Below are 141,399 nucleotides of genomic sequence, written 5' to 3'. Positions count from 1 at the left end.
GAAAACAGCCAAAGAGCAAGAACTACTGTGCATGGGCTACTGGGGCCAGAGGGGGAAACCTCCAAAGTTAGGAAGGGGACCACGTTTTCCGATGGTTTCGATGCCATCCGAGGACCCTGGCTTCCGGAAGCCCATTATCAGCCATCAGCATCCAAGCACAGGAGAAAATCTGCGGACTGGAGGCTGCATTTGGTTTTGTTTAATGTTTAGAAGATCACCCAGGAGAAAAGGGGAGTTGTTGCTTTGGGGTGAGTGTATGTTAATGGGGGAGGAACAACTTGGAAAAGGAAGGTGTGAATAGTTACACAACTTGAAGAATGTAATAAATGTCTCTGAATTGCACCGGTAGAAATTGTTGAGCTGGCATGTTTTGTCATGTATGTTCTCACCACAATAAAACAAAATAAAATCAGATCACCCAGGACAAAGGAAAGCTTTGAGAAAATACCTCTTTTGTGAACCGAGAAGAGTAGGGGTACCTTCCCTGGAAGAATTTCGGCTCGTAGTTGCCCTACTGCAGCTACGGACATCACACTGCCCGAGGGTATCTACGCAGACATAGGCGAGGCCCTTGCCTGCAGACACATCACCACTCATCCTCCATGCAGCTCAAAAGGCACAAAGGGGCAAAAGGCTTTCCACCGCCTCCTTGGACTCCCCCTGGCCTGAGCTGGCCAGAAAGGGATTCTGAGGGGCATCAGCTCTGTGGTTCCAAATAGGGGTTTTCCCAGCTGATTTGAGGCAGAAAGTGTGGTCGTCTGGTGGTACCCTGAACCCAAAAGATTTAAGTATGTTTGTCGACATTTCTGTGTGTCCGAAAGTGCCCCCCTTCCAGCCCCTGACCAGGGACTCAGCGAGTTCAGCAACAGCAGCCACAGCCGCCATTACCATCAGTACCCAAGTCCCAAAACTGCAGCCATCATGGTCTCTGAGGTGGAGCTGGTGAGGGAGTGGGAAGATGGGCAGACAAGGTGGAGGGGAGGCCAGAGCTTGGGGCTGGACTCACTCCTCCAGACACCACCAGAGACTGGTAACCACCACCAGAGACTGCTAACCGCTGGCCCTGGGGCTGTTGTCTGATTCTGGGTGCCTCTGTGAGCCCAGGCACAGGACCTGACCTCCCACACCTCAGCAGCCCCTGGCTGAGCCTGATGCCCCCACCCTCTGCTCAGAACCAGTGTTTCTTCCCCCGCTTTCTTCCTGGAGGTCAGGTGAGGAGGGGACAGCTCCTGCCCCAGCCTCCCGCTCCCCACCTCTCAGTAATCTTTCCCCCTAGGGCCAGACAGCCTCCACTGCAAGGCCATACTTAGGAGGATGCAGAGCAAGTCCCCAAGCCTGGACTGCCTCGTCCCATGCCTGGGCCCCAGCTCTCTCCGGTTCATTTCCCAAACAAGGGCTCACCCACTGACCCCAAATGATCCCCCCAGTTCTGGCATGCACTGTCCCCCAGAATGTCCCCACCATATTCTGCCTCTCTCCTCCCTTGAGGCTCAGTTTAAGTCCCCTATCTACAAAGTCACCCCTGGCACCCTGACACCAAAGGGCCTCCCCACTAGTACCTCAGAACCCCATCAGCACCAGAGTTTGTGTCCTTGTCCCCGACTCTCTCTGGATGCACCCAGATCTCCCCCACCTACCCTGGCAGCTATAGACATGCCTGTATGCATACACTTTTTGCCTCATTCTACCCCCTGAGAGCTTAGGGGTATCAACATCCCAGAAGCAATGAGCACACACAGCACCCAGATCTTGGTTTCTAATACCTTCTCCAATCAACAGAACAAGGCTCCTTGGAGAAATGGCTAAACCCAAAAACCCATAGCCCTAGTTCAGTCATGAGAAAAACATCACACAAACCCAACTGTGGGACATTCTCCGGGATATGAGCCAGTCCTCTTCAGGAATGTTGAGATCATGAAAAGAAGGGAACACTGAGAAGCTGTTGCAGACCGGAGGAGACTGGGGAGACGTGACAACTAAATACAATGTGGTCCCTGGGTGGGATCCTGGAGCAGGAAAAGGATGTTAGTGGAAAAGTTGGTGAATCTGAGTTAAGTCTGGAGTTGAGCTAATGGCAACAAACCAGTGTTTCTTCTCTGTGACAGGAGCTGTGGTGATGTAAGAGGCTAACAGTGGGGGAGCCGGGTGAAAGATGTGTAAGGACAGTCATAAGGAGGCCTAGCCAGTATTCTAGAGAAGGTCTCCAGTCTAGGCTTGTTTGTTCTTTTTCTCATGACTGGACTGAGGTTGTGCGTTTTTGGAAAGAACACCTAAAGGAAGAGGTATTGGTTTTCTGGGACCACTGTAACAAAAATACCATAAGTGAGTGGCTTTAAAGAACAGGAATTTATTGTCTCACAGTCCTGGAGGCTGGGAGTCCAAATTCAGGACATCAACAGGGTCATGCTCTCTGTTGGCTCTACAGGAATCTCCTTCCTTGTCTCTTCCAGCTTTCGTAGCCCTGGGTGTTTCTTGGCGCTCCTTAGGTTGTAGACAGACCCTTACACGCTGTCTTCTCCTGTGTGTGACTCTGCGTCTGTCCTTCCCTTTCATAAAATGCCACTCAGAAGGAACTAGGATTAGAACCCATCAGTATGACCTCATCAAAACAACAAAATAAAACCCCTATTTCCAAAAGGGTTCATATTCACAGATACAGGGGTTAGGATTTCCACTTATCTTTTTAAAAAATAATATCTTTTTAGGGAGACACAATTCAATAAACAAGGAGTTTATGGGAACATTCTCTACTGTCTTTGCAACTTTTCTGTTAATCTAAAATTATTCTAAAATAAGAAGTTTGTTTTGTTTTGTTTTAATCACTTCTGCACAGTGTCTTACTGTAGCTGAGGCTCCGAAACCAGACATTGGTTGCTGGCTGACTCTCTTTCTCCAGTCTCTGAGACCTACTATGTGCGGAGCACCCAGCTACCTGGGACAACCAACTTCAGAGACACACAGGTGGTCAGGACCGAGTGGGCCACAGCGTTCCACACAGGAGGATGCTGAGCTCCAGGCCATGTGGTGGGTAGGTAGACGCCAGGACAATGAGGGTTCAAGCTGTTGCCGACACCAGAAGGTGGCCAAGCCAGCTCTATACTTGTCACCAGGACTGCTCCTGAGACAAAGAAGGCTCTTTGCTGAGGTAGGGTCCCTGAGAACTAGAGGCTCCCACCTAAGCCACGGATGGGAGAGTGGGGGGCCAAAGTGAGCTCATCCCCTGTCCCCTGAGTGCTGTTCGAAGATGGACTTCGGCCCTGTTTCAAGGGAAGCCCCTGATGGCTGCTTAGCACATCCGTAACCTCCCCAACAAGCTTCACCCCTGAGTCCCCAATGAGCAAACAGGCCCTTGATTAATGTTAATGGTTTTTCTCACCAGCTGTGAGAATTCGTTTTCCATAATTTGGCTGTCATTACAATGGGAAGGATTTATAAAACACACGTGCTTGGGGAGCCTGGTGGGGGGTGGCCCAGGAAGTCTGAGGAAGCAGCTGTCCTTGCCCCTGGAATGCAGACCGGGGTACCCAGCCACACCTGGCCACCTGGCCACAACTGGACACCTTATCTCTGGCTCTCAGGCCAGGACAAGGCTCTGGCCTCTCGGCTGTATGCTCCAGGTGGGACTAGGCCACTCACCTCTTGTGGGCCCAGGGTAACTGCAGGGACAGCATCCCAGTGAGACACAGCACACACCACCTCCCGGGGCCCAGTGTCTCTCCTGATACCATTTCACAGATGCAAGAAGTGAGGCCCAAGGACCAGGCCCCAAAACGTCCGCACTGGCAGGCAGTGACAGGAGCATGGCTTGGATGTGTCTGACCCCAAAGCCACCTGCCCATGCACCTCGATGTCACTCACCTTCTCCCTGAGTGGTTGTGGCTTATCTTTCCACCTTATCACTGAAGCAGAAAGGAAATAAGGCACATTATGAGATGGAGGGGTTGCCTGACATGGGGTGGGGTCTGAATAGAGGGAAAGGAGGGAGGAAGGGAGGGAGGGAGGAAGAAGGTGACTAATACTGAAGGTGAGGGGGAGAGAGAGGGAGAAGGGAGGAAGGAAGGGAGAGAGGGAGGGAGACAGAAGGGAAGGGGTACCCAGCCCTGGCAGCACCCTCCTGAAGGTTCCAGTGAAACCCCTCTGGGGCTCTGGGGTCGTGGGGAAACCGAATGAGGTACCAGTCACTTTGTAATTTGGTCACATGGAGGCACCAGCCAAGGACAGAGCCCTAAGTGGCTGGCCTGTGTGATAAGGGTGGCTGTAGACACTGTCCCTGGCTGCTCCCAACCCGAGGGCATGGCCAGGACAGGCCTCCTCTCCTCGATCCACAAGCCAATATCTGAGGGGGGCATCAGGGACGGGTAGGGGGCGGCAAGGCCTAGAGGAAAAAAAAAAAAAAAAAGAGGAAAAGCAGCCGTGAATTCACGGATGCAGCCCTTCCGACGTCCCGGGGCTCGGCCTCAATTAGCGGGCCCTCCCACCCGCCCCTCGGAAACTTTCTCCCTCTTGTTTTCATCTTTCACCAAGTCCTGACTTTCGCCTCCAGCCCGTCTAATTGAAACTAATCTTCGAGGCGAGGCCCGTCTCTGGGCCTAATCCTGCTCGAGGAGGCGCACATGGTCCCAATTACGGCCACACCGGCCCTTTCATTCCCAGCCGCGCGCTGCCAGCCTGGCTTTGAAAGGCTGCATTATTAACTCCATGCCTGCGAGTTCCTGCCGTCAGGGCGCGAGATGCTATCGCCGGTGCCGATGGATAAGGTTACCACAGAGCCTTTTCTGGATTACGTTTTGCACAAAGGCGATAGAGGGCATGATAGCGCCGGGTGGGCAGCTCCATGGGCGTTGGCGCGGCCACTGAAGGACCCAGGAGGGCCAGGTTCAGGCCAGGCTGCCCAGCTTGCAATGGGAGAGGTGGGTTTCTAGAAGTTTCCAGGAAGAGCAGACAGGAAAAGAGGGGCCCAGGGCAGGCCCCCAGAGTGAGACTTCAAGCTGCAGAGGCCTCATGGCCTGGCTGGCCTTCCCAATGGGGGCTGCCAATCTGGAGATGGGCTCAACCTTGCAAAAGGCTGAGCGGAAATCCCACATTTCCAAGCTTGCAGGATGCAGAGTTTCCATGCTGCAGGCTGGAATCCCGTCACCCCACGTGGGCACGCCACTTATCGCTTTATCGTGATCAGACCCTGGTTGGCAGCTGGGGATGTCTCTGATTATTTTTTAAAAGGAGAAGCTGAAATAATCATTACTTAATGAAGATAGTTTTTTGTTTCAGAAAATTTAGAAAGTCCCCAAACTCGGGGACTATGGCAGAGAAACAATGAAAGGAGCCACAGTGATGACCAGGTGGGGAGGGGGAGGGCGGCGTGACAAGACTCCCACCCCACTGGTCACTGCTGGCTCAGGGCCCCAGACCCAGTCACAGGCCCCGAAGCAAAGTCTCAATGCCTGCCTGTCCCTGGGCAGGGTCTCGGGTGCAGGAGGGTCTTCTGCCCCTGAGCTTGACTCACAACTTACTTACAGAGGTTCAGGCTTAAAGCTGTTGCCGTTATTGCCGTTAGTTTCTGTCCAGTTGGCTCCAACGCATGGCCACCAGTGTACAAGAGAACTAGGTCCTGCACCATCCTCATAAAGGTTAAAATGATCAATCCAGCAGGAAAGCATAATAATTCTAAAGTTATATGCACCTAATAATATACTATCAAAACATAGAAGTCAACAATTGACAGATATAAAAAGAGAAATGGACAAAACCACAATCATAGTGGGAAATTTTTCATATATATCAGCCAGAAATTGATTTAAAAAAAAAAGTTCAATAAGAATATAGATGATTTGAAAACATGGTTCTATGGATAATAGAACACTGAACCCCACAACTGCAGGATACACATGTTTTTCATGCGCAAGTGAAATATCAACCAAATGTATCATATTCTGGAGCAAAAAGCAGGTCTCAACCAGCTTCAAAGCCAGAGCCACGGCCAGCATAAGCCAAGTGAGACACCCAGGGTGCAAAATATAAGAAGATACTCACTCTCAGACTCGTGCAAGCCCAGGGTGGCATTGATCACAACGAGTTAACTAACAAGAATGCAGAAAAAAACTTTATGATAATAAAAAGAATTCTCACAAAACAAGGAAAGAAGGGAACTCTTTTAGCCTGATAAAGAACATCTGGAAAAAAAAACCTAGAAAAATAATAAAATGGTGAAATATTGAAAGGATTTCCCCCAAGATCAGAAATGAGACAAGGACATCTTCGTCTCTTAAGGCTCTTCATTTAGGTAGCCTTACCCTGGAAAGCCTAGCCAGTGTAATATGACAAGAAAAAGAAATAAAGGGCGTATGATGGAAGGAAGAAATCAAACTTTTATTATTTGCAGAAAATATGGTTTTGTTTATAAAATTTTTTTTTTTTACATCTACAGATAAACCATTAGAATGATGAAGTAAATTCAGTAATATCACTGGACACAAGGGCAATATAAAAATCATCTGCATTTATACATGCTGCTGTTCCGGTCACCCCCACAGAAACAAGATGCCCCCCACCACCACCTTGCCAAAAGCTTGGTTCATATGTTGATTCTAAGGATGCCATGCACACACCAAGATATACAATACGGCTTGTTATTCATATAATGAAGCTTTCTGGGGAGGGCAGGGCTGCCTCCCACGCTGGTCTCAAAATGGCTTGAGGGCTGGCAACAGGGACAGCTCAGTTTTGATGGTGGTTTGGGGGTAGGCCTGGGGTGAAGGTTGCATGGCCCCAGGGTTACATGGTTTCAGCTTCTCACGAATACCAAAAGATGGAGCACCCAGGCTTTCTAATCAGCTTGCCCAGATGTGGGGCAAAAGGAGAATGAGAAGCAATGACACTTGGTCACTGTCAGTGCTCAGACATCAAAAAAAGAGTGACACTCTTCACTTTAGTGGGTAATAAACAATTAGAAAATAAAACAACCAAAAAGTGCGATGATATCATCTACAACTACATAGAAAATGAAATGCATGAAAGTAAACAAAAAATGCTCAAAACCTCTCACAGAAAACTACAAAATATTGAATTTTTAAGTAATGAAGAAGTTAGATAAATGGGGAATCCCTGGGTGGTGCAAATAATTAATGTGCTCAGCTACTAACCAAAAGGTTGGGGATTCAATTCCACCCAGAGTTGCCCTGGAAGAAAGCCCTGCTGATCTATTTCCAACAAAAATCAGCCATTGAAAACCCTAAGCGGCACAGCTATACTCAGACACACACAGGGTCACCCAGGAGCTGGAGTCAACTTGGTGGCAGCTGGTTATTGGTTAAGGGCAGGGTATGTCAGAATCACCTGTGAGGCTTCTGATGATGCATTGGTGGTTCCGTAGTAGAATTCTCACCTCCCAGGTGGAAGACTGGAGTTCGATTCCCAGCCAATGCAGCTCATGAGCAACCACCACCTGTCTGTCAGGAGAGGCTTGCGTGTTGCTAGGCTGCTGAACAGGTTTCAGCAGAGCTTCCAGACTAAGACTAGGAAGAAAGGTCTGGGGATCTACTTCTGAAAATAAGCCAATGAAAACTCTGTGGATCATAACAGTCTGATCCACAACTGATCGTGGTGGCATAGGACTGGGTAATATTTTGGTCCTTTGTGCATGGGGTCACCATGAATTGGGGGCCAACTCAACAGCAGCTAACAACAGCAAGAACAAATAAATGGGATATGATAACCATGTTTGTGTATTGAAGGGAAAATATTGTAAAGGTGTCAATTATCTTCAAATTAATCCATAGATTAAATTCGATGTTAATTTTAAAATTCTAGCCAGTGGAAGTTGATACATCAGTTTTAAAGTTTATACGAAAATGAAAAGGCTCAGGGACAGCCAAGTCAATCTCAGAGGAGAAGAACAAGTAGGAGAACCTACACTACCAGGCATCCAGAATTATTATGAAGATATAGTAGTTAAGAATTTGTGATATTGGTGCAAGGATAGACAAATAGGCCAATGAAACCGGCCCACACATAAATGGCAACCTGACACAAGACACAGTGACACTGCAGGGCAGTGGGGGAGGGTGACCTTCTCAAGAAAAATGATGCTGGGTCGTGGACCTCTTTAAAGTGCTAAAAACTCAAGGTGTCACTTTGGTGACTAAGGTGTACCTGACTCAAGCCATGGTCTTTTCAATCGCCTCATATGCGTGTGAAAGCTGGACAATGAAAACAGCAGACCAAAGAAGAATTGACACAATTGAATTGTGGTGATGGTGAAGAATATTGAATATACAATGCACTGCCAGAAGGATGGACAAATCTGTTGCTTGGCAGAAATACAGCCAGAATGCTCCTTAGAAGCAAGGATGATGAGACTTCATCTTGCTTACTTTGGACGTGTTATCAGGAGGGACCAGTCCTGGAGAAGAACATCATGCTGGTAAAGTAGAGGGTCAGTGAAAAAGAGAAAAAATCTCAATGAGATGGATTGACACAGTGGCTGCAATAACACGCTCAAACGTAGCAATGGTTGCAGAGGATGGTGCGGGACCAGGGAACGTTTTATTTGTTGTACGTAGGGTCGCCATGAGTTGGAGCCGGCTCAATGCTTCCTAACAACAACAGTGGGATATTAGTAAGAAAAACGAATAAATCTTTACCCCTATAACACAACATTTATAAATATCCATTCCTGGGAATTGACCTCTATATCACAACATTCATAAATATCAATTCCTGTACATTCTAAATGTGAGCGATAAAACAATAAAGCTTCTAGTAGATAGCATAGAAGAAAATCTCCATGACTTTGGGAGAGGCAAAGATTTCTTAAATAGAACATGCAAACACTGACTATACTACCATATTAAAAAAAAAACCAAACCTGTTGCCATTGAGTCAATTCTGACTCGTAGCAACCCTATAGGACAGAGTAGAACTGCCCCATAGAGTTTCCAAGGAGCGCCTGGTGGATTCAAGCTACCGGCCTTTTGATTAGCAGCAGTAGTTCTTAACCACTACACTACCAGGGTTTCCAGTACTACCATATTAAGAAAGTAAAAAGACAAACCACAGACAGGGGAGGGGGAAGACATTCCCAACAAATATAGCTGGTAAAAAACTCATATTCAGAATATGTGTTAAAGTTCTACAAATCAGTAATTTAAAAAAAGACAATCCAATTACAAAAAAGAAAATGGACAAAGGACTTGAACACACAGTTTACAAAAGTTATGGTTATGGGTTGAATAGTGTCCCCAGAAAAGATACAGGGAGGTCCTAACCTCCGAACCTGTGATTCTGACCCAGTTTGAGAATACAGTTTTTTTCTTATTATGTTAACGAGGTCACACCAGAGTAGGGTGGGTCCTAAACCTAGTCCCTTCTGAGTGGTGTCTTACAAAAGGGAAAACAGATAGACACACAGAGGTAGATAGACTTCATGTCATGATCCAGCTACAACGGCCACTGAATTCCACAGGCTACTAACAAGGAAGGACCCTCCCTGAGAGCCTATGCCCTTCTAGCCTCCAAAATTTCCTGTTCTTGGAAGCCACACACTTGTGGTGTTTTGTTGTTGTTGTAGGAGCACTAAGTAACAAAGCTAGTTATCCTATCGGCATTTGAAAAAGTGCTCAATATAGTCAGGCAAATGCAAATTAAAACCACCATGAGATACCCCTACACACCTTCCAGAGTGGCTAAAATTAAAGATTGGCAATACCAAATGTTAGCAAGAATACAGAGCAACTGGAACTCTCGGATATTGCTAGAGAGAATATAGATTGGTGTAACTTTGGAAAGCTGAGTGGCAGTATTTACTGAAGCTGAATGTTTGAATATGATAGATAGACAGATAGACAGGCAGGCAGACAGACAGATAGATACATAGATAGATAGCTGTTGTTAGATCATCTTAGACTCATGATGACTTTATGTACAACAGAATAAAATGTTGCCCAGTCTTGCGTCCTCTTCACAATTGCTGGCATGTCAAAGTCCATCACTGCTGTGCCAATCCATCTCACCCAGGGTCTCCCTCACCCTCACTAGCCCTCTGTTTCACCAACTAAGATGTCCTCCTCCAGCTGTTGGTCCCTCCTGACAATCTGCCCAAATCAAGCAAGTTGGACAATGTACTGTTGGGATCCATGGAGTTTCCATTGGCTGGTTTTCAGAAGCAGATCACCAGACCTTTCTACCTAGTCCGTCTTAGCCTGGAAGCGCCTCTGAAGCTTGTTCAGCATCATAGCAACACACAGACCTCCCCTGGTAGACAGGTGGTGGCTGCACGTGAAGTGCATTGGCTGGGAATTAAACCTGGGTTTCCTGCATGGAAGGCCAGAACTCTACCACGGAACCACCACTACCCTGCAAGGTATACGCCCAATGGAAATGTGTACGCACATTCACCAGAAGACACACACGGCCATGTTCATGGCAGCATTATCAGCAACAAATATCCATTGACGAAGAACGGGCAAATAAATTGTGGTATAGTCACGTGATGGAATGCTCTATAGGGAAAAAAAAAAAAACAGCAAATCAGAGCTCCAGATGTCACTTAACAAACATAATGTTAAGTGAAAGAAGCTAGACACCAGAGTACACATGATATGACTCCTGTTATGTAAAGTCCAGAAGGAAGCCACGTCCAGCACCTATCGATGGTGCTGGAAGTCAGGGTAGAGGTTGCTTCGGGAGGAGTGTGGACGTGGCGCCCGTGTGGACGTGGCGCCCAGGAGCAGACGTGGGGACTGCTCTGACTCCTGATCTGGGCGGTGGTTATGGCAGCACCTTCAGCTAAGACGATGGTGCAGTTTGCTGCATTCATACACTGGAAGTCCCCAACTTACGACAGGGGTCTTTTCCAATAACTTAGTCATAAGTCGGTTCTGACATAAGTTAAACACCTCTTTTTTTTGTTTTCATTATTATTGCCTTTTATTGTCAGTATCTTTGTAAATCTGATCTTTATTTGTCTTTGGGGGTTGGCATGAGAAAGATAACAGCAAACAGTGTGTTGCGACATCGTGTATAGTACATATTACTAACAGTAAGATGTACAAAAATCAAAAATGGATGGACATAAGTGCAACTCGTAAGTAGAGGACTACCTGTACTCATCAATTTAAAAGTCCACTCAACAAGGGTGGAAAGAAGGAAAGCTATTAAATTCTGTCTTAGTTTCTTAGTGTAAGTAGCCATAACCACAAGAAATACCACAATAAAAAAAAAATTTTTTTTTTTTTTTAAACAGAAATTTGTTTTCTCACAGTTCAGGAGGCTAGAAGTCCGAATTCAGGGCACCAGCTCTAGGGGAAGGCACTCTCTGTCCGCTCTGGGGGAAGGTCCTTGTCTCTTTTCAGCTTCCATTCCTTGGTTTCTTGGAGATCTTCATGTGCAGTGACATCTGTCTTCTCCCATCTGTGCCCCTTGCTTCTCTGTGCCTAGTCTGCTCTTTTCATGTATCTCACTGATACGGCTTCATTAACATAACAAAGAAAGCCCTATCCCCAGATGAGATTACATGCACAAGTATATATGGGTTAGGATTCCAACACATACTTTGGAGAGACACAATTCAAATCATAACACAGCCTATTCCTGAAGTGATACTGTCGTTAATTGCCATTAAGTCAGCTCTGATTCACAGCACCCTTGCGTATAACAGAATGAAACATTGCCCGGTCCTGTGCCATCTTCACGATTATTATATGTTTGAGTCCGTTGTTATGGCTATTGTGTCAATTATCTCTTTGGGAGTTTCCCTTGTTTTCCCTGACCTTCTCCTTTGCCAACCATGATGTCCTTTTCCAGCGACTGGTTTTTCTGATGATGTGTCCAAAGTGAGTCGAAGTCTCTCCACCCTCACTTCTAAGGAGCATTCTGGTGTCATGTCTTCTAAGACTGGTCTGTTCATTCTTCTGGCAATCCACAGTATATTCAATATTCTTTGCCAATACCATAGTTCAAATGCATCAATTCTTCGTGGGTCATCCTTTCTCACTGCCCAGCTTTCACATGCATATGAAGCGATTGAGAAGACCATGGCTTGGGTCAGGCACACCTTAGTCATCAAAGTGACCTTAGGTGATTGTTGTTGCTTGTTGTCATGTGCTGTCAAGTGGATTCCAACTCATAGCGGCCCTATATGACAGAGTAGAACCGCCCCTAGGGTTTCCTAGGCTGTAATCTTCGTGGGAGCAGATAGCTAGATCTTTTTTCCCACAGAGTGGCTGGTGGGTTCAAGCCGCCCACCTTTTGATGAGCAGCTGAGTGCTTCGCCATTATGCTACCAGGGTTCCTTTCTTAGGTGACAGGAGCAGGCTATTCAAGATATTCAACATACCCCTCAGGCCAGACACTAGGAATCATGGGAATGAGACTTATTAACACGATCCAGGTCATAGTAGCTGCTTTTCTCCTTCCCTCATTTCACACAGATTGCAGAAGTCTTGCATACACCTTCCTTCCTTTCCTATGAGCAGCTTGCCGAAAGGATAGGGCCCGGTGACCACAGTGTGTGCATATTCAGCTTTTCAAACACGTCCTCCATTTTGTGTTAAGACCGGAAGGGCGATGGCTGCTCACTGGTGTGGGAAACCCTGCCTGGTGCTCACAAACCTGGTTGATGCTCCCAAAGTGATGCTGACGAAATAGAATTTCTCCTAGCCTGCTGTCAAGAGTTTCCAGTGAAAATAGAACAATGGGTCGTGAAGTAGTCCTTGGTCACGCGTGGCCAGGCACCAGTTCACACCCGAGTTTCAGTGGCCTCCTCGACCTTGGGCAGGACCATGTACCCTGGCCCAGGGGACGGCTGTCCAGCTGCCGACCACTCGTGTATACCAGTCTCATTGTGGTTTGTCCTGCGCCCTTCTCAGGGATAGCGTGACACACTTATTTTATGCAACTTGGAGTATAGTTTTGATCTTTTCTCTATCTTTAGCAACAAAATTCTTCCACTGAAACCTGAAGTGCATTTTGCAGTTGTTTTGGGGGAAAAAAAAAAAAGCCCAATTGGCTTTACCCAGAGGTCCCTGTGCCTTAAAAAAAAAAAAAAAGATTCAAAGCTTCAATGGCCATGGCTGTTGTTGACAACGTCCTATAACAGATAATGCCCTGGGGGTCGAGGAGTGATCTGGGGCCCACAGGCCGCCTGCACCATGCAGCCCTTAGAAGAAAATTATTAGTATTTGCATAATGGGGTCTCTGTGGAAGTCATAATTAATCTTAAATCTCCTATTAGGGAATGTACGTGGACCAAATTGGTTCGCCACTTTTTCTTCTAAAACTACCATCAGCGCACAGACTGCTGGAAGGCAGCTAGAGACTGCTGTGGTCTGTGGTCCTTCAGGAAATTCAAGGCTGAGGCCAGGGAGAAATGAGGCCAAAGGGCGTAGGTGAGAGGTGGAGGCTGGCCTCTTGGAGAGAGGCCGCCCTGGGAAGAGGGGGTTATAGGCTGGAATTGTGTGCATTTTATACGAAGGGCCAAGCAGCAGAAGTGGGGGCAGGGGCTGCTGCATGGCCCAGGCCAGGAGACAGAACAATGCAGCCAGGTGTGGGACCACACCAATTCTGGTATGCACAATAATCCCAACTACCTCTCAATCGGTGTTTAAAACCTTAAGGTGAGACTTAAAGGGGTGGGGGAGGTCAAATCTTTCTCAACGGAGCCCAGTTTGTTTTTTTTTCCAGATTACCTCATGGGCTTCTCGGGAGCTCCAACTTGGGTTCCAAATGACCCCTCAGGGGCCCCTCCCCTACAGTTCAGCTCCTGCCTCCCTCCCCACTTACCAACGAGCCAAGTGTCCCAGGACATGATCTTGGACTCCAAAACCTGGACTCTAAAACCACAATCCTGGAATCCTGGATCTATGCTCCAACCACACAACCCAACTCTAGCCAGAAGGAAGATGAGCTTCTGGAACATTCTGGAAGGTTCTGGGGGATGGATGGCAGGGTGAGCTGTACAGGGCATGGTACGGGGAGAGGACAGCACAGACAAAGCTCCTATTCTTCTCTCCTCGCCCCTCACATGTAGGTTTTCTGTGCAGGTTTTCCTCATCTCTCCATGCTCCAGCAAAGCCTCTTTGTCCACCAGCTTCCTGGCGGCACTCCGTGCCTCTTTCCAGACTCAATTTCCATAAACACTTTGCAGCCCGTGAACCCTGGGGGCTCTGGCTGGGCTGCCTGGCCCTTCCCTGAGCCCCCCACTGCAGGCCAGCAGACTCAGGGAGTGTCCGGGTACAGGGGAGCCGTGGACCTGCCACATTCCCTCCCACACTTTGTACCCACACACATTCCCAGTACCTGCTGTGCCAGGATGGTCTACTCTTGAGGGAAGCAAAGGTGAATCTGACTCTGGGTCTGCCCAGGGGAGGGCTAAAGTAAGGACCCTCTGTTGTGAGTTGAGTTGTGTCCCCAAAAAACATGTGTTGAAATCCTAACCCCTGTGCCTGTAAATGGAGTCCCTGGGTGGTGCAAACAGCTAAGTGCTCAACTACTTACTGAAAGTTTGGTGGTTCAAGTCCACCCAGAGGAGCCTTGAAAGAAAGGTCTGGCCATCTACTTCTGAAAGCTCACAGCCTTGAAAACCCTATGGAGCAATTTTACTCTACAACACATAGGGGCACCATGAGTCCAAGCTGACTCAGCAGCAACTGTGTTTTGGTTTGTACCTATAAACGTGGCCCTATTATAAATAGGGTTTGTCTTTTGTTATGGCAATGAGGTCTGGTAAGAGGAGGGAGGGCCCTAAACCTAATCACTTCTGAGTTATAAAAAGAGCAGAATGGACACAGAGACATACACAGGGCAAGGGGAAGAGAACCTTCTCAGTCACAGAGCTGATGTTTACTGAACCCTCATATCCCAGACAACGGAGGCAGATGCAACCACAAGGCCAGGAATGGCACGAATCACCAGCAGCTACTAGAAGCTGAAATACACAAAGAACGACCTTGCCCTAGAGCCACGCCCTGATGTGGACTCCTTCTGAAAAGTGAGAAGATAACTTTCTGTTCTGTAAAGCCACCTACTTGTGGTATTTTTTGTTATTACAGCTTTAGGTAACTGAGACACTTACCTCCTGGCACCCTCTGTGCCTCAATTTCCTTACCTATAGAGGGACTGGAAGAACCTCCTTCCTAGAGATGTTTGGAGAGTTAATGGAGAAGATTCCCAGGAGGCATCTGGAATTTGAGGGCTGTTCTGTTGAATGGGACGATCGGAGAAGGCAGGGGCAGCTCTGGGGAGAGAGACCCCCACAGGGAGGGGGCAGGAGAGGCCTCGATGGCCTGACACCAGATTCCTAGCTGGTGACCCTCCCATGGGGACCACCTCACTCCCCCGTTCCAGACTCATCCTCAAATCTGCCACCCAACCAAGCCCTTCAGTCAGCCCCACCAAGGGCACCCATTCACTATCCACAGCTCAGCTATGGGCCAGGGCCAAGCATTAGTGGGCTATGGGCCAGAGGGAACCCAAGGGCAGCCCCAGCTTCCTGTGGGTCAGGACTCAGGTCCTGGGTGGATGGTGGCTGGTGTTGAGTCCCAGGTCTACCACCTGCCAGCTGACGGCCTTGGCCAGGCTGACCTCCTTGACCCCCATGACATGTATCAGAGAAGAAGAAACCACACAGTTGTACTGTGGTGTCTTGCATGTCACTGTGATGCTGGAAGCTTTGCCACTGGTATTCCAAATACCAGCAGGGTCACCCACAGTGGACAGGTTCCAGAGAAGCATCCAGACTATGCCAGACTAGGAAGAAAGGCCTGACAATCTACTTCCGAAAATTAGCCAATGAAAACCCTACAGAACACAACAGGACACTGTCTGACTCGCTTGCTTTGGACATATCGTCAGGAGGGATCAATCGCTGGAGGAGGACATTACAGTCAGCCTTCAGGGGCTGGCACCCATTCCCAAAGCAGCACACTGTGCCCATCCCAATCTGGGCCTGCTGCCCCTCAAGGATGGGAATCAAATGAGGAAAATGGAAGCCTCTCCTGCTATCCAGACTGGGAGGAGAGGCAGCTGCTGGGCCCCTCTGTTGGCTTTTAAACACAGACGGCAAGAGAGCCCCTTGTGGCTGCAGGCATTCTCTACGCCTGCCACACCATTCCCACTGGTCTTACCTCTGCCAGCCCTGATGCCCCCATCCCTTAGGGCTCAGTTTAGGGCTGTCCTGTTGCTCCCAGTGTACAGGGCTCTCTCACTCCCACCACGCCCATGTCTGCACACATACGCACACATGTACACACACACACATGTGCGCACATGTGCACACATGTGTGCATATATGTGCACACACATGCATACGTTTGCACACGTGTGTACACACACATGTGCGCGCATGTGCACGCACATGCACACCTCCCCAGGACAGCATAGAGAATGGTGTGCCCATCTGAGGCCTTACCCAACAGGAGTCTGTGACCCACTGTCCCCAGCCCTCAGAGGAGGAAGCAGCCCCCCACCCAGCCCATCTTTCCCTGGGGCTTGTACCCAACAGTGGCGAGAAAAGCAGCTTTTCCCGCAGCCTCAGGGCTGCACCCAAAAGGACCATTCCTTGGAATGGGAGGGGGCTCAGGGGACAACACGTGGTGTATCTGGTGAGGGTTTGGCTCATCCCTGAGCACCACATTTCTGGTAACATGAGAACTGAAGACATCAATAGCTCCACCCCAACAGTATCCGGAATCGATTACTGGGGGCAGGAGGGGTGTGAGCAGGAGAATGCACCTGGGCCGGGAACATCAGCTGGAGCCAGATGATACCAGACTCAGGCGAGGCCAGAGTCAGGTGAGACTGGAGTCAGGTGAGGTTGAATCTAGGTATGCCTAGATCCAAGTGATTCCAGAGTCAGGAGAGGCTGGATCCAGGTGAGGCTATATCCTGGTGAAGCCAGAGTCAGATGAGGTCAGATCCGGGTGAGGCTAAATCCAGGTGAGGCTGGAGCCAGGTGAGGCTATAGCTAGATAAGGCGAGGCCCTTACACACAGGCTGTTCTCCTGTTTTGGTCAGTTGGGGCATGGAGCAGCTCGGTTTCGGGAACCATCTCAGACACAGAGCTAACGTTTACTGAGCCCTCATATCCCAGGCACCACTCCCAGTGCTTTGCACGTGTTGTCTCCTTTTAGAGCATGAAGTCCTGCAAGGATTTAGATAAATCAGAGCCTCTTTCACAGCTAGTGGGAAAGGAAAATGGCATACCATCTGCAGAGAACAGTACCATGGAGTGAAAATGTTAAATAGAGATTTATCACATGACCAGCAATTCTGCTCCTTCGTATCTCCCCAAGAGAAATGAAAACACATGTTTACATGGCCACTTGTATCCGAATGCTCATAGCAGCACTATTCACAACAGCCAAAGGTGGAAACAACCTAAGTGTCCATCAACAGATGAGTGGCTCAACAAAACATGGAATATCTACACAATGGCCTATTAGTCTAACATAAAGAGAAATGAAGCTCTGATATATGTTCTGACATGCGTGAACTTTGAAAACATCGTGCTGACTGAAATAAGCCAGACACGAAAGAGCAAATATTATATGATCCCTCTTCTAATAAATGCCCAGGATAGACAAATGCATAAAGATGAAAGTTTATTAGTAGTTGCCAGGGGCTGTGAAGAGCAGGTAATGGGAAGTTGCTGCTTAATGGGTATGGTGTCTCCTTTTGGGGTGATGAAAATACTCTCGAATTAGATAGTGGTGTGATTAGACAACCTTGTGAATGTACTAAAACCATCGAATCATGCACGTTAAATGGGTAAGTTTTATGGTAAGTCAATTATAGCCCCATAAAAACTAATAAAATGTGTGGCTAATTGCCTCCATGAACAGCTGTCTTCTTTGCAATGGGACCAGAAGAACTAGATGTTCTCCTGCTACAATCACTGAACATTTTGTTCAAAGATTTTATAGAAGAATCTTGATCAATAGGGGGGAAATGCAGAACAGAATTTCAAATTCTCATGGACTGCATACTTTCTGGAGTCATGAGGACTGGATAAACCCCTGAAACTATTGCCCTGAGATACTCTTAAAACCTTAAAACAAAAGTATCACCTGAAGTCTTCTTAAAACCAAACAATAGCTTAACTAGTAAAAAATGTCTGCCTTGAGCATTACGGCCTTTTAAGAACTATCTATATGGGATCAAAGTGACAACAGCAACTTGAAAGATTAGACAGGAACCTTAGGGGGCCAAGAGTTTATGTTCACAGGGGAGAAACAACCCAGAAAAGGAGGATGAGAATGGTTACACAACTTGAAAAATGTAATCAATGTCACTGAATTTTACATGTAGAAACGGCTCGATTCGTGTATGTTTTGTTGTGTATGTTCTCAACAACAACAAAATACATTTTTAAAAAAATTTTTAAAAAACTAACAAATAAAATGAAGCCAGTCTGGGAGAAACAGAACACTCCAAATGGCACCTGTGCTCTCCTCCCACAGAGGGGCCTCTGGGTACTCACCACACCCCAAATCTTGGGAGGCGCAGGGCAGCGGGGCAGGGGGAGCTCCAGGAGAAGATGCTGGCCTCTCCATAACTGCCTTTGGCGGCTCCGAAGCCTGTCGTCTGGCCACAGGGCAGGGGTGTCTCCAGGGAACTCGCAAGATCAGTGGGGCCCTCGGACAGGCCAGGCCTGCATCTGACCCAAGAAGGCTGAAGGACAGGGTCCCCAGCTAACCTCCGTGCAGCCGGCCAGTGACTAGGGAACAGGCCAGTGTGAGCTCAAGTGTCCGGAGAAGAGGCTGGGGCAGCAAAGGTGTGGCCTGGAACACAGGCCCGGAAGACACCGGCCCCCAGCAGAGGCTCGAGGGAGGCTCCTGGGAACAGGCAGCACAGACACCAGGCTTGGGAGTGACGGCAGAATCAGAGGACAGAGAGAGAGCAGACAGGAGATAGGAGGCACTGCCGGATTGGTCTCCTCAGCAACAGCTGGAGCAGAGAGCAGGGTGGGGTCTGCATGGAGGGCGACGTGCTGGTGTCCCGGGCTGGCCTGGGGCACACACATGGTCCAGCACAGCAACAAACAGCACCCCGTTCACCCGCAAAAGTGTCCCAGTTTGAGCAAACTCTTATATGAGAAAATGACCGGGTACAGTGCAGCAGTATCAGGGGTGGCCTCCCCCTGTTTGGTGGGGCCTTCACCCAGAAGGTGACCTTTAGTAATACAGACCCCACCTCCACCCCCCAGGAGGCAGAGGGGGCACCCCTCGCCCCAGAGGTCACAGCCCCTTGCCACCTTCTAAGGGTTCCCACATTATGCTGGAAGTGGGAGGGGCTGTCAGAATACCCTCCAGCTCCACCGGGCAGGAACAGCTGAGAGACAATCACCAAGCCCGTCTTCTGCATGCAGCCTGTCCCCAGCCTCAGCCGGCTCTATTAGGAGTGTATGTTTTATTAATATTGGACATTAAAGTTTAATAGTGTGATTACAGGGAAAAATGGGACTTCACACCCAAGGAATATTAGAGGATTCCAGAGAGAGCTCGTGAGGGCGGGGACATTTGTCAGCACTCAGGACAGTTCACATTCATCACACTTCGGGCAAGCGTCCCTAGGGTTAGCTCCAGCCACGTACGGTCACTGCCCCCCCCCCACCACGAGATTCCTGCTGCAACAGCACACCCTCCCCTGAGGCCTGGGACCACCAGGAGGACCTAGGGCAGGCCACCCAAAAGGGGGCTCCTGATTCTGCACCCCTCCATCTGACCAAGGCCCCTCCCACCAAGCTGGGACAAAGCCTGGGACACCACCCCCATCCCATGATGGGAGCCCGTGGAGGTCCCACTGTGCCCTGCTGGCCAAGACCTTCATGTCTCCACATTTGCCGCTGGAGGACCATCTAATGTCCATCTGGTGGGATGGGCCAGGGGCAGGGCCCAAGCCCCACCCTTGGGAACCCGGGCCCATCAGAGCTCTGTAGAGGTATGGAAGAGAGGCCTTGCCGATCACAACGCTCCACCCTTATACTGGGTGTGCAGAGCCCCAAGGCAAGGCTTTGAAGCTGCAGGTCACACCCAGGCACGTAGATCCTCTGCTCATACCCAGTCTTGGCTGTCTGCACCCTTTCCTCATGCCCAGCCGGCTTTACCAGCAAACCCAGAAACTCCTCCTTGCCTCCGCACCTGGGAGAATGGCTGCTCATGCTGGGCCTGTGCTTCTCCTGGACTCAGGACTCCCCCTGTGCCTTTGACTCTCCCCCCCACCCCCATGCACACACACACAGAGCTCCATTCTGCACATGGTCCCAATCTACATGATTGTGGGGTTGGTGAAATTGATGCATGTGTTGGAAAGATGCTGTTGATGACAAGAACTGGTGACCAGCCTGTCAGACCCCGGCAGGCTGGGAGGGGGGTGCCAGAACACCCATATTCATCAAAACTGGAAGACAGTGAGGGCTGGGAGAGGGGCTAAGAGATCATTCAACCAATATATGGTCAATTCCTGGCACTCAGACCTACTCTCCTTGCCTCACACATGGCAGACATCACTAATCGATTGGCACACTGCTTGCTGCTGAGCCCAGACCCAGCAGGAATACTCCCCACACAGGTGCCAGGCAGCCAAGCCAGTTGATGGGGGCCTGTAAGACAGTGTCTAGAAGATGACTGCCTTTTGCATGGGAAGCTGAGGAGGGCCAGCCTGAAGCCTCAGTTTCCCCTCAGAAGAAGCAAGATTCAGACCTCATAGGTGTCTGGCACCACCCCGGGGCCTCAGCACCCAGCACAAGGCTAGACACACCAAACCAAACCAAACCAGTTGCCATGGAGTCAATTCTGACTCACAGCGTTCCCTTATGTGTCAGAGTAGTAGTGTGCTCCACGGAGTTTTCAACGGCTGATTTGTTTGGAAGTAGATCACTAGGCCTTTCTTCCCAGGTGTCTCTGTGTGTACTTGAACCTCCAGCCTTTCGGCTAGCAGTGGAATGAGTTTACCATCTGCTCCACTCAGGGACTTCTCTCTGGGCACACAGCAGGTGCTTACTCAATGTCTATGGGTGGCTGGGACAGCCCTCCATGAGGGTACCTGGGTGTCCGTTTTCTGAGAGGCAGGCCCCTGTGGCCTCAGGCACTCCAGGGCAGGTCCAGTGAGGATGATGCCAGTACCCCCTGGGGATTGGGCACCTCTGCTCCACGGCAACTCCATCTAGGTCCAGCGTCACAGGAGGCCCCCGCAGTGAGAAACCTTACCTGAGGCCACCCGACCCTCCGAGGAAGTGCTTCGTGTAAGAAGTCAAAGAGGGGTGAGCGGAAACAGACCCTCCCAGCCAAGAGGCCCGCCAGGTAGGGAATGACCTCACACACAGGGATCCACCCCACCTGGGGGCCCACCATCGGCCCCCAGGCCTGGCAGAGCTGGGAGCTGGAATTAGAAATACCAGGACTTCATCTGGAGCAAAGAACTCCACAGGGCAGGCAGAGCTCAGGTGCCAGGGAGGGACTGGAGGGGCTGGGAGGCAGGGGGCTGGGGGTGGGAGGGGCTGGAGAGGAACTGAGGAAAGAGTGAGGGCAAGAGGGGACCAGAAGGGCCAGGGAGGGACCGAGCAAGGGCTAGGAGCCCACTGGGATCAGGCTGGGGAGAGGGCATCTGGAGGCAAGCGGCCCAACTCAGCAACGCAGAGCAGCGCTTCGCCTGGGTCAGCCCAGGGGAGGCTGAACCCTGGCAGGTCAGAGCTCAGCACACTGGGACAGCTAGTTAGAGGCATCCAGAGACACGAGTGAGGCCCTGGGTCTGTGGCCCCACATCCTGGTGTGGTGGGGCAGCCCTGATTTCCAGCACTGCCAAGAAGGAGCACATTACGGGAGGGAAACAGCCCATTTAGAAGTACCCTCAGGGGGCAGGGAGGCGGACTCAGGGCCAAGAGATGCAGCTGGCATCTCTTTATTGCTGTTGCCGTCAGGATCTCAGCAGCCAAAGTACCAGAGGAGCTGGCCCTGCCAGGACCTGAGCCCGTCCTCCTGCACCGAGGGGTCAGAGAGGAACCGGTGGCAGGGCTGGTGGCTCAGATGGAAACCCCTTGGCTCACTCTGATGTTCGCATTGTATTTCCAAAAGACAGTTCAGTTAAAATTAAATCTCCTCACGGTGGTCTGACCACTCTAACTCCACCTGAGCAGTGTTGTTTGCCATTGAGGCTGGGCAAGGAGCAGAGCGTGAGTATCACCGAGAGAGACCGGGGTCTCCTTTCCTCATTTGTATCTAACTTTTGCATCTAACCTAGATTGTATCTAACTCATGAAGAAGTCATCACCAGAACTGCAAAGACTATCCCTGTGCCCTACAATATTGCGGCCAGGAGCCACATGTGTCTATTCATATGTTCATTAAAATTAAATGGCATACAAAATTCACCTCCTCAGGGTCTTAGAGTTCTCTAGAGAAACAGAGCCAGTGAGACAGAATGGCTGCCTCTGAGTACTCCCGCTCATGGCAACCCCATGTGTCAGAGGACAATTGTGCTTCACAGGATTTTCAATGGCTGATTTTTCAGATGTAGATAGCCAGGACTTTCTTCCGAGGTATGTCTGGGTCAGCTCGAACCACCAGCCTTTTGGGTAGCAACTGAGTGTGTTAGCTACTTGCATTACCCAGGGCCTCCTAAGGTATATAGAGAGAGATTTATTTTGAGGAATTGGCTCACGTTAATTGTGGGGGCTAGCAAGTCCAAAATCCATAGATCAGGCAGCAGACCAGAGATGCTGGCAATCTTGTGCCCCAGAATTGGTAGGTTAAGTGGTAGGGGAGAGAAGGAGTTTTTTCAAGGTGTCTCTTTATAGTCTGGAGGCAGAACACACCCTAGGGAAACCCCCTTTTTGCTCTTAAGACCTTCAACTGTTTGAATGAGGTCCACCCACATTACGGAGAGTAATCCGCTTTACGTAAGGCTAACCGATCTAATTGCATATAACTACTCCATAACAGCAACTAGACTAGTGTTTGACCAAACAACTGGGCACCATGGCCACGCCAAGTGAACACATGAAATTCACCTCCACAAGCAGTCACAAGGGTTACATTTCAAATGCTCAGTGACCACATGTGACCAGGGACCACCATTCAGACAGTACAGATGTGGAACATATCCACCATCTCAGAATTCCCTGTTGGGAAGCACGTGACCCCTACAGCCACCAAGGCAGGCTGGGCGTTGCCCCATCACAGATCTCCCAGGACTGTGCCTGGTACACAGTAGGAGCTCAATCAACACTTGTAGAGTTGATTCCTCATTTGTTGGCTCAATTCTATGGCTTCCTGTTGTGGGTTGCATTGTGTCCCCAAAAAACCTATGTTCAAGTCCCAACCCCTGTACCTGTGAACGTGACGTTATTTGGAAATAGAGTCTTTGCTGATGGGATCTGGTTAAGATAAGGTCACTCTGGAGTAGGGTGGGCCCTAAATCCAATGACAGGTGTGCATACAAGAAAAGTAGAGGACACAGACACACAGGGGAAAAGGTGACATGAAGATGGAGGCCGAGACTGGAATGATGCAGCCGCAAGCCAAGGATCGCCAGCTGACACCAGAAGCTAGGAGAGCAGCATGAAGTAGATTCTCCCTCAGAATCTCCAGAAGGAACCAGCCCTGTGACAACTTGACTTCAGACTCCTGGCCTTCAGAACTGTGAGAGAATAAATCCCTGTTGTTTTAGGCCACCCACTGTGTGGTATTTTTTAACAGTGGCCCCAGGAGACCCAGAGTCTGCTCTTGGCTTCAGGGAAGGAAGGTGGTGAGTAAGACTGGAGCCTCAGAAAGAGCCTGGACAGCCCCAGCTTCCGTTCCTGCCAGTGGCCGGCCCACCAACGCCCACTGACCAGCCAAGAGCAGAGCAGCAAGCCAGGCAGGTGAGATGAATGAAGCGTGGTCAGGGAGGCCTTCCTGGGAGAAATGGAACCCTGGCCAGCTGGGAGAGCAGGTAGAGTTGATGATCAGAGAGGATCATGGGGGGTCCTATCAGAGAGAACAGAATGGGTAAGTGTGCGGGTGAGAGCCCTCCAAGGAGGGCAGGCAGGGAAGACTCCGACCCAGGTGGAAACAAACCCTGGCCACAGCTGCCTTGATGAGCCCACAAGCTTCTGGATAATTCTGACCATCAGAAAGCCTTTGTGGAGGGAGGCCCCAGATCCCATGGCAATAAGAGGGCAGGCTGGGGACAAGCATGGAGCAGCCTGTGCCCCAAGGGATAGTGCTCGGTGCAGGCCGCAGGGAGGGGAGTCCCCACACCACGGAACATGGAGGTCTCGGAGTCTCACGGCTGCTACATGTCCCCTGCACCCCAGAGACTGGAGAACCCCCAGCCAGAGCCTCCCCCAGCTCACCTGAGCCTGGAGACCATGACTTACAACTTGAAGGAGAAAATAATCTACCTTGAGAAAGCCCCTTCCTTGTGTTGTGTTTTTTATTTAATTTTCCAGCGAACACACTCTTTTATCATCCAAAACCGTGAAAGTAAATTAAGAAGAAATGGGTTTCTTTCAATTAGGCTCAGCGTTGCTTTGAGTAACTGCCTATAATTCTATTTAATGAAAAAATAAAATCATTATTCCACTTCTCCCCCAGCCCTGTCACAAACCCACAGACGGGCTCCATTAGCGTGCACCGTAGATTTATTTAATTAGAAAAATATTTTGTTTTCTCTGATTCTTTGGGAGAGAAAAAAAAAAACCTCCAGGCACAGAATTAATCAAATCTGTTACCTGGTAGTTAATGGCTTCTAAGCGCCAGCATCTCTCAATCCACACAGTTGTTCCTGTCCTTGGACTTCACCCCAAATTTGGATTACACACCCACGATCACTGCAACCACCCTCCCTGGCTGGGTCTGGCAAACCAGATGCCAAGACCCTCGCTGCCAGGGTGGGGACCCCCATGGCAGGTACAGAGGAAAAGGGGCCAAATTCTTCTGTCACCAGAAAAATCCAGTCCTCTGGGTGTGTACATAATGCACAGGAAACCAGAGCCCAGGACCCGCACATGCTGCTCATTAAAGCAGCGCCCCCTGGGACGGGACCCCTGCCCCCGAGGCCGCATCTGGTCCCCTAGGAGTGGGGGTCCCGGAGAGGCAGCCGACGTCTAGGGAGCAGGCAGGAGATAACATCAGAGAGAGGTGGGCTGGCTTAAAGCAGTGGCTCTCTTTGCCCTCCCTGGGGGGAGTTCCAACCTGTGGGCAAGAAGCTGGGGACTGGGAGTCTCAGTTTGCAGCTCCGGAGGCTCAGGGGTGCTGGTCAGAGGGGGATGTTATCGGGGTTCTGCCGCAATCCGGTCAAAGCTGGGCTGGGAGGATGGGTTCCCCTCGTGTCAGGCCTGGGCAACAGGGTGGAGCACTGGAGACACCAAGGTCAACATGTCCACAGGGCGGGGCCGTGTCCACCCTTCAGTTCAGGAGACAGAATCGCTGAGGGATCGAGGGAAGCCAGAGAGGGCATGGGGCCCTCCCTAGAGCCTGCTTCTTTTGATTTGTATTTTATACAAATGTGTGTGTGTGTTGTTGTTGGGTGCTGTCCACTCAATTTCGATTCATGATGATTCCATGTGACAGAGTAGAACAGCCCCATGGGGTTTTCTAGGCTGTAATCTTCATGGGGAAACCCTGATGGTGTAGTGGTTAAGAGCTACAGCTGCTAACCAAAAGGTTGGCAGTTCGAATCCACCAGGCGCTCTTTGGAAACGCTATGGGGCAGTTCTACTCTGTCTTATAGGGTCGCTATGAGTTGGAATCGACGTGATGACAACAGGTTTGGTTTTTTTGGTTTAATCTTTTTGGGGGCAAATCGTCAAGTTTTTCTCTCACAGAGATGCTGGGTGGATTTGAACCACCAATGTTCTGTTAGCCCCCAAATGCTTAACCGTTGCAACACCAGGGCTCCTTCATGTGCGTTTATATATATATGTATATGTGTATATATACATATATTGCATGTGTGTATATGCATACGTGTGTGTTTGTGTATATATACGTAAATGTGTGTATATACGTGCACACATGGCCATATACGCGTATATGTATATATGTGTGTTGTGATGTTGGTGAAGAGTATAGAATATACTGAGGACTGCCAAAAGAACGAACAGGGCAGTCTTAGAAAAATATACAGGGAATGCTCCTCCGAAGCGAGGATGGCAAGACTTCGACCCTTGCTTTGGACACATCATTAGGAAAGACCAGTCACTACAAAAAGACACGATGTTTGGTAAAGTGAAGCATCACAGAAACGAGGGAAGCCCTCGATGAGATGAACTGGCACAACGGACTTAATGAAAGGCTCAAACATGCCAACAATCTTGCAGATGGACCGAGACAGAGCGACATTTCCTTCTGTTATACGTGAGAGCACCCTGAGTCAACCCAAAAGCAACTAACAATTACATATATATAATTGTATGTGTATGTATATATGTGTATATATACTGTGTGTATATGTATATAAGGAACCCTGGTGGCACAACCATTAAGCGTTCAGCCGCTACCAAAACGTTGGCAGTTTGAAGCCACCCAGTGTCTCTATGGGAGAAAAGGCCTGGCAAACTGCTCCCGTAAAGATCACAGCCTAGGAAACCCTATGGGGAAGTTCTATTCTGTCATATAGGGTTGCTATGAGTCAGAACATATGGGGTTTTTTTTTCTGGGATGAGTCAGAATTGACTTGATGGCACACAACAACATATATGAATATGTGTATGTACGTATGTGTGTACATAGGTGATGCCCGACACTGGTCTGTCATGCCATGCTGCGGTGGCTTGCATATTGCTATGATACGGGAAGCTATGCCACCAGTATTTCAAATACCAGAGGGGTCACCCATGGTGGACAGATTTCATCAGAACTTCCAGACTAAGACAGACTAGTAAGAAAGGCCTGGCGATCTGCTTCCGAAAAGATCTGCTCTCATTTCTGCAGTCATTGAGAACCCTACGGATCACAGTAGAACACTGACTGATAAAGTGCTGGAAGATGAGCCCCTGGGTTGGAAGGCACTCAAAATACACAGTGGCCGAAACCATGGACTTGGGCACAGCAACAATCATAAAGATGGTGCAGAACTGGGCAGCATTTCGTTCTGTTGTGCGTGGGGTTGTCGTGAGTCAGAGCTGACCTCACAGCAGCTAACAAGAACAACAACAAAGAACTTTTCCTTAAAATCGTTAAATCATTTAAGTAAAACAGGATTTGGCATGGTGGCATGCTTTTAAATGTGAGCCACGAGAGGGGCCGTGGGGGCCAGGCTCCCAGCTCAGGGGACGATCCCCGCATCTGTCTAACGATGGGGTGTACTGAGACCATTGGAGGGAAACCTCCTCAGCCCATTTTCAGTGAGTGCAGTTCTACCATCCTTTCTCTATTTCATAATCACAGACCCTGGCCTTATTACCGTACCTCTCCTGGCCTCCTCACCGCAATGCTGTTTCCTGAACAGGCTCCTGGAAGATTAAGGATCCACATTTGGCAGAGCCCTAATGCCAACTCCATGGGGTCCCCTAAACTCAGACACTCCTTATAACATTGGGGCTAGGGGACATTCTCCATGGAGGGAGGGTGGCTGGGAGGAGGGTGAACAGAGGAAAGTTGTGCAGAAGCAAGGGGCTCAGGAAACCAGGTGCATCCGTGAGCCAGTCTCTCCATGGTCCTGGGCCCTGGAGGTGCTGGGAATTCTGCAAGGGGTGTTTCCATTGGACACCCTGGTAACGCCCCACACCCACCCTGACCTCTCTCGGCACAAGACCCCAGAGAAGAGGGAGCCGGTTCAGGCCTGAGGCCCCCACCACAAGCCCAGGGAGGGGCTTGTGTAAACATGCGGCAGACCCCCGTGGGCGCTGCCTGGGCAGGTTGACCCCTGTGGGCACTGTCCAGGCTTGGAGCCAAGCATGGATGCACCCGGGCTGGGGTCCTGCAGTGGGGGTGCAGACGGGCTTGGGTGCCAGGAGAGAGAACCACAGCACCCTAGTGACACTGGCTTCTCCACCAGCTTTTCACCATGGCGTGGGACACAACCTGCATCCCAGGCTGGCCTCTCTCCATGGCCATGGGACCGCTGCCACTTCCCCCCTCCCTCCCTCCCTGGCCCAGGGCCTTGCAAGCAGAGATAATTAGAGCCAAGTTCAGGAGCCTGGCATTTGACCTTAACCTCAGCACACTGCCCCTGCTCCTGGAGCCCCCCAGGGAGCTGAGACCCCCAAACCCTTGGCCCAGAGAGCTTACCAAAGAGGGTTTCAAGGGTGGGAGGACCTGAGCTGACCCAGTGCGGCATCGTGAAGGAGTCAGGGAGGGCGGCCACTGGAGGTCCTTGCCCCAGTCAGGCCTCAGTGGGAGACACCCATGTGGACCACATGCTCTACCCCACACTGACCTGGCCCCTGCCCCAGGGGGAGATCCTGGCAGAGTGCGGCTGAGCTGTCTGGAGCATCCACACGTCCCCACAGAAGAGGCACATATGCACACCCTCCTTCCCTCTCCTGTTGGCCCTAAGGGTGCCACCCTCTTCCTACCTAGCCTTGCATCTCCTTCCTATCCTCACAGGTGCTTCCTGAGATGCTCTTTCCACACAATCACCCATGGGAGATTTAAGATGGTCTTGACCCCAGATGCCAACCGAAGTTTTGAAGGTTCAAGTTTACCCAAAAGCACCTCAGAAGAAAGGCCTGGCAATCTGCTCCCCAAAAATCAGCCACTGAAAACCCGGTGAAGCCCAGTTCTGTGCTGGCACACTCAGGGTTGCCGCTAGTTGGAGTCAACTCAACACCAACTGGTCTGACATGGTGGAGCAGAGGCTTTGACCCAAGACTTACACAGGGCGGTGGGTGCACCCAGGGGCAACCCCAACCTCAGGCTAGTCCCCTGGGTGGTCCCTGGATACTTTCTTATCCCCTGGCTGGGACACTCCACGTACATTGGATTTTCCCATTTGGGCAGAAAGACTGAAAAACGTAAGACTGCCAAAAGAAGGGGCGTGACCAACCGTCCTTCCAGCACTCAAGGGCAAACACCACTGGCTCTCCGTGTTTTCCTCCAGGTCAGTTCTGAGCATTTTCCTATGTAGTCAGGACCATAGTGTACACATGTCGTTGGCCAAATAAAGGCCCCCAAAGATGCCTTCATCTTAATTCCTGAAGCTGTGAGTGTGTGACCTTACATGAAAAAAGGGACTTTGCAGGTGGGATGAAGTTAGGAGCCTTAAGTTGGAAGACGATCTTGAATTATCCAAGCGGGCCTGATATAATCACAGGGTCCTCAGAAGAGGTGGGAGGATCCGCATCAGAAGAGACGTCAGAAGCAAACATCAGAGGGGAGAGAAGATACTACATTGATGGTTTTCAAGTTGGAGGAAGGGGCCACAAGCCAAGAAGTGCAGGCGGCCTCTAAGCCAAAACCAAGCGCGTTGCTGTCAAGTGGATTCCGACTCACAACGACCCCATAGGACAGAGTAGAACTGTCTCATAGGATTTCCAGGGAGTGGCTAGTGGATTCAAACAGCTGACCTTTTGGTTAGCAGCCGAGCTCTTAACTGCTGCACCACCAGGGCTCTGTAGGCGGCCTTTAGAAGCTGGAAAACGCAAGGAAATGGTTTCTCCCCTGGAGCTTCCAAAAGGAACCAGCCCTGCCTACACCTTGGTTTTAGCGCTTCTGACCTCCAGAACTGTAAGAAAACACAATAGTGTTGTTTTAAGTCACTAAGTGGTTACAGTACAATGGAAAACTAATACATGCATCCCATTTTTTCTTCTTAATATTATAGCTCATTTTGTTAGGCGAATGAAATTCCGTCTTACGATAACATAATAATTTTGGGGCCTTTCCTCCAGTATCAGACATTTGACTGTTGACAATTTTTGGCACTGTAATCAACACTGCAATGAACATCTTTGCTCTCAGCGCCACCTGGTGTTTCCCATGATTCCCTTTGCATAGATTCCCAGCAGCAGAATCATCGGGTCTGAACGTCTTTAATGAAGCAACTGCCAGACTGATTTCCGAAACACTGTCCCAGCCGGACCCCAACAACTCTATGAGGGGCGCTCATTTCAACCTGCCCTTGCTGGCTTTAATGGATAATGTGATGGGGGAAACCATCTCGTTCTCACCTGGACCTACTGCAAAACCTCTCTTGTGAGCTGTCTTTGCACTGAGGAGTCTATCAGGTCCCCAACCATATCCTGTCATCTCCACAAACTCTTCTTTCTCTAGCAGGGTCACCGGTCTTCTCTCAGCAAAAGAGCCGGAACACTCTTCCCCAGGCTGTGGTTCTAGCTTCTTGGCATCTATCAGTCATCAGTCCCCATCCAGGGGAGCTGGCTTCCCGAAGACCACAACAACCATTCACCCCTGAACGGGGAGGCCAGCACCCCCAGCTCTGGGGGGACCCCTTAGCTTGTCCAGTCAACCACAGTTATTGTGGAACAAGGGCCTGTGTACACAGAAGCATAAACAGGCCCATTCTGCCAGGACCAGATGATTATGGAAAAGGAGCCTGTGGTTAGTAATGTCTGACCCCACCCCCACGACGAGCACCTGGGCCAGGGCAGGGGCCTGCCAACTTGTCTCCACCCCACAACCCTGGTGACTTGCAGGCCGGGGTCCCCAAGCAAGTCCCTGGCTCTCCTGCCTTGGTTTCCCTTTCTGAAACATGGAGGAACCTGTTCTCATGAGCCACCCCTTCCCCAAGTCCAGGCTTTGTAGGGCCGCGTCGGAAGGCAAGCCCAGCCAGAGGATGTGGGGGCCGGCAAGCACGCTCTCATCCCAATCCTTGTTTCTGTTTATACCCTGCGAGACCCAGCCCAAGGCCTAGCTCCCCAGCCCTGTGAGGTGCCCAACTCCCGCCTCTATGTGGCTGCAGCCCCCATCCTATCTCTAGCCACCGGGGAGGGAGCAGCCAGGCAGAAGGGCTAGCTGTGGGTGGAGCAAGGGCGCCCTCTGCTGGCATCAATGTGCAATGACCGTAGCATGAGGTACTAGGCAGCCACCTGTACAGCTCAAACCTAGGGCCACAGGCTTTGGATCCCAACTCCTCCAGCACCAGGTTATGTGGGGTCTGAGGACACAGGGCTCTCCTCTCCAACTGGCTAGGGCTGTAGACTCCCATGAAAGGCCCGAGGAAGCACCAGCATCCACTGAGGGCGAGTTTCGAAACAGGCAACCACCTGGCAGCCTTAACAATCATGGCCAACCTTCACCCACTGCTCAGATGGAGAAACTGAGGCATGGGCTTGAGTGAGTCACCACTGGCCCCTGTCTAGAGCTCCTCCCACGGGAAGGGGCTGGTCTGGGCTTTGCACTGTCAGGGCTGCTCTTAGGGTTGGGGGGGCAAGGTAAAATGGGGTGGATGGGCCATCAGCTAGTGCCAGGCACAACCTCTGACGCCACAAGACCTCTTTCCCAAAGTAGCTACCAGCCAGGTGGGGGCACAAAGGGTGAGAGTGCCGAGCATGGGTGGCTTCAGCTGCAGACACTCTGGGCACAGAGGGGCCAGGCAGCAGGGTCCTCTCTTTGTGGGGCCCTATCCTGGAGCCCCACTCCTAGGACCTGCCCTGTCCACTGTCAGCTAATTCCTGCTCAGTCAGACACCCCTCCTCCAGGACTTCCCTGAGAGCACCCCTGCAGCGCTAAGCCAGAGTCAGGGGTCTGCCCTCAGCCCCAAGCTTTCCCACCCTCCACACTCCTGTCCCCAGCCCTCTGGCTCCCAGAAGCCTCTGGTGGTCTGGTGTCAGTCCTATACCCCTTCCTTGGCCCCCCAGGACCCCACTGGCCCAGAGGTTTTGCCTCTGGGTCCCATCCTGACAGCACCCACCTGCCACCCTGCCCAATGCTGCACCCACACCCTGCCAGCGGGACTGAATGGCTGAGCCAACTTGGGAGGCAGAATGGGAACCTGGTGAACTGTGGCTCTGGGTGAGACAGAGCTGAGACAGTTCCTCTGTGGTGCACATTGGTGGTTATTCCTGCATTTGATACACCTGTTGTCATCAAGTCGATTCCAATTCATAGTGACCCTATAAGACAGAGTAAAGCTGCCCCATAGGTTTCCCAAGGCTGTAATCTTCACAGAAGCAGACTGCCACATCTCTCTCCTGTGGAGTAACTGGTGGGTTTGAGCTTAAAGGTACTAAATGAGAGGGCGAGCTCAGAGGATTGCTGTTCTGCTTGCAAGTGGGATGGGAAGATGAAGGGAGCATCCAGAAATTCTGGGGACTTGCAGAGCTGAAAAATCAACTCATTCTCATTGATGCCAGTAAAAGATTTTCATGCTGAGACAAAGCCTGAGGGCAAAGACCAAATCAGGGGATGGCCTTCTTGCCCTTTGTAAAGACTTCTGATTGGGTTAAAGTGACTGTTTTTAAATACCTGTAATTCAGTCTGGAGTGAGACAAGCATGCCTGGAAAAGAATTTAGTAGTTTCCTGTGGGTGCTGTGACAAAGATTCACAAACTGGGGGGCTTCAAACAACAGAAATTTATTCTCTCACAGCTCTGGAGGCCAGACGTCTGAAATCAACGTTTTGGCAGGACCACGTTCCTTCCAGAGGCTCTAGGGGACTATCCTTCCTCGTCTCTTCAGCTTCTGGTGTTGCCAGCAATCTTTGGCATTCCTTGTCTTGTAGAGGCATCACTCCAATTTTCTGTCCCACCTTCACATGGCTATCTTTCCTCTGCGTGTCTCTCTGTGTCTCTTCGCCTCTTTTGTAGGACCTCTCTCAGATGCGATTAGGGCCCACCCTACTCCAGTATGACCCCATCATCGATGACCCTATTTCCAAACAAGGTCACATGACTTGTTCCCAGGTGCCAGGAATTAGGACTTGGATATATCATTTTGGAGGATACGATTCATACCACTTCCCATCCTTGCCATCTTTCCCTGCAGAAAAGTGCGCTTCCCTGTGCCACTAACTGTGAGCTGCTCACGTGACATACTTTGGCCAATGGAAGGTGAGCACACATGGTACATGGTCCCACTGGAGCAGAAGCTTTAGATGCACTTGGGAGATTGGCTCTGCCCCTCCATTCCTTCCAGGGTAAGAGTTTCCTGTTGATGCTGTAACAAAGTATCACAGACTGGGGCGCTTCAAACAACAAACAGAAACCTATTCTTTCACAGTTCTGGAGGCCACAAGTCCAAAATCAAGGTGTTGGCAGGACACACTTCCTGTGTGCTCTAGGGGAGGGTCCTGTCCTGCCTTTTCCAGCTTCTAATGGCTCCAGGCATTCCTTGGCTTGTGGCTGTATCTCTGCAAGCTCTGCTTCTGTCTTCACAGGGCCATCTTCCCTTGTGTGTCTCTCAAATCTCCCTCTGCCTCTCTCTTAGAAGGACCCTTGTGATTGCCTTTGAGATCCACCCAGATAATCCAGGGTAATTGCATCTATAAAGAATCTTTTTCCAAATAAGTTCCCCCTCACAGGTTCCAGGAATTAGAATGTGGCCATGTCATTCAGAGCCGTTATCAACCTACTACAAGGCTCTAAGGGAGAATCCTTTTTCTTGTCTTTTCCATCATCTAGAAACTGCCTGGTTTTCTTGGCTAGTGACCCCACATCACTCCGACCTCTGCTTCCATCGTCACCACTCCTTCTCTGACTCCAACCCTCCTGCCTCCCTTTTATAAGAACCCTTGTAATTATATTAGCCTGCCCAGATCATCCAGGAACAATCTTTCATCTCAACATCTTTAATGTAATCACATCTCAAAGTCCCTTTTGCTATGTAGGGTCACGCATTCACAGGTTCCAACAAGTAGGATGTGGACATCATTGGAAACCCTTATTCTGCCTCCTGCACCTCCCCGTGAAGACCTCAGGGCCCAGGTGGAGCCTGTACCTTCAGCCCGGAGTCAGGAATGGAAAGGCCCGGGGAGCCAAGTTAAGCCAAGCTGAACTGACCCAGGAGAATCCAGAAGAGCCGTCAGCAACTGGTAGCCTTGCGTTTGTTGCCAGGAGCCGTTGAGAAGTTGAGGTTGCCTGTTACAGCAGCAGATGTTGGCCGATACGACTCCATGCACCTGCTGTGGAGCAGGTTCCCTGTACCCAATTGGAGAAGTGTTATTATTTTAACATATTTTAAAAAACAGCTAAGTTTTTCAACAAGGATCTGAAGTGTTTCCCCACATGGCTTCACATAACTTCACACCCTGGAGGTCCCTCCTAGACATTCAAAAAATGAGTTTCACAACTACCCCTGAGGCCTCCTGATATCTCCCTGGAGGCCAATGGTAATAATAATGACGATGCTGGCTGTCTTAGTTTCCTAGTAATGGAAATACCCCAAGAGGGTGGCTTTATAGAACAGAAATTTACTTCCTCACAGTTCCAGAGGCTAAATCAGGGTCTGGCCCATGTCATTTCCTTCCTTGTCAGTAGCCCTGGGCATTCCTTGGCTAGTAGATGACCCTCACATGATGTCTGTCCTCCCCAGTGTGTCTGATCTGCTCTTTTTATAACTTAGAAGTGATTAGGCTTAGGACCCACCCTACCCTGATATGACCTCATTAATGTAACAAAGAAAACCCTATTCCCAAATGGGATGACATCCACAGGCATAGGGGTTCAACACATATTTGGAGGGGACACAATTCTATCTATAACACTGACGTTGTCATAGTGATCAAAGAGCTTCCAGACAGGCTCCTCATGCCAGTGGCAGTGACAGCCACGGGGTCAGCTCGGTGCTAGGGGACAACAGTGTTCCAGGGTCCAGCCCATGGAACGGGGTTACTTCTAGCCCAGCCTGCCCCTTATCTTCTGTTGCCTCCCAGGCCCCATGCAACAGCCACCTTCACAGCCAAGCTCCACTCACCACAGACCCAGTCTGAGCCCAGGCACGGAGATCCCCCCACATCACTTCTCCCTCCTTTGAATGTTCTATCCACTGGTCCTCCACCTTACACCCTTCCTCCCCCCTGCCAACAGCCCCAGTAGCCCTGCCCTGCCCAGGGAGCCCACTTGCCTCTCTTCCCAGGTCTGAACACTGGCCTTCCAGCCTGGTCCTGGACAGAGATGGGGCTGGCCTGAATATCCTCTGATAGGCATCTTGGGCCCCTGAAGGGACACAGGCTCTGAGCCACAGTGGTCCGTTTGCCACTGGCCTGTGACCCCTAGGCCCACCACCACACCCTGCCTGGCCACAACCATGTGCCTCCTCTGAGCCCACCAAGTCATTCTGCCCTCCTGTGCCCAACCCACCCAGCTGGTGTTAGAGGAATAGAGAGGGAAGGGACCCAGGCTTTGTTCCCCAGGAGCCCATGGCCCATCAGAGTCAACAGAGGCACTCAGAGGGTGACAAGAGTGAAGTGTTCCATGGAGAGGCTGAGGCCCCAGTGGCACCTGCACAGTCAGGGAGGGCTGCCTGGAAGCAGAGGCTGGTACCCTAAGCTGACCCCAGAGGATCATGTGGGATGGGTAGGGGTGCAGAGGATGTGGATAGAGGCAAAGGATGGGTCTCCTCTTTTACGGAAGGGTGATGGACTGTGTGCCCTGGAGTTCCAGGATGTCCTCCCAGGGAGGGGGTCCACGCTGTGCCTCCAGAGGCCCCGAGTGTACACGGGGTACGCTGTGTTCTGCTCTGAGCCCCTGGCCTGATGGGACGGATGGATGAAGGGAGAGGGGTGTAAAGCACACAGGCATCGAGAGAATGGAGCCACGGTCCCCAATGTATCGCTCTTCCCTGAAGCCCATCTGGCACCTTCCAAAGCTGTTCAGGGTCCTGCATGCTGTCCACATGGCCCAGCTGCCTTGCCCACAGCCCTCAGCATCTCAGACCCCTGGGCTTAGCACTGGAGGATCCTCCGGTTGGGGGGGGGGATTACTGAGAGGCAGGACAATGGGCAGCTCCATCACTCACACCCTACCACAACTGCTGCTCATCGTCATCTGAGTGGTCTGTCACCACAGGAAAGTACTGCTGAGCTGGGCAAGGGCCAGGCCACTGAGGGAGACCAAGGGGGCGGCGCACCCTGCGATGGTGGGTCAGTACTTAGTCAGGAGGGGTGGCAGCGGGGGCTGTGGGGACGGTCCGGGTCAGACCTGTGGAGGGGACCAGGATGGATGGAGTGAGAAGAAACATCCCAGCAGACCCCGAATCTTGCAGGAGGGCATTTGAGAGAAAATCAAAAGGAGTCAGCTAAGCATAATGAGCTAGCGGCCCTGCCCCAGCAATGCAGATACAACGGGCAAAAAAGCAATTCCTTCACTCGAGGGCCCAGATGACGTGGCAGTCACAGTGCCAGGTTCAGGCACTCAGCCAGGGGATTCGGACTGGCCACCAGCTGCAGCCAGGGGCAGGGGCTGCAGTTTGGCAGACAACGTAGGCAAGAACCCAATCGGGGACCCAGAGGAGTCCCAGCCAGGGTGTTTGGAAAGTTTCCAGGGGGAGTTTCTGAGCTGACTCTGAATGCAGAGGAGACTCAGAAAGGGTGTCCTGGGAACAGAAGCTGGCCCGGCAAAGATGGGGCGGCGGGAGGACACAGGAATCCAGGAACATTGCAAAAACCAGGTCTGCCCAGCGCATCGTGGCTATTGGTGGCGAATGGTGAGGCCGAAGAGCAGAGGGCCTCCGCTCAGCTCAGGGGCCTGCACCCTCAGCTGGGACCCCCATGTCTCCCAAAGTGAGTCCCTCCACCCTCAACATCCAAGTCACCTGGGAGATTCTCCACAGTGCAGACTTGGACCTATTATGGATGGAATGTGGTCCCCAAAAATATATGTTGAAGTCTCAACCCTGTGTACCTATGAGCATGACCTTTTTTGGAAGTGGGGTCTTGGAAGATGTCTTTAGTTAGGTTAATATGAGGTCACACTGGGGTAGGGTAGGTCCTAACCCCATCTGAGTGGTGTCCTATAAAAGAGGGGAAGAGACTCAGAGACAGAGGAAGGACGTCATGTGACAACAGCGTGAATATTTTTGGCTTTGTGGGCCTTACAATCAGTCACAATTACTCAAATCTGTCCTGTGACTTGAAAGCAGCCACAAACAATCTATAAATGAATGGATGTGACTGTGTGCCAATAAAATTTTATTTACGGACACTGACATATGAATTTCATATCACTTTCATGTGTCACAAAATATTACCCTTTTTTTAAATTTTTTCCAACCGTTCAAAAGCGTAAAAACCATTCTTAGCTCATGGGCAGTAGAAAACCAGGCAGCAGGCAGATGTGGCTATTGGTTCGCGTCCACTTTTCCACATGAACCTTGAAATCAGGTTGTTTGCAATAAAAATCTGCCTTGTACATTTTTGTTTTTGTTTGGGCGGGGCAGTTCATAAGTTTACCGGTTAATTTAGAAAGAATTGCCATTTTCATATAGATCTTGCACATTTCTTGTGAAGTCATTCCTACCTGTTTTATCTCTTTCCATTGCTCTTTTAAATGGGGACTTTTTTTTCCATTGCAGCTTCTAATTTGCTGTTGCTCGAACACATGAGAACCACTGATTTCTCAATATTAATTTCGTCCCCAGGCACATTCTGATGGTCTTGGTTTCCTGGGTTTGTCATAACGGAAAATACCACAAACGGATGGCTTTAAAGGGCAGAGGTCTATTGTCTCACAGTTCAGGAGGCTAAAAGTCTGAATTCAGGGCATGGCTCTAGGGGAAAGTCCTTCCTTGCCCATTTCCGCTTCTAGTAGCTGCCAGCCATCTTTGGGGTTCTGAGGCTTGTAAATGTGTCTGCTTTGTGTGTCTGTCCTCGTATGGAGTATTCCCCTGTGTGTCTCTGTGTCTATTCTGTTTTGTTTTTTTTATATATAACTCGGAAGTGATTAGGTTTAGGATCCATCCTACTCTGGTATGACTTCATTAACAGAACAAAAGAAAGCCCCTATTTCCAAACAGGATCACGTGCACAGGTACAGAGGCCAGAACTTCAATTACATTTTGGGGGGGGACACAATCCAACCCAGGATATTCAGCAAATGTCACCTTTTTTTGACATTTTGTCTACTGTAATAAAAATATATATAACAAAACATTTGCCATTCAGTGACATTGTTATGCAGCCATCACCACCATCCTTTGCTAGATGATTCCACCAACATTAACAGGAGCTCAGTAGCCCCCAAGTAAGATTCTCCCACCCCTGAGAAAACAAAAAACCAAACCTGCTGCCATCAAGTCGATTCCAGCTCCTAGGAACCCTGTAGGACCGAGTAGCATTGCCCCATAAGGATTTCCAATGAACAGCTGGTGGATTCGAACCACAGACCATTTCGTTAGCAGCCGAGCCCTTAACCTCTGGGCTACCAGGGCTCCTCCCATCCCAGGTAACCACTAACAAGCTTTGGTCTCTATATATATGCCTATTTCATATAAGTGGGATCATACAGTGTTTGTCCTTTTGTGAAATGTCACCTCTTGTGATACATAAAACCCAGTGTTTGGCCAAGAAGCTCCCAGGAGAGGAGAGCAGAGAATTTCAGTTTCACGACACATCCCTGCCCAGGTACCACCCAGCCCGAGCACAATCCTCAACTTCCTATCTGTCCAAATACCACAGCCCCTACCTAGTAAGAGTGGCCCAAGACCCACACCCTGGACAGACATTGGCCTGAGGAGGCCAGGGTGATCAAGGGCCACCTACCCACACAGTGACAACTTCTAGCATTGCCCTTCTGACAGGAGTCACCTCTTCCAGAAACACACCACCTTCAGCCATTGTGGTCGCAGCTCTGAGGGCAGCCCCCCACCCCTGGGGCAGGAGGGGCAGGTCCTCTCGACTTCATCAGTCTAATTCTGGCTCATGTGTCAAAGTGCATGCGACTTCTTGTAAAAATGATCTGGCTGCTAATTAGGCTGTTTATAACTTGTTTCCCTGGTTGCTAATGATAATTAACATGCAAATCAGCTCAGGGAGGGGAGGCACTGGGGTCCTCAGTTCATTACCAAGTTAATTACTGTTTGCATACTTAACCATCACAGATATAAATGGTGGCATTTAGGGTAATGGGCAAGATGATCATTACACCAACGACATTTTTGAGAAGTCATTTTGCCGTGTTATTTTTCTGCGTGATTAATAGCTCTGTGCCTGGTTGATAAACTTAGTTAGTTCAAGCCAATATAGGTTCTGTACACAGACCGGCGAACAGGCTTACAGCACCCATTAATCTTGCCCCAGCCCCTCTTGGTTACAAGTTTTTAAGGAAGTAAAAGGGCAAAGCAGAAAGTTGGGTAGCTCTGAAGGAAAGCAAACACCCCGCTTCTAAAGGAGCTGGCTCCCTGGGATCTTTGACAGATGGTATCTAACTACACGCTGAGTTTGGGGAGATCTGTGACCCACGGCCAACGTCCTCTCAGGGAGCACAATAGCACAGGGGTCATAGAAGACTTGGCTTCACTCCTCGTTCATTCATCATTCATCCTCTATGTGTCAGGTGCTGGCTGAGCAGTGATGACACAACCCTGCACTTCTGGGGTCAACATACCAGAAAGTAAACCCAGCAACTAACAAACGGGTGGTGGGAGCCAGGCAGGAGGCAGGGAGGAACAGGGGTGATTTCAGATGGGGTGTCCAAGAAGGCCACTCTGAGAAGGGATGACCTAGCTGAGCCCCGATGGAAGGGAGGGCAGCACCAGGTGAAGTTTGGGAGAGAGGCAACAGCAGTGCAAAGGCCCTGGGGCAGGAATAGGTGAGTCGGCACAGCAAGGAGGCCAGGCGATGGGCTGGGCCTGAATGACCAGGTGGAGAGAGAAGGGTGGGAGGGAGGTGAGGAACAGGCCTGAGAGCCAGCAGAGGAGACAGGCTCCAGCCTGTGCTTAGGAAGACAGCTCTGGCTCTTGGGCACAGAGGGGACTGTGGTTGACAGTCCTGGAAGGGGAGACATGTTGAGAGGCCAGACTCACAGGTGGTAGGGAATGAGAAGTGATCACTCTAGGGCACACTTTGAAGGTGGACCCACCAGCACCTGCGGATGACCAGGTGTGAGTCTGGACAAAGTGAGGTATGAAGACACCTCTGAGGTGAGGGCTGGTCACCCCTTGCTGTGCTCTGGCCTATCCCTCTGGCCAGTTGCCGAGTGATCCCTGTGGGCCTGACCCTGGACCCTCAGACAAGGCCACCCACCAACTCACTCCCTCTGGGATTTGCCTGGAGTCCCCACTGAGTCGTGGGTGCTGGGGTCCTGGGGCTGCTCTGGTAACAGGTAAGGGCAACCCCTGTGGGAATGCCAGGGCTCACCGCCACAAACCTGTTCCTCCTCCAGCCATGGCAGGTGCGTGGGGGCTCAGGGAAGGAGGGCCCCTCCCACCTTGCATTATTGATGACAGGACAGAACGGAGCCGGTGGGAACAAGAGGAGACACAGTTCCCAACAGGTGTGGCTGCCCCGCCTGAGGCTGCTAGTACAGGTAGCTCAATTTGTAGCCCAACCTGGAGGGCATCCAGGGAGGGGACCCAGGGAGGCGGCCCGGGGAGGGGGGGCCAGAGAGGGCCTAGGCCTGTGGGCAGTGGGTGTCAGGTGGCATGGAGACGTCCTCTCCCCGCACCAAGGCTCCTCCCTGTTCGGTGATCCCCTGGAATCCCTACTGTCAGCTGCAGGGACCAGAGACTGAAATTTCATCTGGTGAAAAGCAGCTCCCCAGTCCCATGCGGTCTCCTTGTCCCTCCCCACCTCCTGGCCACAGGTAAGCTCCCCAGGGTCTGGGTGGTCCTGGGCTAAAGGAGGTGTGGCTTAAAGTCCATGGAGCGCAGGTAGGGGATCCTAAGCTCTTGCAGCCTGGGGCCTGGGGGCTCACTCACCCTTGGAGAGCACCTGAGTGGGCTGGGGGCATGGGGTGCTGAGCCCAGCCACTGGATGACCAGGGCTGTGCATGGCTCCAGGGCTAGTAAGAGGCCAAGCTACCGAAAGTCAGTCTTTTGGGGCTCTTGGGTGCAATCATGGCTGTTGCTAAGTGTCCCTTTTCTAAGAGGTTGGTTTAGACAAAAGGAGTCTGCCCTCCTGTGAGCCTCTGCTGAGGAGGGGATGGGTGGGAGGCAGGGGCTGGGAACACCCAGGAGGCCCAAAGGGAGCTAGATCTTCCTGATGAGGAGCTGGGCCAGAGTCTGAGGCCTGGTTCCACCTGCAGCCCTGTGGACTAGGACCGTATGCTCTCCCTGCACATGCCAGGTAGGATTGTAACCTAACCTCTGGCCTCTGGGTCATACCAAGAGAGCTGCTGCTCTGGTCGGGGGAGGCGCCAGGGGGCCACAACTGGCCCCAGACCCAGATCCCCCCACCTCTAAGCAGTAGGTCTCCTTGAGCTACAAGGGGCTGCATGTGGGCTTGGGCAGAAATAAGGTGGGGTCTGGAATACACCTCCCCGGTTCTGGGCCCAGAGCTGGGCTTGGATCTGCCTCTCAGGGCACTTGGATATATGGTGGGCAGGAGTGGACAGGGTGGCTGCTGACCACCAGAAGAAGACCGTGTGTGACAAATTTCTCCAATGGGATCACCCGCTGGTCCCCTCAGAGGGCTCCCTGAGGATAGCTGGGGTTCTTAAAGGTCCTTAGAGAGCAAAGTCAGCCCCACGTTTAAACTGGTGGAACCGAGACGGAGCTCCAGAAAGGCACAGGGTACCTCTTACCTGGGCAGGTGGTATCACTGCTGATGCCAGCTGCAGATCGGACCTAGCAGGCACCTTGCCACCCCAGAGGAGGAGTCGGGAGAGGGCCGGTCAGAGCAAGTCCCTCATTGGTCTTCTGCTTCCTTAGACCACTTCTATTTACAACTCCTTCGCTGCTCACATCTAAGAAAATTCTGGAAACAGGGCTCAGAGCTCTCCTTCCACAGGTGGGTCTTGATCCCTGAGTCAGGGAGCATTAAGGACAGCACCGCCCAGTTCAGGAGTCCCCATCTGATCAGCTGCCACAGAGCCTGAGCCTCTCCAAGGACACAGCTCCCATGCCAGGCCCAGGCGGCTGAGCCATGGAGCTGAGCAGCAGCCTGGCCTAACCCATCGGGTTAATCAAGTTCTCACTCCTAGGGACCCAGAGCGGAACCCACCCATCCCCAGCTGCAGACACAGGCACATGGGGCATCCATGGGCCCTCTGTGCCAGCAGAGAGACCACTGAGGTGGGGAGCAGGGTTCTGCTCAGCTTCAGTCCGGTGAAGCCCTCAGGATGTTAACAGCGCATCCAGAAAGCTTGAAAACAACTTCATCTCCCGCCCGGATTAAAGTCCCTGTGTCGTCTTGTTTCCCTGCCATTTTGCTCAGAAACCTTCTCTCCTGAAGTGTGTGGGGCCCAAGCAGTTGCTGTCAAGTTGACTTTGACTCTTCATGGCCCCATGTGTGCAGAGTAGAACCGTGCTCCTCAGGGTTTTCATGGCCATGACATTTAGGAAGTAGGTCACCAGGACTTTCTTCCAAGGTGCCTCCTGGTAGGTTTGAACCTCCAACCTTTCTGTTATTAGTGGAGTATATTAACATCTTGTGCCTCAGGGACTCTGTGGGGAGCCCAGCCCTGCCCCAGTCACTGTCATCTCCTGGACACCCTGTTCCCCAAGAGGCAACTTCGCTAAGAAGCACGTCTTAGAGCCTGAAGACCTGACAAGCCTGACGGCTGCATCCCTGGCCCTCCCTGCACCGGGGGCTCTGACCCCAGCAGATAGGCTGACCCCTCAAGCAAAGAACAGAAACTGCCTCAAGGAGGCATCGCCCTGGGCCCCATTATCACCGTCGGCGTTGAGGTGCAACAACAAGCGGCTTGTGCCCCAACTCGACTCACACTCAGTTCCTGGCACAGTGGGCCTCCATCGAAGTGTGTTCAGTCGGCACCTAATGTTGCCATTAGACAGTGAAATCACACGTCCACCACAACCTATGGTTAAGCCATGAACTCCCCCAAAGACCACACCTGCCGTGTCAGGGTTTGGAGGGCAGAGGAAAGCCAAGGCCATGACCAAAACTCACCCCCAACAAGACACAGGTCAGAAAGGGAAGACAGTGTGATTCCTCTTGAATTCAGGCATCACCACAGTGCATGGGCCAGGTCCACCTGCCTGGAGCCACCTGTTCACTGCTCCTGAATTCTGAAAACCACCAGCCTTGGCCTCAGTCTGCCTCCCAGCTCCTGCTACCACTTTTCATTTGTGGCAGAACCCGAAACCAGAGCATGGTGTGAGTGATGGCACAGAGAGGTGCCCAGGATGACCCACACCTACCTGTGTGTGTTCCCAGGTACACCTCCTGAGCCCGGGATAACCTGCACCTACCTGTGTGTGCTCCCAGGTGCACTTTCTGAGCCTCTGTCCACAGGACCCACAGGGGAAGCACAAGGACCTGAAAATTAACAGCTTGGCAAGTCCTCGCCACAGTATGCGGAGTATGCTGTCCTCACAGCAGCCACCCCGGCCCCTCCCCCTCCACCATCCCATGGACAGTGGGGGCTGTGACCTAAGCTCATGGTCTCAGAGACGGCTAAGCTCATCTGGCCAGCACCTGTGGGCCTCCAGACACCATGCGCGGGGCTGAGACATGGGGGGCTGTTGGGGCTGGTGTGATGGTGAATGTCATGCAGCTATGGAGCCTCTGTGGCCCCACCCTGCTCCATTACGGCTCAGTGCCCAAATTGGGTAATTACGATGACAGTGACCAAAGTAAGGTAATGAGAAGCCCCTTAAGAAGCAGTCACCACTGCGTTAATGGCATGGCTATGCCTTTTGAAGGTGAAGGAGCCTGAGCCATGAACAGTCGGGAGCTGGACTCGAAGTTGGGCCTGCTGGCCACACTTGCCACCTTTCCTGGCCTTGTCCTAGACCCCACCCCACTCACCCTCCAGGAACAGCTATCTGTCCCTCGGCCTTCAAGTCCAGGGCCACATCCCTGCCCACCGAGAGGGCATTTGAAATGCAGCCCCCAACTCACAGTGTCGCATGCCCTGGCACCCACATTCCCCAGCAGGAGCTTTACTGGTTCCTTGAGCCTCGGCATCTTGGATTAGGGGAACCCCTTGCCAAAAGCAAGATCCCTCTCCAGGGACACGCAAAGCTCTTGCCACCTCCCGGCAGCCTCCCCAGTGGCTGCCTGTGCTGGAGTCCAGTGTCTCAGGCCTGAAGGTAGCAGCCCCACCAGGCTGCCAGCAGCTCACCATCCGGCCACTGCTGCTGCTGCTGCTGCCACTGCCGCTGGGGGAGATTCCTAAAACAGCACCTGCCGCTGTGGTCCTGGGCTTGCGTGCTCCCAGCACGGCTCCACAGAGGTGCTTCTGGGCCTAAACCCAACAGGGACAGGCTTCTTCTCAGGACAGGCTGAGGGCCAGAAAGAGAAGGCCCCTGGGGAAGGTTCCTGGGGGGAGGAATATAGCCAGTAGTGGGGGCCCACACCTGCTGGGGAGACAGGAGGACAGCAGGGGCCTGGGGCTGGGGGCAGATCCAGTGGTGAAGGGTCTAGGGATTCCCAGACCAATCACGGGGGTTAACGCTATAGAAGGTGCCGCAAGAGGGTAGAGGTGTCCTTTGGAGGAATGGCCCAGCTCCTACTCCCCAGAAGCCCCTCCCAGTCCTTGGGGTGGGTGACAGCAGAGGGAGGGTTGCCCCAGACCACAGGAAGCTCCTCCCCCACCCAAGTGTCCCCCAACACCCCTGCTCTCAGCTCTTTTCCCTCAGAGCCCCTCCCCACAGTCCAGCCACGGGACAAAAGGCAGGGCACCCAGCCACCAGGGGCACTGCTGAGCTGCAGGAACTTTGGGTGTTGATACTCTCCCGGGAAACAGCACTGCCTGCCCCAGACGCAGGGCCAGACATCCCTGACTGCCCAGGGCAATGGGCGCGGTGCGTGTCTCTGCGGGAACCCAGACCAGCCCAGCCCACTAGCCCGCCAACCCCGGATCATCCCGCATGGCTCCAAGCAGCCGCCGGAACCACAGGCCACTGTGAGTGTGTCTGAGCGTGTGTGTCTCTGAGTGTGCATGTATGTGGGTGTGTAACATGTGCATGCCTGTGTCTACATGGTGTGTCTGTGTCTGTGGGTCAGAGAGTGTATAACCCGGAGCGGGGGGGAGGCTAGTTTACAGGCACTTTGGGACATTTTGGGACCAAGGAAGAAAGGGCCATGGGAGGTTCTTCAAGCCAGAAGGTTTGGGGATTTCAGGGTAAGGTGGATTGGGCGGAAGCCTGGAACAGGCTGCCCAGCCCTGGGAATTCTGACCTCAGAGTGCATGGGCCTACCTTGCTCCACACCCAGGAGCCAGGGCAAGTGCCTGTCATCCCCACACCCCCACACACGAACTGGCCAAAGTGTGAGCAGGTGGGCAGTGGCTTGGCCCTGAGGTTGGGCACGGTCCTTGGCGGCAAGGCTGGGGCACTGAGATGGCAGGAGGTATATTTCACCTGATTTGACGAGTGCATTCAGCTTTCCTGAGGGTCGTGCCCTGGGAGGGTTGTGGGTGCAGTGAACTTAACATCTGACCCCTCACACTACCCACCTCCTCCCCACCAGGTAGTTTGGGGACCAGGGGCTCACAGAGCAGCCAGGCACCGGGCAGGCAGTGTCACAGCCCATTCTGCAGACAAGGAAACTGAGGCTGGGAACTGCATAGTGTGCTGAGCCCAGTCTGGTGGGGGCTGCTGATCCCAGCCTCTCCACCCCTCTTTCCCCACGGAGACTGCCCGATGTGGGAAACCACAGTGCTCCTGACAGCTGGACACATTCTGTTTTCACTCCAAGGGATTCTGAACTGACACAGGGCTGCAATGAAGTAGGGCAAGGGGGCACTCTGAAGCAGGGCTGGGGTGGGCTGAGGGCCGGGCACTGACCAAAGCCTGGCACTGACCAAGCTCTTCTTCCCCAGGTGCAGACTGGAGATGGGCCTGTCGGGGATGTGGGCATGATGTCAGCCCAGGAACTTGTGGCCTGCCTCTGCAGGGAGGGAGACCAGCATCTGGCCCTGGGGCAGCCTCCACTGGCCACCGCCTTCTACCTGGCAGCCTTCAGCTGCCACGCCCCCTCAGCTGTGCGGAGTGTGCGTGAGGCCCTTGCTGAGGCACAGGGGGCACCAGTGGTGGCCACACTGGAGGCCTGGTGCCGCGGGGACGGCCAGATCCCCACCATCCACTGGGACGGCATGGCAGTGGTCTCCCTGACAGGGACCCTGGCCTCCGCCTTCCTGGCCGCCCTGTGCCCTGACCACCCTGCCTCAGTCCTGCATATACTAGCTGGCCTGCTGGCCCATGGGCACCATGAGGAGGTGGCACAGCGCTGTGATGCTCTATTGGCCACTCACCTCCAGCAAGCCCTGGAGCTGCAGCTGACCCGGGCCCTGGCCCGGGTCCTGTCCAGGGTGCAGGTGGCCGATGGCATGGCCGACTACCTTCGAGCCTTTGTTGAGAACCCTGAGCGAACAGTGGCATTCATCCGCGCCCACCAGCAGCCTTACCTCCCCCTGTTGGTCCACACCCTGGAGGACCACATCTCAGGCCACCAGGAGGCAGGGAGCAGTGCCAGCCAGCAGGAGACCAACTGCCAGCGACTCATGGCTGCACTGGGCCCCAGGGGTGCCCAGAGCCAGCCCCTCCAACCCACAGCTCTGCTCCAAGAGGGCAGGTATGAAGACTGCCTGTCAGCGTGCAGCCGGGCCCTCGAGCCGGACGCAGTAGGCACCCGACCCCAAGGTAGGAATGTGGCCTACGTTTCCTTAGGGCCCTGGCCACAGTGCTTCGCCATTTCTTCTCAGCAGGTGAAGTCCTGGTTTGACCACTGGCCCCTGCTGGCCCAAGAGTGAGCAGATGGGCGATGGCACAGCTCTGTTTGATGCTGGACATGGTCCTTGGAGATGCAGTCAGAGCTCTGAGAAGTGTAGGAGGCCTGTTTCACCTGGTATGATGGTGGCTCCAGCTTTCCTGAGGGTCCTGTGCTGGGAGAGGCAGGGTGGAGGGAATGGTACTGGCTTGGTGGGAGGCCTTGGGGAAGGCCTTGTGTGGGGGCTTGGGACACTGCATTGCAGTGACAGCCAGGTCTCCCATACTTATGGAGCGCTCACCAGACAAGCACACAAAATAAAATAACCACGTGAAGTGTTCTGAAAAGTGGGCCATGCAAGGTCTGGCTCTGGATGAGGTGGTCAGGGAAGGCCTCTTGGAGGCAGTGTCATTTGAGCTGAGACTGAAGGAAGAGTATCCCATGATGGCCGAGAAAGAGATTCTAGGCAGTGGAGACAGAATATCCCTGAGGTGAGGGAAGCTTGGAATCTGAGGGCCACCCAGGGACTTAGGGTTCTCTCCTCGGGGCAGTGGAGTGGGGACATTAAGCCCGTAAGCCATGTTGTAAGGCAACCTGAGTTGCATTTGAAAAGTATCCTCAGGCTGAGGTGAGAAGCATACACCGGAAGGAGCCAGCAGCGTGAGAACAGTCCACCGGAAGGCCGCCCTCAGTCCAGGCTTCTAGTGACGGTGGTCTGGATGGGGGCAGGTGAGAGAGAGGCAGGAGGCCTGGGAGGTCCCTGAGTTAGAGAGGACAGGACACACTGGTGGACTTAGTGGTGGAGAGAGGTGGGGAGGTGGGGATCGAGAGTGATTTTAGGAGTCCAGCTGGAGCGGCTGTACTGGGGGGCCGAGGAGGGGCAGACAGGGGCTCAGGGATATCAGGAGCTTCAGGAACACCCAGTCTGAATAGCTGCTCCTCCTTCATTCCCTGCTGGCTCCTCCTTCTCAGGGGGCAGTGTGTGGGTAGTTAGGGGCACCCTGAGGCCAAAGGCCAGCCCACCCCTAACACACCATTCCCTCGGCACATGTCTCCTCCTTCTTGGGGGGCAGTGTGTGGGTGATTAGGGCCCAACTCTAACACCGCACCCTCAGCACATGGCTACCCAAGAGAACTCAGCAAATCGAGAATTCTGAGCTTGCAACAAAGTGAGGACCCTCGGTGACCGAAGCACAGAGTGTCCAAACCTGCCACAGCCTGGGGCACTCAGCACTTCCCATAACGGATGGAGTCTTCCAGCCCCCCTAGTCTCACAAATTGGGGAGTCATAAGAAACACACCTGCAGAGATCCAGAATCCCCACAGGGCTATACCCTTGGTGAACTGTGCATTAGAAAACCTCTGCCCCTCAAAGGGAGGATGCTGGGAGCCTGTCTGTGCCCACCCCAGCCCTGAGGTAGGCAGGGACCACTTTCCCCAAGAATTGTGGTGCTAATTATATCTATGCCAGTGGTGTCACAGGGAGTGACCTTATCACCAGCCCCCAGCACAAACATAGCTTACAATGTGGAGTGAACAAATACATGTTCCTATAACAAGCTTTTTACAAGTGTAATTTCCTATAACAAACATATTCTAATCTTAAGGTTACTTGTCAAAAGTCCTTGGGAACTTTTAACAAACCTGTCTATATTTTGGGCAAGTTCTTTGCCCTTCTTAGTAAATCGACTTACATGGAAACTCAACTTATGACAACAAGATACAGAATAGGGATAGCTTTAACTCAAATTTCCTGGTAAATATCCAGGTGGCTGATCTTCCCAAAGTACCTGGGGCAACAATCTCCCATTCTTTCAAGGTTCTTCATTAAGAATGGAGCCCTGGTGGCACAGCGGTTAAGAGCTACGGCTGCTAACCAAAAGATCAGCAGTTTAAATTCACCAGCTGTTCCTTGAAAACCCTATGGGGCTGTTCTGCTCTGCCCTATATGGTTGCTATGAGTCAGAATCGACTGGACGGCAGCAGGTTTTCATTAAAATAGCTAGGGTAGGTGATCCAAAATTGGAAAAGGCATGTGGCAGGGTTATACTCTTTTGCCTTACTTATTCAATCTGTATGCTGAACAAATAATCTGAGAAGCTGGACTATATGAAGAAGAATGAAGCAGCAGGATTGGAGGAAGTCTCTTAACAACCTGAGATATGCAGATGACACAACCTTGCTTGCAGAAAGTGAAGATGACTTGAAGCACTTGCAGACGAAGGTCAAAGACTACAGCTTTCAGTGTGGATTGCACCTGAATGTGAAGAAAATGAAAATCTCAACGACTGGATCGATAAACAACATCATGGTAAACAGAGAAAAAAATGAAGTTGTCAATAATTCCATTCTACTTGAATCTACAATATCCAAGAAAGCTGCAGCCAAAAATTGAATGATGTATTGAGCAAATCTGCTGCAAAAGACCTCTTGAAAGTTTTAAAAGCAAAAATGTCACTTTGATGACTAAGGTACACCTGACTCAAGCCATGGTCTTTTCAATCACCTCATATGCATGCTAAAGCTAGACAAAAGCAAAAGGAAGACCGAAGAAAAATTGATGCTTTTCAACTGTGGTGATGGCAAACGATGTGGAATATACTGTGGACTGCCAGAAGAACAAACAAGTCAGCCTTAGAAGAAATATAACCAAAATGTTCCTTAGAAACAAGGATGATGTGACTTTGAGTCACTTACTTTGGACAAATTATCAAGAAATACCAATCACTAGAAAAATCATGTTAGGTAGAGGGCCAACGAGCATGAGGGAAAACCTCATGAGATGGATTGACTAAATGGCTGCAGCAATGGACTCAAACATACTAACGATCATTAACATGGTGCAAAAGTAGGCAATGTTTTGTTCTGTTACACACAAGGTCTCCGTGAGTGGCAATCGACTTGATGGCAACTAACAACAACAAGGGTAGGTAGAAAAGTATGGCTGTGGTCTTTGACGCTCCTCCCAGGAAGAGGTAGAGTCTGTTCTGGTCTTTGATTTTGCTGTCTGGTCTGTGACTTGCTGTGATCCATAGAATATAGTAGGAATGATGTTGTGTTGTTCTGGACCCCAAACCTGGAAAGGCCCTACAGCTTCCACCTTTACCCTCTTAGAACACTCCTAGCGCCATGTTAGGAAGCTAGATGAGTGACTGATGAGAGAACACGTGAGGAGAAAGGCCCAGGTGAGCCAGCATCACAGTCCCAGACGTGTGAGTGAAGCTACTTCGGATCCTCCAATCCCTCCAATCCAGTCAAGTCACCAGACGGCTGCAGCCACAATGGTGGCCCCAGCTAAGACCAATAGAAGAACTGCCCGACTCAGCTCAGCCCAAACTGTTGAATCTTGGGCAAATAAATGGTTGTTCTTTTAAGCCACTAAGTTTTGTGATGGTTTGTTATGCAGCAATAGTTAACTGATACAACTGCTAACTGGGTTGAAACATCAGTTTTTGTTGAGTGTTTTAGCCAAAATTGAGTAAAATTATACAGGACTTCTAATTTTATGTCTCCATAATACTATAATTCACTACATTAATTAACAGAAGAAAGAAGAACACACGATCATTGCAATAGATAAAGAAAAGGCATTTTAGGATATTTAACACTCCAAAGTTTTTAACAACCAAGGAATAGAGGGAAATTTACTTAACTGAAAAAAAAAATTATCTATCTAAAACCTATAGTAAACACCATAGTTAATGGTGAGATTTTAGAAGTCTTCCATTGAAAATCAAGAATGAGCTGGCCGCCTGCTCTCCCATGTATTCAACATTATGCTAGAGACTCTAACCAATGCAATAAGAAAATGAAACAGAACATGTAAGACTAGAAATGAAAAAAAAAATCATTATTTCCAGATAATATGATCAGCTATAGAAACCCCAAAAGAAACAACAAAGTGTTAGATACAGTAAGCAAGTTTAATAGGATATACGAAAATCAGTTGTATCTATAGATGTCAGCCACAAATAGAAACAATGCAGTTTTAAAATATATCATTTACCATAAAAACCAAAAAACCAAATCTGTTGACATAGAGGTGATTCTGACTCATAACGACCTTATAGGACAGAGTAGAACTGCCCCATACAGTTTCCAAGGAGCACCTGGTGGATTCGAACTGCGACCTTTTGGTTAGCAGCTGAACTCTTAACCACCATGCCACCAGGGTTTCCACTCTTTACCACAACAACAAAAAAGTTATTTAAACGATTCACATGACTTTATAGAGATAATTGTAAAACTTTTGAAAAATACCTACATAAATGGAGAGATATTTAATGCCCATTGCTAGAAAGTTTCTATGTTATAATAGAAGAACAGAGGGTTAACAACAGACAAGACACTCCAGAAGAAAAAGGAGGAAAAGGAGAAGGAAGGAGGAGGAGGATAACAAAAAGAAGAAAGGGGAGATATGAGGACTTGCTCTACCAGTTATTACAAAGTCATACTAATGAATACAGAAGGTTATTGACTTAAAGGATATATAAAAAGACCAACGGACTAAACTGGAGAGGCCAGAAACAGACCCGCATATATCAGAAACTTTCTGTGTGACAGAACGAGCGTTGCAGATCTATAAGGAAAGAAGAGTACTATTCAATGGATGATGTTTATTTCCTACCTCAAACCGTATAAAAAAGTAAATTCCAGATGGTTAAAGGCTAATATGGAAACCCTGGTGGCATAGTGGTTAAGAGCTACGGCTGCTAACCAAAAAGTCAGCAGTTCAAATCCACCAGGCCCTCCTTGGAACCCATATGGGGCAGTTCAACTCTGTCCCAGAGGGTCACTAGGAGTCAGAATTGCCTCAACGGCAACGGGTTTCAACGGGTTTAAAGGCTAATATGTGGATAGAAAAATGATAAAGTTTTGAAAAGAAAGTGTCAGAGAATATCATTAAGACGCTGTGCACAGTTTGACTTCTTAAGATACAAAAAGTGGAAATAATAAAGGAAAAATTGATGCCGTTGATTAAATTAAAAGCTTAAAGTTTCTGTTTTGCCTGAAACTGTACAAAATGAAAGGGCATTCGTCAAACAGAGAGAAAATATCCACAAAATATACAATGGGCAAAAGATTAGAATCCAGGGTATTTGAAGAATTCCTACAGATTCGAAAGAGAAAAATCCAAAACAAGAATTGGCAAAAGCATTTCCCAGAAGATAAAACACAGATGGCTAATAAACATCTGAAAAATGTTCAACATCATCAGTAATGAGGGAAAAGCAAATTAAAACTATGAGATGCCATTTTCCACCCACCAGACTGGCAAAAAAAAAAAAAAAAGTTTGTTTGCTTTTTTTAATGAGTACACTTTGCTAGTAATTAGCAAAATGAAGATTAAAATGGCATAATATTTTATATCCCCCCAGACTGTCAAAATTTTTAAATCTAACAATAGTAGATTCCAGCTTCCGATTATAGTGGAGTAGCTTGACTGTACTAAGTGTACACAAATAACAATTATAAAATGTGGACAAAATGCAAAAAGCAACTATTTGAAGGCACTAGACAGTGACAAGAGCAAGCAGAAACCAGAGAGAAATTGACCCTTAAAAGGTGAGGACTATAACAGGTGAGATTTGCATACTTGCAGCATTTTGCCTGAGGAAACTCCCTGTTATGGATTGAATTGTGTCCCCCCAAAATGTGTGTCAACTTGGCTAGGCCATGATTCCCAGTATTATGTGATTGTCCACCATTTTGTCATCTGAAGTGATTTTCCTATGTGTTGTAAATTCTACCTCTATGATGTTAATGAGGCAGGACTCAATCTACAAGATTAGGATGTATTTCTAGTCAATGTCTTTTGAGATACTAAAGAAAGAAAGGAGCAGAGAGACAAGGGGGACCTCATATCACCAAGAAAGTAGTGCCAGGAGCAGAGTGCATCCTTTGGACCCAGAGTCCCTGCATTGAGAAGCTCCTAGTCCAGGGGAAGATTGATAACAAGGACCTTCCTCCAGAGTCAACAGAGAGAAAAAGCCTTCCCCTGGAGCTAACACCCTGAATTTGCACTTCTAGCCTACTAGACTGTAAACAAACCACAGTCTACTAGAGAATAAACTTCCGTTTGTTGGAGCCATCCACTTGTGGTATTTCTGTTACATAGCACTAGATAACTAAGACACTCCCCAATCCATGTCATGGTACAACAGAAAGTTGCAGTTTTACTAGCTTGGGGTTGCATAGGATAAAGTGACTGGAAAGTTAGAGGGGAAATGCTAAAAAGGAAGGAGCCACAGAGTGAGACCCAAAATCCGTATATTAAATCCACTTAGGTCCTTCGCTGACCACTGAACTACATATATATGGGATAGACTAGGTGGCCTGAAAAAGCTGCAGCTAAAAGCTATTTCCTACCACAGGAGAAACATAATCTGGAATTCAATCCCAGCCAATTGAACTGCCTGCTAGAACAAAAATCGACCCTCTCCAGAGGAATATCCAGACTCCCTGCAAAGCATCATGTACTTTGGACATGTTATCAGGAGGGCCCAGTCCCTGGAGAAGGACATCGTGTTTGGTAAAGCAGAGGGTCAGTAAAAGAGTGGAAGACCCTCAAGGAGATGGAATGACACAGTGGCTGCAACAATGGGCTCAAGCATAATGATTGTGAGCATGGCCGGCAGCGTTTCCTTCTGTTGTGTATACGGTTGCTATGAGTCAGAACCAACTCGAAACATCTAACAAAGGTATACCAAAAATTACTAAACATATAAAGAAATGGAAAATAAAATGTGACCCACGATTAGGAGAAAAAAATAAGAACCAACCTCAAGATGACCCAGATGCTGGAATTAGCAAAATAAGGACTTTAAAGGAGCTATTAGAATTATGTTCATGGACTAAAGGAAAACGTGGCCATAATGAATGAACAGATGTGGAGTCTAAGCACCTAAATGAAACTATTAAAAATAACCAAATAAAAATTCTAGAATTGAAAATACAGTAACTGAAATGAAAAATTCATAGCAGATTAGATACAGCAAAAGAAAGAGTTAGTGGACTTGAAGAGAGATCAGTAGAAATTATCCAATATGAAGAACAGAAGAAAAATGAAGAGAGCCTCAGTGGCCTGCGAGACAATATCAAGAAGTCTAATGTGTGTAATTGGAGTCTTAGAAGGAGCGGAGAGAACAGACTTCTAGGTGGGTAAATAAATAACCACTCCTAGGTCCCAATAGCTTTTCTTCCACAGCAACACCCTAAAATCCAGGTACTACTGCAAAAGTCAGGGATGGAGTTGCTTCCGTTTAGGAGTCAGTAATTGATAGGTAATAGACAGGGTGGCCCTGTTGTTGGCTGGTTGGTTATCTCAGGGTGGAAGATATTTTTTACTTGGCTCTAAGTTGTGATGTAATGCTTACCCATAATGGCGGCGGAGCAGGGCCAGTGGCAGTTTTGCTTCCATACACGTGTGAAGGTGTTTTGCCCTCTACAGAGTACTATTTGAATGCAAAGGATTATTGCTGTCATTGCTATTAAAATGAGGTTGTACATAAAAAGGCTCTTTCAAATTTCTGAAGGACTCAGTGCAAAAAGCACTGAAGAGGAGGTTCAGAGACCTGGGCTTGAGACTCACCAGGGCTCTGAGGACCTCCTGCCCAGCAGTGCTTTCTTTCCTTACCTATAAAATCAGGGTGGGGGACCCAGGACCTCAGGCTCCTTCCAACACTGACGTTTCCTTATTTCTCCCTGGTGTACGCCCTGCCTGGGCCCGTTTTGGGATGGGGCGGCTAACTTTCTTTGCCAATCAGAAAACCTCTGTTCATATACCTGCATTTAAGTTGCTCAGACATAAAGTATGATGATGGAAGTGAGTGGCCCTATTGCTGATGTCAAGCCTGACTGAGTCACATTACACAGCAGGCCCTGTTCCAGGCATTGGGTATAAGTCAATCCATTCAGTCCTCACAACCCTGTGAGTGTAGAGCACTACACGCCCCCATTACACTGCAGAAAGGGAAACTAAGGCACAGTGAGTTTTAGTATAAATCACCCAAACTCATCCACTTAGTAAGTGGCATGGATGTGTCATCCCCTCTTTCCTGGACCTGAGGAGGAGCTCTCTCTTCAAGGAGGGAAACTGGCATCCCAAGACAGTCCAGGGAAGAGAAACAAAGATGCCGCAGGAGGAGCCAATGATTCCGACAAGGTGGCAGAGTCAGAACTGCAACTCTGACCAGGAAAGGGAACGCAATTCTAAAATCCACACTAAAATGTCAGGGAGACAGAGGTGTGCAGCTGAATTTCCGTTTAGCTGACCCTGAGGTGAGACTGACGTTGCACCCACACGAAGAGAACAGTGTTCATCTACGGTGCCCACAGCGGGCCCCTGGTTCTAATCCTGCTCTGTCTCTACTGGGTAGAGAGGGCTCTTGCTGGCTCTGCCCTGGGGATGTTGGTGTCCTGGGCTGCTGGGGGACTCAGATGCGATGAGCGGAAGTACTTTGCTTTGGAGCATCATAGCGCTGGGATGTGGGGTTGCAGGTGGGAAGGAAGGGGACTAGGCCAATAATCAGGACCAACGCCTCTGTTTCTTTCCTCAGGCGAGCGCCTGGCCGCCTTGTTGGTCACCCGCGCGGCCGCGGCCTTCTTCCTGGAAGGCCGGGCCCAGGACATGCTGAGGGACCTGCAGGATGCCTTCCACGAGAGCCCAGCAGCTGCACGGAGGCAGTTCCAGGAGCTGCTTTCGACCGAGGACCGCGAACGCGTCCGGGCCCGGGTGCAAGAGGCCGCGGACATGGGCTTCGCACGCTTTCGGGAGGCCGTGCGCAGCCGCCTGGAGCTGCGCGGAGACACCGGCCGCGAGCTGCTGGCCCCGGTGACCAGCGCGTTGCGCTTCCTGCTGCGCGTAGCACCGCCTGGAGCGCGGCCGGGGCTGGGCGTCCGCTTAGCCGAGTGCCTGCTACTGGCCGGGGACCCGACAGGTGCTTGGGCGCTGTGCGAGCGCCTGCTACGGCCGGGCGACCGTCAAGGTGGCCGTCGAAGCCCTCGCTCCCGGCCCCGCGCGCCCTTGCTGGCCCTGCGCGGCTTCTGCGCGCTGCATGCCGGGGACACTCGGCGCGCCCGGGAGGACTTCCAGACGGTGGTGGAGCAGGGCGTTCCGCACCCTGGAAGCTGTGTGCGTGCGCTGTGCGGCCGTGGACTGCTGCGCGTGCTGGACGGCAGCGCCTTCCTGGGCGCGTTGGACTATGTCACCGCCTGCCAGTTGCGGCCTGAGGAGGCGCTGCTTGCCGCCAAGGCCTACGTGCCCTGGAACCACAGAGGGCTACTGCTGACTGTACTGAGCGAAGAGGGCCGCCGGATGCTGCAGAGGAGGCTGGACCCCGCGCCCGCAGGCATGCCCGGCCGCCGGAGGAAGGCCGCAGAGGCGCGCAGCCCGGTGGCGCAGGAAGGGTGAGAGTTTGGTCCCCTGGGACGCCGCAAGCTCCTGCCAGTGGCATCTCCTGTGACACAGGGAGGGCGAGTGGTGTGTTTCTTCCCGATTTAAAGAGAAGTAAACAGAGGCAAGACGGGGACAGCGGTGGTTCAGTGATAGAATTCTAGTCTCCCTCGCGGGAAACCTGTCCATTCTGGCCACTGCAGCTCACGTGCAGCCACCACCCCATCTTTCACTGGAGGCGTGCATGTTGCTATGATACCGAACGGGTTTCAGTGGTGCTTCTAGACTAAGATAGACTAGGAAGAAACACCTGGTGATCTACTTGTGAAAATCAGCCAGTGAAAACCCTTTGGATGACAATAGTCTGATCCAAGAGCAATCGTGCGGGTGGTGCAAGACCAGGCAGTGTTTAGTTCCACTGCACTTGGGATCCCCTGAGTCAGGGACCAACTCCAAGACACCTAACAAAAATAACAAACTGAGGCAGAGAGCAACTCTGTGGTTTCCCTAAAGCATAGGTGGCAGACTTAGTGCTGGGGCCCCGATTTTAGGACCCTCAGTCCCAACAAGCATGATGCATGGTGGACTTTCTTTTCACAGAAAATTAGAAACATATAAAAATGGAAAAATAAAATTAAAACCTACCCATTATCCCACCGTTAGCATTTCCTTCTAGCCCTTTCTCTTTGTGCATATAAAGTATATTTCCAAAAACCGAGTGTGACTGCCTGCACACTTATACCCTCCTTTTATCCCTCAGTAGGTCATGAGCACTTCCCTTGTTGTGCACGGTATTTCTAATGCAACACAATCTCCCATCCTGTGAACATGCTGTTATTTATTTGGCAGCTCCAGATTTCTTGCTCTTTGTCATAACATCATCGTGGATAAAACCTTATCTCCAGCATTTTGCCCTTATGGTACAGATCCCCACAGGGAGAGGAGCCACCCGTATGATCCTTGGGCAAGGGGCTGGCCTGGCTTGAGAAGCTGCCCCACCCCACCATGCCCTCTCAACCCAGATACTCATTTAGGAATCTCTCTGCCCACCTGGGGAGCCCTGCTGGTACAGTGGTTAAGCGCTTAGCTACTAACAGAAAGTTCAGCCGTTTAAACCCACCAGTCGCTCTGTGGGAGAAAGACGTGACAGTCCGCTTCCATAAAAACGACAGCCTTGGATGCGTGTGGAGGACATTATGCTGAGTGAAATAAGTCAGTCACAAAAGGACAAATATTGTATGAGACCACTACTGTAAAAACTTATGAAAAGGTTTACAAACAAAAAGAAACAATATTTGACGGTTTAGAAGGAGGAGAGGGCTGGGGATGGAAAAACATTTAATAGACAATAGATAAGTGGTAACTTTGGTGAAGGGTAAGACAGTACACAATACTGGGGAAGCCAGCACAACCTGTACAAGGCAAGGTCGTGGTAGCTCCATAGACACGGGACCTGAGAAACTGAATTACCAGGCTAAGGGCTGTGGGAACCATGGTCTCAGGAATCCTCTAGTTCAATTAGCATACAGAGTTTATAAAGAATATGTTCTACATTCTACTTTGGCGAGTAGTGCCTGGGGTCTTAAAAGCCTGTGAATGGCTGACTAGGATATTCCACTGGACTCACCCCTTCAGGAGCAAGGAAGAATGAAGAAAACTAAAGACATAAGGGAAAGATTAGTCTAAAGGACTAATGGACCACATCTACCACAGCCTCCACCAGACTGAGTCCAGAACAACAAGACAGTGCCGGGCTACCACCACTGGCTGCTCTGACAGGAATCACAATAGAGGGTCCCAGACAGAGCTGGAGAAAAATGTAGAACAAAATTCCAACTCAAAAAGAAAGACCAGACTTGCTGGACCGACAGAGACTGGAGAAACCCTGAGAGTATGGCCCTCGGACTCCCTTTCAGCTCGGTAATGAGGCCACTCCTGAGGTTCACCCTTCAGCCAAAGATTGAATAGTCCCATGGAACAAAACAAGACAAAGGGGTGCACCAGCCCTGGGGCAGGGACTGGAAGGTAGGAGGGAACAGGAAAGCTGGTAATAGGGAACCCAGGGTTGAGAAGGGAGAGTGTTGACATGTCGTAGAGTTGTTAACCAATGTCATACAACAATGTGTCTACCGTTTGATGAGAAACTAGTTTGTCCTGTAAACCTTCATCTAAAGTTCAATTAAAAAAAAAAAAATACAGCCTTGGAAACCCTATGGGAGAGTTCTATCCTGTCCTATAGGGTCTGTATGAATCGGAATGGACTCAACGGCAATGAGTTTTCCCCACCTAACGGTGAATCAGGTGGTATTTTTAATTGCACCCCTCCGAATGCTAGGGAATGTGTGTCAGCAAAGTTAAAAGCACTGTGATGGGGGCCTTGTTGGGGGTGAGTTTGATATAACACCCCCTCCCCGGGTGCGAGCGTGAGCGCACACACACACACAGTACCTTGGCCTCACCGGTTGCTTAGTAGGGATTGCTTTGATTTGCCCTCGAGGTAGAATGTGCGTTTATGTGATTTGAGGCTGCTCATATTCATTTTCTCTGGGGATTGTCAAATTTGAGGGTCTGGCTTCTTTTCACAGCGGGAGTTGATTAATATCTCATCTGACGTGGGCACCAGGAACGTTCCAAATGTGGTCCTGTGTACACTCATGTCACCAGGCCACAATCGTTATCTCTGTTTTGCAGGCAAGGAAACTGAGTCAGGGTCTGCTCGGGTCAGCGCTGCTGCTGACAGTGTAAAAAAATCTGTAAAATGCCTGCCCCAGGAGAGGCTAGAGGATGGAGTGAGAGGGTGGGGACAGCTGTAGAGCTCTGGGGGGCAGGGAGGCGTGAGGGTCTCTGCAGTCTGGCAGGAAGGGAGCAGCCCCAGACAAGATTTGAAGGGACAGGATTTACCTGTGACTACCTGGGCATGTGGAAGGGGTGCAGGGCTGGGGCTAGCCCCCCCCCCCCAGCCACTCTCTCTGTACGCAGGGACGCCCAGGGTGTGTACCAGCTGGCCATGCTGCTGATGGAGCTGGACACAGAGGACGAGGCCTCGCGCCTCCTGGCGGCTGATGCCCTGTATCGCCTGGGCCGCCTGGATGATGCCCACAAGGCACTGCTGGTGGCCCTATCCCGGAGGCCCCAGTCAGCTCCCGTGCTGGCACGACTGGCCCTGCTGCAGCTGCGGAGGGGCTTCTTCTATGACGCCAACCAGGTGAGGAAGCTAGGAGGGGTTGGGAAGCCAGCAGCCAGGCAGGGCCACAGCAGACCTCCCCGGCCCCTCACTCTGTGCCCCATGGCCCAACTTTGGAGTCAGGTGAGCCTGTTCCAGCCTCAGCTCTGCCACTTCCAGCCATCCCGGCAGGTCTCTTACCTTTCTGACCCTTGTTCTCTTCGTCTGTGCCCTAGACTTTCTGAGTTATTGTGGGAATCAGCCGGAGCACGTTCTCCAGGGTCTAGCATGTTTTCTGCATACAGTAAACTATAAAAATACAGTTGCCATGAGTTGATTCTGACACATGGCGACCCCACACGTGTCAGAATAGAACTATGCTCATAAGGGTTTTCAGTGGCCAACTTTTTCAGAAGTAGATTGCCAGGCCTTTCTTCCAAGTAGATGCCCCATATTTGCTTTTGCTCTGGCTGTGAAGGAAAAGGGCCAAGAGTCCACTGTAGGCCAACTTCACATCAAGTCTCCCAGGTAAACTGGGTTGGTCAATAAGTCCCCATTTACCTGGGCGTGATAGTGCCCTCTCAGAGAGGCCAAAAGAGGGGCCCCCAGCCCCTGCCTGCATCCTGCCTCCCTTCAAGACAGCTCTGCTCCCATGAAAGGCAGAGCCTTAGCCTCACTCCGGTAGTCCGGAAGCTTCTCGTTTGAACCTGAGACAGAAGTCTACAATCTAGGGGGCAGGTCTCAGAATTTGGGACCAGGGGTTTATGGGGCCTGCCAGTTCCCTCCTTGTCCTCTGGCCTGGTTTAATTCCTGACTCCCTGCTGGAGCTGCACAGGAGAGAATTTCCCTCAAACCTGCCCTGGAGCCGGTGTCACATGCATGCTGGCCGGCAGGGGGCAGCACTAGGTCCTCATGGCTGGGCCACGCTGCCCTGTGGCTCATGTTGGGGGCTGCTCCCTGTTCTGGGATTTTTCTCAGCGCCTTCTGAAGTACTCCCTCTGGCTCTTATCATGTTATAATTTAAAAGCCCCCTTTCCAGACTTAAACGCCCTGAGCCAGTCCTGTGAGGAGGAGGTGCGGGGACACCAAGGGGCCGCCCCCTACACAAGCACCGGCCCGGCTTGGGCAGTGGTCATACGCTATCCATTCCGCCCTGCCATGTGCACTCCCTGTCCTCCGTGACCCCCAGTGTTACAGGGAGATGATTATCACCCCAGCTGCAAAAACCTTCAACCATTCCATGTGGACGCAGAGCATCCTGGGGCCCTGAAAGCACAGAGTCCAGTGGGGGCAGGCACCCTGGGTGGGACTGGAGTCCTGGGGGGCATTGTGGCTGGCCGAGGCCCTGGGGAAGAGAGGACAGCAATAACTGCCCTGCTTTGCAGCTGGTGAAGAAGGTGGTCCAGTCCGGGGACACAGCCTGCCTCCAGCTCACCCTGGATGTCTTCCATGAAGAGGACCGGAAGCTGCTTCGGAGCCACTGCCACACACGGGCCCTGGCCATCCTGAGGGCACGACCAGACGGGGACAGTGGGGCCCAGGCCAGAGAGGCCGTCTCCTACCTGTCTCTGGCCATCTTCGCTGCAGGTAGGTCAGGGCTTGGGCAGGAGCAGCTCCCATCCTGGACTAGGTAGAGGTGGGGGGTTCTGCCATGCTGGGGGCCTGGGCGCACAGGGATCCATGACAAGGTGGGGGCATGAAGTAGGGGGCACATGGTCTCCCCTGCCCATTGCCTGGTAGGCTGTCCTACAACACAGACCCCTGAATGGGCCCAGATGCTAGGTACAGGGCAAGGGGTGTGTGGGCACTCTGCCTTGCTGGGGGTCGGGGGGCCCGGGCCCAGGACATGCCTGGTTTGCAGTATGTGCTTCCTGTGTGATGAGCATCCCTTCGGGATGGATGGGGCAGGGCCACTCACTGAGGACATCCTGGGCCAAGGCCTGAGAGGGGGAGGGTGACAATGACATTGTGGTGATGGTGACATGGCTCCTGCTGCCTGCATGCAGAACCGAGTGCATTCCCTGTGTCCAGGCATCAGCCTTGGCCTCGCCTGCTGGGCCTCATGACCTCTCTGCCCAGTGGAGCCCAGGGAGACAAGGGGAGAGAGGTATGAATCTGCCACCATGTCAGCACCACCAGGTGGGAGCTCGGCTCCTGAGGGCTGCCCCTTGACGAGCTGTGTGTCTGGGTGGATGGGTCATTCACCTTCTCTGGACTCAGCCCCTTCCTGGAACAAGGGCCCCACTGAGGGACCAGAGCTGACTCAGGGGGTGTCGGGAGAGCAAGTGACCCTGTTGCCCATCCCAGACATTCTGGGATGCCCCACCCACACCTTGCATTCTGCCGGGAGTTGGTTGGGTTGGTCCAACATTTGTTCACTACGGCAAAATTGGGTTCTGGCCAGCCCGGTGACGAATCACCAAAGTGCTCCCTGGACTATGGGAGAAAAGGGGAAAGAGCACACAGAACCCCCAGCCTGCTCCTAGTTTCCAGGAAGGGCCATGGGGGCATCCTCTTTGGGGGAGGGCCTTCCTGTGCCCAGAAGTCAGGAGGCTCCTCCCTGCTAGCCTCGCTTCCAAGCCTTGCACCTTCTCTCAGAGCCACTCCACCCCTGCCCAGAGGACTCAGCCCCCCTCTCTGGGAAGCCCTCTCTGACTACCTCCTGCTGGGCCTCTCCTTGCCCTGTGGCCAGTGCCCCCAGGCCCCCCGACTACCCCTCATTTTGTTCCTTGGGGCCAGTGGTCTATGAGGCCCACAGGCTCCCCGACCCAGGTTGGCACAAGGAGGGCACAGTAAATGTCGGACAAGGAGCAGACACATGTGTCCAGCTCGTGCCCAGCAGTGCCAGCCCCTTTCTGACATCACACCCTCCCTCCTCCAGGGGGTCAAGCCAGTGATTCCCTCCTTGCCCGTGCCCGCTGCTATGGCTTCCTGGGCCAGAAGAAGACAGCCTTGTTCGACTTCAACACCATACTCCGGGCAGAGCCCATGAACGTGCAGGCACTTTGTGGAAGGGCGCTGGTATACCTGTCTCTGGGCCAACAGAAGGTATCAGGGCCCCCCACCCTGGGCTGGGCAAGCAGAGGGGCTGAAGGGGAGACACAAGAGGACTAGAGAGCTCCCTCCTTCTCACCCAGGCGGACAAGGCAGGGCCAGGCAATCAGGAACAGTGAGAAGCCCATCAAAACTCCAGTCTTATTCCACCAGCACTGCGGGGTCAGGGGTGACTCATCTTCTTGCTGCCGCAGCCCAGTCTCAAAAATCCTGCCTGGTCATCAGAGGGTCCCATGTTGCCCAGCCCTTGTCTACGGAGGGAGATGGGCAGGCCCTCAGGTGCAAAAGAGGTCTCCCCTGCCACAGATTTTCCAAGGATGCCAGAGCCCCTTGATAGCAGGACAGGCCAGGAGGTGTCACCTCGGCCAGGACACCTGTGTTGAAAGGGTTTAGAGGTTAGGCAGCATCCTGCACAGCAGAAAGAGGTTCTGGAATTGATTAGTGATGCCTGCCACAGGGACAGCAATGGAACTGCTAGAACCCTGGTCTGAACTTAAGTAATGAGAAAAAGAAAACCAACCAGTTCCTGTTGAGTCAATTCAAACTCATGGTGACCCCATATGCGTCAGAGTAGAACTGTGCACCATATGGTTTTCAGTGGCTGATTTTTCAGAGGTAGATTGCCAGGCCTTTTCTCCAAGGCACCTCTGGGTGGACTTGAACTGCCAACCTCTCAGTTAGCAGCTGAGCATGTTAACTGTTTATAGCACCCAAGGACTCCATGAACTTAACTCACCTGCTTCTTAAGTTTAGGTGTCTGTACGTTTAGGACTTTGTTGTGCAGAAACTGCTCCAATTCAGAATATAATGTCAGAGAACCATGCAGACAGGTGAGACCTGGAAGCGAGAAGACTTGTCTGTTGCTGCATTTCTTACCGGACATCTACATTGACCGTGCACATGCAGCCCACCGTGACCCTGGGGCCCTACCTCAGACCTCATCTTCAGCCCCCTCCTGCTGCCTGAGTGCCAGCCTTGGAACCCAGCAGAGCAGGGATCAGGTATGCTGGCCACTGGCCGGTTAGGCAGCCTCAGCTGAATCGCTTCACCTCTCTGTGCCCCCATCAACCTTGGGTTGAACGCAAGGTGGTGATGGAAGGAGCAGGGGCATGGCATGTTCCCCCAACCCCCAACTAAAAATAACCAGGCTACAAGCTGAGTAGAGAGGGGCAGAAGGGAACCCAAACTGACATCCAGGGCATGCATCACTGTAAGCTCCAGGCCGCCCTCTCAAGGTACTGAGGAGCTGTGCTCCCACCCTGCACTCCCACCCTCCCTGCGCTGGCCTATGGGTCTGTCAGAATGCAGGGACAGGAGTGGAAGGTCTACTCTAGGGTACAGGACAGGGAATTGTCCCAGAAGACCAGCCCAGAGGCAGCCACAGCCAAGCAGCACCACACTTTCTCTCCAGAAGCTTCCAGAGACAGGACACTTATCAGCCAAGAGCATCATCCCTGGCAGGTAACTGAAACTGTCCACCCATTTGATGCTTCACTGGATAAAAGCACAGCCCAGCTGCAACCTGCCTGCTCAGATTTCTTCATTCTCTAAAGGCTGGAATCCTAGGGAAGCAAAAAAATAAACCCAAGATGCCGTTCAGGTGAGAGCCTCTCAGATGATGCCTGCTTCTGCCGAGCAGGATGGCATGCCCAGGGCTCCCCTATGTCCACGGGGAAGGGTGCCCATTCAGAGGCCCCCCAGAGTCCACCAGGCAGGACAGTGTGGAACAGTGTGGTCCGTCTGGGGTCCCCTTCTTCCATAGAGAAGAATTGCACATCCGCAGCCCCCTGACATCTGCAAGGCAGTACAGCCTGATCAGGGCCTCCCAGTGTCCACAGGGCAGAACAATTCGTTCAGACCCCCCTAAGTTCTAGAGGACAAAGTGGCCCATCCAGGGCTCTGCAACATCCACAGGACAGGGCCACCTGTCCAGGATGCCTGTGTTTCCCCCAAGGCCTTTGACAGGTCTGGTCTCTGGTCCCACCTGGGCATAGCGGAGAGTGACATGCTTTCAAATGCTCAGCCCAGTGCCTGGCAGTGATACAGGCTCAATACGCAGCAGCTGGAACTCCCAGGGGCCAGGGCAGAATTTGGCTTTTTCCCTTCAAAGGTAACCAGCCTAGTTGGGTTACCACTGGCCAGCACTGCCTGCCAGTAGAGCCCAGGCCATGGTGTAGGGTGGACTAGAGAAGACTGTCCCTGCGCTGGCCAAGACTTGCACCTCCAGAAGCCTGCTCCGGAAGAATGCCATCTGCTGAACTTTAAATGCACCTGGGCCAACTTTCTGCTCTGGTTATGAGAGAGTAACCGATATGGGAGCTTTGAGCACAATATAAATGGATTAAAACTTGATAAAAATACATGACACAACTGTTTTCAGGCATTAGCCAATAGGCAGTGAAGAATTGTGCCCTTGGCAAGATGGCACACCACAAGGTGAGCCCCATGACGTTCTACCTGGTGGGATTTTCCTGTTGCTGCACGAGGAGGTGGAAGTGATGTGTCTGAGCCAAGGAGGAGGCAGGGATGGGCACTCTAGCTGCTGCACTGGCTGGAATTTGTAAGGAAGGGCAATAAATAAGAGGAGGATGTGCAGAGGAGGACCAACTAGCGGTCTTCATGGGATTCACCATGGATCCTTGTCTGAGAACTAGGATGCACACATGGGAGGAAGACTGAGGCCCAGTGGGGATCATCCCTGTGGGGTGAGAGATGCATGGTGATGCCAGGAGTCACACAGGGCTGGGAGACATTCAAGTTCCAACCCAGCCGGAGTGAGAGACCTTTCTGAACATCTTGGGCATTCCGTTGATACCGCAGAAAGGCTACACCTTAAAGCAAAGGCCGTACATATGTAGTAGGTTGAATTGTGCCCCCCATCCAAAAAAATATATTGGAATCCTACCCCCTGGTGCCTGTGAATTTGGCCTTGCAGAGTCTTTGCAGATATGATCAAGTTTAGATGAGGTCTAATTGGATTAGGGTGGGTCCTAAATCCAAAGACTGGTGTCCTCATCAAGAGGGAGAAAGTAGGACACAGACACATACAGAGAAGTAAGAATGAGGAAGATGTGAAGATGGAGGCAGAAACTGGAGTGATGCAGCTACAAGCCAAGGAGTGCCAAACATTGCCAGCAACCACCAGAAGCAAGAAGAGGCAAGGAAGGATTCTTCTCTGAAAACTTCAGAAAAAGCAGGGTCCTGCTAAACCCTTGAGTTCAGACTTCTAGCCTCAAGAACTATGAGAGAATTAATTTCTGTTGTTTTTAGTCACCTAGTTATGGTCATTTGTTATTGCAACCCAAGGAAATGAATACTCCTTAGGTCAAAACTGAGTAGACCTGCTTTAACAATGAGTGGAAACTCCGGTGGCGTAGCAGTTAAGAGCTACGGCTGCTAACCAAAAGGTTGACAGTTCAAATACACCAGGCGCTCCTTGAAACTATATGGCGCAGTCCTACTGTGTCCTTTAGGGTCACTACGAGTTGGAATCAACTCAGGGTTTGGTTTTTTAGTTCTTAACAAAGAATAAAACCAAGCCTGGAAGTAGCAAAATGATCTACCACTAATTTAACTGTCTACCAGAACAAAACTCAACTTCCTTTAAAGGCAAGTGGCACAAACCAGACTTCCTACAACATGTTGTTGTTGTTAGGAGCTGTCAAGCCAGTTCCAACTCATAGTGAGGGTATGTACAAGAGAACAAAACACTGCCTGGTCCTGGGCCATCCTCGCGATCATTGTTATGCTTGAGCCCATTGTTGCATCCACTGTGTCAATTCATCTCATTGAGGGTCTTCCTCTTTTTCACTGACCCTGTACTTTACCAAGCATGATGTCCTTCTTAAGGAACTGATCCCTCCTGTTAACATGTCTAAAGTATGTGAGAAGTGGTCTCTCCATCCTTGCTTCTAAGGAGAATTCTGGCTGTACTTCCTCCAAGACAAATTTGTTCATTCTTTTGGCAGTCCATGGTGTATTCAACATTCTTCTCCAACACCATAATTCAAAGGCGTCAATTCTTCTTTGGTCTTCCTTATTCATTGTCCAGCTTTCAAATGCATATGAGACAATTGAAAACACCATGGCTTGGGTCAGGCACACCTTAGTCTTCAAGGTGTTATCTTTGCTTTTTAACACTTTAAAGAGGTCTTTTGCAGCAGATTTGCCCAATGCAATGCATCATTTAATTTCTTGACTGCTGTTTCCATGGGTGTTGATTGTGGATCCAAGTAAAATGAAAGCCTTTACAACTTCATTATTTTCTCCATTTATCATGATGTCACTTATTGGTCCAGTTATAAGGATTTTTTTTTCTTTATGTTGAGGTATAATCCATACTGGAGGCTGTAGTCCTTGATCTTCATTAGTAAATGCTTCGAGTCCTCTTCACTTTCAGCAACCAAGGTTGTGTCATATGCGTATCGAAGGTTATGAGTCTTCCTCCGATCCTGACGCCCCATTCTTCATTGTATAATCCAGCTTCTCAGATTTTTTGCTCAGTGTACAGACTGAGTAAGTATGGTAAAAAGATACAACCCCGATGCACACCATTCCTAACTGTGAACCACACAGTATCCCCTTGTTCTGTTTGAACTACTGCCTCATGGTCTATGTACAAGTTCCTCATGAGCACAAATAAGTGTTCTGGAATTCCCATTCTTCATAATGTTATCCTTAATTTGTTATGGTCCACACAGTCGAATGCCTTTGCATAGTCAATAAAACACAGGTAAACATCATTTTGGTATTCTCTGTTTTTAGCCAGGCTCCATCTGACATCAGCAATGATATCCCTGGCTCCATGTACTCTTCTGAAACTAGATTGAATTTCCGGGAGTTCCCTCTCTATGTACTGCTGCAACTGCTTTTGAAAGATCTTCAGCAAAATTTTACTTGTGTGTGATATTAATTGATACTGTTCAATAATGTCTGCGTTTGGGTGGATCACCTTTCTTTGAAATTGGCAAAAATATGGATCTCTTCCAGTCAGTTCGCCAGGTAGCTGTCTTTCAAATTTCTTGGCATAGATAAGTGAGCACTTCCAGTACTGCATCTGTTTGTTGAAACATCTCAATTGGTATTCTGTCAATTCCTGAAGACTTGTTTTTCACTAATGCCTTCAGTGCAGCTTGGACCTCTTCCTTCTGTACCATAGGCTCCTGATCATATGCTACCTCCTAAAATGCTTGAAAGTCAACCAATTCTTTTTGCGACAATAACTCTGTGTATTCATTCCGTCTGTTTTTGATGCTTCCTGTGTCATTTAATATTTTCCTCATAGAATCCTTCAATATTGCAACTTGAAGCTTGAATTTTTTCTTCAGTTGTTTCAACTTGAGAAATGCTGAGCGTGTTCTTCCCTTTTGGTTTTCTAACTCCAGGTCTTTGAACACGTCGTTGTAATATTTTACTTTGTCTTTTCGAGCCACCCTTTGAAATCTTCTGTTCAACTCTGCGCATCATCATTTCTTCCATTTGCTTTAGCTACTCGATATTCAAGAGCAAATTTCAGAGTCTCTTCTGGCATCCATTTTGGTCTTTTCTTTCTTTCCTGTCTTTTTAATGACTTCTTGCTTTCTTCAAGCATGATGTCCTTGATGTCATTCCACAACTCGTCTGGTCCTACAATATATCACCCACAAAGTCCAACATGAAATCAAAACTTGCTAGATATGCAGAGAACTGGGAAAATGTGAACAATGATAATTTTAAAAAGCACTTAATAGAAACGGACCCTGAGACTACTCAGATGTTAAAATTAGCAGACATGGACTTTAAAGTAACTATTATGAACATGTGGACCTAAAGGAAAATTTGGTCCTAATAAGTGAACAGGTGGAGAACCCTAGCAGAAAAAAACAGATGGGGAATTCTAGTAGAAAAAAAAATGGAAATTCTAGAACTGAGAAATACATCTGAAATTAAAAATTCACTGGATGGGCTTAACAGCAGATTGGAAACTGTGGAAGAAAGGATTAGTAAACTTGAGGATAGACCAACAGAAATTATACAATCTGAAAAATGGTGGGGGAGGGGGGAAGATTGAAAAAAAAACAGAGAGACTTTCAGTGACCTCTGGGACAATTCCAAGCAATCTAGCTGTGGTGGAATGAGTTTCTTTAGGTGGCCTTTTGCCTTGGTTCTTTGGAAAAAACAGCTTGACGGGTTTTTCACCTAAGCCCTGAGGAGTTACCTTGCCCTAGTTTTCTACCCCACAGGGTTTGCTACTTTTGTCTAGGTTGCTTGACATTTCCTGAGTAATGTATGAACAAGGGTGGTTTGATACTTTTTGTCTGGCCCTGGGCTGCAGCCTGCCCTGTGATTGGTATGCACCTTGTAGGGACTGGTAGATAGACTATACAAACGAGGTGAGTTGTAGCATACTATGCAAATGAAGTGCCCATGGCCTACCAAGAGGGGATTGATCAGGTAGTGGCCCTGGCGGGAGTGTCATGCCTTGAAATTGGCAAAGAGCTTCTGTTTTTAAGCAGCGAGCCCCACAGAGGCTTTTTAGGCAGAAAGAAACAGGAAAAGAAGCAGTAGGAAGAAGCAGAAAAGAAAAAGAAGAGACAAGAAAGAAGAAGAGAGAGAGAGGAGACAAGGAACCTCATAAAAGAGCTGTAACACAAATCAAGGGCTGTAACACTGAAGGCAGCCACAGTCCTAGAAGGGGCCCAGTGGCAGTCAGTGGTGACAAATGGCAGGGCCAAGAGGAGCCTGTCCTCAGGGAGCTGAGAGGAGCCTGTCCTCAGGGGGCCAAGAGGAGGCCTGCATGGTCTAGAGGCGCTAAGAGAGCTCTCCTGCACTAAAGAAGGGAGACTTTTTGTACATGCTTCCTGGTCTTGTGTTGTAGCCTGGTCCATAATAAACCACTTTACTGTAAGTATGGTCTGTGAGTTCTTTGTGGCCATTGCAATGGATTATCAAACCAGAAGAGAAGTAAAGAGTGCCATGGGAAGGACGGCTGCTATCAGATCGGTTAAAACGTTGGAGAGTGAGGTATGTCTGACCTCCGTCTCATAGGAATCAGGGTTGGTAAGGTCTTGATTCACATTATTCCTCCTGAAGTCAGACAGGTTCTGATGCTATTATTATACTAGTGCCATTTTACACTAGCACATATGTAATTGGGGTCCAAGAGGGAGAGAAGAAGAGATGGGAGATATATATATATATATATATATATATATATATATATATATATATATATAGTTCAGGAAACCCGAAAAGTTCAGCAAACCCAAAAAGAACCACACCTAGGCACAAGTTGGTCAAATTGCTGAAAACAAAAGATAAAAAGAGAGCATCTTAAAAACAGCAGGGATGCGGGGGGTGGAAGGGGAGACACATTGCATACAGTAGAGCAACAATATGAATGATGACTGACTAGTCATCAGAAACAGTGGTGTCCAGAAGACATAAAATGTTATTTTTAAAGTGCTAAAAGATAGAAACATCAACCTGGAATTGTATATCATTTAAAAAATCTCTCAAAAATGAGCATAAAATTAAAGACATTCTCAGATAAACGAAAGCTGAAAGAATTCATACCAACAGACCTGCACTAAAAGAAATGCTAAAGGAAGTTCATGAGATTGAAGAGAAATGACACCAGAAGACTCCGTTAGAAGAAATGAAGAGCATGTTAAATAAAGAAAAAAGAATCTTTACTTCTCTTAATTTCTTTGAACAGAACTATTTAAAGCAAAAGTAATATTGTCGTACTATGAGATTTATTGCTTAATATATGACAACAATAGCACAAAGGACAGAGGATAATTAAAATTTACTGTTGTATGGTTCTTACATTTTACATGACTTGGTACTATATTAATGCCACTTTCAAAAACCAAACCAGTTGCCTTGAGTCATGGCAACCTCATGTGTTGCAGAGTAGAGCTGTGGTCCATAGGGTTTTCAAGGCTGTGACCTTTCAGAAACAGATTGCCAAACCTTTCTTCCAAGGAGCCTCTGTGTGGGTTCAAACCACCAACCTTTTGATTGGTAGTCAAGCACTTAACCAGGAACTCCTGACTCTATGTAGACTGCAATAAAGACACATATTGTATTCAGTAGAGCAGGTGTCAAAACATAATATAAAGAGGCATACCTTAAGGCCAATAGAAGAGTTAAAAATGAAATACTGAAAATACTCAATTAGCCCAAAAGAAGATAGGAATGGAGGAACAAAAGCCCCCCCCCAAAAAAAAATAGTAGGAGGATAGACTTGAAGAGGGCTCCAATGGCTCCCCACCGCCTGCAGGGACAGATGGAAACCACTTACCTTAGCCATCAAGACTCTCCTAAAAGGGAACCACACTCTGGCATGATCACCTGTGCTTCCAGGGTCTCTGGAAACTTCTTCTCCCTTGTCTCCCTCAAACTGCCTACTCAATCCCTGTCACTCCTGTCCAGGTCCTCACTGCCCTCCAGCTGCCAGCTAAAGTCCATCTTCTCCACCTTAGTAGGTTCTCCATCAACGTGATCCTTCTTCCTTTCCAGAGTGACCTCTCCCATTGCAAAACCCTAATACACTTGCCACCAGCTTCCCCATATTCTGCCTTGTCTGTTCACCTGAAGTTCCATGCACCCTCACTTTGGTGCACCTCAGGTAGTGGGAGGGCAGGACCTGTGCTTTCTGCCCCCTCCAGTAGTCCCCAATGCCCCAGGCACAGGGAGGAGCACTTGACAATACCTGTGGAGCTCCTGAAGCACCAACTGTGAGGTGGACCAGATGCTCCACTGGGAGGGACAGGCATAGGACAGGGGGTGGGGGAGGAGCCAGATGCAAGCAGAGGGAACATGCTGCCCAGAGAGGGGGTGCAGACTGCAGCAGCATAGACAGACTGAAATTGGAAAGGTCTGACAAGCAGGATGCAGGGTGTAAGCTCAGGAAAGCATCTCTGGGTTACTTCCAGGGGTAGAGGCCAATAAGCTGGGTCCCCTCAAATGCCCAGACCAGAAGCAGGGTGGAGGGTACAGTGGCTGCAGCCCATGGGGTAAGGGAAGGATGGGGCAGGGGCTGACAGCCCAGCCGTCAAGGACTTCAAGGAGCAGAACATGAGACCTGAGGGCACAGAGGGAAAGCCAAAATGGAGGAGCCAGCCCTCCCAACGCTGCTCCCCTCCCCATGGGTGTCCCCAGGCAGAAGACTTCTCCCACCCACCTTGCCCCTTCCCCTTACAGGAGGCCGTGAACGACATCATCTCTGCTCTGAAGCTGGACCCAGGCACCGTGGTCCCTGAAATTCGCTCACTGAAGCCAGAAGCCCAAGTCCTGATCACCCAGGGCCTGTACGTCCACTGCCGGGCTCTCTTGAGCCAGCCACTGGACACTGGGGCACCCCTCAGTGATGAGGACACCCAGAGCCTCCTTGCCGGGGGGGAGGCACTGGTCAAACTGGATGCCCAGCAGCCAGGCGGGCACATCCTCCTCACAGATGTTCTTATGGCCGTAGGTAAGTGTTGGCCCAGGATGGAAACGCAGGCATCTGTCCTGGGCTGCATTAATTCAGCATTTATTCAATAGATATTGATTGAGTGTCCATGGGATGCCAGGCCCTGTTCTAGGTGGGGTTGCCTTAGATCTGCCTGCAAAAATCCATGCCACCTGATGATGTGGAAAATATAGTCAATTCTTGTTACTCTCAGTACCACCACTTGCCTTCAAGTCAGTTCCGATCATGGTGACCCCATGTGTGTCAGGGTAGAACTGAGCTCCCTGCAGTTTTCAGAAGCAGATTTCTCAGAAGTAGATCACCAGGCCTTTCTTCTGAAGTGATCTGGGTGGACTTGAACCTCCAACCTTTCAGTTAGCAGCCAAGCATGCTAACCATTTGCACTCCCCGGGGACTCCTATTCGAAGTATAGTAATTATGTTCTATGAAGTGGCCTGAGCACCAAATTCGCAAACACCAAGTCAGCCTTGTGCAACATCAGCTGGGAACATGCAAATCGGACAACTCAAGGCTTTCATCACTCTGCACACACGGAAGTCCACGAATGACTTCAAAAGTGCCACGACTATTGCCTTCGAAGTGACAAATTTTATGGGGTAGGCGAATTTGCCAACATAGAATCCAAGAATCAGGAGAACTGACTGGATCTCTTTGTCATTTTGAAGGGAAGAATATCTTATAGCCTGTGCTTTCTAACCTGTCCTCATCCCCATGACCTCCAGCCTTGTGAAGGGCCGGCAGCTAGAACTTCAGGGTTTACCCTGGGGCTGTGGCCTCCCTTGCTCTGCTGTTCTGCTCCAGCAGGCCCAGCTTTCCTCCAGGCAACCCCCCTACCAAGGTGACCACAGTGAGGGTCTCAGAACAGTGCCGCATGGCCCAGGGGATCAGGGAGTTTAGCAAAACAGCCTCTAGGTGGGGGTGGATGCTGAGTCAAGGCCATGTGACCGACATGGGTCATTTATGATGTGACTCTGTCCAGCTCCTGCCTCCCAGAGAACCTCTGTTGGGCTGCCCACTCCCCCGAGCCACTAGAGAGCAAGAAAGGCTATGGCAGGCTTCCCAGAGACAGGCCAGTAGGTCCCACCTCTCTTGGATCCCCTGCCCTGACGGAGCCCATTGACTGTACTTGTGAACCCCTGACAGGCAGCTTCGAGGAGGCTGGCGCCCACCTGCAAAAAACCCTGACCTCTGCTCCACCGTCAGAGGCAGCCCGGGCCCGGCTCGGCCTGCTCTGGATCAAGAAAGGAGACATGCTGGCTGCGGTGCAGGACCTGCAGGGCCTGGTGGAGAAGGACCCCAGGGATCTCGGCTTCCTACTGCATCTTCTGGAGCCCTCAGAAAGGCAGAGCCTCACCCAGGTGTGTAGCAGCAACCCATGGAGCCCCACCCCGGTCCCTTCCAGCATCCCAGGCACATTTTCATTGCCTCCTCTTCACCCTGCTGGTGAGGGAGCAAGTCGTGCTCTTAGGGTTCTGGGAATGCTGAACACATGACACCCAGCCCTGGAGAGATGAGATCAACAGCAGTTTATTAGTCACGTATACTCACAGCCTGGGAGAGGAGGACACCGAACACCATGCAGGGCCACACGGGGTGCACAACCAGGGACTGTGGAGGCAGGCTTTGTAGTAACAAGAGGGTGTGGTGCCCCCTGATTCCCATAGGAGAATGTGATTGGCTTGTTTCAATAATTCGACAGGCTGCCAGGGAACCGAAGCCCGCTACTCAGGCATAAGCAGAAATGACCAGCCCCGTGATAAGAAGGGTGGTTTGGCTAGAAGACTTCATCTGCAGAGCAGAGGGGGAGGGGAACTGGTGGTTAGAACATATGAGGCCCTTCTGATTTTACCAGATGTCAAGGCACACATAACATTGGGCCTTAATTTTAGGTCTTACACCATTTCCTACTGTTCATTTTAGCCAGATTCCCTTGCTAGAAAAAGAACTTTGATTTTGGGGTGGGATGGAGTGGGATGGAGGTATGAATAGGAGGTACCCAGGTCTCCATCTTAAGCCACGACAACCCCCAGCAACCTATTGCCTTCTTTGCATGGGGCATACAAACCACAAGTGACTTGGGGTGGAGGAGAAGGAAGGATCTGGGCTGAGCCAGGCAGAAGCACCTCACCTCGCAGGAAGCCCACCCCAACCTCCAAGTCAGGTCAGCAGAGGCAGTGTCCCTTCCCAGGGAAGAGTGGTCAGTGGTAGGAAGCGCCGGTGGGAGGCAGTGGTTCTCCAGGTGACTAGCTGAGAGCTGGGCCTTGAAGAGACATTGGGCTGGAATTGCTGCCTCTTTGACTAGCTAACTTTTCATCTAATTGTTTATTTGAAAAGAACTGATTCAGCACCTCCTGCCAGGTGTGGGCACTGTGCCAGTGCTAGGGGCGGAGCCATGAGCAGCGGGGCCACAGGCCCTCATGGCGGTCGCATCTCAGTAGGGGAGACAGACAGTGAGTGAGGATGGCCATTTCAGAGAATAATCGGTGAAGGCAAGACCCTAAAACAGGGAAGGGGGGTAGTGAGGTGATGCTGGAGGGGAGACTATGAAGAGAAACAGCGAGGCCACCAGGAGCTGGCCAAAGGCCAGGCCAGTGGAATGGCAAGAGCAGAGTCCTTGAGGCAGGAAAGAGCTCGGTGTGTTGAAGAAACGGAACCAAGCTATGCAGCTGGAGTGGGGTGGGGTGGGGGAGGGGTGGTTTGAGGTGGCAGAAGGTGAGGTTCTGGCCAAGCCCTAATGGACGTCGATTTGACAGAAAAGTAAGTGCGAGAAGGGGAGGGGGGAGTGGGGAGGGTGTCCTGGCTGCTAGTCTGACCACTTTATCCCTGGCACCAAATAATCCCCCACTGGCTAGACGCAGGAGCCCAGCCAGGAGCCTCACCATCTGTAGGAGAGGCAGTGGAGGGGCCTGGCCAGGAGAAACTGCAGAATGGCTTACCCTGCACTAGCTGAATTTAAGCTTAAGAGGAGAAAAGGGAATGAAGGGACCACCAGGTGGAGGGGGAGGAGGCCAAGGCTTTGGAGTCAGAGGGACGCAGAATGAAACCCCCATGTGGCCTGGGGTAAGTATTTCACCTCCTTAGTCTTTCGTTGGAAACCCTGGTGGTATAGTGATTAAGAGCTGTGGCTGATAACCATAAGGTGCTAACCAAAAAGTTGGCAGTTCATATCCACCAGGGACTCCTTGGAAACCCTATGGGGCAGTTCTCCTCTGTCTTATAGGGTTGCTATGAGTCGGAAATGACTCAGCAGCAGTGGGTTTTGGTTTTAGTCTTTCTTCATCTCTCTGGTGGATTGTATCAGTTAGGCTCCAGTTAGGAAAACAGAATTACTTTAATAGAGGGAACCCAGGTAGTGCATTGATTAAGAGCTTGGCTGCTAACCAAAAGGTCGGCAGTTCAAATCCACCAGCCACTCATCGGAAACCCCATGGGGCAGTTCTGCCACTCAGTGGCAACAGGTTTGGTTTTTTGGTTTTTAGTTTAATAGAGAAGTTGGCTGAAGAAGTGTCAGGGGCTGAAAGAGCAAAAGTAGAACAAGTCGGTAATGCAGAGGAAATATCTGCCACCCTAGAGCAAGGGAACAAAGGCACAAGACAGTGTTATCAGGACCTGGAGCCCGGAGGAGGGCCCAGCACAACTGGGCTGACCCCAGAGGAGGGGTGAATGGGGGTCTCTGAGCTTGAAAGAGGATCTGGCCAGGGGTCTCTGAACTCAGAGAACAGGGCTGGGATGGGATCGCCATGCTCGGAGGAGAGGGTGGGATGGGGGTCTCCGAGCTTGGGGGAGAGGCCTGGCTGGGATGGGGTCTCTGAGCTAGGAGGAGGGGCGCTGCTCAAGTTGGGGGCCACCTGGAGGCTGGTTGCTGGGCCGTTGCCAGGCAATGCAGGCTGACCTGAAGTGAACCAAAAGGGGTCGGAACCTGCTTCCTGCTCTGCGTTTGCCACACTGTGGCTGCACAGTCCTCTCCTCCCGGAAGTAGGAGAGCCCTGGGGGATACATGGCCTGGCTGGTCTCAAGGGACCTGCACAGAAGACGGCCTAGCCATGATCCATAAACCTTAGTTGGGTAAAAGAGACCAAGAAGGTACCAGCTCTGTGGCTGAACACCCCCAGCATCTTAGGAAATCAGAGATGGCATTAACCGAGCTGTTCCTAAAGTTACAGGACTTTTTTGCAGAGGGGTGGGAGGCCCAACCGAATGACACATTAAAGGAATCAGCATTCCAGATCAACCATGGACGGTGGCCAGGCTGTGGGAAAAAGCCCAGGCCTGTCCCAGCCCAGGGGAAGGGGCACAGGTGGTGGGCACCATCTCAACAAATGTTGGGGAGGTGCAGACTAGCCATTCAGCCGAGGTGCATAAAAAGTGGAGCACAAAGTTGAGTCCGTTCACGTTCTGCTATGGGTGTCCGAATCCTACTCTTTGCCTGGCTCTGCATGCCCAGCCCACTCTAGCTCCACAACCACCCTGAGGTCGACAGTCAGAAGCCCCATTTCACAGACGAGGCAGCTTGGGCAGAGAGGTTCAGCCGCTATGATCACACAGCAAGGGAGAGGGGAGCTGGAATCCAGGCCACCCTAGGAATGGGGGCAGATTTGGAATGTTCCAGGGAGGTGTTGTACAGTGTATGGTGTGAGGCTGGGAGCGTTGAGTAGATCCTGGCTGCAATAGAAAAGAGTGGGAGAAGGACATTGAGAAAGTCAGGGTCTTGACTGTGCCTCGTTATTCAGGCAGTGGGAGTCACTGTAGGTTCCTGAGGAGAGGAGGAGCCCCAGGAGGCAAGCTGATTGACCCACAGGGTGGTTGGGGTGATTCTATTCATAGCTGACTCTGTGAAGAGCCAGGATCAGAAAAGAGGAGGTGAGGGGGTTTGGCACGTTTTGAGTGTGAGCTTCTGCCCCAGCTCAGAAAAGGAAGAGACAGAGGGGCTACTGGCAGGGGAGGCCAGGATCTTGTCCTGCAGTTCCCAGGGAGAGAAGGCTATGGTAGACAGCATTCACTGGTCAGAACCAAGAAGCCAGGTCAGGGGTAGGGGGTGCTAGAGAGGAAAGGACTAGTGAGGAGGAGGTGGAATTGAGGGGACAGATCGGAGGCCAAGAGGGAGGGACAGTCAAGGAGGAGGCCAAGGAGATGTGCCTGGCAAGCTGGAGACCTGCCAGGGTGGGTGGGGTTGCAGGACGGTGGGCTTCTGCCCCCACTCCTACCACCACCCCCTCTGGAGGAAGCTGGCATCCCCTTTGCACACGAGGCCACTCCAGCGAAAAGCAGAGACTGGCTGGCAGCACAGTAAGGCTCGGGTGGGTGAGGGCCCAGTGGTTCTCAGGCTGACCCTCCCATTGCTTTCTGTGCAGGCCGCTGCCCAGGAAGCCAGCACCCTCCTGGAGGCGGGGCTCCCAGGGCAGGCGCTGGGCTTTTGCTCACTGGCTGTCCTAGCAGGCAGAGACAGTGCCCAGCACCTGCGCATGCGGGCCACCTGCCTGGCCGAGCTGCAGGAGTTTGACCGTGCACTCAGGGACCTGGATCGTGTGCTCCAGGAGGGAGCAGGGGGTGGTGACCCTCCGATGCAGGCGGAGGACTTCTGCTCCCGAGGCCGTCTGCTGCTGAGCCTGGGGGATGAGGCTCAGGCTGCAGGGGCCTTCGCCCGGGCCCTGGAGCTGGCGCCCACCCTGGCTGTGAGCAGCCTGAGGGAGAGGCCAGGCCAGGGCCCCACCGCCCAAGTGTTCCAGCACCACGGGCAGCGCTGCCTGGAGGCCCAGCGCCATGCAGAGGCCTGGACAGCAGTCGAGAAGGGCCTGCTCGTGGATCCTGAGCACTGTGGCCTGAAGAGGCTGAAGGCAAGAGTCCGCAGGGAGGCATCCTCAGGCTGCCGGCTCCACTGACTCCTCCACAGGCCACCCTGTCGTTTTCCTCAGGTGTCCAGTCCCTGATCATACCACCCCGAACCAGATGGGACAGTGGGAACTAGACAAGCAGGTTACTTCCTTTTGGCCCTGGAAGTACAAGACGTGGCAGGCCATCCTGAGGGGCTCAGACCAAAATGTCTTAGGGTTCTCAGGAGAAATGGAACCAGTAAGATACATAGAGATTTTAAGGAATTGGCTCACATGATTGTGGGGACTGGGAAGTCCAAAATCTGTAGGTCAGACAACATGCTGGAGAATCCTGTAGTCTTACATCCCAAAATTCATAGGCATTCTGGCAAGATGTCTGTTTGTAGTCTGGATGCAAAGTACTCTCTAGGAAAACTCCCATTTTGCTCTTCAGACCTCCAGCTGATTGGATGAGGCCCACCCACATTATGGAGGATCATGTGATTTACTTAAAGCCAGCTGATTGAATCACATGTACCTACTCCATACCAGGAACTAGTGTGACCAGACAACTGAGAATCGTAGCCTAGCCAGGTTGGCACATAAAATTCACCATCACAGTCCGCCATTTGTCCACCTGGCACCCATACACATCTCCTTAAACCATACTTAATCTCCACATAAAGACAGTAACAAAGTCACACTTCCACCTAACGTGATACAACCATCCTTCGTACAACTAAAAGTGCACTCACCCCTTTTCCAGAAGATGCAAAGTAAATACATCTTATGTTTTAGGATAAGTAATGGGATGAGAGGCAAGAACACAGATATTTGCTATACACACACACGTAACAAAATAAAGAAGAAATACTCATAACAAACACAGTCCTCATGTCTACAAGTGATCACGTGGTGGTCACTGTTGTTTAGAACCACCTTTTCGCACTCCCTCTTCCATGTTCCTTGCTGCAGTGGGCAGCCTCACCCCTAAAGCTGGGCCCTCTTGGGAAGAGGAGCAGCCCTGGGCCTCCTTATCTCATTTTCGTTTCTCTCCTTCTGTCGCTGTTTCCTCTCCCTCTGCCCCATCCTTCTGTGGTGTGAAACCCTTGCTGAGATTGGCCTCTCCTGACCTTCTGTTGTGGGTTGAATTGTGTCCCCCCAAAATATATGTTGGAGTCCTAACCCCTGTGAATGTGATCTTGTGTGAAAATAGGTCTTTGAAGATGTTAAGTTAAATGAGGTCATACCAGAGTAGACCAAAAAAAAGCCAAATGCATCGCCCTTGAGTTGATCCCTACTCATAGCAATCCTACAGGACAGAGTAGAACTGCCCCATAGGATTTCCAAGGAGCAGCTGTTGGATTTGAACTGCCAACCTTTTGGTTAGCAGCCTGAGCTCTTAACCACTGCATCACCAGGGCTCCAAAACCAAACCTGCTGCCATTGAATTGATTCCAACTGATAGACCCTATAAAAAAAATCCTAAACCCTTCTGAGTGGCATCTTATAAAAGAGAAGGACAGACACAGAAACAGAGTCATAGATGGTGGGGAAGGCAGATGCCATGTGACGATGGAGGAAGATGCACCTATAATCAGCAAAGGAATGCCAACATTGCCAGCAGCCACCAGAAACTAGGGGAGACCTATGGAGCAGTTTCTCTCTCAAAGTCCCCAGAAGGAATCAACATGACTGATGCCCTGAATTCAGACTCCTAGCCTCCAGAACTCAGATAAAATAAATTTCTGTTCTTTAGAGCCACCCACTTTGTGGTATTTTGTTATGGCAGCTCTAGGAAACTAAGACACCCACCCACCCCTCCTCCCACCCAGCTCCTCAGAACATGGGACAGGGACGTGGGCCATAGTCTTATCCCACACCCTTCACAGTGTGGTGACCCAGTGGCTCCCATTCCTGCCTGTCCCCAGGTAGTAGGTGAAGTGGCTGGAGGGTACTGGCAGCCCCTCTCTCCTCAGGCCCCGCCCCCTCCCCATCTCCCACCCTAGTGGGTGAGCCTTCTGCCCTCCATGCTCTCTTCATCCCACCTGGCACCACCTGGGACCTGCTGGACTCTGGCCATGCAGGGACTGGGCCGGGGGTTGGTGACTCCACTGTGAGAATCAGGGGAGGTGGGGATCCCAGAGAGTGGGGAAGGGGATCCAACAGGGGGCTTCATCTTGCTTCCTCCTCCCTGCCTTCCCATTTGGAAGCTTCAAGCAGGCCCTACTTTCCCAAGATTTGCAACACACACAGTCCTTTCTCAGATGGGTATGCTCCTCAACAGAACACACCCAAGAGGGCTTTTCCCCTACAGAGAGGACACGTCCTCCCCGGCTCCAGGGACTTTGTTCTGCTCTGTCCCAGCGTCCTCCCCATCCATCTCGACCTGCATCAGGAGAGAAACTTCCCACACCCACACTCCGTCCTCCAGATGCCCCTGAGAGGTGGCCGATGCTAATCCATCCCTCTCTTGGTGGCAGAGCAAGTAGACAAAAGCAAGCAGGCTCTCAAAGGGATCCGGTGTGATACGGTGGATCTAATGCTTGAAAATCAAGCTCTGTGTCCCAGAGGACAGGCTGAGCCTACTTCTCACAAAAATCACCAGAGACAGGGTTACCGAGAAGACACCAGAACTTCTTGTTATGCACTGTGGAGCTGGTTCCAACTCATAGCGACCCTGTGTACCACAGAATGAAACACCGCCCGGTCCTGTGCCATCCTCACAATCATTGTTATGCTTGAGCCCGTTATCGTAGCCACTGTGTCAATCCATCTCATTGAGGGTCTACCTCTTTTCTGCTGACCATGCACTTTACCAAGCATGATTTCCTTTTCCAGGGACTGATCCCTCCTGACAACATGTCCAAGGTATGTAAGACACGGTCTCGCCATCCTTGCTTCTAAGGAGCATTCTGGTTGTACTTCTTCCATGACAGATTTGTTCATTCTTTTGGCAGTCCATGATATATTCAATATTCTTTGCCAACACCACGATTCGAAGGCGTCAACTCTTCTTCGGTCTTCCTTATTCATTGTCCAGCTTTCACAAGCAAATGATGCAATTGAAAATACCATGGCTTGGGTCAGGCGCACCTTAGTCTTCAAGGTGACATCTTTGCTTTTCAACACTTCAAAGAGGTCTTTGCAGCAGATTTGTCCAAAGCAAACTGTCTTTTGATTTCTTGACTGCTGTCTCCCTGGCTGTTGATTGTGGATGCAAGTAAAATGAAATCCTTGACAACTTCAATCTTTTCTCCGTTTATCATGATGTGGCTTATTGGTCCAGTTGTCAGGATTTTTGTTTTCTTTATGAGGTGTAAACCATACTGAAGGCTGTGGTATTTGGTCTTCATCAGTAAGTGCTTCAACTCCTCTTCACTTTCAGCAAGCAAGGTTGCGTCATCTGCATAACACAGTTTGTTAACGAATCTTCCTCCAATCCTGATGCCCCGTTCTTCTTCATATAGTCCAGTTTCTCAGATTATTTGCTCAGATGGAATAGGTATGGTGAAAGGATACAACCCTGACGCATACCTTTCCTGGCTTTGACCCACGAAGTATCCCCTCATTCTGTCCAAACAAGTGCCTCTTGATCTATGTAGAGGTTCCTCATGAGCACAAATAAGTGTTCTGGAATTCCCATTCTTCACAGTGTTATCCATAATTTGTTACGGTCCACACAGTAGAATGTCTTTGCATAGTCAATAAAACACAGATAAACACCCTTCTGCTATTCTCTGCTTTCAGCCAGGATCCATCTGACATCAGCAATGATATCCTTGGTTCCACGTCCTCTTCTGAACCCAGCCTGAATTTCTGGCAGTTCCCTGTCAATATAGTGCTGCAGCCGCTTTTGAATGATCTTCAGCAAAATTTTGCTTGCATGTGATATTAATGATATTGTTCGAGAATTTCCGCATTTGGCTAGATCACCTTTCTTGGGAATAGGCATAAATATGGATCTCTTCCAGTCGGTTGGCCAGGTAGCTGTCTTCCAAATTTCTTGGCATAGATGAGTGAGCGCTTCCAGCGCTGCACCTGTTTGTTGAAACATCTCAATTGGTATTCCGTCAATTCCTGGAGCCTTGTTTTTCACCAGTGTCTTCAGTGCAGCTTGGACTTCTTCCTTCAGTACCATCAGTTCCTGACCATATGCTACCTCTTGAAATGCTTGAATGTCGACTAATTCTTTTTGGTATAATGACTCTGTGTATTCCTTCCATCTTCTTTTGATGCTTCCTGTGTCATTTAATATTTTCCCCATGGAATCCTTCACTATTGCAACTCAAGGCTTGGATTTTTTCTTCAGTTCTTTCAGCTTCAGAAACGCCAAGTGTGTCCTTCTCTTTTCGTCTTCTATCTCCAGCTCTTAGCACATGTCATTATAATACTTTACTTTGTCTTCTCGAGCCACCCTTTGAAATCTTCTGTTCAGTTCTCTTACTTCATCATTTCTGCCTTTCGCTTTAGCTGCTTAATGTTCGAGAGCAAGTTTCAGAGTCTCTTCTGACATCCATCTTGGTCTTTTCTTTCTTTCCTGACTTTTCAATGACCTCTTACTTTCTTCATGTATGATGTCCTTGATGTCATTCCACAACTCGTCTGGTCTTTGTTCATTAGTGTTCAACACATCAAATCTATTCTTGAGATGGTCCCTAAATTCAGGTAGGATATACTCAAGATCGTGCTTTCGCTCTCGTGGACGTGCTCTGATTTTCTTCAGTTTGAACTTGAACTTGCATATGAGCAATTGATGGTCTGTTCCACAGTCGGTCCTTGGCCTTGTTCTGACTGATGATATTGAGCTTTTCCATCGTTTCTTTCCACAGATATAGTCAGTTTGATTCCTGTGTATTCCATCTGGCAAGGTCCATGTGTATAGCTGCCATTTTTTTAAGTGAAAAAAGGTATTTGCAATGAAGAAGTCATTGGTCTTGTAAAATTCTATCATTCAATCTCCAGCATTGTTTTTATCACCAAGGCCATATTTTCCAACTACTGATCCTTCCTCTTTGTTTCCAACTTTTGCATGCCAATCACCAGTAATTATTAACGCATCCTGATTGCATGTTCGATCAATTTCAGACTGCAGAAGCTGTTAAAAAATCTTGATTCATCATCTTTAGCCTTAGTAGTTGGCGTGTAAATTTGAATAACAGTCGTATTAACTCGTCTTCCTTGTAGGCATATAGGTATTATCCTATCACTGACAGTGTTGCACTACAGTATAGATCTTGAAATGTTCTTTTTGACGATGAGTGCAACACCACTCCTCTTCAAGTTGTCATTCCCGGCATAGTAGACTATGTGATTGTCCAATTCAAAATGGCCAATACCAGCCCACTACAGCTCACTAATGCCTAGGATATCGATGTTTATGTGTTTCATTTCATTTTTGATGATTTCTTATTTTCCTAGATTCATGCTTCATACATTCCAGGTTCCAATTATCAACGAATGTTTGCAGCTGTTTTGAGTCATGCCACATCAGCAAATGAAGGTTCTGAAAGCTTTGCTCCATCCACGTCATTAAGGTCGACACTACTTTGAGGAGGCAGCTCTTCCCCAGTCATCTTTTGAGTGCCTTCCCACCTGGGGGGCTCATCTTCCAGCACTATATCAGACAATGTTCCGCTGCTATTCATAAGGTTTTCACCAGCTGATGCTTTTCAGAAGTACACTGCCAGGTCCTTCTTTTTAATCTGTCTTAGTCTGGAAGCTCAGCTGAAACCTGTCCTCCATGGGTGACCCTGCTGGTATCTGAATACTGGTGGCATAGCTTCCGGCATCACAGCAACATGCAACCCCCCACAGTACAACAAACTGACAAACATGCATTTTTTGCTTCTGGTAAGTCATCACCATGATGGTATAGATAACATTATCTGACCTCAAGACAATAAAGCTGCAAATTAATATTTTACATTTCCTTACTACCTGGAAGTTAGAAAAACTTTGTGTGAAACAACAATTGGATCTGAGAGGAAATCAAATCTGGAATTGCAGAATATGGAGAAAACAAAAAGAATAAAAATAGCACATGGCAGTACCTATGGGGCACAGCTGCAGCAGTGTCTCATAGGAAATTTAGGGCTTCAAATACGTATATTACTACTAAGCAATAAGAATACGAACGGAGTGGAGTGCATGTTCAATTTAAGAAGTTAGGAAAATAGGAGGAAAGGCAAACACAATGTTTAGGGGACACTGAGCTTCTGTTCAGGGTGATGGAAAATCCGGGAACTGTTCATGGTGCTGGTTGAACAACACGATGAATATATTTAATGTCACTGAAATGTACATGTGAAGGTTACTGAAATGGCAAATGTTTTGTTATCTATAAATTTACCAAAATAAAAAAAAAGAAGAAGAAAAAATAAAATAAGCAAAAGGAAGGCAGAAGACAGGAATAAAAGCAAAAATCAATAAATTAGGAAGAGAAAAATTGCACAACTAATAAATAAATCCAGAATATGACCATTTAAAATTAGATGACCAAAAATATTCCTCGTAGGCTTCTAAAAGCCAAACAACAGTTTAGCCAGTAAAGAATGTCTGCCTTGACATTCCTTAAAAAGCTAGAAATAGAAGCACCTTATGATCCAGCAATCCTACTCCTTGGAGTGTATCCTAGAGAAATAAGAGCCTTTACACAAACAGATATATGCACACCCATGTTCATTGCAGCACTGTGTACAATAGCAAAAAGATGGAAGCAACCTAGGTGCCCATTGATGGATGAATGGATAAACAAATTATGGTTCATTCACACGATGGAATACTACACAATGATAAAGAATAATGATGAATCCGTGAAACATCTCATAACATGGATGAATCTGGACGGCATTATGCTGAGTGAAATTAGTCGGTGGCAAAAGGACAAATATTGTATGAGACCACTACTCAAGAAAGGGTTTAAACAGGGAAGAAAATATTCTTTGCCATGAAGGGTGGGGAGAGTGGGAGAGGTATTCACTAACTAGATAGTAGACAAGAATTATTTCAGGTAAAGGGAAGGACAACACACAATACAGGGGAAGTCAGCACAACTGTACTAAACCAAAACCTAAGAAGTTTCCTGAATACAACCAAACACTTCAAGGGACAGAGTAGCAGGGGCAGGGGTCTGGGGACCATGGTTTCATGGGATATCTAGGTCAATCGGCATAACAAAGTTTATTAAGAAAGCGTTCTGCATTCCACTTTGGTGAATGGCATCTGGGTTCTTAAAAGCTAGCCGGTGGCCATCTAAGATGCGCCAATTGGTCCCAACCCACCTGGAGCAAAGGAGAATGAAGAACACCAAAGACACAAGGAAAATACAAGCCCAAGAGACAGAAAGGGCCACATAAACCAAAGACTCCATCAGCCTGAGACCAGAAGAACTAGATGGTGCCCAGCTACCACCAATGACTGCCCTAACAGGGAATACAACATATAGTCCCTGATGGAGTGAGAGAAAAGTTGGGTGCAGAACTCAAATTCTAATAAAAAGACCAGACTTAATGGTCTGACTGAGACTGGAGAGACCCCAGAAGACATGACCCCCAGACTCTCTGTTAGCCCCAAACTAAAACCATTCCCAAAGCCAACTCTTCAGACAAAGATTAGACTGGACTATAGGACATAAAATGATACTGGTGAAAAGTGTTCTTCTTAGCTCAAGCAGACACATGAGACTAAGTGGGCAGCTCCTGTTCAGAGGCAAGATGAGAAGGCAGAGGGAGACAGGAGCTGGTTGAATGGACACAGGAAATACAGGGTGGAGAGGAGAAGTGTGTTGTCACATTAGGGGGAGAGCGACTAGGGTCACATAACAATGTGTGTATAAGTTTTTGTATGAGAAATTAACTTGAATTGTAAACTTTCACTTAAAGCACAGTAAAAAATAATAATAATAAAAAGAATGTCTGCCTTGAGCATTATGCTCTTTTAAGACCTGTCTATATGGGATCAAACTGACAACAGCAACTCGAAGGATTAGATAGGAACCTTAGGGGACAGTGAATTTATGTTAGTGCGGGAGGAACAACTCAGAAAAGGAGGGGGAGAATGGTTGCACAGCTCCAAGTAGGTAATCAATGTCACTGAATTGTACATGTAGAAGCTGTTGAATTATGCGTGCTCTGCTATGTAGATTCTCAACAACAAAAAATAAGAAAATGAAATAGATGAACCAATAGCTAATTTAACGGAGAAAAATAGAAAAATCAGAGAGATACAAAAATTTTTCAATGACCAGGACAAAATAACAGATACTGAGATAATTAAAAGAATCATAGAGGCCTAAATAAAAGGGATTATTTCCCAGAAAAATGTTATTTAACTAAGCTGACTCCATAATAGATATAAAACCTTACAGAATAATTACCACAGAAAGAGTAGAGGTTCTCAAAGAATAACCCCCAAAGCAGGCCCAGTTCCCATTTCAAGGGAAAATATACAAGTCTTTAAAAACAGTCAGTTCTAAATTGCTTTAAACTCCTTCGTAGTCAAGAAAAAGAAGAAAGGCTTCCAGGTTCTTTTTCAAGCAAGCACTTCTACGCACCTCAACCGAAAGAAAACCACAAGCCAATTTCATTTACATTTATCAGTTCTAAAATCTTAAACAAAACACCAACAAACTGAAATCCAACAGCACATTAAAAGAATAATACATCATGATTGATTTATACAGGAAAGCAAAGATAGTTCAAAATTAGAAAATGTATTCATATAGTCTGTCACAGTAATAGGGCTAAGGAGAAAATAAATCACGTGTTCCCTCTTACCGGATGTAACAGAAGCGTACCGGCTGAAGACGATAAATTCACTCCAACTGTTCTAGCCGCCTAAACCTTTGGATTTCTTCCTCTAGATTATACCAGGACTAGCATTTCAACCAGGAATCCCTACATGGAGCAAATAGTTAAACACTGGGCTACTAACGGAAAGATTGGCAGTTCAAGCCCACCCAGAGGCACCTCGAAAGAAAGGCCTGGCAATCTGCTTCCAAAAGGTCACAGCCTTGAAAACCCAATGGAGTACAGCTCTACTCTGAAACACATGGGGATGCCATGAGTCAGAATTGACTCGATGGCAATTGTTTGTCTGTTGGTTGGTTGGTTTTTAGCACTTCAACCCGATTAATCGTAGGCCACCACTCAGTCCAGATTCCATTCAACCAAGTAAACTGTTACAGTCACTTCCAGCAGCATAAGTTAACATGTGCCCACATCAATAAATCCAACTCAACCCAGTGTTACACTCCATCTTCCTTGGTCTAACACTCGGTTCTCATATGTAATCTCCAGGTTTCTGCCTGAGAGTGAACAAAAGCTTGCTATTCTGTGGGTGAACGAGCTGTTTCCTCCTGGGTCAGACCTTGTAGTTGCCCCCTGGGGAATGCTGCGACCTGACCCTAGTTATGGATCTATAAGCAGCCAGGGTGGTCGGGGTGGCTGAACAGAATGAGCACCTGGCCCAGGTGAGGTGATTGTAAGGTTTTCAAACAGAGGAAGGCAAGTCTTCTCAGACACCAAGAACAGCTGCTTCCACTGGAAACGGAGGCTCAGATGACCTGGGGGTTCAAGATTCTCAACTGCATCTGAGTCCAGCCAGATATCCGCACTCCAAGTGTCAGGGTCCCATTCCTTCCCAATCAACACCCTAGCTTTCTCGTGAGAGACTTGATGATGCTATGAATGCAACTTCCACCGTATCACACAACTCTCAGAATTAAATGTTGTGTTTGACTTTTGGCAATATCAAAAAACCAAACCATTGTCGTTGAGTCGATTCCAACTCATGGCAACCCCGTGTGCTACAGAGTAGAACTGCCCCACAAGGTTTCCCAGGATATAATCCTTACGGGAGCAGATCGCCGGGTCCTTCTCCCTTGGAGCCACTGGGTAGGTTCTAACGGCCAACCTTTTCGATTAGCAGCTGAGCACTTTACTGTTGCACCACTAGGGCTCTATTTGCATCACCCAGGGACCTCTTAGCAATATGAGCGCTGTGGATATGAGAAATAAGGGGTTTCTAGGGGATGACCACAGGTGTCCTCTGATTCTCTGGCTGTGACTTAAGCTGCGAGTGTAAAGACCTGAGTCCAGTGCACTCAGGGGAATCCTTGCACCCCACTGTCCTTGCAGCCAGTATGACTGCCACAGCTGAAGGAGCTCAGCCCTGCACTCAAGTCCAAGGACACAACCAGGCCAATCTCCCAACCCCATCTTTGAGGTTCTATTGGCTGGGACCACTGCTAGTACCAATGTTTGTATTGGTCAAGATCCTTTCAGGAGACAAAAACCACATCAGTCACTTGAATAGAGAAATCTAATATAAAGAATTGCTAGCATAGCTATGAAGTTGTCTATTAAGTAACTCAAGTAAAAATAACTCCGGGAACCATAGCGGTAGTAACTGCAAAGTTAAAAGACAAATGACCCTGGCCTCTCAAAAAGGCTGATGCATTAATGACAGTGGTGAGTATAGTCGCCTACAGCCCTCAGCTCATTCCAGGTGACAAGCTCCTTTGTAGGTGCCCCTCGTGCCCTCCCAGGTATTTGCTGACATTGCCTTGGTTCTCTCCTTGCCTCTGTGACAGTCCCATGAAAACGCCTTTTTGTAGGTGGGTGGACTGAGGCTCAGAGAGGTAAGGCTCACAGCTGACCCATGGCCAAGCCAACCCAGGCATGATGGAGACCTGGGCGGGGGCCAGACCTCCCTGTCCCATTCCTTCCCTCCTTTCAAGGACAGTCATGGTCTGCCTTTGGTGGCAGCTGACCAGGAGGGAGTCCTGGGTGGGGCTCCTGGAGGTCGGAACCCTGGTCCCAGCTCCCTGCATGCCTTGGAAATGCTATTCACCCTCTTCCAGCCTGCCTGTGTCTCTAAGGAGGTGGCTTGCACCTCTCCTGGAGTGTGGCCAGGCAGATTCATGGAGAAAGCTCCGGTTCCCATCAGGCTGAGGCCCAAAGCACAGGCCTGCAGGGCAGTCCTGAGCTGGATGCAGTGTGGAGGCTCGGCAGTACCACCAGGCAGTGATCCAGGGAGCAGGGGAGAGATGGGCCCAGCAGACAAGGGCAGAGGTCTGGGGGTCTAAGGGCCAGCGCCAGATCTTTAGCCAGCCCATGGTCCCAGAACTGATTGGGGAGGGGGCCCTTCTCTCTTTTCCCCCATCATGGGCTGTCTCCTAGGAGCCTTGGGCTGGAGCTGGGCCCCAGACCCTCACACCCACATCTACTGCCTGATAAACAGAGAGGAAGGCAGGGGCTCAGCTCTCCCCTGGCCTCGGGGGCCTGCCCTAGGAGAAGGTCCTGGTCCCAGCAGTGGGCAGTTTGTATGTCTAAGGACCCTGGGTAGGGCTGGTGTCTGTAGCTTTGGTGGCCCTTTCTGGGGCCCCTCTTGGCTGGCAGGGGCTTGAGAACCGAGCTTGGTTTGGTCATGTCTTGCACCCAGATCTGTGAGCCTTAGCACTGCAGCTGATTGGGAGGCCAGGCCAGGCCCCAGCCTCCTGCTCACTCTTAGTTTCTAGGTTTTGCTAAGGGAACTCCAGCTGGGGAAAACCTAGCAATGGAGCTGCCCCAAGTGTGGCTTGTTTCTTCTGTCTCTGGAGTGGAGGTGGGAGGGTGGGGCTGAGTCCCAGTACACAGATGATCAGTGGGTCCCGGTGCCCAGGCAGCTTCAGCAAGGGGTGGGGACAGCTCTGACTGGACTGATGTGTCACGCATGGGGACTGACTGTGGCGCCAGGTAAGGAACACACGCAGGCCTGGCCCCAGGGCTCAGGGGTCCTGGGAGCCTCTGCAGGTGTGGCTTTGCAAGAACAGACACAGTGAAAACTCCAGAGAGATTGCTAACTACCGTCAGAGGCAAACCAAGTGACAGACGGAACCAGAAGGCCCTTGGCCTGCCCCAGGTGGGAGACAGCCAAGAGGCGAGCAGAGCCGTCCTGGGACTGCGAGGCCCCAGACCTGGGCTGCAGCAGGAGGGCGGGTGTAGCCCAGCTCAAGGGGTCATCTGAGCATGGACTGGAAGTTTCCAATAGGACCTGGGGGGCAGAGGTTGGGGAGGGATTTTCTGGTGAGAAAGCTGCTTCGGAAGCTTGTTTACCATAGGGCCCCCACTCTCTGTGACCACCCCTCCCAGAGGCCTTCACAGGGCCACAGGGGCCCGGGTGGGGAAACTGGTCCCATGGGATTCTGCAATAGAACCGGGCTATAACCAGGCCAGCTTGAAGACAGAAGTGCTGAACTCTGATGGGGAGCCTGCTTGGCCTAGGGACCTCACCCCTTTCTACCTGGCCCACCCATCCCCCACCATCAGGGCTGGGATGCCTTCCTGGCCTGATTCTCACCTGGAATCACTGGACCATGTCTTCCACACCCAGAAGGCCCTCTTCTGGCTCCCAGTATCAGCCACCAGGCCCCTGCCCCTTGGGGTTAGGGTCAGAGCTGCAAGAGATCCCTAAGCAAGTCCCCAGGCTGGCCAAACATGGGTGTCCCTGGGCAGGGACCCTTCCTGAGAGCCCCCCATCATGAAGAGCAGGGCCCCTCCACCTTGTGCCCTGGTACCACCAAAGGAAACCCACAGATAGGGACCAATGTGGTCCCTGGTCCCATCTCAGGCAAGAGTCAGATTTGGAAAGGTGTGCAGGCTGGGTGGCATGCAGGGTTGGACGGGCAGGAGGATCCAGCCTTTCTTTCCAGCAGCCACTGCAGCCCCTTTGGACTGAAGGGCCAAGAGATAGAAACAGAATCCAGGAAAGAGAAGGCTGGGAGGCAGAGCCAAAGGCCCTCCAAGGGCCCCCACTCAACAGAAAGCCCTGGTGCCCTCCCCCACCCAAACCCCAGATGGAACTCCGTGACTGAGCGGCGGGGGGGGGGTCACGGCTTCCAGGGAACCCTTGACTACATCACAATGGAGCCCAGAAGCCTGGCTCCAGGGAGTCTCAGTGAGTACGGGGGTCTGCCTGCCTGCCTGAAGCTGTGCCCTGCCCTCCCTTCCTGGGAGCCCACTCGCCTGACCCAACTCACCCAGCCCCAGGCCACCTGGCAGAGCCCCAGCCTTCAGGGACCTGTCCTTGAGTGGTGGCTGCTCTTGAGTGATCCCACAGGTGAGCAGCACAGAGCCGAGTGGGATGCGTGCTGGGCCTGCCTCCCTGGCAGCACCCATTTCCCAGTGAGGTTGGACAGGGCATTTATGTGTAGCCTCACCTGTATGGGCAGGTAGCCCCCACCAGCACAGTCCTACTTACACTAAGGACCCACCGTCCCCCTCTGTAATAATCTGGAGACACCTGCACATGTCACTAGGGGAAGTGAAGACTGGGCCTTGGCTTCGGAGCCCAATTGCAGCCCCTTACCTCTTCCAGCACAGACACACCACAGCCTCCCTTGGGCACCTCCCTCTGGGCTCCTGGCTCATCCTCAGACCCTCCATCCGCAGGTTTTGACCATGTGTGCGAGTTTTTCTCATATCAAGTCCTTGGGAACCAGCAGGACAGGACTCAGATGAGTGAGGGGATAATTCATTTGATCACAGCAATAACAGCCACACATCTGGGCAGGCTCAGACTGGCCCAGCCTGCTTGTATTCATTTGTTCATTCATTCATTCATTGATTTATTCAGCAGACATGGGTTGATGCCTCCAGCAGGGTGGGCACTCATCGGGGTCTGGGGCAGACCAAGGAGACAGAAATGAATGACAATAGAATGAACCATCTGTCCAATGGTGAGGGAGAAAGAAGGGAGGGGGGAGGCACGGTGGCCTGCAGTAGGTTATTTTGGGTGGGAGGTCAGAAAAGGCCTCACGGAGAAGATGACATGGAGTGGGGGGCTGGAGGAGGTACGGGGGAAAGCCAGGCAGGGAACTGGGGCAGAGGTTGTGATAACGGGGAACCACAAGTGCAAAGCCTCGGAGCAGGGACTGCCTGGGGGTGAGCTGGGAGGATGGCAGGGGGACACGGTGAGAGGTGGGAGGCTGTGGAGGGCCCTAAGATCAGAGTCAGTTCTGGCTTCTCCTCCAAGGGGGTTGGCAGCCACTGAGGGGGTGGGGTTGAACAGGGAGAAGGTCTGCAACTTTGGGGTTCAAGGACCCTCTGGCTGCTGCTGCTGTTGGGAGCCATGGAAGCTGGAGTCCCACTGGGGGCTCTCACTCCAATACAGGGGAGGTGACGTGCTTAGGGCAGGCAGTGAGTGCGGGAGGAGAGGAGAGGGTCATACCCAAGATATTCTGAGGCTGATGCAATGGATGGGGGCACAGAAGCAGAGAAGGACATGGGTGACCACAAAGAGGGGTTCTCTGGTGGACGGTTGTGGCCAGGGCAGAGGGCACCCTCAGGGGAGGAGATAGCAGGCAGTGGAGTGGGGACGGACCCCTACCTGCACTCACACACAGCGCACCGGAGCAGCGGTCAGGGCCCCCTGGAGTCTGATCTCAGCTCTGCCTTCTGTGACCTCATCAGGTCTCCGGCCGTCTCTGAGCCTAGATGTCCCCAGGAGCACATGGAAGACAGGGCTGGGGCAAGCCAGGGAAGCCCTAAGACTCCTCAGAGAAGGCTCAATACCAGGTCCCCCCTCCACCCACTGCCCCATGGGCTGTGCTGGGCTCACTGTCCAGCGCAGGGAGGATCTCCTGGGAGGAGCCCCAGAACTCCACCCCAGCCAGGCCCAAAGTCGCCTCTCCTGGTGCCACCATGAGCCCAGCAGAGCCTGCAGCATGAGGTCGGGACATTCTGGCTTTCCGTGGTGGGGCAGAGGCTGAGGGTGTTTGTAAACAAATAACTCCCCAGCCCTTTCGCCACAAACTCTTCCTGTGAGGACAATCAGGGTCTGCTGCTCCCCAAAAGGCAGGACAGTGCACCACCAGGGAGACCCTGAAGCGAAGCCCAGGAAGGAGAAAAGGCAGAGTACAGGGAGGAGGGGAAGAGATGGAAGAGGGGAGGCTATCAGCTGCCACCCAGGAGCATGGCCCCCAGAGCAGCCCAGAGCCCACAGCTGAGCCCAGCCCTGTCCACTGTCCAATCACCTTCCTCCAGAGTGGTGGACTGATTCTGGGACAGTGGACACGTCTCAAGGCCTGACAGCTTCCAATATGGAGGGGAGAGTTGGGGATCATGGCTTATAAAACTCCAGCCACCCTGCCCACCTCACCGACTGCAGAGGCAGGGTGGGAGAGAGACACAGACAGACAGAAAAAGACAGAGGGAGATACAGACAGACAGATGGAGGAAGAGAGAGGCAGAAAAAGGTAGAGGGAGAGAGAGGAGGGAGAGACAGAGACACACAAAGAGGCAGAGAGAGAGGTCCAGGTCATCAGGCGGTTCCAAGATCAGCTTTACCTGGCACGCCCCTAGCACTTGCAGCTGCAGGGTACTGGGGATGCTGTCACGTTCCTGAGCATGGCTGCTTCAGCACCACCCACAGGCCTGTAGGACCCTCCTTGATCCTCAGACCTGGGCCCAGAGTCTGTTCAATGGGGCCTGGGTGATGAGGACAGAGCTGGTCAGCAGCCTGGCGCAGGCTGGAGGCCAAGCTGGCCCAGGTGGCAGAGGTTTGGGTCCGGTCCCTGAGACTAGCAGGCCATGCCACCTTTGCCCCCTAAAGTTCAAGGTACTGATGGTCTGCTTACTGAGTCCCCATTGGTGGTGATGCCCAGAAAGACTAAGACACGGCGAGTGTGGTCCAGAACTCAGCCACACAGGTTAGGATCTTGTAGCCCCATTGGTGGTTTATTTCTGAGCCCCAACACTTACACGTGAGGGTGGGGCCTGACATCTTACTTTTCTCATTCTCAGCCCCAAGGCACAGGACCAGGTACCAGCTCAACACCCAGTGTGTTTGAAGGTTGGAAGCCTGAAGCCCAAGGGAGCAGCCCAGCTCTTCCCCAGGTGCCCATGCGGCTTCGGGGACATGGCTCGGAGTGCCAACAGAGGACGAGCACACACACTCACGTGCATGCACGCACACACACACACACGCACAAATATGCACATTCACACAAATGCACACATGCATAAACATGTACACGAATGCACGCACACGTACACCCATGCATCACACATGGGCACACATAAATGCGTACTCATATTCACATGCACGCACATCCACACACATATGCGTGCACACGGGAGCACAGGCAAGGCCCTGGAGCCCACGGTTGCCACTCTGAGCCTGTTGTCCCTCTCAGCCTCCCCCTCGCCCTTCCCGCCAGCCCTCCCTGCAGGCTCCCTCTCCAACCCCTGGCCCCTCACAGGCTCCCGATGCTGCCAAGCGCTCAAGAAGGCATTCCCTCCGTAGTAACAAGGTGTGGGGGGCGGGGGGTGGGTAACAGGAGCTGCAGGCCAGCCAGGATCCCACCAGAGCAGAACCTCTACAGGCTGCCTGCCCTCATGCTCCCCACCTTCCTCCCTGGCTCCTGGGCTCCAGGCAGGAGAGGTGGGCAAGAAGCCCAGTGGCCCAAACCACCTCCCAGACAGTGTCCGTGACCCAGCACCCAGGCCTGCAGTTGCAGGACCCCTGCTCAAACCAAGCTGACGAGCTTGGCCCACTGGATCTAGTGTGCAGACCCAACACCGAGAGCAGACTGGTCCCTGGTCCACCCCTGCCGGAGGGTGGGCTTGGAGAGAGGCCAACAGACAGAAAGGACAGCCATGGCCAACAGGCCAGGCCTCCCTTCGCCCCAGGCTCTGAGACTCCGGCCCAGGGTTAGTTTCTAAAGCCCCAAGCCCTGGACACAAAGCCAGGTTGTTGCTGGAAGATGAAGACAGAGTCTGAGACCCAGAGGGGTCCGATGACTGGCCTCCAAGGCTGTATGCCACTTCCCCCCTGGCCTGGGTAGGACACTGCCACCTGCCCTTGGCCTTGGGGTGCTCAGCTGTGTGCTTTTCCCCTAGAGCCTCAGTGATGGGCAAGTCGGAGAGCCAGAAGCAGATGGTGGAGAGAGCCAGCCCTGCAGGGCAGAAGGGCCGAGGCTTCCTAGAGGGGGGGCTGCTGTTGCTGCTGCTCCTGGTGGCTGCAGCCCTGGTAGCCCTTGGCGTCCTCTACGCCAACAGCAGAGGTGAGTGGGGACCCCAGCCCCGCCCCCAGCACCCTGCTCACGGCTGCTCCCCCCGCCCCCAGCTTTCCTGAGCTGGCAGCGCAGACCTGGATGGGTTATCTCAGGGTCTTGCGCCCCAAGGACGAACCAGCCTTGCCGAATGGGGGGAGCCTGCGTGGCAAAGGGGCCAGGACGCGGCAGAGGCGGGTCTGCGAGCGCCAAAGCCCCAGGACGCTGCAGTCCCGGCGCTGCTGCGGCTCCAGGGGAGGCGGGGGGGACACTGACCTGCAGGACCCGCGGCACGGCCAAAAGGCACGCACTCCGGGCTGCGGCGCGATGGTGGCGCTGCTGTTGTCCTGGCTCAGCCGGCGGGTTACATAGCCGCCGCCGACGACGACTGGCCCGCCCCCGCCCCGCTCGCTCCCTGGCTCGGAGGGGCTGCAGTTCCCAGCCGACCAGCAGCCGGAGCCCGCACTCCGCGCGGCGCGGGCTGCGCTGGGCTCACCTGGTCCCTTCGCCGCCGCCGCAGCCGCCACCGCCATCCTCTTCCTAGCCCGCGGAACTCATGGGCTGAGGGCTGGGGGTTCTGAGCCAGGAGCCGCTGACTGCAAGACAGTGGCGGGCTGGTGAGGCCCTACTGAAAAGGAGCGCAGGGCCAGAGTTCCCCAAGATCGCCACCACTAGCAGTTCTGTCTCCAGGACCCCTAGGCCGATGTGGGTGGGCCGACCTGCCTTGGGGACCCCTCTGGATTCCGTCAAGACAAGAGGTGCCCACGTGCACGCGCTCGGCTCCAAGCTGACCCAGGTCAACCCCAACTTTCCCCGCTGCCCGCTTGTAAGCCCCCGCGTGTGCGTGTGGAGCGGGAGAGGATTGTCAGCCCGTCCAGCTCGCCGGGCATGCTCCTGCACTGAACCGGCCCGCGCCGGCCCTGGCAGAGTCGGCTGTACTGCCCACAGGGTCCCTTCTCAATTGTCTGGCCATGCTGTCTGTGTGAAGCAGAGGCTGGCATTTGAGGAGCTCGGAGTCTTCGGACATCGGTGTCTCTTCGCATGCGTGCAGACTTCCCCTGCCAAGGCACAGGGGCCCCAGGAAGGATAGCTGTGCGGTATGGCTGCTGCTCAGTGCCCCAGAGTCTCTAGCCCCTCCAGGCCTCCTGCCAGCGTGGTGGGTACTACCAACCTCATGGCTGCAGGCCAGAAGGGAGGGGTGCTTTCTGCACAGAGAGCCTTGGGGACCCCAGGCTCCCGGAGCCCTGGGAAGCGAAGTGATTCCTGGGGACAGCACTGCCCCACCACCCAGTATAGGGTGCCGGGGGCCCCTGTGCTTGTCTGCAGAGTGCCAAGAGGCAGGAGCCTACCAGATAGGAGGGACCCATCTTGCCCAGTCTGCCTTCTCCTCTCCTTAGTCGGAAGATCTACCTGCCCCTTCTCTGGCACACCCTCCAGTACTGAGTTCCTGACAGCCTCCCTGGCCCCCTCCGGGACCATCCACTTCTGCCATTCTGCAGTCCGGACCCCTGTGCCCCATGTTTGTCGAGTGAATCAGTGAATGGATGGCTGGAGGCCTGATGGTGCCCTCAGGTCCTGGTTGAGCCCCATGCCGGTGCCCTGGCCCTGGGATAGAATGGATATCAGGGAGAGGCAATGGGAAAGATGGCTCCTCTTTGTTAAGGGGATAGGAGGGTGGATTCCAAAAAACAGACCAAGTCTGAAGCTGCTGTGATCCATCGAGGGTGATGTGGCCTCACCCTGGGAGGGGCTTGGGGACAGGGGACATAGCCTCATCCTGAGGCCGCCCCCCAGGCCAGCAGCAGGATGTCCTGGGCTGAGGAGCTGGATACTGGGCCTAGGGAAGATGACAGCCCTGCTTAGCTCCCCAGTGACCACCCACAGGCCCTGCTCGGAAGGTTCCTTCCCCAGCTCTTGGTCCTGGTAGGCCCAGGGAGGCCTCCAGGGGCTGGAGTGGTGGCCCCATGGCCTCCATCTATCTCTTCACTGATTCTCTCGACAAGTATTCTCAGGATCTCCCTTCGTGCCAGGGTGCAGAGGAGAACAAGAGCAGGCAGGGCCTGAGGAGCTTGTCATTTGGTGTGGGGGGTAACGGGGAAGGCAGGGCAGAGAAAGTACAGAAATAATCACAGTCACTAAAGCTGGGTAGCACTGGCTGAGTACCAGGGCTGGTCCAAGCCTGGTGCACTCAGCAGCTCCTTCAACCTCACTGCAGCCCTATGAGGTGGGTCCTGCTTGATCCTCTTCTGCAGAGGGTGACCCTGAGGCAATTGTACCCGGTGCTTTTCATTGGCCTTTACAGAGATCCACATTGGGCTTGACCGGTCCTCTCTACTGTGTCTTTGTAGACCATGGGTTGAGCAAATGGTTAATGTGCTGGGCTGCTAACAGAAAGGTTGTAGGTTCAAGTCCACCCAGAAGCTTCTTGGAAGAAAGGCCAGGTGACCCACTTCTAAAAAAATCATAGCGTTTCCAAAATTGAAAGCCCTATGCAGCACAGTTCTACTCTGATACATGGGATCACTGTGAATCAGAATCAACTTGACAGCGACTGGCGGTGGATTGTATATTTCTAGTCAATTGATTCCTGATTTTATCTTTAGCGTTTCTTTCCTTGTTTTTATATTCGTTGTTGCTGTTGTTGTTAGGTGCCATCGAGTCAGTGCCAACTCATAGCAGCCCTGTGTACCACCGGCTGGTTCTTTTCACGAGTAGACTGCTGGGTCCTTCTTCCTAGTCTGCCTTAGTCTGGAAGCTCAGCTGAAACCGGTCCCGCACGGGTGAGCTGCTGGTATCTGAATACCAGTAGCCTAGCTTCCAGCATCACAGCAACACACCAGCCCCCACAGTACAACAAACTGACAGACACGTGGGAGGGTTTATATTTATGCCGTAGTAAATCTGTCTAATTTGTTAATCTGCTTGCTTGGCTAGTTCATTTTCATCTCTTCTTGCTAAAATAAGGATGAAAGCCCAAATATTTCCCTCCAGATACCATTTTAGCTAAATGTCAGAAGGTTTTATGCCCAGTGCTATCGTTTATTTCTAAGTCCTTTCTCATGTCCACTGTAATTTTTTCATTGACCCACCAGTTATTTAGAAATCTTTTTTTAGTTCCCAGGTGCATGTTCTGTTTTGTTTTGTTTTAGTTACCTTATTTTATTGATCTCTAACTTAATTTCATTGTTGTCAGAAACCACGGTTTATGTGATAGTGATTCTTTGATATTTGCTGAGACTTGCTTTAAGGATAATTCATGATCGTCTTTATAAATAATCCATGTGTGCTTGTGGAATATATGCCCTCCCTAATTGTTAAATGAATAAAGATATGTAGGTAGGTAGGTAGAGAAAAAAAAAGAGACAGAGATTCATTTGATCAATCAAATCTTCCATATATTTACTTTTTTTTTTCATTTGCTTAACCTTTCAATTATTGAGAGATGTGTGTTAAAACCTTGTAGTAGAGAATTATATATTCCTTCTTTTGTAGTTATGTCAAGTTTTCATTTACTTATCATAAACCAAACCAAAACCAAACCCGTTGCTGTCAAGTTGAATCTGGCTCATAGTAACCCTATAGGATGGAGTAGAACCTCCCCCATAGAGTTTCCAAGGAGCAGCTGATGGATTTGAACTACCAACCATTTGGTTAGCAGCTAAGCTCTTAACCACCATGCCACTAGTACTCCTTACCTATCATAAGACTCACCTTATTATGTGAAAAAAAAATTTAGAATTGACGTATCTTCCTGGTGAACTAAATATTTTATATTTATATAGTGATCCTTTCTATCTTAATAATAATTTTTGCCTTAAATTCTATTTTGTTTTAAATTCTATTTGGTCTGATATGAATATTAACTACTCAATAGTATTTGCTAGGTTTACTTTTTTCCATTCTTTTTCTTTGAACTTTTTTGTGTCTTTAAATTTAGATGTGTCTCCTGCAATCATATATAGCTGTTTTGGTTTTTGTCTGATAATCCCTGTCTTTTAACTGGAGAATTTAGTCTATTTATATTTATTATGATTACTGAATGTACTTTTTCTATTGTGTTCTTTTGTGCTTTTTTCTCCTTTCTTGCTTTCTTTTGGATTGATCTGTAGTTTTTTCATTTCATCTTCATCTTTGAAAAATAACTTCACTGGCTATAGAGTTCTGTGTTGACACAAGATTTTTTCCTCAATCATTCCACTGTCTTCTGGCTTGCATTCTTTCTGATGAGAAGTCTGCTGTAATTCTTATGTTTGTTCCTTTGTCTGTAATATTTCTTCTTCTTTTTTGGCACCCTTAAGGTTGTCTCTTTATCTTTGATTTTCAGCAGTTTAACTATGATGTGTCTATGAGTGGTGTGTGTGTGTGTGTGTGTGTGTTACTATTTATACTGTTTGGGGTTCTCTGGAATTATTGGTTTGTGGTTTGTTGTCTTTCACTAATTTTGGAAAATTCTCAGCCATTGCCTCTTCAAATATATCTTCTAACCCTTTCTCTCTCTCTTCTATTTCTGGAACTCCAATTATATGTGTGTTAGATGGTTTGATAGTATCCCACAGTATTTGGGTGCTCTGTTCAGTTTTTGTTCACTCTTTTACTCTTTGCAATTCAGTTTCAAAAGTTTGGCCTAATTAGTTTTGAACTTCACAGATTTGTTCCTCAGCTGTGTTCAGTGTGCTGATATATCAAAGAAATGCTTCAGCTCTAATAATGTGCTTTTTATTTTTCATGTTTCCATGTGACTCCCTTCTACAGTTTCTATCTTTTTGCTGAATTTCCCTATCTGTTCATGCATGTTAACCATCTTTTCTGGTAGATCATGTAACATATTAATCACAGTTATTTTAAAGTCCCTCACTGGTAGTGCCAATATCTAAGCTATCTCTGCATTTAGTTCTATTGATTACTTTTTCTCTTGGCAATGAATTGCTTTTCTTGTTTGTTTGCTTGTTTGTTTGTTTCTTTGTTTGTTTGTTATGTGTCTCATAGTTTTTCTTGAATGCTGGACATCATGTATACAAGAGTAGAGACTGAGGTAAATGATATCTGTACCCAGAACTAGGCACATCTCTTCTTCTGTGATTAATGTGAGGAATTGAATTAATCTACTCAGGAGTTAGTCAATTTGGGGTTTTGTTGTTGCCATTGTTACTCTAACTGCACTACACATTTTGAATTCCTCCAGCAATGGGCTACTATTAACCTGTGCTTAGAGAAGTAGAGCCTAGGGTGCCAGAGGGTTTTTCTCATTGTTCCTGCTCCACCCTTAGCTTTCAGTAGTCTCTGATGCCTGTGTATCACTGAGGGGGTTTCTCTTCATGCTTTTTTCCTCCACAAGTGGTAGATTGCTGTTGCTTATTAGTACTAGCCTCCTGCTGGGGGCAGGAGGGATCACTCTTGCCTTGGCCCAGTTTCAGTCTTAAGCAGGCTTGGTACATCTGGTCCTGAGGAGTGGATGTTTCTCAGCATTCATGCCCCTATTCCCTCACAGCCAAAGTTTGCTTCGTACCTGAGGTTAACCTTGGACAGAAGAGAATTTCCTGCCCCTTCCCTAGTAGTAGCAGGCCTCTGTTTTGATGTCAAGTCTAGGATGGTGGGTTCAGGAAGGCTTCCTGTTGCTTCCACACAGACAAAGAATTCTAGTTTCTAACCTTCCTCCAGAGGCAATAGATTTTTACCTGGCTCTGGGAATGAGAAGGTTTGCTGCCCTTACCCTGGTAGCTTAAAGCTTTTGCTTTTTACAAGAGAAGCGTTCAGTCAAGCAGGAAGGTCTTTGTGCTTGGGCTTCAGCAGTAGTGGATCACATCCTGCATGGCTGGACCACTGAGGGACACTCTCCCTGGTCTCCTAACCTTCCCCCAATCTTTCTCATAGGTATCTGTTGAAGGCCTGTGAAAAAGAACTGGTGAGTGAGTGAGGAAAATGCCTTATGTTGGGGCCTCCCAGCTATTCCTAAAAAACATGCTAGCCTACGCTTGGCCTTTAAGAATTTGTTAAAATTTTGGCTGATTTCTTTTTACCCATTATATGGTGGGCATCTCTTATCCCCAGGCTGTCAAAGGTAAAACAATTCATGTGTCTTGTCTCTCCTTTGAGGGGCTCACCACTCTGTAATTCACTTTTCCTTTGTTGTCTTGTGACCTCAGCTCTTGGATGGCCTCAAGAAAAGTATTTTTTTTAGATTATTTGGTTTTTCTTGTCATTAGGATGGGAATGATATTCTCTTTTGGTTTTTGGTGTTCTAAGAAGTAATGGAATTCCAAGCCAAAACCAAACTCATTGCTGTCGAGTTGATTCCTACTCATAATGATCCTGTAGGACTGAGTAGAACTGCCCCAGAGGCTTCCCATAGCTGTAATCTTTATGGAAGCAGACTGCCACATCTTTCTCCCACAGACTGGCTAGTGGGTTCAAACTGCCAACCTTTTGGTTAGTGGCTAAGCTCCTCAGAAGTGGAAATACTCCACCTTAAATTTTTACATGCATATTCAACTTAAAATAGTATTAAGTTAATTAATATATTCACTCTTTTTCCAAACAATACAAGGACTTTAACAAAAACAACAATCCAAACCTGTTGCCATTGATTTGGTTCCATAGGGCAGAGTAGAACTGCCAAGTAGGCTTTCCAAGGAGTGGCTGGTGGATTCGAACTGCTGACCTTTTTCATTAGCAACTGAATTCTTAACAACTATGTCACCAGAGCTCCACAAGGACCTTAGAGCTGTTTAATTTTTCTCACCTTTCCCCCACCACCACCAATTTACATGCTATTTCTGTTAAGTACTTGGTTCCTGTCTTATTTTTTTTACCTGCTACAAGTAGGCATCATTATTATTCAATACGGTCTATGTTTCTTTATGTTTTCCATGTGCTTATCAGTTCCTTTTCTCATTCTTCTTCTTCAGTCTCAGGCCTTCCTTCTGAAACAATTGTCATCTTTCTGAAGTACAAACTTTAAAGCCTCTCTATTCAAAGTATGGCCTATGAGCCAGCAGTATCACCATCACCTGAGAGTTTGTTAGAAGCAGGCATTCAGGGCCCACCCCAGGTCTACTGAATCAGAATTTTCATTTAGCTAGATCCCTGGGTGATTCACAGGCACATTAAATTTGAGAAGTGCCAATTTAAGGCAAAGAGCTCTGGTGGCACAAAGGTTAAAATGCTTGGTTGCCAACGGAAAGATCTGCAGCTCAAACCCACCAGCTGCTCCAGGGAAGAAAGATGTGGTGGTCTGCATCTGTAAAGATTTACAGCCTTGGGAAACCCTATTGGGCAGTTGTACTCTGTCCTATAGGGTCATTATGAGTTGGACTGGAAGGCAATGGGAAGTTTACTTTAAGGCAGTGTTTACTAAATTTGCCCGATAATAAGAATAACCTGGGGCAATTGTTAAAAATCTAGACCTTGGGACACAACCAAAGTTCTTGGGTGGCACAAAGTGTTTGCTCTTGACTACTAGCCAAAAAGTTGGCAGTTCAAACCCTCCCAGCACCACCAAGGAAGAAAGTCCTGGCAATATGCTTCTGTAAAGTTTACAGCCAAGAAAATCCTATGGAGCTCAGTCCTACCCTGTAATACGTGGGGTCACCATGAGTTGGAATCGACCTGACAGTTTGGTGTTTTTGTTTTTGGGGGCGGGGGCAGGGGGGAGCGGGAGGAGGACACAGCCTGACTGAGACCCAGGAAACTGCAGAGTAAGCCCTCGGAATCTGTCATAGCAAACAGATTATGTTTGCTTTCTTGTGATAAGGCAAGTTTTAAAATAATCTTTCAGCAGTAAACTCTGGGTTTTTGTTTTTCTGAAAATAACTTTATTTAGCACTCATTCTTGAGTGATCATTTAACTGGTTAGATATCTGGACTTACTTATTTTCTTTCAACATGGTCTTCAACATATTAGCTCCATTGTTGTCTGATTTCCATTGGTACCATTCATAAATCTGGTATCAATCTAATTGTCATTTTTCTGTTATGTGAACAACCTTTGCTCTTTGAATTGTTTTGTCTTTGGTATTCCACATTTTTCCTATGAAATGTTTAGCTATGAATTTCTTTTTATTTATTCTGATTTGGACTTGTTATATTTCCTGAATCTAATAGTAATAACTTTTATCAATTTTAGAAGATTTTAGTCATTTTTAAAAATATTCTTTTTCTTACATTCTCTGTATTCTCTTCTTTTAAAATTCTGATTACATATATGCTCATTTTTAGGACAGAGTAGAACTGCCCTATAGGGTTTCCAAGGAACAGCTGGTGGATTTAAACTACCAACCTTTTGGTTGGCAGAAGTGCTCTTAACCACTGGGCCACCAGGGTTCCTAAACATGTATAATGATTTCATAATTGTTAACCCGTACAGCACTTATATACAGTTCTTTTTGCCTTTAGTCTTACAGACTCCACTAATTTCCAAGGTTACCTAGTTCAATATCTCATTCCCTACTTCTTTCAGTGAGACTGTTTCACATATTTGCAATACACTTTTATTCTCATTCTGCTTCCACATTGAGATCCCCTGACCTCCTACCTAAATGAATTTTTGATATTTGCATACATTAAAGTTTGCACCGTAAAGTTCTACAGGTTTTGACCAATGCATAATGTCTTATGTTTGCAATTACTGTATCATACAGATTAGTTTCACCACCCTAAAAAAAAATAATAATAATAATCCTTTGTGCTTCACCCCCCAAGCCCCTGTCAACCCGTTTGCCATCTCTATAGTTTGTCTTTTTCCAAAATGTCATATAGTTGGAATTATACCACATAGATTTTTTTTAAACTGGCTTCTTTCACTTAGCAATATGCATTTAAGATTTATCCATGTCTTTTCATGACTTGATAGCTCATTTCTTTTATTGCTGAATAATACGCCATCGTATGGACGTAGCATAGTTTATCCATTCACCCATTGAGGGATATCTTCATTGCTTCCAGCTTTTGGAAATTATGAATAAAGCTGCTATACATTAACATGCAGACTTTTCTGTGGACATAGGTTTTCAAATCAGTTGAGTAAATACCTAGGGCCAAGACTGCTGGATATTTACTTTTGTAAGAAACTGTTAAAACGTCTTCAAAGGTTGCTCTATTATTTTGCATACCCACTACCAATGAATGACAGTTCCCATTGCTCGGTGTCCTGACCAGCAGTTGGTATAGTAAGTTATTTTGGGGGTCTTTGTTTTTAGCCATTCTAATAAGTTTTTGAAGCCCTGGTGGCACAGTGGTGAAGTGTTTGGTTGCTAACCAAAAGGCCAGCCATTCAAATCCACCAGCTGCTCCTTGGAGCAGTTCTACTCTGTCCCATAGGGTTGTTATGAGTTGGAATCAACTCAACAGCAATGGGTAACAGGTATGTAGTGGTATTTCATTGCTATTTTAAGTTTCAATTACCTAATGACAAACGATGTTGAGCATCTTTTCATATGCTTATTTTTCAACTGTATATTTTCTTTGATGAGGTATCTGTTCAGATCTTTCACCCATTTTTAAATTGGGTTGTCTGTTTTCTTGTTATTAAATTTGAAGAGTTCTCTGTATATTTTGGATACAAATCTTTCATTAGGTATGTGTTTTACAAATATTTTCTCCCAGTCTGTGGCTTGTCTTTTCATTCTCTTTACAGTGTCTTTCACAGAGCAGAAGTTTTTGATTTTAATAAAGTCCAATTTATCACTTTCCTTCCATGGATCATGCCATTGGTGTCATATTTTAAAAGTCATCACCAAACTCAAGGTCATGTTTATCTTATGTTTCTTCAGGAAGTTTTGTAGTTTTGCATTTTACGTTTAGATCTGTGATGTATTTTGAGTTCGTTTTTGTTTAAGGTGTAAGATCTGTCTCTAGGTTCATTTTTTTGCATGTGGATATCTAACACCATTTTTTCCATTTGTTGAAAAGATTGTGCTTTCTTCATTGAATTGTCTTTGCTCCTTCGTCAAAGATTAGTTGACTGTATTTGTGTAGGTCTATTTCTGGGCTCTGTACTCTGTTGATTGATCTACGTGTCTAGTCTTTCACTAATACCATACTGTATTGATTACTGTAGCCTTATAGTATGTTTTGAAATCAGGTAGTATGTGTCCTCTGGCTATGTTCTTCTTCTTCAACATTGCATTGGCTACTCTGGGTCTTTTGCTTTTTCATACACACTTTAGAATCAGTATGTCAATATCTACAAAACAGCTCACTGGGATTTTGATTGAGTTGAGTTGTATCTATAGACCATGCTGGGAAAAACTGATATGTCAACATTACGAGTTTTTGAAACCATGAAAATATGTCCAGGGTCTATATATGGAAAACTACAAAGCGTTGATGAAGAAATTTAAATCTTGTTGTTAAATCTTTGCTAGAGTGGAAGAAAGTCTGTTGGGCCTTTCTACGTTTTAATCGGAAGCAGAAATCCCTTCTCATCATTCATTTTGCTTGAGGGAAGAGTATCTTTCAGTCAACTATTTCTCTGCTGGTGTGATTCTCTGAGGTGCAAGGTCTAGCCACTAGTCCCAAGGCTTTGGGTTACTGAGACTGGGAGCAGCCATGATTTAAGCACCCACTTAGCACTTCATTTCTGCTTCTGGCCTGTGGGGATTGTCCTTTTCTCCAAAGCTCAGCTTTGCCTCCAGGAGAGCAGCACAGTTTGTTCTCTTCCCATCTGTGTTCCCAGCAGACTGTGGGCTCCTTGAGGGCAGGGACCCTGTGGGACTCTCTTCTGAATTTCCAGTGTCCTACACAGTTGTTGTTGTTGTGTGCTGTTCAGTTGATTTCTACTCATAGCAATCCTGTAGGACAGAGTAGAACTGCCCCATAGGGTTTCCAGTGAGCAACTGGTAGATTCAAACTGCCAACTTTTTGGTTAGCAGCCTGAGCTCTTAACCACTTCACCACGAGGGCTCCACGTCCTGCTCTAGGTCTGGCTTATAAAAGGCACTAACAGATGTTGGGTTAATGGATGAATAAGTGGATGAATGAAAAGAGCAGCAGCCAACAGGTAGGACAGAACATCTCCCCCACTCACCACTGATCAATGCCTCTTTGAATGGCCAAGACCCCACAGAACTCACGACACTTATGTGCCTTCTGGCACCCTCTCTGTGATCTTTGTGCCCAAGACGAGCCAGGTCCCTGCCCTGCCCATAGCCCTGATCTGAACAATTCTCAGTCCCTCCTTCCAGGTCTCTATGTGCCTCCCCTGATGGGAAATTCAGCCAACAGCCAGGTCTGCAGGTGCCCAGACCCGGCTTGCCCTTTCCCTGAACCTTGCCCCTCCTTCCCCATGTGTCTCTCTGGGAAGAGTTCACAGCCCACCCCAGAAGATTGGATGTCGACCAGGCAGCCACCTCAGGGTGTAACTGGGGGGTGAAGGGAGGTATCTTTGCACCTTCAGCAGACAGTGAGGGTGGAAGTGTTGGGCTAAGAGTTGTTAATGGGACAGAAAGTCTTCAGGGTGGACAACAACACCTTCAATGAACTCTACTCTTCTGGCCTGGTGGGACCCATTGTGTGGGTCTAGACCGTAGCTCTGGTGTTCAGGGTGACCCTGCAGAGAAAAAGAAGTCAAAGGAGCTTCTTTGAGGAGAAAGATACCACCTCAGGAGCTCTGTGGGCCCCATGGGTGGGTGGAGACCAGGGGTGCAGTGGGAGGGCAGGACAAGGTGGAACCAGCAACCCAAGGTAGCCCTCCTCCCCACTGCTCCCAGCCAGGCCAGTGAGAAGCACAGGTGTGGGACCAGGAAACAGAGATACTTGGGTTCCTGCTCTTGGTACCATGGTGACCAGCCCTCACTTCAGGGGGACAGCACGGGGCTGCACGCAGACCTCAGCCCAGCAGGGAGCCCCTAGGCACCCTAGGACACCAAATGTAGGAAACTCTGGTGCTGTCGCAGGAGGCAGCAGGCGGGCAGGTGGCCGAGCAAGTCTTCTGTCTCTCTCTAGGGAAGAAGCTGCCACCTTTTACTAGTCTACTTTGTTTCTCAAAGGACGAGACGACCAGTGTAGAGCGGAAACCCCGAGGTAGCATTCCTGCCCCACCAGAACATAAGCCCAAGCTGTGGGCTAGAAACTTGGCCTTCCCAAGGGCGGGACCTGAGGAGGGACAGGGTGCCAGGCAGAGCTCCTCCACATACCCACCGTCTGGCCCCCAGAGTACCCCCAGGGAAGAGGGGACAGGTGGGGACACGAGGGGGGTGTCTGCTCCATCCCAATCCCTAGGCAGCTATCAGTGAAGCCAGTAGGCAGCAGACTGGGCTAGGGATGTGCAGAGAGGCTTCCTGGAGGTGCTGGCCCCTGACCAGCTGAGATCTGTCTGAGCAAGACAGAGGGAGGGCAGAATGGCCAGCTTCAGGTCTCAAGGGGCAGCTGGAAGTCAGGGAGGCAGAGGATGGGAAGGGGCTCCAGGTAGCTGCAGGGGCCAGGCAAAGATGAGGCTCCCCATGACTTCAGGCCCCAGGCCTGGGCACCAGGGACAGGGTGGGGGGTGAGGCACAGCCCCCACCTGCCCCTATCCACCCCCACCCGGCACCACCAGCCTGGCCTGTCTCTCTGCTCACGCTGCTCCCTGCTCGCAGCCATCCAAGAAATGAAGGAGGTCTGCACCACCCCCGGCTGTGTAATAGCAGGTAAGCTCCCTCACCTCATGCCTTCACTGCCCTGCCCAGGGGCTGGGCCCCCTTCCACCTGACAGTGGCAGAGGCCCTGCCCACATACAAAAGCAGCAGCTGGGAACATTTGGCCACTGAGCCCTGGTGGGGCAGACCCAGGCTCAGCATGAGCAGAGGAACAGGGAGCAACACCAGCCCTCGGGGCAGGAGTTGGCTCTCGCCTTGTTTCTTGCCTATTTAACCCCACCAGCCAGCCACGGCCTCTTCAGAAATAGGACCCCTGGAAGCTACACTGAAGCAGCTGCTGGGTCCCTCGAGGGTCTTCTCTAGACTCACGAAAGACCAAAATGGACAGACTACTCTCTGATCTCGAGTCCCCCAGACCTGGGCCTTACAATGGAGGCCTTGCCTACTATTTGCAGATGACAATCCAGGGAATGTGATAGGAAGCAGCACTAGTGAAAAGAACTCAAAAATGTGGCTTTTCTGCCACTGTTGGGGTCACAGAAGCCCGTGGTAACACTTTCTTCAAGGACCCCAGCCTCAAAGGCGACTTAGGCCAAAAGGAAGCAGAATGGGAATGTGAGGGAGGGTCAGGTGGAGGGTCCAGGTGGAGGGTCCTGGGTAGAGATCTGGGGAGGGGACTGGGAGAGGATCCTGGAGGAAGGTCTCAGCTGAGAGCATTCAGCTGGGAGCTTCTAGGCCAGGCTGTCCCCTGAACACTCTGGGGCCCTAGGGAAAAGCCACCCCACAACCCCTGCCCACGGTGGTAAGAGCTGCACCCCTCACCAAGGGATTACATGCACTGGCCAATGGGAGGTCCTGGCCAGGAGAAGAGGGGCCAAAACCAGGAGGTGGGTGCCAATAGCTGAGCACTTCCTGTGTCCCAGCTTAGCTCCATTATCACCTGGGTCCTCGAGCGGGACTGATGGATGCCCCCTGGGCTTAGGGAGGCCACAAGGGTTCAAGGCCACGTACGTGTTTAATAAGTGGTAATGCCAGAACTTAAATCCAGGTTGAGTGACCTCCCCACCCTTACTTCCAACCTCCCGGAGGCTGGGAGGGGGCAATGAACGCTTCCAAGGACACGCAGCTGGGGTTGACTATCCAACAGTCTATTCCCAAAGGGCAGGCTATTGGGGCATCCACAACTCTGTCCCCCCTCTTCCTCCCCTCCCCTCTGGGCCGAGCAGCTGCGAGGATCCTCCAGAACATGGATCCATCCCAGGAACCATGTGACGACTTCTACCAGTACGCATGTGGTGGCTGGCTGAAGCGCCACGTGATCCCTGAGACCAATTCACGGTACAGCGTCTTCGACATCCTTCGGGACGAGCTGGAGGTCATCCTCAAAGGTGGAGAACGGCTTAGGGGGTTGAAGCTGGGTACTCACTGGTGGGGGGATGGCAGTTCGGGCTGGCTGGGCAAGTGGGCAGCCCAGGGCCCTCCATGGCCCCTATTTCCTCCCTTGTCCAGGGAGAAAAAGAGGGAAGGGATCCCTTAGCATGAAGCCTTCACAGGGTGCAGGAACCACCTCTCACTGAGCATGGCAGGATGGCATGGGGACACCCATCAGCCACCTCGCCCTTTGTCCAGTGAGAGTTCCCCTCGGCCCCCAGGGGTGCTGGAGAATTCCACCTCCAAGGACCGGCCAGCGGTTCAGAAGGCCAAGATGCTGTACCGCTCCTGTATGAACGAGAGTGAGTGAAGTGGGGGGCTGCTGCCAGGGCTGAGCGGGGCGGTGGGGGCTGCCCACTCCACCACCTCCAGGACTCTTGGGAGCAGGTGTCACCCAGGACTCTGGTCAGGGACCCTGTGCTGTCCCACCATCTGGTCACTAGGCCCAGGCACAGACTTCCTGCCAGCTGCTCCATTCCCCTGGCACACCTGACACACCCCAGGTCACATCTGCTCAGCAGAAGGGTGCCAGCAGAGGGCTGCCTGGGATGGCCCAGGAAAACCGCAGTGGGGGAAGGGGATTTTGGGCATTTTGGTTCCTACCGAAGAATTTCCATTTGCTTCTCCACTAGCTGCTTGGGCACCGCCCACCCGGGGCCCCTTTAGGCCCCTGCTTGGGGACTTGCAGTCCCAGGCAGCAGTTGTGGATGCTCTGGGGAGACCTTTCCCCGACTCAACACAGGGGTCAAGGCAACTGTTGGTCCCAGTTGTCTCCTGGAGGAAAGTGGGTTTACTTCTAGTGCACCTGAGAGCAAGACTCCCCAGGCCCCCAGCTTTATGGGGAGAGGCGTCTCACTGAGACCCCCACTTGGACACCTTGGGCTGGTCCCCTCCCCTCCCCATAGACACTGAAGGTCAAGTTCCCAGTGGAGGCAGACCCCTCCCGGTGCAAGTGGCTGCTACAGTGTCCCCACTTCTGCTTAATTTTTGACTTAAGTTCTCCTAAGTCCCTTGCCAGACCATTGCTGCATTTGAGAAGTTGAGTTTTAAATGCTGTCCCACGTCTTTAGCCTGTCACACTGCTGGGAACGGAAGTCGCTGAGGGCTTCCTCCAGCACTCCCCCCACGCCAGTTCCCAGCACACCAGGTGCCGAAATTCTGAGTCTTCTTAGAGGACTGGCTGGATTATTCCACTTCCCCACTGGCCGCCCCCTCTTTCTTGGGCTTCCTTCACCACCCACCGCCCTCACCGACTTTCCCGCTTCCCAGTCCTGGCGCCTCCAACCCGTCCTCTCTGCCCAGTGGGCTCATGTGCCTTTAGCAATCCTCGTGGTCTCATTGCATACCCTGGTCAGGCACTGCTCTTTCCCAGGCCCTCTGTGTCCTGTGCTGCAGAGCCCCCAGCTCCATGCCTGCGGGAGGGGTGCTGGGGACATGCTGGGTGTGCCACATCTCATGGTCTGCATGACAGCGTGTACACGACATGAGCGTGCCCAGGGAAGTGACCACCACCCCCTCTTCAGGCATGATCGAGAAGCGAGACTCCCAGCCGCTGCTGGACATCTTGGCAGCAGTGGGAGGCTGGCCGGTGGCCATGGACAATTGGAACGAGACCACAGGTGAGGCCAGTGGCTCTATGCCAGCCTCCAGACTGGCAAGCAGAAGCCCTCAGGAGTAGACGAGGGGCTTGTGGAAGTGGGTGCCCTCCTGGCTGCAGGGTGCCCTCCTGGCTTGAGCCCATTGATCACCTGACTGGCCACCCTCTCTCTGGAAGCCCCCAGAAGCCCAACCTACCAGTGCCAACCTTAGGGTCCTGGGAGCCAGTTCAGGCCGTGCTAGGGCATCTATGCTCACTGTTGACATGGGGCCTACCTGCCTGCAGATGAGTCCCTTCTAGAGCCCTGGGGAGGACTCATCTCCCAGTCCAGGCCCCTGGACACAGGCCCGAGTCCCAGAGCCCCAGCCAGAGCGCCTCTGCTCTGCCCTGTGCCCTCAGGTCACTCGTGCCTGTGGCAGCCCCCAGCACTCACACTGCACTGAGGGCCCGGCTGTATTCTGCAGGCTGTTTGCAGGGGTGCATCCCCCATGGGCCCCCAGGCCCCTAGGTGCACTCACAGCCGAGACCCAGGCATGGGTCCCTGAGTGCCCCTGGCCTGGCACCCACCAGTGGAGTCACCATCTGAGGATGGGCTAGGTTGAGAGACCCTGGAGGGTCCTGCCGCTCTCCCACAGGGGACACTGACTCTCAGGCCCCAGGTGGGAGCTGGAACAGCAGCTGGCTGTGATGAACACTCAGTTCAACAAGCGCGTCCTTGTCGATCTCTTCATCTGGACCGATGACCAGAACTCCAGTCGCCACATCATCTATGTACGTGCTGTGCTGAGGGCGGGGCAGGGGTGGGGCAGGGGGTGGAGCAGGGGCGGGGCCTGGGTCCAGCGGGAGGGGAGAGCCCTGGTCCTGTCCACCCACCACTGATGAACCTGGTGTCCATTTGTCCGCCATCTCGAACTCAGTGGGAGGAGTGTCCCAGGAGCCGAGACTGGGTCTGGGGATGAACAGTGGAGGCCTTTGGTGCCAGGGCTGAGAGCCTGACCCTCGGGAGCTTCCTCTGGCCCCTGGCCAGAGGCCAATGAGAGGCCATGCGGGGGGCATGCCCCGACTCTGGGCCCATGTCAGCTTTCAAGGCCCTGCAGGGAGTGGCCCACCTTCCCACCCAGCCTGTTAGCCCTGTGTCCTGCACTGACAGAGCAGAGCTCCGGAGCCCTGGGGATCTTTCCAAGTGGAGAGGTGACCCAGCCCCTCCCTGCCCCCCCCCCCCATGCGGTTGAAGGGAGGAGAGGGCCAGGCTCACGGCCTCTATGTCTCCAGATAGACCAGCCCACCTTGGGCATGCCATCCCGGGAGTACTACTTCAATGAGGACAGCAGCCAGAAGGTGAGCAGAGCCCTGCCCCCATGCCCAACCTGACCCCTCACCCCCTCATTTCCCTGCCTGCCACCTCTGAGTTGGGTCCCCTTCTCTGCCCTTTCATGCCCACCTGTGGCCCCCACTCAGCCAGCCTTCCGTAACACCGGAGTCGGTGGAGCCTGGCACTGTGGGCTGGGCACAGTCTGAACCATCATCCCCTAGCATCACTGCAGGGAACATGCCCTGAACACCCCCGTGCCAGGCTCCAGGTTGAGCTCAGCTCAGCCTCAGTGGCCAGGGGGAGCACACTGTCACCCCGTCTTGCCAGTGCAGACCTGAGGTAGGGCCGCCTGGACCCTCAGCTCACACCCTTAGCCGTTCTGCTCCTGCATCTGGGAGCTCACAGTCAAGAGAGAAACAAGGAGCCAGTGGCCAGCCAGGCCAAGAGGCTGGCAAGGGCAGCTGGGGTGTAAGGGGGTGTGGACAACTCACCCTGAGGTAGGGGAAGGACAGGGAGTGGAGCACCGGGAGGGTAGCAGAATGTGCAAAAGCAAGAGGTGTGCATGGAGCAATACAGGTGAGCTTCCTGGAAGAGGTGAGCTGTGAGCAAGGCTTTGAAGAATGGCTAGAGCCAGGGGAAAAGATAGGTATGGCCAAAGAAAAGGGCTGTGGATGGGGCCATGGACTGGGAAAGCAGGTCCAGGAGCTCTGCAGAGCAACAGGGAATGGATCATCACCCAAGGGCCCATACCAGACAGCCATGGTCACAGTAGGTGGCTGTGGGCTAAAACGGGCCAGGTGTTCTGGCCCAGCCTGGGGCCCAGGGGCCCAGGGAGCTGGCCTCTGTGATTCCTCCATGCAATGAGGAAAGCCTGCTCCAGGATGGGCATGAAGACAGCGGGTCCGGGAGAACAAACATGCCCAGGACCCCTCCCTGACCCTCAGACCCCAGGACAGCCCTGTCCCTTGGGACCCGGCAGACAGGATGGGGAAAGAGGTAGCAAGAAGCCTTGGACTAACAGCTGAGGTCTCTGTAGCTAAGGGAGCCTGGCCAAGGTGGCCCACCCTTGACCCAGGCCACCCAGCAGCATTGACCTTTAGTAAGAACCCATGCGGAGCTAGCGCAGCTGTGTAGCCCAGGGACTTGAGGTCACACAGCAGAAGGGTTGGGGCTGGACTTGACTGAGGCCTGGATCTGCCTGGGCGTGGCCCTCAGGGGTAGCTCCAAGGCTCAGGGTCTGGGAGAGCCGCTGGTCCAACCCCATGAGCCTCTTCGGGCAGGCTTTTTCTAGGGAATGCAAGTGATAGCCTGAATCAGCCATGTGAGGATGGGGTCCCTGGCCTGGGGGGCATAAAAAAGGCATAGGCAGTCTGAAATGCCCTCATCCCAGGCTGTGAGCCCTGAGACCAGGGCTGGCCCGACAAGCGGTGGCCAAGGTAGCCAGGGACGCCTGGCTCTGTACTTCAGGCACCCTGCCACCCACCCACCTCTGGCCCAGGTGCGGGACGCTTACCTGCAGTTCATGATCTCGGTGGCCACGATGCTGAGGGCAGACATGAACCTCCCCAAGGATGACTTCCTGGTGCAGAAGGACATGACACAGGTGTTGGACCTGGAGACGCAGCTAGCAAATGTGAGGCCGGGTGCTGTAGGGCCAGAGGGGTGGTGGCTGGGGGCCTGGGCCCCAGTGCCCTGATGTGACAGCATGCCCACGCTGTGCAGGCCACAGCGCCGCAGGAGGAAAGGCATGACGTCACGGCACTGTACCACCGGATGGACCTCGGGGAGCTGCAGAGCAGGTTTAACCTGAAGGTGAGGCTTCCTGGAGGAGGCGGCACAGAGGCCAACTCACCGAGACTCCTCGTCTCAAAGGGGACAGAGGAGGAAGAACATCCTCGAAGGCACAGGGCCCCAACCCACCTGACCTGACCCTGCGTCTCTCACTTAAGCCTCAGAACTACGCCCTCCCTCACCCAATCAGGGGACCATGTAATTTATCACCCAAATTGGGTCCCTTTGAGAGCGGGACAGTGCAATTATAAATTATACCAGGACACAGAGTGTAAACTGAGCCTGTCCTGGGACATAAACATAGGTCACCATGAGGTCGCTGCTAGGATAATTCCATTTCCCTGATCAGGAAGCTGAGGGGGTTGCTAAAGGGCCCAAAGTCACAGACTCCACCCAAGTAGGGGATAGACAGGGGCGGGACCCCAGTCCGAGAGTGGAGGTCATGGGCAGGGACAGAACCCTGTCAGAGAGTGGAGGGCATTGGGAGGACAAGAACCGCAGTCAAAGAGCAGAGAGCTTGGGCAGGGACAAGAACCTCAGAGAGCCCGGCACCATTCTGGCACTGGGCTCCATCAGTGAGCAAAACAAACCAAACCCCCTGCTTCAAAGAGCCTGGTTCCAGTGGGAGAGACAGACAGAAAAAAGAGAAGGACATTGAGAATTCATTAGGTGGTGATATGTGAACCCACAAGGAAGTGGGTGGGAAGAGGGTGGCCAGGAAAGGCCTCACAGGAAAGGCAACGTATGAGTGTAGACATGGAGGGGGAGCTCAGCTCTGCCCTGTCTGAAGCAAGTGCAAAGACCCTGAGGCACACTCAAAGACAGCAAGGAGGTGCCTGGGGGCGATGAGGTCAGGGCAGTAAAGGGGGTGATCACGTCAACTTTGACACAGAGAGAGAAGGGTTGGGCCGAAGAGTGACAGGATCTGAGTACATTTAGAGGGTCACTACGGCTGCTGGGAAACCCTGGCGGCGTAGTGGTTAAGAGCTACAGCTGTTAACTGAAAGGTTGGCGGTTCAAATCCACTAGGTGCTCTTTGGGAACCCTATGGGGCAGTTCTGTTGTGTCTTGTAGGGCTGCTATGAGTCAGAATCCACTCAATGGCAATGGTTTTTTGTTTTTGTTTTTGTTTTTCCTTTTGGCTGCTGAGTTGGAAATGGACCAAAGGGGACAAGGATAAGAATCAGGGAACCAGCTGGGAGGCCGAGGCACAATCCAGGCAGAAGATAATAGTCTTGGGCCCAAGTGGCTGCAGGACAGGTAGGGCAGGGGGTGGGGGTGGGGAGATGGCTTCCAGATTTATTTTGAAGGAGAACTAGATATGGGCATTGAGAGAAAGGGTAGCGAAGTGGGCTGAAGTTGCCATGGCGATGGCATGGGAGCAGGTTCTGGAAGAGCCAGGACCCCCAGGGTTTTGGGTCTTTGGTTTATAATGTTTCTATAATGCTAATATAATGCCAATAACTGCCACCAGTGAGCAAGTCCATACAACCATTACTCAATCCAAGACAGGATCATTCCCAACATCCCAGAAGCCTCCCTCCTGCCCAATCCCAGTCACCATCCCGCATTCCTCCCCAAGGTGAGTGACCATGACCCTGACTTCTCACACCCTTCTGGTATCATTGCGCCCAGGCAGGTGTGCTCCATCGCACCTGGCTTCCTTTGTTCTACATTTTGTACGTGATATTCGTCCATAACATGATATCTCTCAATGGCACTTTCATCTTGATTTCTGAGCAGTATTCAATTCTACTCGTACCCATTGCTGTTGAATCAATTCCGATTCACAGCTACCCTACAGGACACAGTGGAAATGCCCCACAGGGTTTCCAAGGCTGTAATCTTTATGGAAGCGGACTGCCCCATCTTTCTCCCACAGACCGGCTGGTGGGTTTGAACCGCTGACCTTCCAGTTAGCAGACCAGCACTTTAACCACTGTACAACGGGGGCTCACTTTATTCAATTCTAAGAACATACAATTCAGGTTCCTATTCTACTGTTAATGGACCTCTGGGGTTGATTCCAGTTCTGGACTTGTCTGAATAATTTAAGTGTCTTTTGGTGAGCAGTGTATTGCTGGGTTGTACAACATGCATTTGCTCAACTTTAATGGTTGTTATTGTTAGGTGCTGTAGAATCAGTTCCAATTCATAGCCACACTACGTACAACAGAACGAAACCCTGTCCGGTCTTGCACCATCCTCACAATCCTTATGCTTGAGCCCATTGTTGCAGCCACTGGGTCAGTCCATCTCATTGAGGGGCTTCCTCTTTTTCACTGACCCTCTACCAAGCATGATGTCCTTCTGCAGGGACTGGTCCATCCTGATAACATGACCTAAGTATGTGAGACAAAGTCTCACCATCCTCATTTCTGTGGGCATTCCGGCTGTACTTCTTCCAAGACAGATTTGTTCATTCTTCTGGCAGCCCGTGGTGTATTCAATACTCTTCACCAACACCGTAATTCAAATCCATTGATCGTTCTTCAGTCTTCCTTATTCATTGTCCAGCTTTCGCATGAATATGATGTGATTAAAAACACCATAGCTTGGGTTAGGTGTACCTTAGTCTTCAAAGTGACATTTCTGCTTTTTAACACTTTAAAGAGATTTTTTTTTTAAAGAGATTTTTCACAGCATATTTGCCCAACGCAATGTGTTATTTGATTTCTTGACTGCTGCTTCCATGGGTGTTGACTGTAGATCCAAGTAAATTGAAATCCTTGGCAACTTCAATTTTTTCCCCCTTTATCATGATGTTGCTTATTGGTCCAGTTGTGAGGATTTTTGTTTTCTTTATGTTGAGGTGTAATTCATACTGAAGGCTGTGGCCTTGATCTTCATCAATAAGGACTTCAAGCCCTCTTCCTTTCAGCAAGCAAGGTTGTGTCATCTGCATAATGCAGGTTGTTAATGAGTCTTTCTCCAATCCTGATGCCCCATTCCTCTTCATACAGTCCAGCTTCTCGGATTATTTGCTCAGCATACAGATTGAATAGGTATAGTGAAAGGATACAACCCTGACACACACCTTTCCTGACATTAAACCACACAGTATCCCCTGGTTGTTTGAACGACTCCTTCCTGGTCAAAGTACAGATTCCTCAGGACCACAATTAAGTGTTCTGGAATTCTCTTTCTTTGCAATCTCATCCATAATTTGTTATGATCCACACAGTCAAATGCCTTTGCATACTCAATAAAACGCAGGTAAATATCTTTCTGCTATTCTCTGCTTTCAGCCAGGATCCATCTGACACCAGTAAGGATATCCCTTTTCATGCCTTGTAGGCGTATGGATATCATCCTATCACAGACAACTTTAATACACAATGCCAAACCATTGTTTTCCAAAATACCCTCCCAAAAGTAGAGTGTAAGATGTCTTTGCCAATATTTGTAGTGTCCTTTTTTTCATCTTAGCCACTCCAGTGGACGTGTAGAGGAATTTTGTCGTGAGTTTAATTTGCCTTTCCCTGATGGCTTATGAAGTTGAGCATGTTTCCTTTTGGTTGACAAACTGGTTATCCCTTTTCGTGAAATGTCTGCCCAAGTCTCTTGCCCATTTGTTCTACTGGAATGTCTGCCTTTTTCTTATTATTGTATGTTGTTGTTGTTAGCTGCTATCAAGTTGAATCCAACTCCGACTCATTTGACTTTATGTACAACAGAACAAAACTCTGCCTGATCCTGTGTCATCCTCACAATCACCAGCAAGTTCTAGCTGATTATTGTGGCTATTGTGCCAATCCATCTCACCAAGGCTTCCCATGCCCTTGTTGGCCCCTCTACATCACCAAACATGATGTCTTCCTCTAGCACGTCCAAAGCAAGCAAGTCGGACAGTGTTCCATTGTGATCCATAAGGTTTTCATTGGCTAATCTTTGAAAGTAGATCACCATGCATTTCTTCCTACTCTATCTTAGTCTGGGAGCTCTGCTGAAACCTGTCTACCATGGGTGACCTTGTTAGTATTTGAAATACCAGTGGCAGAGCTTCCAGTATCATCATAACACTCAAGCCACCACAGTACAACAAACTGATAGATGGGTGGTGGTATTGATTATTTGAGTTCTTTATATATGTTGGGTATGACTTCTTGGTCAGTTTACATGTAACAAATATCCCCTCCCACTTGGCAGCTTGCCTTTTTACTTTCCTAATGGTTCTTTAGTTTCAAACGAGATTTTGAAGTACTCCAATTAATCAACTTTGCAAAGGCTTATCAACCTTTCCTTCATGGTTAGTATTCTTCGGTTCTGTTTAAGAAAACTTTTCCTATCCCCAAGGTTGTTTAGGTTTACTTTCCACCTAGAATTGATTTATGTGCTGTGAGATGTAGGAATCATTTCATTTGTTCCTTATGGACGTCCAGTTGGCCCAGCACCACTTACTGAAAAGACCTCTCTTTGCCCACTGCTCTTCAGGACATTGTTGTTAAAAATCATGTGGGTGTGTGGGTGTGTGTGTGGGTGTGTGTGTGTGTGTGTGTGTGTAGACTCTCTTTGGTTCCATTGGTCTTTGTCTATCCTTGTACCAATCATACAGCGACTGCATTACTGTTGCTTCATAATAAATCCTGTTATCCAACAGAGTAAGTCTGACAAATTCGTTCTTCAAGATTTTCTTGATTACTCTTGCTCCTTTGCATTTTCATGTACAAGTTAGATTCAGCTTGTCAATTCCAAAAGGAAAAAAAAACCTGCTAGAATTTTGAGAGGCATTGCTTTGAATCTATGGATCAATTTGGGGAAGATCGACATCTTTACAACGTGGAGTCTTCCAATCCATGAACCTTATATAGTTTTGTAGTTTTCTATTTCAAGATCTTACACGTCGGTCTAAGTTTCCTTGAGCTGCTAAAACATAACAAGTGGGCACTTTAAAGGACAGGAATTTATTTTCTCACAGTCCAAATCAAGGTCTCAGCTGTGTCAATTACTTCCTTGTCAGAAGCCTGGACATTCTTTGGTTCTTGGTGATCCTCACATGGCATCTGTCTCACCCAACATGTGGTCATGTCTGTATCTAATCTGTTCTTTTTATAACTCAGAGATCGGCTTAGGACCCACTCTACACGGATAAAGCCTCATTAACATAACAAAGAAAGCCCTATTTCCCAATAGGATTACATCCACAGGTATAGGGATTAGGATTCCAGTACATATTTTGGGGTGACAAAATTTAATCCATAACTTCTTTTATTAGATTTATTCCTGGGGGAGGATGATTGTTTTCACATATACTGTAAATGGTATCATTTTGTAATTTATCTTATTGTTTGTTGCCAAAATACAGAAATACTGACCTTGTATCCAGAAATCTTACAAAATTCACTTATTAATTCTAACAATTTATCTGTAGATGTTTTCAAATTGTCTGTGCACACTATGTCTTCCTCTGCAAGCCTAATCACTTTTATTTGATTTTCTTGTCTTATTGAATGACTAGAACTTTCAGTATAATGGGGAAGTAGTGATGGTAGACATCTTGTCTCCTTCCTGATCTCAGAGGAAAAGCTTTTGACATTTCACCGTTAAATTTGATCTTTCATCTAGAGCTTATTGTTTGATGGTTGTTATTTTTTTATAAACTCCTTTCATCAAATTAGGGGATTTCTCTTCTATTGCCAGTTTTCTCAGAGGTTTTATCATAAGTAGATGGCAAATTTTATTAAATACCTTTTCTGTGTCCATTGAAATGACCATGTGGTTTTCCGTCTTTATTCAGTTATAATAGTGAATTATATTGATTTTCAAATGTTAAACCAAACTTGTATTCCTAGGATAAATCTAATTTGGCTGTAATGTTTTATCCTTTTTATATATGTATAGCTGAAATCTATTTGCTAATATTTTGTTTAGAAGTTGTATATCTATGATCATAAATAAGACTAGCTTATTATTTTATTTTACTATAATATTTTTATCTTTGTATTTAAGGTTACTTTTGGCCTCATAAAACAAGTTGAAAAGAGTTTTCTCTTTTTCTCTTCTCTGCAAAGTTTGAGAAAGGTTGATAGTATTTTTTCCTTAAACATCAGATAGAATCCACTGGTAAAGCCAGATGGGGTTGGAAATTTCTTTGTGGGAATATTTTAAATTAAAGATTTCTTTATTTAACATATAAGGCTGTTCATATGTTCTCATTCTTTTGTCAGTTTTGCTAAGTTGCGCTCTTCCAGAATTTTTTCCATTACACTTAAGTTTTCAAAGGTATTAGGATAACCTCTTATTATCTTTTTTTTTTTTTTTTTACAGTCTGTAGGCTCTGTAATAATGTCACCCACCTTTAATCTAATTCTAATTATCTGTGCCTTCTCTCTGATTTCTGGAACAGTCTTGGGTTGAGGCCGAGTTTCTTGAATGCCCAGGAACTGTGTCTACCTCTCTATTGCTCCCTCTTTCTCCCCACGCCCTCCTTCCCTAGGGATTTAACTGGACTGTCTTCATACAAACTGTGCTAGCCTCTGTCGGGATTGACCTGCTGCCAGAGGAGGAAGTGGTGGTCTACGGCATTCCCTACCTCAGGAATCTTGAGGACATCATAGATGCCTACTCAGCCAGGTAAGACCCAGGGAAGGCCCCAGGAGGCCTCACATCCTTGCCTCTGGCTCTCTCCCCTCCCCAACAGCTCCTGCTCTCAGGAGAGGGTCCTCTCAGGCATTTACCCTGAGGCATGAGGCTTACAAGGGGGTTAAAGTTCAATAGCCAATGGAGCTTACATTAGAGATGCAAGACCATTCCTTGTGGTATCTCAAGCAAGGTGGGGCAATTGGGTTGTATCTAGGGGATTGTCTTAGAGATCTTCTCCAGCTCCCTGAAATCCCTCCTTAGGGTGAATCTGCTGGCCTAAAGCCCAGGAGCCATAACCCCTGCCCAGGTAAATACCCCTCACCTGTTCTGTCCCCTGCCCTCTGCCTTATTCCCCCAGGACCATGCAGAACTACCTGATCTGGCGTCTGGTGCTGGATCGCATCAGCAGCCTGAGCCAGCGATTCAAGGACACGCGAGTGAACTACCGCAAGGTAAGCAAGACCTGTGGAGGAGTTTTGTGACCTTGTCCAGAGTCTGGCCCATCATTCATTAATTCAGTCAACCTGTGATACTGAGTGGTCTGCTATAGGCCAAGCACCAAGGTCAACACTGAGGTCAGAGCCATGAACAAGACAGAAGAGGTGCCCACCCTGTTGGGCATAGACAGTGAACAACAAACAAGGCAGAGCTTTGTTCTATCAAAACCCCAAAGTATAATATGAGGGATTAGGGTGAGGGCAGAGAGGGTCTCTTTGCAGAGGAGAGAGACTCTGGAAACCTTGAAGGCAGGAAGGACCCAGGCATGAAGAGACCTGAGAGAGATTTCCAGGGATTGGAAACAGCTAGAGCAGGGCCCTGAAGCAGTAACAGGAGGAGGCCAGGAGGCTGGCCCTAGCAGCCCATAGGGAAGGTAGGGGTGAGGGTAGGGAGAGAGGCAGAGGCTACTGATGTGGGACCAAGCCAGGGGGAGTACAGTCCACATGCAGTTAAAGCCACTGGAAGGGTGCAGAGTGGGAGATACCATTTCATTTCTTGCTTGTGTGGTCACTGCGATTGCTCTGGGGACAAAGGCCTGGCAGGCTCAGAGAGGAGGCAGGAGAACCGCAGGAAGCTAATGTGGTCATCCAGGTGATAGGAGTTTGGACCAGGGTGTTGTCAGCAGATGGATTTGGGAGGCGAGGTGGAAATGGAAAGCTAATGGGTTAGATGTAGGAGATGAAGGAAAGAGCGGGTCAGGGAGGACTCCAGGGTTCTTCACTGTGGTGGCTCAGTCAGGAGCCCCACTTTGGGCACACTGGGCTGGATAGTCGATTCAGTGTTGAGTCAGGAGCTCTGAGGAGAGAAAGCGGCCAGGCTGGCATCCTAGGGGCGGAAGCTCCCATAGCCCAGGGAGGTGACAAGGACGCTGGGCAGGGCTCTCGAGACCTGCTGAGATTTGGGACTGAGGCTCTAAAGTGGGGCCCATTTCTGTCCTTAGCCCTGTGTCTCTGTGGACAGACCAGGGGATCTGTCCGTGTCCTTGTCAGAGGCGGAAACACTGGGCCCTAGAGAACTGCCAACTGGTGGCTGAGCCAGGGGCAGCCCCAGGGCTTGCCTCAGTGCTTTGGGGGTGGGATCAAGTCTACGCAAGACAGCCAGACCGTGGTAGTACAGACAGGAGATGAGGGGGAACTCAGGGCTGAACTAGGACCCCAGCAGCCCCATGGTAAAGGCCCAGCTCTTGGCCTAGCTCAGTAGCCCTCTGCTTTCCACACCCAGCACTGAAAGATGGGTCTTTGGGTTCACCTGTGCCCCGCACTGGCCCCAGGCTCCGTGACGCCAAGGGCCAGGTGTGTCTTTTCACCTCATCACATCCCAGGGCCCCACCCAAGACCAAGGGGGATGTTGGTAGATGTTGGTAAATGTGGGGGAATGAACAAATGAAGGGACAATGCTCACCTTCCTGCCCCACCCAGGCGCTGTATGGCACCACGGTGGAGGAGGTACGCTGGCGGGAGTGCGTCAGCTATGTCAACAGCAACATGGAGAGCGCCGTGGGCTCTCTCTACGTCAGGGAAGCCTTCCCCAGAGACAGCAAGGAGATGGTAGGTAGCCCTGCGTTCTGGTGTGGTCAGAACCCCCTGCCCATGGCCCATCCAAGTCTTCTCATGCTGGTATAGCTCCCCACAGGGATGCCTGCCCCAGGGCAGGGAAGGACAGGCCACATCACCCCCCAGGAGCATGTCTCCCTGCTCCAGTGAGGGGGCCCAGCTAGGTCTTGGAGCAGCAGGGTTACACTTAGTGTTCCCCCTGGGAGAGTGGCAACTGGAGGAAGGAGACCACAGAGACCTACCACAGCCACTCTGAGTCTGAGTGCCCGTGACACTGTGGCTCTGAACCCTCCTGTTGGACCTCAGCCTCCTGTTGCCTTGGATAGCTGGCCTGGGGAAGGATGCGGTTATGAGTTCAGGAAAGGCCCTGCCCTGGGCCCACCTATGAGGGTCAAAGCCGGTGAGGCAGATCAGTGAGGATCCATCCCAGGGGCCATCAGCACCACTGCTCCCCTGGCCACACACCCTCCCCCAGCCTGGGGAGGCCCACAGTGGGGCAGCCCAGGCTGTCTTTGTGAAGATGGGGCTAGGCCAGACCCCTGCAGAGAGCCCCAAGTTCTGGTCACTGACCCTCAGACATGTCCAGATCACGAGGGCCGTGTATGCCCCCAGGTGAGAAAGCTCATTGACAAGGTGCGGGCAGTGTTCGTGGAGACTCTGGACGAGCTGGGTTGGATGGACGAGGAGTCCAAGAACAAAGCCCAGGAGAAGGTGAGGGCAGATGGAGCGCAGTGCCCAGCCCGAGCCACAAGATGACCCCCACCAGAGCCCTGGCTCTCCTCCTGAGATTCCACCCCCTCCCTGCAGTCCCAGGATGAGGGCATGGGACAGGTGTCCTCACACTCACTTTCTAGATGAGGAAACTGAGGCTGGGGGGGGAGGGTGGCCATGGGCAGAGGCAGGACAGAAGCCAAGCCTTGGCCAATGGCCAGGAATGGGTGGTGTCACTACGGCCTTGGGGAGCAGGGCTCCTGGTAAGGAGAGCCAGGACCCCTCAGAACCCTCTGTGTGCCAGTGTGATAATTGGCAGCCTAGTGCTTCCTTCCAGCCCCTTGCCCCCTCCCTAGTCCCTTGGCTGGAGGGCACATCTTAAGGGTCAGACCTGGGCCAGGCCTGTCAGTTCTTCATCCAGCTCAACTTCTCTATACCCTTTGAGGAGGGGTCCAGGTTCCTAGGGGCCCCTTCCCTAAAGCAGCATGGCAAGGAGGGGTGGGGCTAGAATACCCAGCTCCACCAAAGCTGGAAGGACCCCAAGGTCCCGTGCTGGGTGGACACAGATGGCCCCTCTCCTTCACAGGCCATGAACATCCATGAGCAAATCGGCTACCCGGACTACATCCTGGAGGAGAGAAACCAGCAGCTGGATGAGGAGTACTCCAATGTGCGCCCCGGGCTGCCCACCCCTCCTGACCTCCACCATGGGGCCCTCAGTCATGGATGGGGTGCTGGAGGGGTGTCTGTGCAAGGCACCCACAGTCCCTTCCAGCCACTAACTCAACCCAGCCCACCAGGCCCTGGGTGCTCCTTTGTTACCATCCATCCTCGGACATGAAGATGGAGACCCAGAGAGACTAGGGAGCTTGCTCACAGTCACATGAATTCATGGAGAACTGAAAGCCAGTGACCCCAGAGTCCACAAGCCACTGTCCCTGCTGCCAAGTGGTCCTGGAGCCCTTCCCTCCACCTAGACCTCAGGTACCGCTCCCCCCCACACTCGGGAATGACAGCGCCTCTCCCACAGCTGAACTTCTCTGAGGACCTGTACTTTGAGAACAGCCTGCAGAACCTCAAGGCTGGTGCCCAGAGGAGCCTCAAGAAGCTGCGGGAGAAGGTGGACCCAAATCTGTGAGTGGGGGTGGGAGCACTGGGGCTATGAGAGGCGGGTGGCAGGGGCCCGGCCAGCCTAGGAGGGTGCCGAGGCCACAGCGCCAGGGGCCAGGCCAGCCTTGGAGACGGCTGGGCTCTCAGCTGGCCAGAGACCCTGCTCTGTCTGTCCTGTGGCACACCCACTCGAAGGTGGGCTCTGGTCAGCCAGGGCAGGGAGGACCCTGAGGGGGGATCCCAGGAGACTGGGTTCAAGGGACTGGTTTATTCATCGCAGGTGGATCATCGGGGCGGCGGTGGTCAATGCGTTCTACTCTCCAAACCGAAACCAGATTGGTATGTCCCCTAACTCTGCCCCCACCGTTCCCGTGCCAGTGCACCCCCAGCCCCCTTCCTCCTGGGCCCCTCCCAGACTATGATGCAAAGTGGGTACCTGTCACTTCCCCCATGTTCCCCACCCACAGGATGGCTCCCTTGTCCACATCCTCAGGGGGCAGGTGGGGGAGGGGCTACAGGGTGGGAGCAGCAGAGCCCCTCTCCCTGAGAGCAGCACTAATTAGTGGGAAGAACGTGGACCTGAGTCCTGGATCCACCCCTTAGACCCCTGAGCCTCAGTTTTCCCAACCATAAAATGGGGAGGGGGGTCATCATGTCTACCTACAGCATTGCCAGGTTAAATGGAGGACCCCCAGAAGTGCCCGCCCCTGCACCTAGCACTTGGGGTGCCAGCTCACAGCTAATTCTTTGTCCTCCTTGGGACAGTGTTCCCTGCTGGGATCCTCCAACCCCCCTTCTTCAGCAAGGAGCAGCCACAGGCCTTGAACTTCGGGGGCATCGGCATGGTGATCGGGCACGAAATCACCCACGGCTTTGACGACAACGGTGAGGGAGGTTGCAGCGGGCCTAGGGGCAGAGCTGCACCCTTGCATCTCACACATACACCAGGAGGGGCCTTGGGGATTGTCTGTTCAACCCTTGGTGGTCTAGATGGGGATACTGAGGCCCAGAGCACAAAGGGGACTTGCCAGGTGCCTGTGTGGCAGAGCAGGTTTTCAGACGCCATCCGATTAACTGGTCCCTTCCCTCTCTGGAGCTGGGACCTGGGGACATGGGGAAGCAACACTGACCACCAGGCCTATGGTCCTCCCAGCTCCTGGCCTGGCATGGAGTCTGGCTTGGTTGTCATTTCCGAGACAACCAGCACCCCTCAGCCAGGGCACGTGCTGAGCCAAACATTCCAGCTGGGTTCTAGTGGTAGCACCCACTACTGCAGGCTCAGCTGCAGCACAGGGGTGCTGGTTTTCCCACAAAGCTCAGCAGTCGGGCTCCTTCCAAGGGCAGCCTTCAACCCCAAGGGCCACAGGCTCCCCTCACCTGGGGTGTTGAGCGTTTGGACATCACAGGACGGGTGAGCAAAGCACAGTGCCTCCAGGACCCTGGGACTCGAGACCCCAGGTCCTAATCTCAGGGAGTGGCATGGATGGCAACAGTAGCCCTCTCTCTCAGGGAACCAAGCAGCCCGGGACAACCTGCTATCCCCTTCAGGGGTTTGTTCTCTGAACCATGAGCTCTAGATCCTGGGGTTTGCTGGGAGGAGGTACTGAGAGAGGCTGGCTTTGGCCCTTGTCCACCCAAGCGGGCTGGGCATGGGGTATAGGCAGGGAGCACATGGTAGCCACCTGTCCCCCCCCCCCGCCCCCAGGTCGGAATTTCGACAAAGACGGCAACATGCTGGATTGGTGGAGCAACTTCTCGGCCCAGCACTTCCGAGACCAGTCGGAGTGCATGGTCTACCAGTACAGCAACTACAGCTGGGACCTGGCAGACGAGCAGAACGTGAGTGCACTGCTGGCACCACCCAGGGTTCTCTTCCCCAGCCCTGGCCATTCCAGGGGTCCACACTCCAGCCCTGGGCACCCTGGGGGACCACACTCCAGTCCTAGCTGCATGGGCACAGGACCCTGGCTGGCCCCCACTTGCCTCCTGTGCACAGGTGAACGGGTTCAGCACGCTCGGGGAGAACATTGCGGACAACGGAGGAGTTCGGCAGGCATATAAGGTGGGTTGAGGTGGGCATCCCTCAAGGACAGGGTAGGGGAGCAGCCAGGCTCAGTCTGGACAAGCAGCCCTTAGCTTGGCAGAACCTGCCCCCAGCCAGCCTGAGCTGTGTTCAGGGAACTTCCTCCATCTATGCCCTTGGGAAGCACCACATGCTGGTGGGTAGGCAGGATGAGAGCATCTCTGCCCAAATCTCACCCATCCCTCACTGAGACCTCAATAAGATAGACTGTGACAGTCCCCTCAGCAACACCCCTGCACCCATACCTCAGTGACAAGCCACCCTCCAGGACCTGGGAGCTCAGTCTGGGGGAGCCAAGGGGGCCCACACAGGGCCAACCGATGCAGCCCTCCGATGGTCACCAGCACTTTAAGGTGGTAAAGGATGGCCCCTAGGGTCCCAGAAGGGTGATAAGCATCAGAGGTAGGGCCCCCCTGGGAGGGCAAGAGAGGAGCCACTGGGTCTGTCTGGAGGTAGGGCAGGCTGCACCCTCTGAGAGCCATGTCCAGTGCCCACCCGATACCCACAGGCTTACCTGAAGTGGCTGATGGAAGGTGGCAGGGACTTCCAGCTGCCCGGCCTGGAAATGACCCATGACCAGCTTTTCTTCATCAACTATGCCCAGGTAGGTGCCCCACCTGCTCGCCTGTCCTGGAGGTGCTCAATTCCACCAGCAACCCCCACACCGGCTGGCAACTGCTCCCACTCCCACAGCTTTGGGGGCACCCACTATGGGGCACCACAGGGTGCTGCCGGTGGGCAGGCAGGGCAGGGCCAGACCATTGAACCAACCTGGAATGCTCTCTGGAGGAGGGGGGTGGAGTTTGGAGCTGGGGAGGAGTCAGATGTAACTGTGAAGGGAAGGAGGAACCTCCCGGTTCCCTCACTCCACCCCGCACTGACTGGCGGAGACTCATTTGCACTTAAAGAGAAATCAGGGACAGCCCTGCCGCTCTCCATGTACCCCCACGGCTCGCCCCTACCTCTCCCAGGCCGCGCCCCCACCCCGCAGCCACGCCCCTCGTGCGCCCACAGGTGTGGTGCGGCTCCTACCGTCCCGAGTTCGCCATCCAGTCCATCAAGACGGACGTCCACAGTCCCCTGAAGTACAGGCAAGCACCCAAGCCCTGGCCTAGCCCCCGCTCCAAGACCTCCGCGTGCCCTTCAGCCCAGAGCCAGTCTCAGGCCGTCCGTCTGCCCCGCAGGGTGCTGGGCTCGCTGCAGAATCTGGCCGCCTTCGCGGACGCGTTCCACTGCGCGCGGGGCACGCCGATGCACCCGAAGGAGCGATGCCGCATCTGGTAGCCATGGCCGAGCCGCTGTTCGCGGCCCACGCCCACCCGCCGCCGGGAGGTCCGCGGAGGAGACAGGAGCCGGCGGGGAGCCAGCGGGGACCCGAGCGCCCCGGCCGGGCAGCCGGCCCTCTATGCGCGGCCGGCACGCGGCCCGAGGGCAGCGCCGCCCCGACACTGGCCGGGTGTGCGGCGACTGGTGTCTGCTGCCGGGCGGAGCCCCAGCTCCGCGCCCACCGCGGGCCACGCCGCTCAGCGCTGAGCGCAGACTGTCAATCTCCTTCGCCTACTCTCCAAAGCGCGTTGTTTCCAGAGCTTCAGACTTGAGCAGAGTAAACGCTTCAAAGAAGCCGGCCTTGCCGTTTTTTCTAGGAGGTGAATTCACACGGGAGGTTGGGTGGACGTTCAGGGTGACAGTGCCCGCCGGGACAAGGATCTCCTCTATCCCAAGACGCACTTCTCCTGGCTCTGCCACTGACCCGGCCACTGGATACTGGTGCCTGGGCAGAGCGACGAAGAGCCCACCGGTGGAGGAGGGGCTCCTGGGCAGGGCCCAGAAAGTGTCCCCAGTACCATTTTCCTGGGGACATTGCAATGAACAAGGTCCCCCAGATGCCTATGCTTACGTACCATGCATCCGGATTTCGGCAGGGTGGGGAGCGAGGGGGTGGTGACACGGGAAGGAGCTGAGGCTGGGAGAGGGGCAGGACGTCCTCAGGTCCTGGGCCACAGCTGGTACCTGGGCTTGTGGTTCTGTGCAACTGTGCCCCCACAGGGGCTTAAACTGCAGAAGGACAGGGTCACCTGGTCTGCAATGGTTTGCAAATGACCACAGAGAAGGGAACCAGCCAGAGCAGGTGAGGTGGACACAGGGAGCCAGCGAGGAGGTGGCTGCAGTCATCCTGGCTGGGATAAGTGGAGGTTGAGAGGTCACCGGAGCACCTCTTTCAAGAGCTAATGAGAGGCCAGGCTATGTACTGGGGCGGGGCGGGGGGGGGAGGGGGAGGCCTAAATGGCACCGCAGGGAGAGGTCTGCTGGGGGCCTGGTAGGTCTGAGATGACTGTTAGAGCCCCAAGGGGAGGTATCCGGCAGGCTGGGGACACCCAGTGGGACCTGCCCCACTCCCTAGCCTGCCCCGCGCCCCACCCCCCACACGCCGTGCAGGTGCTTCCCATGATTCTTACATCAAGGGAGGTCCTTCTGGCCAACCAGCCCTTTCCCCCAAGTCTGACTGCCCATGGAGCCCAACAGGTGGAGTCAAAACTATTTCCTTCCTGAAAACCAGGAGCAGTGACCCCCACGGGGCTCCCACCAGACAGGAGCACTGACCTTCTGACTCCTCGAGGCTGGCTACAGTCCAGGCTCTGGGGAGTTTCCTGACTCCTGCCCCTCCTTATCAGATGGGCCCAACCCCACCCTCCTCTCCCCAATTCTCAGAGTCCTGGGCCTTTCCCAGCATCCTGAGGCCATGAGGCGGGTCTGGGGCATGGTCACATGGGGAGGAAATGACAGGGCAGTTGAGGTCACAGTCCCTATGGGCCCCAGCTGCCAAAGGCCTTAGGCCTCCAGAGAGAGTGCAGGGGCACATCCCTCCAAGGGACAGCAACTTCCACAGCAGGAAGTGACACCTCAGGACCCATGATGTCCCCAGCCAACCCAGAGGAAACTGCCAGGCAGGGAGGTGGGAGCTGTGAGGACAGAAGGACACAGGGACACAAGGGACACAGGGACACAAGGCTTGAAGTCAGTGAAGACGCACTCTACCCAAAGACCGCAGCTTTAATGGCCGTTGCTGCTGTGGACCAGGCAGTCCAGCGTTCCAGCTCAGCGATTCCAGAACCATCCTTCACATCCAACTCCCAGCATTCCCAAGTCCTCAGAGGCCTGGGCCTTCACCGCCCACACACCTCCTCGTCATACTGTGGGGGCAACACGGGCCTGTCAGGCTGGCCACATTCTTGGGGCCAAGAGGAGCCCCATCCCCCCACAAGGTAGTCTGGGCCCAGATGGAGGAGAGAGTTTGCTGGAGGTAGGGGTCACTTCCCTCCACTCAGGGCACAGGAACACACTAATGCCCACTGGGGCCACCTTGGACACACCTCAGCACTCCCAGTTGAAGAGGACAGGCCTCCCTCTGCTGCCCACGCCCTCTGGGGAGGGGATCTCTGTGCCGGCCCACCTTGCCTTCCCCCATTCCTTGTCCCCTTCTCTCACCTGCTCACCCTCTGTAGCGGGGGTGGTAATAGTGACAACATCTATGTCTGGGGCTGCTGGGAGCCCAGAACAAGAGAAAGTGCCTGCAAGGCCCCCCCCCCCAGCCCCACCCAGCACCTGGCCCCTAGGTCCACCCCAAAGGGACAGGATGAGGGAGGGGGAGTTACCAACCAGTGCCACTCCCAAGACCCAGCTCACCTGGGGAGGCTCACTGGTATGGCCCTCCGCAGAGATGCCCAGGGCCCCCAGGATGCTCTCCTGGGGAACATAGTCCCCTGGGGACTTCTGGACAAAGTGTAGCAGCACCTTCTCACCACCTAGGGGCAGCAGGGAAGCAGTCAAGGTTCCTGGAGGGCTTCAACGAGCCAGGTGTGTGGAGGGAGAAGAGGGAAGGTAGTCCACCCTGCTTGGGGACGGCCCAGTGGCACCAACCTTAGCCATAGGTGCAACTTCCTGCCCCAATGGCCCAGCCTGCAGCCCCACAGCACCCCTACCCCATTACCAAGACCCCTGAATTCTTCTGGCCACCGCCCCCAACAAATCTAAGCTGACACTCAGAGCGGGGCCAGGGAGCGGGGGCCACACCAAGAGATGGAACCAGGACAAGACCAAGAAACCAGAGGACGGAGGGTTGGGGCTAGGATCCAGTCAACTCCAAGTTCAGCAAGAGTGTCCCAGCTAACGAGTGGCTGTGTACATCCCAGCACCTTGGACCCTGTCCCTTCCCCTTCTCCCACTCACCTTTGCTGACCACCAGCAGCCCTCCACTCTGCAGCAGGTCCCCAGACAGGTTCCCCTGGATGCCAACAGCCTTGGCCTGAGGGGGAGGGAGCAGGGTTCATGTCAGCCCCAGAAGGAGACCCCTGGGGGCTCTGCCACCCTAAGTCCCTCAGGACCTTGGCTGTTACTGACCTTGGCAGCCACATCCCGCACTGGCTTCCCCAGAGCAGCAGGTAGGATGCTCAGACTATTATACCTGCAAAGACAGCGGCTCACTCATTCAGGCTCTTCCAGGAAGACTAAGCTCCAGCGCTGGCCCCACCCCACAAGATGCAAGATAGGGACCACCACCAGGCCCACCCCTCCCACCTTCCCCCCCAGGGGCTCAGAGAGGCTTGGGCCCGGGGGCAGCAACCAGACCAGCCATCAGAAGAACCTCCTGTCTGGCCCAGAGCAGACGCCCGAGCCCTGGGCACCAGCCTGCAAAGAGTTCAGGAGTGGGGGCTGGGTCCCAGGCCGAGGACACCGGGATCTGGCTCAGCTGCCACTGCGCATCAGGGGAGACAGTCTGGCCCAGAACTGTCACTGTCCCCACAGGCATGAGGTGGGATGGCCTGTGCCTGGGCACAACAGACTCCAAGACCCCTGAGCAACGCAGCCTGGACGTTGTAGGTCCTAGGTGGGAAGCCTACCCCACAGGCTCTATGAAAACAGACACCCCATCCCCAAAAGAGAACCTTGCTTCTAGAAGGGCTAGTCAGAGCTGATAGTGCCACTAGACCCGGCTTGCTAAGGAAGGTCTGAGTGGAAGCAGAGGGGGACAGGGAGAAGAGGAATGAGGCCCCGCCACCAGCCCAGGGAGGACTCTGCCCTTCAGCCCCACAGGCACACACATACATGCACACGTACCGCTTGAAGCCCAGCTCCTTGTAGAACTGCTTGCTCTCATCCAGGTAGAGCTCTGCAAAGCAGAGGCCACAGGTGTGGGCCCTAGGCCCTGCCCTGGCCCCACCCACCACCCAGGCTCACCATCCTCCACTTGCCTTCTATCCAACCTTAGTGCTCACCTGGGCCACCACAAAGAGCAGGGGCTGGGGCCCAGACGTGCGAGGTGGAAAGGGAGTGGCAGGACTCACCCCGACCCTGCCACTGGGCAGGGGGCTCCTTGAGGATGAGGGGCATGGAAGAAGGCAGGGGCAGCCACACTGGGCTTGTGCCCCTGATACTCCCACTCAGGGTGGGGGGCATCTGGGGCTGTTCAGAGCCTGGGGCATCATCTACAAAAAGCCCAGGGTGGGGGGAAGGGGTTCCAGCTCCAACTCCCTCCCTGAGGGAGGGGATCAGATGGTCTCTAGAAGCCTCCCAGGTGACCCAGTTATCTAAGGCAAAGACTCGGGTTCTGGTTCTGGGCCAGTGTCACCATAGGCCCTGCCACTGCCCATCCATCCTCAATGGGAAATACCTCCACAATCAGGGTTGGGTGACTTGGGGCGGGGGTGAGATGAGAGCAGCTCACATATGAGCATGTCAAGGCCACGGTCTCCTGGTGCTGAGAAGTGGCAGGACTGGGCGCAGGGGCCCTGAGTTTGGGGAAGGGTCTAGGAGCCACAATTGCATAGCAACAATTGTGAGAATGATGCAGGACCAGGCAATGTTTCATTCTGTTGAGCATAGGGTCGTAATGAGTCGGAACTGACTCCAGGGCACCTAACAACTAGGAGCCACATCCCACCCATCCCCACCCCACCCCGCGACGGTGCAGCAAGGTCTTGGGGGCTGTTTCAGATGGAGAGACCGAGGCCCAGGAACCAGTGTCCAGGGCTTCCTCCCTGGGAGGAGTCTCAGGGCGGCTGCGGGGAGTGGAGAGGGGAGGGGAGACCCACCTCCCGCGAAGTAGCCGCCGTCCAGGAATTCCTGCAGGCCCAGGGCCTCCGGCCCCACTCCCACCAGGCGCACGCCGTGCTGGTCCAGGAGCCCCTTGAGGCTGCTGAGGTCCCGGGCGATCCAGCGGCACACCATGCAACCGAAGCGCCGCAGCCCGGCCACCACGCATGCCTGCTCCTGCCACAGGCTCCGCAGCTCCACGGCCTGCGGCGGCGGCCAGTGAGACCTGGACGCCCGAGCGACCACCGCCCACCCGCTCAGCACGGCCCCCGCTCGGCGCGCCAGGGCCCTCCGCAGCCAGCACCGCCAGGGCCTCCGGCGCCACCACGACCCCTCCCGACCCTGCCACCCCACCGCCTGAGACGCCCCCCTCACCTCTCCCGTCACCGCGTTCTTCAGCACGCAAGCGCCCACTCGAGCCAGGTCCAGGGCGCTCATGGCGGCCGCCTCCTGCCCCTGCCCCCGCTGCCGGACCGCTCCGGCCGGCTAGCGTCTCCGAGCTCCAGGTGCTGCCCGGAAACCGCACCTGGTCCCCCGCGTTCCCCGGCTGGTGGCCCCGTTAGTCCCCCAGCTCCGCCCCGGCCCTCAGCTCCCCGCCCCCAGCCGCGTCACCCTCCCAAGCCCAGCACCCGTGCGGTCACGTCTCCCCGCCCCCAGCCGCGTCACCCTCCCAGGCCCAGCACCGGCTCGGTCACGTCTCCCCGCTCCGCCTCCAGACCCTCTGCAGAGCCCGCCCAGATCCCGCCTCCCCGGCCCCGATTCCGCCCCCGGGCGGGGTTCCAGGCCCCAGGCCCTGACCTAGGACTCGTCACCGCCTCGGGACCAACCCTGCTCTTGGCTCGCCCCTGGCTCTGTTCCCCGACCCGAGTTCCCCTCCCGGACCCTCGACTCCGGCTCGCCCACCCAACGCGTCCCGATCTTGCCCCCGGCTCGCCCCGGCCCCGCCCCACGTCACCGCTCCCGCCCCTCCCGCCACAAGACTCGCCTCCCCTCCAGCCTTCCTCTCCGGTCCAGGCCCCGTCCCCAAACTCCTGGTCTGGCCCCGCCCCTTCTCCCCCTCCCCCAGCCCAAAGACGCGCCCTGGACTGAGCAGGGTCGCTTTGTTTGCATATGCATGAGACAGCAGCCAATGCCCCCCTGCCTCTGTCAGTTTGTCCTACTGTGGGAGCTTGCCTGTTGCTGTGATGCTGGAATCTATGCCACCAGTAAGTCAAATACCAGCAGGGCCACCCATGGCAGACAGGTTTCAGCTGAGCTTCCAGACTAAGACTAGGAGGAAGGACCTGGCAGTCTACTTCTGATAAGAATTGGCCAGTGAAAACCTTATGAATAACAGCGGAACATTGTCTGATATAGTCCCGGAAGACGAGCCCCTCAGGTTGGACGGCACTCAAAAGATAACTGGGGAAGAGCTGCCTCCTCAAAGAAGAGTCGACCTTAATGACGTGGATGGAGTAAAGCTTTCAGGACCTTCATTTGCTGATGTGGCACGACTCAAAATGAGAAGAAACAGCTGCAAATAGCCATTAATAATCAGAACATGGAATGAAGTTGTCAAGGATTTCATTTGACTTGGATCCACAGTCAACATCCATGGAAGTAAAAAAAGGAAGTAGCAGTCAAGAAATCAAATAATATATTGCAATGGGCAGATCTGCTGCAGAAGACCTCTTAAAAGTGTTAAAAACCAAGAAGTCACTTTGAGGACTAAAGTGCCCCTGACCCAAGCCGTGTTATTTTTAATGAACTGACGCCTTTGAATTGTGATGTTGGCAAAGAATATCGAATATACCATAGACTACCAAAAGAAGGAACAAATCTTAGAAGTACAGCCAGAATGTGCCTTAGAAGCAAGGATGGGGAGACTTGTCTCACACACGTTGAACTTGTTACCAGGAGGGTTCAGTCCCTGCAGAAGGACATCATAAAGCATAGGGTCAGTGAAAAAGAAGAAGACCTTCAACAAGATGGATTGACACAGTGGCAGCAACAATGGGCTCAAGCATAACAATGATTATGAGGATGGCACAGGACCGGGCAGTGTTTGGTTCAGTTGTACATAGGGTCGCCATGAGTCAGAACAGACTGGTTGGCACCTAACAACAACAGCAACCAATGGGGCCGCTGCAGTAGTGGAAGGCGGGCCTTGGAGAGAGCGCTGAGCACGCTTTGCGCCAGCAGGGATCCCGCAGTTGGTGAAGGTGGCGCGGTGGTCTGGGACTGGGTCAGCCCATGGGTCCGGGGGAACCCAGGCGTCGGGGGGAAGGGAACAGGAGCCTGAGGGCAGGAAGTAGGGGGCGGCGAAAGGCGGGGGGCGTTTCGGCGCGGCAGGGTTAAGCCAAGACAGTGAGCACAAGTGTCATGGGCATTGGGGCAGCGGGTCCTAGCTGTCCTAGAAAGTCACACGAAGCAGTACAAGAGCCTGTCCCTGTGGTCTGGTTCCAGCTTAAAATCCATGCGGGTTAGCGTTTTCTCCATTACATTTCCTGTTGGCTTGAATAATCAAATACGCTAATATGCTAATTTCATGCCAGTTCAATCCCAAATTGTGAGTAAAAAATTGACCCAAAGGTGATAACTACAGTTCACAGAAATCCATTCCTTACCAAAAACCCATTGCACAGTTCACAGAAATCCACTCCTTATCAAAAACCCATTGCCGGCGAGTCGACTCCGACTCATGGCAACCCTATAGGACAGAGTAGAACTGCCCCATAGGGTTTCCGAGGAGCAGCTGGTGGATTCCGACTGCCCATCTTTTGGTTAGCAGCCCTATGCTTAACCACTGCGGCACCAGGACTCCAACTCCCACCTCCTTACCAGGAAAACTTGTAAATAAACGTAGGTTGTTTATTCCTCACTGCAGCCCTGTGATACTTTCTAGTGTGTCAAAAACCTAAATTTACAAAGAAACACCAAAAATTAGTGTAACAATATATTTATTGTGAGTAGATATGATTCCAACAGGGCGGTATCACCAGAACGTATAGGGAAGGTAATCCCAAGAGGGGACAGAGAAATTGGGTTACATAGGTCGTTGTTAGGTTAATATCTCAAGAGATAGCATCAAAGCACAAGGCACGCTACAAAAACAGACACTATGGACATGCCATACATCCTAGAACAGCCCCTAGTCAGACCCTTCTCAAAGTTGCCTCCACATACATAATTTCCAAAAGAACCCAAAGCCTGAGGCCAAACTGTCTCCACTAAGCTGCTTACTATGCTATTGTTTGACCTGAAGGTGACTCCAGGAAACCCAGCTCCTTCAAGATTAAAAAGGACATCTAAGGGCAGATGGCCTGGGTGGGTGACCCCAATTCCATGAACCCAGAAATGTGGATTCCAGGGGAATCAAAGTGATTTTGTCAAATGTCCCCCGAGTTTCACAAACAAGAGCTCTCCAGGCACAGCAGTTAAGAAACCCCCATGTTCTTAAGGTTAGAAGATGGAGCCAAGGCTTGAACCCAATCCTGGGATCCATCTGGGCGTGTCTGCCCTCCTGAGGTCTGTGTGCCCCAGAGCACTCCACTCAGGTAGGGAGTCCTGCCCTGGCGTCTTCACCCTAAAGGAGTCTACTGCTGACTCCAGGGGCCTGGGCAGGGCTGCGGAGGAAGGCGTGCATGCCTGCCCTAGTTTGGGGAAGGTTATAAGGGGGGAACCACACCCTTCTGACTCACTCTATTCCACAGGGCCCCAAGGAGACCCACTAGAGATGGTAACATGGAGGGCGAAGGGTTTTGCTGCCTCTTAAGCCTAGCCTAAGGCCAGAGAGAACAGACCCCTGCCCTGTGGCCATGGCCCCACTGAGTTTGCCCCCCCACCCCTGTACCTCTTCTCCTGGCCATAGGCCATGTGGTAGGGATGGGCCCTGGACCCCGAGTGGGAAGGGCCTAGCCAGCAGCTTTTGCTGCTCCAAGGAAGAGAAGCCTCCCACCCAGGGCTGCCTCCACAGAGCCAGGGCAGAGGAAGGTCTCACTGTGACCAGGCTCACCGGCCTCTCCCAGGCTCCCCAGATCCATGGAGACACTCTCCCTCACTTTCCCAGCTGCCACCAGGGGTCGAATCTAGGGCCTGGGTTGGGAGGGGGCAGACACAGCAAGGAGAGTCCTGGGAAACAAGACCAGGGTGGTCTCTAGGCAGGCAGTGGGTTCTGGGAAAGGGGAGGGACTGGGGTAGGGGAAAGGTGTGGTGCAAGATGGAGGAGGGGCTGAGCCTACTGAGCAACACCCCAATCAGGCTGAGTTGCACTGAGGGTTTTAGATAAGTCCTGCCCCTCTCTGTGCCTCAGTTTCCCCTATTGTTGAGAATGGGGAGTGAATGAGATGTTCTCTGAGGGTGCACCTCATGGGAATGTTAGGTTGGGGTCCTAGAGATGCCATCCTGCACCCAGAGGAGCTTCCCTGGGAGTTAGGGGGTCAGTGGGGTTCAGTGGGGCTCTTGTTGGGTATGGGAGGGGGCAGTGGCGGTCCCAGCACCCCCAGACCCTGGGCCCCTGCCATGCGCTCTGAGGCACCTGTCTGCACTCCTAGAGTGCTTCCCAGGGGCCATCAAGGGCTGAGGAATGGGTGGAGGGAGGGGGGTTCCCCTCCCCTTCACAGGAAACTCCCCAGCTATGTTGTGTTGTGGGGGGTGATAGTACAGGGGACCTAGAGGGGTGGGATCATCTTCCCAGGCCCTCTCAGTAGGGAATAGGAGTGATCTGGGTACTGGTGGGTATCTCACCTGGGCTCTGAAGCCCCTGGGTCCCACCTGATCTCCCTATCCTGCCCCAGGGCATGGGCGGAGCTTGCTGCCTAGGCATCTGGGTAGAGCAGTCAGCACCTGGTCTGCATTGGGGGCTGCAAGACTGGGCTCGTCCTGGTGGGTGTGGCCAGTGACCGGACTCTGCCTGTGAGCACTGGGGACAGTGAGTAGTGCCCGCCCCAACACACATGACTTCCCCCTTCCCTTGTTCCTTCCACAGGACTGCTGGGCAGGGCTCTAGGTCCATCCTGGGCTGGCAGTCCAGTAAAGGGGCTCACTGGAGGGGGTCCTGGGTTCAGCAAGGATTGGTCTAAGGGGGCCCGAGGGAACACTGTCTGGGGCCATGGAGCTGGACACAGCACATCAGCGTGGGGACAGGTCTGATTAGACAGAAGTGCCGTGTTCAGTGGGTTTTGAAATGCCACACAGCACTGAAGAAGTCAGAGAGGTTTCTATGCCCATCACATGGGGCCACGGGTTTAAATGTTGGGGAGCATGCTGACTCACCTGGTCACAGGACTGGTAGGGCCTTGAACTCAGGCCTCTGACATTCCATCCGTCAGGAGCTCCAGGGGATTAGCGGGCCACCTCTCATGACCTCCCAAGCCTGGCTCTGCAGGGTACCAGTGGTCTCCCTCAGGTCTGCTCACCCAGCACTGAGGGCTTGGCTGTGGTGCTGGGGAGCCCAGTGGGGAACAGGCAGCCCAGTGAGGAGAAGTTTGGGGTTTGAGTCTGAGCAGTTTCATATGGAAGACCTTGGGCAAGGCCCTGTCCCTGTCTGAACCTCCACTTCCCCATCTGTGAAATGGGTCAAGAATTACCCTGCCCTCCCTCCCTCCCAGGGGACAAGTGGGACTATGGGCCCTGGGGGAGCCCCTCTGGGTGCTCAAGGATGGAAAAGTGTCTACATCTTCCCTCGTTTCCATGGGCGTGCTCCCTCACGTGGCCCAGTGGACTTTGAGTATGGTCCCCCATCCGGGCACCCCAGGGACAGGCTGTGCTCAGGGGACATTGCAGCTGGAACCCAGCCCATCTCCAGCAAAGGTGTGGAAATGCCCCAGACTGGCTTGGCAGGAGTGGGGTTTTACCCTGCAGGGGACTTTTACCTTATTTCAGTAGAAGCTGACATAGGTAACAGGAAACCAAGAAAAGAGTAACAGCATCAGTCCATATAAGGGAGCGGGAAGGCAGATGTCTTCTGGGTGTGCAGAGTAGGGTGGGGGTAGGGGAATGCAGAGGCACTTTGGGGGGCCCAGGGGTACCCGCTTCTATTGGAAACCCAAAAACCAGCCTCCATGGTGTAAGAGGTTTGGCCCAGGGGGCTCTGAGGGTGGTCCCCCATTCAGACATGCTGGGGACAGGAAGCTGCCCCATCACTATCGTATAGGAGAGGGCCTGCCGCAAGGAGAACAGGGAGGCTGAAGAGCGACATGGAACTTCTGTGGGGCTTGGGGTCTTTTACCAAGAGCTCCATACCCCCATCCAATGTCCTCAGGCTGGTGTGTCACTGGGCTGCTTGCCCCCTCATGCCCCCACTTCTGGGCCTGGTGGCTCCCAGTGCTCCCCTTCTAGTGTCCCTGCCCAGGCCATGCTCCTGTCCCCACTCTCACTGGGACTTTGTCCCCAACTTCAGAGCTCTCTCAGAAGGACCCAGTCCCCCACACTGCCCACACCCAACGGGATGGGCAAACCCTCCCTGTCGGTGCCCCTCTACGGGCAGTTGAGCCCTGCAGGGTGGTAAGGATGTTCCAGGACCGGACAGTTCAAGGTGAGCCTTAACCTGGGTGGTGACCTTGGTTGACTGCTGCAGGTAGGGGACTGGACTCCAACCACAGCCCTGTCTGAAGTGAAAAATGTAGTGGCCCTGAGCCTGGCTCGTCCTGTGACCAGCCAGTCTTCCCACTCTGGTCCTGCCTGTGAGCCCCTTGCCAGGTGTCCTGGCAAGAACAGGAACCAGGTCGTTGGGGGCCCCAGTCAGGTGGGCTGACGTTGGAGGAGGAGGGCTGTGCCCTGTGCCCCAGGCTCTGGGACTCTCAGTCATTCCAGAGCTTGCTCTGGACCAGCCTCTTCACCCCCACAAGGGCACTGTCTGCTCCACAGTGCTGGTTCTGCTTCCCCATTTCATAGGGGGTAAGACTGAGGCCGGGGGCAATGTCTGCACCCAGGTGCATGTGGGGCTGCCCTGCTCTCCTCCCCCTCCAAAGCATGTCCTGTCCCCTCTTAGGCAGCATGCTTCCTCCTCCTGGTATCCCCTGCTTCACCCTGGAGCTGTTCCCCTGCAGGCCGAAGCCTAAGGGTAGCCCAGGTAGTTGGGCCCTGGAGGATCGGATCAGGGGCCTGCAGGAGGGCTGCCACTAGTGGGGGCCGTGGGCAGACACACTCCACTTCCTGTACTCCCTGGCCTTAGGGCCTCTCCTCCATGCACTGGGCCGACTCCATGGGTGGTACAAACCCCATCGTGGAGTGGGCACTGACAGGCCCAGGGTTCGAGCCCACCAAGGCAGCCCCCTGCAGCTTCAAATCTTCACCCTATGTAACACTCACAACACCCTGCCCAGTGACACTGGGGACCAAGCCAGCCCATTTATAGCGGGACTGAGGCTCAGAGAGGGCATAGGTGGCAGAGCCAGGCTAGGTGTCCAGGAGTTCTGCTCATTCTCCCAGGACCTTCAGACTCCATGCAGCAGTACACTCATAGAGACAGTGGGCAGATGTTGGCGGCGGGGGGCGGAGGGGGCAGCTCAGGTGTCTCTGAGACCCAGTGGATGGGATGGTGTATGACCCCCAGAGCTCCTGTGGCCGGGGGAGTCTTGCACAATGGGCAGCTCCTCCGGGCCCTCTGCAGCCTGAGACCCACCGTCCCTCATGGCCTGCAGGTCGCTGGCTGCTACAGACCTGCGTGCTAAACATCCACATGTGCGTGCCCCTCCTCCTGGGAACCTACACTCCCCACTTCAGCAATCTGAGCAAGTGACTGTGGTGCCAAGTCTGTGACCAAGGTAAGAGCCTCTCCTGGGATGCCTGCTGGCCGTTCTCCCAGCCCTGTTGCTATCTCTGGAGCCCCTTTGAGATTCAGACCCAGGGACCTGTGTCAGGCACTTCTGGGCAACAAGGGTACAGCCTGGCAGGGGCCCCTGAGTAGCAGCAGAGCCCAGAGCCCAGACACACAGCTGCCAGGGCTCCAAGGCCAGCAGGGGTCATGTCACTCAGGCCCTCCCAAGACCCAGATAGGAACCCCTCTCCCAGGTCTGCTAGTGCTGGGCTGCCTCCCTTGGTTCTCTCCCAGGACAGAGAGCTCACCATCACCCCTGGCAGCTCATGCTGTGAGCTCCTTGTCTTGGACCCACAGCCAAGGGCCTGGTGACAAGGCGGTGGTGTTCCAGCACAAAGTATACTGAGTATGGCTGCTCCTGGGGCCACTACTGTATTGGTGAGGACACAAACCCCTGACCATGCTCATGCAGGCCCCACATGGTCGGCAGCTTAGGCCAGCGGAATTGAACGAGAAGTGAGCTCATTGAGACAGATTCAGAACCCACAGTAAGTGATGTGGAAAGGGCAGGAGAGCCCCCTCACCCATGCCTGCATGACCCCTCAGCATCCCCCTCCTGCATTACCCGCCCTCCCACCCTCCCCAGTCTCCTGCTTTCTCAGGCACTGATCAGCAGAACAGTGTGTGAGGACTGTCCCCCCAGGACCTTCTCTTCCCTTGGGACATTGGACTAGTGTCAGTCCTAGACCAAGTAGGTGATCTGGTAGTTTCACCTGGGTCTGCAAGAGGGCCCCCATCATAGAGACCCAAAGGCCCCATGGCCCTGTGCTATGCCAGCTTCCAGGGCCTTGCCTCCTTGGATCAGATCCCGTGGGTCAGACCAAGAACCCAGATGTCAGCAGAGTCTGGCTTTCTCGGGTCCAAGGAGCCACTTGACCTGGAGCTGACCCAGAGAGATGTCCTGTGGCTCTGGGGTGTTCTGGTGTCAGGGCTGAGGGGCTCTAGTGCTTCTGGAGTTGGGGACCGGTAAAGCAAGGTTTTCAAAGTGAGGACCACACCCCTCCTGCACAGAATTCCATACATGCAGATGCCTGGGCCCCATAGCTGACCGGGCACTCAGAGTCCCTGGGTGTACAGGGAGCCCTTTCCATCTGCCTCTGAGTCCCCCTCTGCCCCTCAGCTATCTCTCCTTCCTCAGCTCTGTTCTCCAGCTCCAACTGCACCCTGCCCTGACCAGGCTCCTCCTTCTCTCCAACCTCCTCCTCGTCTCCTTTTCCTCTCCATTTTCCCCCTCCCCCTCCTCCTTGTCCAGCCACCCCTCTCCCAGTGTGGGGTCTCTGGCCCCCTGGCCTCCTTGCCCTCCCTTTCCTCTCAGCTGGCCCATCTCCCCCACCCACCTGGGTTTCTCTCCTCCTTCCCTCTCTCTGTCTCCCCATGGCGGGCCTGGGAATGCTGCACAGACCCAAGCTTATCTCACCTCCACCGTGCCCCCTGGGCAAACTCTTAGCCCCCTGAGCCCCCAGCTCTGGAACAGCCCTTGGGTCATGGGATCCTAGCAGGTTAGCCCCATGGTCCCTCCCTCCTCTCCCCTAGCTGCAGTGGCTGGGTGGAGAGGGAAGCCAAGCCCAGAACTGCACCACTGACGCCACCTGCTCCTCCTGGCCACTTCTTGTTTTGGGCGTCATCTTTGCTGTGGCTCTTACAATGCTTGGCCTCATGATCTGGTTCTGGAGGAAACTAAAAAGGCTGAATGGTGAGCAGCACCCACCTG

General features: G+C 51.7%; 3 protein-coding genes across 4 annotated transcripts; 2 read left to right on the top strand and 1 right to left on the bottom strand.

Moving 5' to 3' along the window:
* Positions 1-45,793: 45,793 nt before the first annotated feature.
* On the top strand, positions 45,794-79,355 carry TTC34 (tetratricopeptide repeat domain 34). The gene is made up of 8 exons (XM_023552507.2): positions 45,794-46,577; positions 55,203-56,052; positions 59,018-59,243; positions 60,587-60,788; positions 62,083-62,249; positions 71,445-71,715; positions 72,859-73,073; positions 77,067-79,355. The coding sequence occupies exons 1-8, from the start codon at positions 45,794-45,796 to the stop codon at positions 77,592-77,594; spliced, it is 3,243 nt and encodes a 1,080-aa protein (XP_023408275.2). The 3' UTR covers positions 77,595-79,355.
* A 17,169-nt stretch (positions 79,356-96,524) lies between these two features.
* Positions 96,525-127,151, top strand: MMEL1 (membrane metalloendopeptidase like 1). The gene is made up of 22 exons (XM_064279920.1): positions 96,525-96,648; positions 106,501-106,578; positions 107,133-107,183; positions 108,359-108,520; positions 108,785-108,865; positions 110,087-110,182; positions 110,813-110,931; positions 111,433-111,498; positions 112,971-113,105; positions 113,195-113,284; positions 119,700-119,836; positions 120,204-120,297; positions 121,762-121,890; positions 122,509-122,607; positions 123,194-123,277; positions 123,638-123,741; positions 123,998-124,056; positions 124,483-124,602; positions 125,423-125,556; positions 125,714-125,779; positions 126,309-126,404; positions 126,815-127,151. The coding sequence occupies exons 1-22, from the start codon at positions 96,525-96,527 to the stop codon at positions 127,082-127,084; spliced, it is 2,394 nt and encodes a 797-aa protein (XP_064135990.1). The 3' UTR covers positions 127,085-127,151.
* Positions 127,152-128,816: 1,665 nt separating this feature from the next.
* On the bottom strand, positions 128,817-132,443 carry PRXL2B (peroxiredoxin like 2B). 2 transcript variants are annotated; one of them, XM_010593165.3, is made up of 7 exons: positions 132,266-132,426; positions 131,890-132,094; positions 130,916-130,967; positions 130,199-130,262; positions 130,028-130,103; positions 129,485-129,603; positions 128,817-128,991 (listed from the first exon to the last, which is right to left on the bottom strand). In XM_010593165.3, exons 1-7 carry the CDS (start codon positions 132,326-132,328, stop codon positions 128,965-128,967), a joined length of 606 nt encoding a protein of 201 aa, XP_010591467.1. In that variant the 5' UTR covers positions 132,329-132,426; the 3' UTR covers positions 128,817-128,964. The 2 variants fall into 2 exon arrangements, with proteins under 2 accessions (XP_010591467.1, XP_064137198.1); XM_064281128.1 differs by lacking the exon at positions 128,817-128,991 and having other exon boundaries at positions 129,491-129,571; positions 132,266-132,443.
* Between the last annotated feature and the right edge of the window lie 8,956 nt (positions 132,444-141,399).

The sequence above is a fragment of the Loxodonta africana genome, chromosome 3 (assembly GCF_030014295.1).
Source record: "Loxodonta africana isolate mLoxAfr1 chromosome 3, mLoxAfr1.hap2, whole genome shotgun sequence".
NCBI lineage: Eukaryota > Metazoa > Chordata > Mammalia > Proboscidea > Elephantidae > Loxodonta > Loxodonta africana.
This window is presented reverse-complemented; position numbering and strand designations above follow the sequence as displayed.

Excerpts from the sequence above, each read along its gene's own strand:
- TTC34 (XM_023552507.2), top strand. The coding sequence starts at position 45,794 with ATGATGTCAGCCCAGGAACTTGTGGCCTGCCTCTGCAGGGAGGGAGAC. Across the intron at positions 60,789-62,082 it reads TCTGGCCATCTTCGCTGCAG|GGGGTCAAGCCAGTGATTCC; the intron begins GTAGGTCAGGGC and ends TCCCTCCTCCAG. Across the intron at positions 73,074-77,066 it reads AAAGGCAGAGCCTCACCCAG|GCCGCTGCCCAGGAAGCCAG; the intron begins GTGTGTAGCAGC and ends CTTTCTGTGCAG.
- MMEL1 (XM_064279920.1), top strand. The coding sequence starts at position 96,525 with ATGGCCTCCATCTATCTCTTCACTGATTCTCTCGACAAGTATTCTCAG. Across the intron at positions 108,521-108,784 it reads GCTGGAGGTCATCCTCAAAG|GGGTGCTGGAGAATTCCACC; the intron begins GTGGAGAACGGC and ends CTCGGCCCCCAG. Across the intron at positions 123,742-123,997 it reads GAGAAGGTGGACCCAAATCT|GTGGATCATCGGGGCGGCGG; the intron begins GTGAGTGGGGGT and ends TATTCATCGCAG.
- PRXL2B (XM_010593165.3), bottom strand. The coding sequence starts at position 132,328 with ATGAGCGCCCTGGACCTGGCTCGAGTGGGCGCTTGCGTGCTGAAGAAC. Across the intron at positions 132,095-132,265 it reads AGAACGCGGTGACGGGAGAG|GCCGTGGAGCTGCGGAGCCT; the intron begins GTGAGGGGGGCG and ends CCGCCGCCGCAG. Across the intron at positions 128,992-129,484 it reads ATACCAGTGAGCCTCCCCAG|TATGACGAGGAGGTGTGTGG; the intron begins GTGAGCTGGGTC and ends TTGCCCCCACAG.